The 117,405-nt window shown below is 47.7% G+C and overlaps 1 protein-coding gene across 1 annotated transcript; it reads right to left on the minus strand.

Moving 5' to 3' along the window:
- Window positions 1-22,820: 22,820 nt before the first annotated feature.
- On the minus strand, window positions 22,821-99,589 carry znrf3 (zinc and ring finger 3). The gene is made up of 10 exons (XM_042337346.1): window positions 99,400-99,589; window positions 56,854-56,979; window positions 35,220-35,294; window positions 32,171-32,302; window positions 28,737-28,847; window positions 28,072-28,239; window positions 27,526-27,628; window positions 25,215-26,725; window positions 24,602-25,016; window positions 22,821-23,028 (listed from the first exon to the last, which is right to left on the minus strand). The coding sequence occupies exons 2-10, from the start codon at window positions 56,977-56,979 to the stop codon at window positions 22,973-22,975; spliced, it is 2,697 nt and encodes an 898-aa protein (XP_042193280.1). The 5' UTR covers window positions 99,400-99,589; the 3' UTR covers window positions 22,821-22,972.
- Between the last annotated feature and the right edge of the window lie 17,816 nt (window positions 99,590-117,405).

Genomic DNA, 117,405 nt, shown 5'->3' on the forward strand with positions numbered 1-117,405 from the left:
AAACAGTCGTGGAGAGAGTAACCAAATTACTATTATCATTATTTTTGGGGAGGGATTATTACCCTCGGAAAGCAATCCGCTGCTCAACTAACAACTGGGTTCCTACTTATTGCTACGTAAATGGAGGTGTGTGGAGTAAGGAAACTTGCCTCGGGATTCGCCCCATCCGGGAATCGAACCTGGATCCTCTCACTTGTCTCCATACACAAAGCTGGCTCTAATGCTGGCAATTCATCCTCAGAGGAAGCATGGGATGGAGAATGGCATGAGCCTCTTACGAGGTTACATTTCGCCCACAAAAATATAGGGTCAATTCACTTTACAGCATATTCTGTGAAGCGCTTTGAGCCGTCTCGAAGACGTGATAAGGTGTTATATTAAATGCAAGGATCATTATTTATTATTATTACATTTAAGACCCGCTGCTGTGGACGAGAGTAAGAGAAGGGTTAATGTGCACCTGGCTTTGCTACTCTTTGACTTGAGAATGCTTGAGGCTGACACAGAGCTTAAAACTGTTTTACAACCCCCACCCATCGGAAAAATAAATTAACATCATTGATCTTACAGAACCCCAAAAGTCCCCTCTCCACACGTGTGAACAAGAATGATCTTTGAAGACACTAATTGCCCCAATCCACAGAGCCGAGCTAAAATGATCAAAAAAGTAAACCTTGCATTTGATATAGTGCTTTGTCACTTCATCAAAACGTCTTCAAGCGATTTACTGTCAAGTGCAGTTAGTTTGTCAGCAACCTCTTTGCTCACAGCAATGTCCTACAGGCAGCTGTAGTGAAGTAAAAGAGCAATTTTTATTTCGGGGGAATTTTCAGCCAGGAGACTGGGAGAAACTCCCTTCTCTTCCCCGCAGGATCTTTAACGTCCACCTGAACAGACAGGACCTTGGTTTAACATCTCATCCGGAGAACTAAGCCCGAAATTCCACCTTGTCTTAGCTTGTAACTAACTACCTGTGGCTTAACAATGAAAATAGTGCAGAATTGCGGAAAATACTTCAATTAAACCCTAATCTTTAAGATCCGACTTCCAAATTAAGGCTGAATATGAGAATTTGCGGCGTCCTTCAGATGAGACTTCAAACCGAGGTTCCGACTGCCTGTTCAGGTGGATGTTAAAAATCCTGTGACGCTATTTAAAAAGAGAAGGGAGTTTCTTACGGTGTCCTGGCTGACAAACCCCCAGATAAAATTGATCACTCAGTTCATGGCTGCTTCTGGGACATCAATGTTGGAAAAATTGGCTGCCACTTTTTGCCAACCAAAAACACATAGTCACTAAACTTTACAGTATACCCTGTGAAACGCTTTGAGGCACTTCAATGATGGGATGCAATATTAAAGGCAAGGATTATTATTATTATTATTATATTATTATTCTCGTCGCCATCCTCCTTGCCAGCTTCGGTTTGTTTTGTGCACATTTTCAAGAAGCGAGAGAATGCGGAAAAATTCAGGCCTGATGCCACCACATTGGATCAATGGCTTCTAATAATAATAATAATCCTTGCATTTGACATAGCGGCTTATCATGTCGTTGAGACGTCTCATAGCGCTTCACCCAATATACTGTAAAGTGAATTGACTTTGTATTTTGTGGGCGAAACGCGGCAGCCAATTGCTCACAGCAGCGTCCCCACATTATTATTGTTATTTATTTATTGAAGAGATTATTACCCCCAGAAATTGTTCCGCCATTTGACTGACATCTGGGTTCCTACTTACCGCTAGGTAAACAGTGGCGTGTGGAGTAAAACAAACTCGCCTAAGGTTTCTCGCTGACCAGGAATCAAACCTGTGTCCTCTCACTTGCGAGGCGAGCGCTATAACCATTTCGCTACAGGACTTCCAGGCTTGAAGGTTGACTTCCTGGAACAAAAAGGGACTAAGTTTTGCTCAGATCTGAAATGCTGACAACTAGGGCTGACGACAGCCAGATGCTCCACCTGCTGTTGCCTTTCACGGTGCTTATTCTCTTTGCTTGTCAATTCAATGTAAAACATTGGGAGCAGCAGATGGGATTGGCACTGTGATCGTTATCAGGCCATCAATTGTCGCTGTGCGTTAATTTTCGTTACAGACCATTTATTTACCTGAACGTAGAAGGCGAGGAAGGGGGCAAGGAGTTAACGTGAGCAAGCCTCAAGGGAACACAGGCATTGGAACCAATATGAATGCGACACTTCCCATCAGCCAGATGGGGGACTAGTGCACAAGAAAGGTACAGACAAGAGGACTCATTTCAGCTCAACTTCCAGAAAGTGGATGTCATGTCGTTGAGACGTCTCAAAACGCCTCTCAGAATACGCTGTAAAGTGGATTGACTGTATTTTGTTGGCAAAAGGCGGCAGCCAATTGCACACACCAGAGTCCCACAAACAGTCGTGGATTGAGTGACCACATTTTTTTTGGAGGGATTATTATCCACCAGTCGGCTAACAACCGGGTTCCTACTCATTGCTTGGTTAACAGAGGCGTGTGGAGTAAGGAAACTTGCTCAAGGTTTCGCTCTGCCCGGGGAATCGAACCCAGACCTCTCACTTGCGAGGCGAGTGCTCTGACCACTGAGCTTCAGGACTCCATAAAAAAGGTGCCGAGATCATGGGCACAGTTGAAGAGGAAAGAAGGGAATAGAGGGGTGTGCGAGAGGGGATGAGGAATGATGGAGGCTTATCTGGAGGATAAACACTCTCACGGACTGGTTGGGCCAAATGGTCTATTTCTGCGCGGTGTAATTTTAGGACAAACAAATAAGCCACAAGCCAACAACCCTTCGAACGTCTGTATCCGGGAAGACATCCTCCCTTCACAGCATCGAGCTGCTTCTCAAATAAATTCCAGTGCCATGGTCTCTTCCTGGTGAGCTGCGTCAGTCGTTGATTCCTCTCCGTGTAAAGAAATACTTTTTTTTTTATGACCAGCCGGGTGTCTGACACGTGCGGAAACCCATCACCGTTGCTTAAGGGTCTCCAAACCAAGCTGAGAATTCCATACATCCCACCTATACAGGGAATTTCCAGAGATAGATTGTCGGAATGGAATGCACTCTCTCTCTCTCTCTCTTTTTCTCCCTGGAGGGATGCAGCCTGCTTACGTAATTCCGGAAAGTATTAGGCGCAGGTCAGCAAGAGCCAAGGCTTGGGGTGGGGGGTGGGGGGGAATCCAGAGTGTGCATTGGAGGTAACTGCTGGAGTCTAACCAGCTAAAACCGTATAGCTTGGCTTGCCATTGATGTTCCTGGCCTTCTCTAGTTCCCTGTTTCATACGTTATTCTTATTATAGTTAGTTGATTGGCGGATCACTTTCCGGGGGTAATAATCCCTCCAAAAAGAAAAAGATTGCGGTCACTTAATCAACGACCGTTTGTAGGACGTTGCTGTGCGCAATTGGCTGCTACGATTCTCCCACAAAATACACAGTATTTACAATAAATTCCGTGAAGCGCTTTGTGGCGTCTCAACAGCGTGATAAGGCGCGATATCAAATGCAAGGATTTTAATTGTTATTTTTTTTTGGGGGGGGGGTGGGGGGCGGCGGGTGGGGGTCTGTATGCTGAAAGCTGAGGGTGTTGCGTCCGCAGAGACTCGGTTGATAGGAGCAAACAACTGAAAACCCGAGGCATTTTGCCGACGAGATCCCCAAAAAATGCTTCCGAAAACATTCACCGACACCAGGTTAGATTTGCCAACGATAAGATAAGCGCAACATTTTTTTAGGGACGGCTTTGAAGAAACTGCGCTTCCCCAGCTGATTGAAAACTCCGAACAGTCTTTGACCTTTCAAACTCCGTCCCTAAAGTTACCCCAACAATTTCCACACCGTCAGCGAAAGCATTCTCCACCTCCGCTGCTGAACAGGCGGTGATTAAGTGGATCGAGTAACCCTTTTGTGACCATCTGTGAGCACGTCGAGACGTCTCGAAGAACTTGACGAGGGCGCTGTATCAAATGCAAGGATTGCTGTTATCGTGATTGCTATTAAGACATAAGCTTTCGTGAGGGGGTGAGAAAGTGTCTTCGATTCAGCTTTATTCCCCGTGCATCAACCCCCACCCGCCCGCCCCACCCGACCACCCACTACCCCCGCGGTTCTTAACAAGAGCTGAACGAAGCTCCCGATGTTATTGTTGCTTAGCTTTCCGTGAGAGAAAGGATTTTTCTTGATTAAGCAAATCAACAGGTACAGGAGGAAGAATAAATCAAGGCTCTGCCTTGCTTTCCTGTTAAGTACAGTGAGTGCGTACTCGGTAGGTGTGAACACGCCAGGCAATTTGCACGCGGAGACTGTACCGCACTCAGCCGTGAAGTGAATGGTCAATTTTATTTTGAAACATCTGGGGAATTGTTGTCCAGGACACCAGGAGCGAATAATGCTCTCTTCCCGTGCGATTTCTATATATAAGGTGTTGACAATCGATGGGGGTTGACAGCTAATCGCTCGGTCCTGTTTGTGGTGGGCCAGTCATTCACTGGGCCCTCTGGATCCGCGCCAGTCTATACCAGAGCTCAGCGTTATTTCTGGAGTTTATTGACAAAACCATCTCACCATCGCCCGGTGGATGGGCAAGACTGCAGCCTCCAGCCTGCGCTTAAACAAACAGGAGTTTCCGATTTACCTGATTTCGTCGAATCACCAAATCCGCCCCCCACATCCCCCCCCCACATCCCCCCCCCCCCCCAGAACCCGAAGCGAGGAAATGCCACTCAACGGCTCTTTGTCATCAGAAATAATCGAGGAGCAGCACCTCTCCTTTGGGAGGTGGGAGGTGTCTTTCTCAGTCTCAGTACGCAAGCAGTAAGATTGTTGGTCGATCGGTGGATCGCTTTTTCGGGAGTAATCATCCCTTCCCGCCAAAATAATAATAATAATAATAATTTGGTCATTCAATCCACGACTGTTCATGGGACGCTGCTGTTCGCAATTGGCTGCCGCGTTACATGAACAATATGTAGTCAGTTGACTCTACAGTACATTCTGTGAAGCGCTTTGAGACGTCTAGAAGACATACTAAGACGTTACGTCCACAAAATGGAGTCGATTCACTTTACAGTATATCCTCTGAAGCGCTTTGAGATGTCTCAATGGTGTGATAGGGCTCTGTATCAAATGCAAGGATTATTATTATTACTATTATTATTATTATTATTATAGTATTCACTAGATTGGTTTGAATGAAGAAGGCTCTTTGGTCCATCTGATTCCAAGTCCCCAGGAACACTCACACCACCTCTCCATCCCTCCATCGCAGTTCAGCATCAAACTGCTTTGTAAATGAGTCCCATTGTCCTGAGCTCCCAACAAAACATTTATCGCGGGGGGAGAGAGAGAAAAAAAACCCCGTAATAATGGTAGAAAGTAGCCTTGGATCTGGCACGAACTGAGTGTCTAGTTACCGAATCCTCGGGCAAGAACTCTGCTGGGAGATTTATTTACTGAGAAGGAGTTACGTGAGGAATGTGGTGGCTCGAGGGAGGGATGGGAGGGAGGGAGGGAATGAATGGGAACGTAGGTTCGAGCTGCATTGACTCATTGCTGGTTCCTGCCCTCGTTCTTTCCGATCCTTTTCAGACCGAGGTCTTTTCTCTCAACAAAAACCCTGCGTGTGTCTCCTCGCTGCACGTGAATTTGACACCGGGTGTGACTTCTTTATGAATCACCCACTTTTGCCTTACGTTGTGCTAAATCTGCCGAGCATACGAATGTATCCACTGTGTTTGCGCCCTTCCCTCTCCCCCACCCCACCGCCCCCTCTCCCCCCCCCTCATCCTCTCCCCCCCCGCCCCCTCCCCCCCCACTTACCAAAATAAAATTGGTCACTCACTTCACAACTGCTTATTTGCGCGGCAGCTAATTGTGCAATTGGCCGTACAATTCCCCCAAAAATACACAGTCACTCTACTTTACAGTATATTCTGCGAAGCGCCTTGAGGCGTCTCAGCAACATGATAAGGCGTCTATATCGAATGCGAGGATTATTATTGTTATTTATTCTTATTTGTTGGGCATCGCTGCGTGCAAATTGGCTGCCACGTTCGCCTACAAAACAGTCACTACGCTTTACGGTAAATCCTGTGAAGCGCTTTGAGACGACATGTGTCAAAAAGCGAAGATTGTTATTATTTATCTATCTGCCGTAAAGGGGGTTAAAATACACTGGGGGTAGGTTTTTGTTCACTGCTTTACGATCGTTAATCCCATTGTTAAGTGCAAATCAAAGTGCCCGCTAGTATTATTCTAACAAGCGTTAGACTTGAAACGCTGTTCTGTTTTCTGTTACGTAAGAATCTTTAGTGTTTCAATCTCAAGCACAGAATCGTGTCGGTTGGCATCAATTAACAGCAATTAAAAGGCAGAGGTTAAGAGAATTTTTTTTTTGCTCAGAGTGTTATCGTGACATGAAATTCTCTACCAAAAATCATAGCTGAAGCAGAACACACAATAGCTATTAAGTAGGAATCAGACCGGCATCAGAAAGGTAATGAAAAGGAAACTGTTGTGTTCACTGTTCTATTATACACTACAAATAGGATAAGACACTGAGTCTAAACGGATATTTCTTATTGAGAGCCAGCACTGGAGTGATAATAAAAAAAGCTTATATTTCGTATTGTTTCGTCAAATGTCTCAAAGTGCTTCACGGGATTTAATGTGTATTTATAGGCAAATGTAACAGCCTCCTTTATCTCTGAGTAGTTTTAAACTGAACAGGTGAATGGGATCTTGGTTTATCGTCTCTTCCAAAAGACAGTACCTCCGACAATGCAATGATTCCTCCCACCACATCTCTTCCCCAGCAATGGGCTGGAGTGTCATAATAATAATAATAATAATAATAATAGTCCTTGCATTTGATACAGCGCCTTATCACGTCTTCAAGACATCTCAAAGTGCTTCACAGAATATACTGTAAAAAAGATATTAAAAAGAGAAGGGATCTTCTCTCTCCAGGTGTCCTGGCCAACAATTCCCCCAAATAAGATTGGTCGCTCACTCCATGGCTGTTTGTGGGACATTGCTGTGCGCAAACTGGCTGCCACGTTCGCCCACAGAATAAACAGTCACTACGCTTTACAGTATATGCTGCGGAGCGCTTTGAGATGGCTCGACGAAGTAATGAGGCAATTGCAAGGGTTATTATAATTATTATTATTATTAGTATCATTAAGGTGGGGTCAAAGGAACATGCACCAACTTGAGGGAAATCTGTTGCCTGTTTGGGACTTTTGCACAAGTCTTTCTACACTCCGAGCAATTAGGTCGCGTTCTCGGGGAAGCTATGTAGTATTAGCTCGTTAAATCCCAGCTGTTACCCTCAATGCACATTCCCCGAACTTTGCCGCTTGCCAACCTGCAGCTAACACTCTCCAGAATTAGGTGAGCATGATGCGTCCTTCTGGGAAGAGAGAGAGCGAGAGAGAGAGCGCATTCCATCCCAAACACGGGGAAAATTCCGAATGTGTTAATGTGGAATTCTCACTCTGGTTCGGATAATCGTAAGCGCTGTGATGGGTTTCCATATGTGTCAGACACCCGGCCGATCAGACTCTCTTTCTCTCCCTCTCTCTTTCTCTCGTTTCTGTCTCTCTTTTTCTCCCTCTCTCTTTTCTGTCTCTCTCTCTTTTCTGTCTCTCTCTCTCTCGCTCTCTCTCTCTCTCTCCGTCTATCTTTCTTGGGGCTGGAATGAACGAGTGTGACGGATTTGCTGCCTGTGATCCCACCTGTTGTTGCTGTGCTGTAGGAATGGCCCCAAGTTGGGGAATCCGCTCTCTGGAGCTATCGAGGCCAAGATCATGGAACGAAAAATGAAAAACAAAAAGAACAGCTGAGTGAGAGAGAGAGAGAGAGAGAGAGGGAGAGGAGAGGAGAGAGAGAAAGAAAGAAAGAAGGAAAGAAAGATAGAAGAAAAACCCTGTGGTCATGTTTCTGTCAGTAATGCAGCTGACCCTAGACTTGTGCGAGTGTGTGTGTGTGTGTTTGTGTGTGACACCATCTCTACACCGGGAATGTCATCGACCTTCTACAAACATTGACCGAGACTGACATTGGGGAGGGATGTGGGGGTGGGAGTGGGGGTGCGGGTGAGGGTCCAAGAAGCATGCTCTTTACTGGACTATCTATAGCCTGTAATCTTTGCATTTGATTATTAAAAGTAATAATAATATTATTATTATAATAAGATATTCTATGAAGCGCTTTGAGACGTCTCGCAGACATGAAAAGCGCTACACCAAATGCAAGGATTATTATTATTATTATTACGCCTTATTATGTCTTCACAGAATATACTCCAAAGTGAACTGACTGCATAGATTATGGGCCAGTAACACAGTAACAGAGTAAATTGACCGTGTATTTTATGGGCCAACTGCACACAGCAGCGTCCCCACAAACAGTCGCGGATTCAGTGAGTGACCAGGTTTTTTTTAAGGGATTATTACCCCCTTGGAAAAGTGATCCACCAATCGATTAACAACCGGGTTCCTACTTACTGCTGGTTACCAGAGGCGTGTGGCGTAAGGAAGGGTGCCTAAAGTTTCGCTCTGCCCGGGAATTGAACCCAGGTCCTCTCACTTGCGAGGTGAGCGCTCTAACCGACACACTACAGGACTCTTTGATTAACAGCATCAATGGTAATATGCGAACAATGTTTTATCAGCACTGTAAGCCACTTATCATAAATCAGCTCTTGCTAACGTTTTGCTCCTTGCTCTCTCTGATCTCGGAGTACGGTTGAGGGAAACGTGGCTGGATATGTCCAGCGATTGCCTGGTTTAACATTCAGCGCAGATTATGGCTGTTAGGAGAAGGCTTTGTTGAAAGTTTCGAACCAGCTGTGGGATTCATAACAGCTGCTGGGAGTTGGCTGCTTTAAGGACCGCACATCTGTTCACGATCCTGGATAATGAGCTGGAATGCACTCACTGTAAGATTAAAATTCCTCCAATAATCGCTCCGTGTCGTAAGTTGCTCGGAGTATTGTGGCCGGAGAGAGCAAATGGCTAATGAAATGACACAACACGACACAGGTCCCCCAGATTCCCATTCACCTTCCTTCCCTTTGAGAAATATAATTTAATAATCATACTAATCTTTGAGAAATTCCAATTTAAGCCTTAAACCTTCACGTTCTTCAACTTAAAGTGGCTGCCTGTGTTTCACCCACAAAACACACAGTCAGAACCGCCTTACAGACTATCCTGCGAAGCTTTGAGACGTCTCGACAAACTCAATACTAATAATAATCCTTGCGTTCGATTTGATATAGCGCCTGATCAGTTTGTTGAGACGTCTCAAAGTGCTTCACAGAATATATTGTAAGGTGGATTGATTGTGTATTTTGTGGGCAAAACCCAGCAGCTGATTGCAGACAGCAGTGTCCCACAAACAGTTGTAGATTGAGTGACTGATTTTTTGGGAGTAATCCGCCAATTGACTAATGACCAGGTTCCTACTTACTACTAGGTAAACTGAGGCGGGTGGAGTAAAGAAGCTTATCTAAGGTTTCGCCCCGCCCGGGAATCGAACCCAGGTCCTCTCACTTGCGAGGCGAGTGCTCTAACCACTACGCCAGAGGACTCCGCAGCTTGTAGTTGAACCTAAATATAGTTCCCTGTACCTTTACCTTGGCTAACTCAGCAAGGACCGCACATCAAATCCAAGGCTTTCCTGGCCTGAGATTGTGGCCAAAGATTGGATTACAACAAACCAAGTCTCTTCGCATTTGGTAACTCTCTCGCCCCCGAACCGAAACCTTGCAGGTTCAAACCCCACGTTGAGATGATACTTCTGATACTTCTGGGGAATCAATAACAATAGTCACTGCATTTGATATAGCGCCTTATCACGTCTTCAAGACGTCTCAAAACGCTTCACAGGATAATTCTGTAAAGTGAACTGACTGTATATTTGTGGGCGAAACGCTGCAGCCAATTGCGCACAGCAGCGTCCCACAAACAGCCGTGGACTGAGCGACCAATTTTTTTTGGTTAAGGGATAATTACCTTATTATTATCATAGAAATATACAGCACATAAGGAGGCCATCCAGGTGAGGTCTTCAGAGCAAGGCGTTCATTCAATCCCACTGCCCTTCTCTCTCCTCATATCCCTTCAACCCTCTTACCCTTTAAATACCTGTCTACTCTCCTCTTGAAACCCACAATGGGCTCTACCTCTACCACCTCACTGGGCAGGACTTTCCAACATCCCAACAAATTGTCTGAGCGATAACATTCCCACCAAGGTTCTCCCTTCACACTTCTTGTGACTGTGCTTAATGAGTGCTGTGATGTAACATGTACCTACGGACGAGGCAATAAACCTGTCAAGTGGATCGTAAGAGAAACCTCGATGTTATTTAAGAAGCGAAGTGAGTTTGTCCTGGTGTCTGGCCAGCATATGCTTGAAATAAATTGGTCTTTCATCTCATGGCTGTCCGTGCTTCGCCCAACTTGCGTGCTGCAGTTGCCTACAAATGCACAGTCACTACACTTGAGAGCAACTCCCTTTAAGTCGCGTTGATATTGTAGGTGCTGTAACAATTGGAAGCATTCTTAGTATTATTGAATAACGCTGTACGAAACTCCTGAGAGGAATATAACATTTTAAAGACAGTTTTATATTACAAGTGTGAAAGTTTCCCGGAATGTGTGCGTGCAAGCAACGAGTAGCTTAAGTTGTAGCCCTGGGATTGCTGGATGACAGCTGGTGTCTAGTCACACACCATGTCCCGCTCTGGACTCTATCTGCTCATGTAAAGCAGGGGTGGGGAGTCAGAGTGTTGTTGAAAGTGGTCAAATGGTAGGAGTCCTGTAGCTCAGTGGTTAGAATACTCGCCTCGCAAGCGAGAGACCTGGGTTCGATTCCCGGGCAGGACGAAACCTTGGGCAAGTTTCTTTACTCCACACACACACGCCACTGTCTACCCAGCAATAAGTAGGAACCCGGTTGTTGGTCGATTGGCGGATCGCTTTTCCGGGGGTAATAAGCCCTTCGAAGCCCGTGCTTTCAGACACTTTTCTTCTCCCCTCCTCAGCTTCCACACCACGCCCGCCAAAAAAAATTACTCAGGCCATCATATCGTCATGAAAGGGACTCGATATATGTAAATCACAGTGCAAATCATCTGCCTCAAAATGTAAACCCATGGGTTTGCTGTGTGTGATTACCGCACTGTCTGAGGCCTGCAGTGTTTCTAGGAAATGATGGCCGTTTCTTCCCAACGATGAATTTAAATATTTAAAGTTGGATAAATTATCAGCCTTAGGCAGGCGGCTTGACTAATTCCTGATTAATCGAGCGATGCTAAGTCTTAGCTTCCACTCAGCAGGATTGACTGCTGTACACCTTACCCTATTAACCTTTCCTCCTTGTCAAAGCCAGACTCCACCACAGCACTTTTCAGTCAACGTTCGCTCTGAGCTGTTAACTGATGGGCTAAATAGGCTGCGGTTGAAATATCAGTGATATCTGTAATTATGCTGTAATAATAATGAGAAGAATCCTCCCTTCTAATGCAGCGCCTTACCACGTCGTCGAGACATCTCGAAGCGATATACTGCAATGCATTCACAACGATAATAATATATAATAATATGTAATAACTGTTGCGTTGGATTCAGGGCCCTTCACTCTGGAAGGACGCCTCAAAGAACCTTCACAGGACATGAAAGGCACTGTATCGAATGCAAGGATTATTATTACGGTAAACTCCTGATAGCTCAATCCTGGCTTAACTAGTCACTTCCACTTAAGTCATCGTGCTATCAATATCCCAGACCTATTAATTGATGTATCTGTACATGTGTGTAACTCGCCTCTACTGATAACTTGTCACTCCGAGCACTTTTTCTCTCAGAGTGACCCGTTATCGAGAGGTTACTCTTATTATGACGTGAAAAGCGCTATATCAAATGCAAGGATTATTATTATTATTATTATTATTATTATTATTATTATTTAATGGACGTGAAGCAAAGAACAAATTGGTACAAATAACTGATACTTATTTCGGGAATAGTTCAGTGAACGCAGTCAATCAGTTTGGAGTAAACTGGACTATAATAAATGAATAACAATCCTTGCATTTGATACAGCGCCTTAGCACAACAACAACACAACAACATTCCATTTATAAAGCGCCTTTCACGTCGGGAGGACGTCCCAAGGCGCTGCACAGTTGGGTCATGACCCGAGCATTGGGGGGAAATGGTCAGGGTGAGGGGAGGGAAGGGAGGGAGCGAGGAGGGGGGAAATGGTCAGGGTGAGGGGAGAGAAGGGAGGGAGCGAGGAGGGGGAAGAGAGTCGATAGGGGAGCTGAAGGCTCGGTCAAAGAGAATATAATAATCCTTGCATTTGATATAGCGCTTTTCACGTCGGGAGGACGTCCCAAAGCGCTTCACAGAACACACTGTACAGTGAATTGACTGTATATTTGTGGGCGAACGCGGCAGCCAATTGCGCACAGCAATGTCCCACAAACAGTCGTAGATTGAAAATGACCAATTTATTATTGTTGTTGGTTTTGAAGGGATTATTATTAGGCTCTGTGTGGAGTAAGGAAACTTGCCCAAGGTTTCGCCCTCTGCCTGGGATTGAACTCAGGTCTCTCACTTATAAAGCGAGTGCTCTAACCACTGAGCTACAGGACTCCACAAACGCACGTTGTCGGGACGCCTCAAAGCGCTTCACAGAACGTAACGTAAAGTGGAGTGACTGTGTATTTCATTGGGCGAAACGCGGCAGTGGGTGACTTCACTGACAATCACCGTGTTAATACGGACGCAATAATTTGACCCCTTTGCTTTTAATCAAGTTCCAATCTTGCTGTTGGATGTGCCGACAAATTCACAGGCAGATGGTGACACCTAGCGGAGACGTGTGAGAATGCAGGTTGGAGGCAGGGAAGAGGACGTTGGACTCGAACACCGATGGTGTTTTGTTCCTCGACTCCTTTGACTCAAATGTTTTAAGAGACAGCCAAAGCCTATTGGGTCAAACGAGCCTGTCGCTGTCTCAGTGTTTCATCCGCTTCGTCTCTAATTCGCCACAAACAGCGACAATTTACACGCGTGTAGGGCCTTTCACGTCGGGAGGACGTCCCAAGTTGCTGGACAGTCACTTCATTTGACAGTAAATCCTGTGAAGCGCTTTGGGACGTCCTCCTGACATGAAAGACCCTGTGCCAAATGTAAGTTTTTTTTAAAAAAATAAAAATGATTCCCTCTTGCTCCAAGTGCCAGCTTCTATTCCGATGTTTTTCTTCCTGATCTGATGCCCTGCGGGTGAGAATCATGTCAATCATCTCACCTCAAAGTCTCCTCTTTTCTAAAGGAAACAAACCCAACTTCCTGACCCTTCCCTCACACCTTAAATCCAGAGCAATCCTGGTCTCTTTCCTTGGTTTTCATACAAGGCCAGTAATATCTTTCTGATGCTCTCACTCAAAAGCCTAAGGTTGGAAAAGTGAAGAATAATAACAATAATAATTCTTACATTTGGTACAGCGCCTTTCATATCGGGAGGACGTCACAAAGCACTTCACAGGAAATACTGTAAAGTGTAGTGACTGTGTGTTTCGTAGGTGAACACAGCAATGTCCCACAAACAGCCACGAAAAAAACATTCAATTTTATTTGGTGGTGGGGGTGGGGGAATTTGTTGACCCCGGAAGAGATAAACTCCCTTCTCTTTTAGACTAGTGCCAAGAGATCTTTAACATCCACCTGAACAGGCAGACCGGAGCTTGGTTTAACGTCTCATTGGAAGGACAGCGTCTCTGACAATACAACCCCCACCCCCCCATACACACTCCCCAGCATTGCCCTGGGGTGTCAGTTTAAACTGAATGAGTTCCAAGTCCCAAAGTGGGGCTTGAACCCACAACCTTCTGACGCGGAGGGTACAGTGCTACTGACTGAGCCAAGGATGACACACAAAAGAGGGGCATGGGAAAGGGCAATAGGAATAATGGAGGCTTGCGTAGAATATAACCAGCAGCACAGACTAGTTAGGGAGGTGACCTGCTTTTGTGGTGCATTACGCTATGTAATGCTACGTAAAAACAGTATATTTTGCAGACAGTGAGAACGAAAAGCCTTGTTGATAGGACGCAGGAGTTTTGAGTTCCGACGAACGACACAAAGCATTAACTTGCTTTCCTCTCTCCATAGATGCTGCCTGACCTGCTTCGTGTTTCCAGCCACTTCTGTTTTTATTTCAGATTTCCAGCACTTTCCACTTGGCGGGTGGGTCGGTAACTCGAGGACACCGGTTTAAAATAGTTGTTAAAAGGAACAGAGGGGCGGGGTGAGGAGAAACTTTTTCACGCAGCGAGTTGTTGGGATCTGGAATGCGTTGCCTGAAAGGCTGGCGGAAGACGATTCGGTAACAACGTTTAAGAGAGAAGTAGGTAATTATTTGGGGAGGACAAGTTTGCAGGGCTATGGGAGAGAGAGCGGGGGAGTGGGGTTGATTAGGGCTATGAAGGAGAGAGCGGGGGAGTGGGGTTGATCAGGGCTATGGGGAGAGAGCAGGGGAGTGGGCTTGATCAGGGCTATGGGGAGAGAGCAGGGGAGTGGGCTTGATCAGGGCTAGGGGGAGAGAGCAGGGGAGTGGGCTTGATCAGGGCTATGGGGAGAGAGCAGGGGAGTGGGCTTGATCAGGGCTATGGGGAGAGAGCGGGGGAGTGGGCTTGATCAGGGCTATGGGGCGAGAGTGGGTGAGTGGGATTGATTTGGATAGCTCTTTACAAAGAGCCGAATGGCCTCCTTCTGTGCTGTGTGATTCTATGATCCTATGATCTGCAGTACTGTGCCTTTTGCAGTGTCAAACGGCCTTGGTCACTGTGATGGGAATCGCTTCATTCTACATCAAATGCTCTCACCTCAACATCCACTGAGGGGCAGCTGTGCTCCAGTCTTACACGCCGTGAAGACATTGTCAAGGTTCCTCACTCACCTACCGCCGTGACTCCGTACTGGTCCTGAAAAATGTACCGACTGATAATACTCTTCTGTTGCGAGAAGCTAAACCCAGCTCCCTATCTGTGCCTGTTCAGGTGGACGTCAAAGATCCCACAGCACTGTTCGAAAAGAGACGGGGGGTGGGGCTGGTTCTCTCTCCAGGCGTCCTGGCCTACAGATGAACCCCCACCAGATGAAATGTAGTCGTTGCCATTCACTTCATGGCTGTGTTGTGCTGTCGTCATTGTTGCCCTGGAATACTGCCACACCCGCTTGGCTCAGAAACCGGACTTCCGAGACCACCGCAGAGGGCTGGGCTCGATGCCCACACTCCGTTACCAAACGTGTCACTTTGGATGGGTTTCGGCTCCGAGGAGAAACCCATTTAACTCCCCCCCACCCCCACCCACCACCACCCCCAACCCCCTCCCAAGGAGGATAACCACTAGTCGGTCGTTTGACATCCAAGTTTGAAAAGATTCCAAGAAAGGATAAGATATGTTACAAAATAGGGTGTGGGGGGGGGTCAGGTGACTCTTAAATTGGGCTCAAAAAGTGAATCTGAAAGTGGTTTAATGCTCGCTGTGTGTGTGGTCAATTTAATTCTGTTGACTCTATCCACACAGCATCGGCTAATCATATTAATCTGGGGCTGCATTGGCTCAGTTTCCACCGTTCTTTGCTCGTCATTAAGCTGGAGTCAAGCGGAAAATGATACACTTGGTGGGAGATTTTAATCACGGGTTCCAGTTGCTTTTCGAGCTCCTTAGATCTACACAATTCCACGTTTGTTTCTAATAATCCCAGCGTAGGGGGTCATTCGACCAGAGAAACTTAAACCCTCACCTCGTCCTCCTTTCAAGCCATATATGGCCGTTAAGATTCGATTTCGAGATCCTCTCACACTGGTTTTCAAATCAATTCATGCGCTGGCACCTCCCTACCTCTCCGACCTGCTTATTCCCCAACCCACTACCCGCTGACTCCGCTCGACCATCTCCGGCCTCCTGCTCGTCCCTCGTGCCCTCCTCTGTTCCACCATCGGTGGCCGTGCTTTTAGCCACTATGCCCCGAAACTCTGGAATACTCTCCCCGAACCCCTCCGCCTTCCCCACCCCAACACCCCCTCCCCCACCCCCATTTTCAGATCTCGCCTGAAGACCTTCCTCTTCGACCGCGCATACGGTCACCTCCCCCAGGCCCGGTGTTGTGCTCTGGGACGCTGTCCTGTCCTGCGTGAGGGGCCGCTGTGTAAGTGCAAATTGTTGTTTTTGAACAAAGATGGAAGAAACTTCCAGAGGGTTGGATATTAATTGATTCCCTCTCCTACTCCATTCCAGGGTTTCCGATGCACCGCTGGTAATTGACAGTGAGAAAAAACGAATACAAATTCTTGCGTTTGATACGTCAACTTTCACGTCAAGAGAACACCTCAAAGGGCTTCGCAGGACATCTGTCTGGTCAGTTGGACGTTAAAAATCCCATGGCGCTGGTCGAAAAGTGGAGGGGTGTTTCTTCCTATCCCAGTGTCCTGGTCAACAATAACCCCTGGACTTTACGGTAAAATCCTGGGATGTGCTTTTGAGATGCGAAAGGCACTACGGGATGGTTGGTTCCACTCCGGGCACAAGGTGGGGTTTCGAACCTTTTATGAATCCTGGGAGAGAAGCAAAGGTCTTAAACTCTCTCCACATCCTCTTGAGTGTGGTCCTTGTTCCAGGGTTAGTTATTAGCGGTGGAGGCTTGAGCTGGTCAAATAAATCTTGAAGCTATTTAATGCACCTTGGGATTTGCATAGCGTGTGGAGAAAATCCTTAAATGCATCATTAATCTGAGTACATTTCATTATGATTTTTTTCTTTTCAATTTAATGGGAAGAATTGTCCCACTCTTCTCCAGTCAATACAGCGGCAGATATATATTAGCGGAACAGTTCCGTCTTTCAACTAAGGATCACATTTTTTTTGGCACCTCTTTTTTCGTCAGCCCAGAGCCTGACATGTGCCATGTTTGGAGCCCAGAGTGTGCGTTGGGAGTAACTGCTGGAGTCTAACCGGTTAAAATCGTATAGCTTGCCATTGATAAAGCTGTCTGGTGAGTTTCCCACTGTTTGTCCAGTTAGGACCTACCGTTTGGGCTTCCACGGTTAACAGAAACCGAATGGGAAGAAAAAAANTAAGACTTGGAATTCATACAACACCTTTCACATTGGGAGGATGATAATAATCTTTACATTTGATACAGCGCCTTGTCACTTCTTCGAGACGTCTCAAAGTGCTTCACGGAATACACTGTAAAGTGACTTGACTGTATGTTTTGTGGGCGAAACACGGCAGCCAATTGCGCACAGGAGTGTTCCACAAACAGCCGTGGATTGAGCGACCAAATTATTATTATTATTAATATTATTATTATTATTATCCACGGAAAAGCGATCCTCCAATCGACTAACAACCGAGTTCCTAATTACTGTTAGGTAAACAGAGGTGTGTGGAGTAAGGAAACTTGCCCAACGTTTCTCCCTGCTGGAAGTGGAACCCAGGTCCTCTCACTTGTGAGTGCTCTAATCACTATGTTACAGGACCCAAGGATGTACAGTAAAGAGCAGTGACTATGTATTTTGTGGACCAAACATGGGAGCCAATTTGTACGTAGGGATATCCCACACACATGCAGCCAGAATCCCTGCTCCCAGTGACTGTTCTGCCCTCCTAGTGCCATAGCTCAGGAACTAACTCCGCTTATATCGACCTGTCACGTCTCCTTCAAAGCTAAGGCTGGTTTCATTAGTAGCTCGTTTTTGATCATTGTTTAGCTATCATGCTGGGTGGGGAGGTGGGGGGCGGGGGTGTGTGGGGGCAAGGAGAGAGGGGGAGAGAGAGAGAGAGAGAGAGAGAAGAGCAAGAGAGCAGGAGGTGGCACTGAGATTTATTAATCAGTGTGATCAGATTAATAATTCTGATTAACAAATTAACTTTGACTTTGCACAACGAAATATATTTATGCTTTTACATCTAATGTCAATCTGTGGCTTATCATAATTCCCCTGGTCTAATTCATCAATTCATATTTGAACCAAATACCGATTTAAAAACATGGTTTTCCCCCCAACCCCGTCTTGTGCTCCCAGTTAACCCTGTGTGGTGCTTTGGGACATCTTTCTGATATGATGCTATCCCATGAGTGTTTTTTAGCTGGTTAAACTCCTGCAATAACCCACACACACACACTCTGTGGTCCCCAAGTCTTGTCTCTCGACAACCTGCACCTAATTCTCTCTGGAATTAGGTGAACAGTTATAATAATAGTAATCCTTGCATTTGACGTTGCACCTTTATCACGCCTTCTCGACGTCTCAAAAGCGCTTCGCAGGATATACTGTAAAGTGAATTGACCGTGTGTTTTGTGGACGAAACGTGGTAGCCAGTTGCGCACAGCTGTGTCCCACAAACAGTCGTGGATTGAGTGACCACATTATTATTTATTTATGGTTTTTGCATGCGTTAGACATACGGCTGACAAAATTAAGAGAAGGAAGTTTCCCCTGGCTTCCAATCCCACAGATAAACATGGTCATTCCCTTCAAGGCTGTTTGTGGGACATGTTTGGCTTCAATATATGCGGTCACTGCACTTTACAATAAACCCAGTGAACTGTTTCAAGACATCTTGAACAAAACACAATATCAAATGCAAGGTTTATATATATTTATATATATTTATATATTGCATATTATCAAATAAATAATAATTAGATAATTATTTATCCAATTATTTATTGTTTCGCCCACAAATATACAGTTAATTCACTTAACAGCATTTTGTGTGACATTTGAGATGTCTAGAAGACGTGAAAAGCGCTGTATCAAATGCAAGGATTATTATTATTATTATTATAATTATTTGGGGAGGACAAGTTTGCAGGGCTATGGGGAGAGAGCAGGGGAGTGGGATCGAATCGGAAAAGCTTTTTTCAAAGAGCTGGCACAGACACGATGGGCCGAATGGACTCCTTCTGTGCTCTGTGTGATTCTATGATTCTGAGATAATATATAAAGGTAAAAGTGTTATTGTGGTTGGCAATGGCTGACTCACTATCTGTAACATAGTCTGGGTAAGGATTCCCGCAACTCCTTGTAGTTCTTGCAGATAAGAGTTATGAAACTCCAGGATTTTTGTTTTATTGAGGTTTTGGGGTTATGAAAGCTCTGTTCTTTGAGGTCTTTACATGATAAACCCTGTCCTCTGAGATCCAGTGTCACGCAGCACTGCAACGTCAAGGGAAAAACAACATCAAAGAAATCATCTGCTGACAATTAGAGCAATGCTTTGCCTGGAAAAATAAAGTTTATGAGGAAAAGTTTGTCTCCAGTGTAAACAGTACCAGATCCTACAGAGTGAATTAAAGAGAGCACTATTTAATTGTGGGAGAGTGATAGTGGGTCAGCTTATTGTTTGAACTCTCCCACCACCCCCACCGCCCGTTTTAGGATGATAATAATAATAATAATCCTTGCATTTAGCGCCTTATCATGTCCAAAAGACGTCTCAAAGCCCTTCACAGGATTTGTGCGTGAAATGGAGTGACTGCTGTATTTGTAGGCAAACTCAGTGGCACATTTGCACCCAGCGATAATATGAATAATAATAATACTCCTTGCATTTGATATAGCGCCTTATCGTGCCTTCGAGACGTCCCAAAGCGCTTCACAGAATATACTGTCAAGTGAAATGTGTGTGTGTGTGCTTTATGTGTCTAATAAAATCCTTCATTCATTCACCGCTGTTCATGGGGCTTTGCTAAGCACAATTGGCTGCCACGTTTGTCCGTAAACCATTACAGCAAATCCGGCAATACGCTTCGAGACGTCCTCCCGACCTTAAAGGCATCGCATCCAAATGTAAGGGATATTATTATTTTGATCAACTCTCAGCTGCCACCCACACCGCCCGACTCCTGTTATCCTCACCTCCTTATCCCGGGCCTGAAATTCACCTCCCGCCCGCCCAGGCCTGGGAGACTGCAACAACAACTTGCATTTATACAGCGTCCCTCATGCAGGGTAGCGTCCTGGAGCACTTGACAGTGGTGGTGGTGGTGGTGGGGGGGGGAGGGGGGAGGGAGGAGGTGATCGTAGGTACGGTCAAAAAGGTCTTCAGGCGCGAAGGAGGTAAGAGTGTCCCAGAGTTTTGGGGCATAGTGGCTGAAAACACAGCCACCGATGATGGAACGGAGACCTCAATTTGTCTTTTGCAATAAAAGCGTTTGAAGCAATTAGCATCCTCTTGTTCCCGAGGCGGGGAAAGAAGGAACTGAGCTAACGTCCTTGGACACATTACGATCGTTAAGCCAAGATCTGTCCCAGGGAAATAACCTTATTTGTCCTGCCAACGCTGGTAACAAATCTATGGTGCTAGTCTCGCAAGGGAGTGTTTGGTGAGAGAGAGAAATATTCCCAAAACAAAATCCAAAGGAGAATGTTAAAACTTGACGAGAAACTCTTTAACATGTAAAACGGTTGCTGCTGACAATGAGATTTGCTCTTCAAAGCTAATGGGGATTTGACATGCAAATGCGCGTAAAGTCTGACAGACAGTTTAAACACCCGCAGTGAAACAGGCCCTTTATGTAAACAGGCCCTTGAAGCTTCAAGCAAGAGAGAAGCGAGGCGAGAGGGCCCTCTGTGACTCTATCTCCGCCTTCCAGATGTTCCCCACTCTTTTTAAAGAGTCCTTGTTCATTGGTATTCGCGATACACAATCGATGCGCACACAAACACAGCCTGGAGTACGCCAGGTGACAACTGCAAACTGTTAAGCATTACACACTGCCTGCCATGTGCAGTTTACGGAACTAAGGACTTCAATAAATCTCTTGCTGTTGGGACATTAAGGGTACACGTTCAGCGTCTCTCTCTCTCTCTCTCTTCTCAGCATTAAAATGGCTGCAGATGAATTTATAAGATTACCTACCCATTTGGTTAATACGCCTGGACAGCCAACACAAAACATCTGGAACTTAATGTTTTGTATTTATTCGGTATTTTGTGCAGCCGCCAATTTGGACTTGGGAAGCTTGAGGGACCGCATAGAACGGTTAAAAGTCGTTTGACCCAGCGGGTCAGCTCCCCAACAGCCTATTTTATAATAAAAAGTAATAATAATAATCCTTACATTAATTATAGACTTATCGCGACATCTCAAAGCTCTTCACAGAACATATTGAAAAGCGGAGCGACTGGGTATTTTGTGGCCGAAACTGGGCAGCCAATTCCGCACAGCAGTGTCCCACAAACAGTCATGGATTGAATGACCAAATTATTTGGGGGGAGGGGGTATTACCACCCTGGGTTGGTCGATTGGATACCCTTAAAACACGGCGATGGGTTTCTGCAGGTGTCGAAACCAAAAAAAAACAGAATGAGCAACCTCAGAAATGCTCCCACGGGAACTCACGAGCAGTTAAAATTCACGGCAATGGCAAGAAAGAGAGTCGGTAAAAAGCTTTACTTGATAAAACTGTATTTTTCACAGACATTTTTTTACATTTTTTGTTACAAAACTGTATAGTACTAAAAATTTAAAATCAGTTTTTGGTCAGAGAATATTTAATCTTTGTGTACAATTATCATGTATTTACAAAGTCTTACTCTAGTGATTCTCAAAGATTATTTTATACCATCCGCACATACTCTCTCGCTCTCTCTTTCTCTCTCTCCACATAAGACATGGCTTAAGATAAATATATTAGTAAATAAATATTCTGAGAACATATTTCCATAAATGAAATGTACCGCTATATATGTACAGAATATACACGTTCGACGATCGATCGCTAGGCTTTTCAAAATGTTAGGGAAAGAAAATGGTGGTGACGGGTAGGGGGTGGGAGGGGTGGGGGGTGGGGAGGGAGGAGGTGTGGGAGGGTGGGAGAGAATCCTTGTCCTCTTTTTGCGAAAAAAAATCCCGTGCCCCTCCTTTTTGTTTCTTTCTTAAGTGCTACAAACGTTAAAACATATAGTGCCTTCGCTGCCCGACATTTGCGCGCTGTGTGTGGCGAGTCGTCTGTCATCGATCCGTACGCACAGCTGTCCATCAGGAGGTGGCCTTCGATGCACGGGACGTTTGATACGTTTTGACTCCTGCTGTGGTGCTCTTGCTCTGTGGCTCTCGCCAGTTGCTGGAAGCAGGTCAACGACGACGACGACAACAACAACAACTTGCGTTTACATAGCGACCTTCACGAGCGGGAGAGTCCCCCGGAGCAGTAAAGTCAGCGTTTCCAAGGCGAAGAGGCACTCGTTCAGTAACAGAGTGTTATCAGCGTCCTTTCCGTCTTCTCTTTACCCTCTCCCTGTTGTTTCTCTATCTCTCTCCCCCCCGCCCAACCACCCCCCCCCACCCCACCCCCACAGACCCTATTCTTCCCTCCCTCTCTCCTCCAGTGTCTTGTTCCCTATTCCATTTCCCGTCGCTGGCTTACTAAGGCAACCGTAACCCTGAGCTTGTGGAAGGCTTTTTTTGATCTCCCCCTCAACCCCCAACCCACCCGCCCGCCCGCCCCTCTCTCCCTGAAAAAAATAGGAAGAGAATCCCTCAGTCGAAATGTTGGTGTAGTTCTTTGAGAACGCTGGTCTGGTTGCCTTGTGAAGCAGGGCAGCTGGATATAAATGACAGCAGAACCTGATCTCCAACCCAACCCCAACCCAACTCAACCCAACTCAACCCAAGCCCTTCCAAAAGGGAAGAAAAAAAATGCACAAACTGGCTCGTTTAAGACGAAGTGTTTGAGATTTGGTTTTTTTCCCCTCCCTCCACCCACCCCACCCTCTCTCTCTCTCTCTCTCTCTCTCCCCGTTACCACTTCTGTGTGTGTTTTGTCAAAACTAATGCAATCCCTTTGAGGACTGAGTTTGGAGTCTTGATTGACAGCTTCCCGTATCTCCGTATTATATATATATATATTTACACGCGCGCGATTAAAAAAAAGAATTTCAGACGTTCTGCTCGTTGGGACAATTTGTTTCCAGGATATGGGATGGACCAGGCCCTGGGAAAGGAAAGGGAAAGAGATCAATGAGCAAGAAATGTTACGCTTTCTAGCGCAGGGCAACTCACAAGATCGGTTTGGATGAACAACAACAACTTTATACGGTGCCCGTCATGTGGGGTAGCGTCCTGGAGCGTTTAACAGTGGCGGAGTCTGACCCCGAGCCAGGGGGGAGAGGGAAGGGGGGAGATGACCGTAAGCACGATTGGAAAAGGAAGGTCTTTCGGTGGGATTTGAAAGTGGGGAGGGAGTGGGGCAAGGCGGAGGGTTTGGGGGAGGGGATTCCAGAGCTTTGGGGCATAGCGGCTGAAAGCACGGCTGCCGGTGGTGGAGCGGAGGGGGCGAGGGACAAACAGGAGGTCCCTTTGGTTCATTTTATTCCAAAATTCCAAAATACCTGCCCGACCTCACAGCACTGAGCTGTTTTGTTTTAAACGAGTCTCAGGTTTCTGGTTTCCGCAACTCTCGTTCCAGCCATTAATTACTCTCTGGGTAAAAAAATTGCCCTTTGCAACCTTAATAATCCCGTCAAATTAATTAATTAATTAATTAATTAATTAAAAAAATAATTTGGTCAATCAGTCCACGACTGTTTGTGGGACACTGCGGTGCGCAATTGGCTGCCACGTTTCGCACACAAATCTGCCGTCAATTCACTTATCGCCGTGAAGATCTTTGAGGCGTCTCGAAGACGTGATAAGGCGCTATATCAAATGCAAGGATTATTATTACATCATTGCTAATGAACCTGCACCATCGTGAATGTTGCGAAGCTGTTTTTTTTTGAGGCTTGAAACCCACTATATCAAATGCAAGGGTTAGGGTTAGGTTACCGTTATTATTATGATTATGAAATGAAAGTATTGTTCTGGGTTTACTCTCTCATTCCCATTTAAAATCAGCTCACGGCAAACCACATTGTCAATCCCTATTAAGCAAATCTCCTGAGCAGATTTGACCATCGAGCGGTAAGCTTCTTAAAGTCAGGCGTTTAAGTCATCGCTTTATTCTGCTTAAATTCAACGCAAGGGCTTTTTTCCTGCAACATTAACCGAGGAAAGAATATATAGTATTTTGCAGATGCCTACAGCCACCTCGTGTTAGAAAGGGGTACTGAGGACGGATTTCTAAATCGCGACTGAAGCCAAACGTTTCGATGCAGCTCCGTGGAAGGTGTTCGCTCTGGAGGAGATTGATTGGCAAGGAAAAGCATGCTCAAGGCTTGTGAAATAATCTTTTTGGGGCCAATTATGGCACCACCAGTGTTCTGATCGTCAGCCCAGCTCAATTGACAACCAGGGTGTGTGTCAGTACACAGTGTACGTACTTGTCAGCCCGGCTCAGTCAGCAGCCAGTGCTCTCGCCTCAAGCCAGAAGACTTCGACTTCAAGCCTTTGAGGCCACAGTCTAAGCTGATGCTTCAATGCAGTGATGGGGGGGGGGGTGGGGGGGGGGGGGGGGGAGCTGAAGCGGGGAGGTGGGTGGTTTACTTGAAGCGGATTTTGGCACTTAAATTTGCCGGGAGTCCCCAGGGAAGGGGCAGCTCTCCCGTGTTTCCCCCGGAGCCCCTCACCTGCAAAGCTCCTCTCCTCTTCACCTCTGCCTCTGGGAAGCCGGGGCGGAGGTTTCGGAAGCCGGCCTCCTGCTCGTGTTGGGGTGGTTGCTGGTTGACTATCGGCGGGGGTCTGGCTCTGGCTCTGGGGGTCCCTCCTCTCCTCAGACGAGCTGCCGGCGAGAAGCGAGGGGGAGAAGAGGCCGGGGCCGCAAAGCCGGGTGGCCTCGCAGTCCTCCTGCTCTTCTTCCAAGGCGGTGGTGGCGGTGGCTGAGTGACAGCCCGTGTCCTCGGGGATGATGGGGATGCGTTGCCCCAGGTCGGAGTCGCGCAGGGCCTCGTCGGTCAGCGTGTACTGAACGCTCACTGCATAGTCCTCAGTGAAGGCGCCGACCTGCTGCTGCTGCTGTTGTTGTTGTTGCTGCTGCTGCTGCTGCTGCTGATGATGATGATGATGATGGGGGCGGCGATGGCGGGCTTGCTTCTCCTCATAGAAGCAGCGGCCTAGTCGGCCCTTGCACGGGCCGGAGCCTGAGCCTGGGTCTGTCCTGCACAAGCGCTTCGGGTTAACACTGTACAAATCCTGGGTGGAGGAGGAAGAGGAGGAGGAGGAGGAGGAGGAAAAGGAAGTAACGCAGCCTCCTCCGGGCTCGGAATACTTGCCGCAGCCGCTACAGCACGGCACGTTCAGCAAGGAAAAACCGCCGCCGTTACCTGAGCCTTTGCGGACGTCTCCTTGTGCCGAGCTGGGGGGGGAGGAGGAGGAAGAGGGGGGGTTGTTGGCGGGCGCGCGAGTCTCCCCATCTAGGCAGCAGGCGCACGAGGCCCTCTCCTCCCCCTCCCTCTCCCCCTCCTCCTCCCGCCTGGCCCACACCCCGCCGCCCGCCCGGCCGAGAATGGAGGCCGAGGATGTGGGCCCACCCGTGCTAGGCCCGGTCTCTGAGGTGTTGCCGCGGTGATGGGGGTGATGGAGCAGGTGGTGATGGTGGTGGTGGTGGAGGTGAGGGTAGTCCCTGTACTCGAGGGACGATGAGCTGCCCCCGCTGCCGCTGCTGCTGTAGTAGTTCATGTCCATGCTGCAGTTCGACAGTTGGTCGCCCATCGACGGCTGGCGGCCATCTTGATCTTGCCCGCCCGTCGAGACGTCCAGCTCGTCGGGCACCGCTTCGGTCAGCAGCAGCGACCCGCTCCCGTTACAGTCGCCTCTCCCTCCTCCTCCACCTCCACCTACTCCCTCTCCCCCGCGGCTCGAGTTGGGGTCTCCCGCCCGACACGGGCTCCGGCTCCGATACACGTAGGGGTCGTAGTCACTGCTCAAGGAACTGCGGAAGGTGGAGCAGCTACCGTACACGCCCTGGTTACTGGCCTCGGTGCAGTCCAACATGGAGTCACTGGACGAGCAGTGGCAGTGTCCCGAGCCATTCCCGCTCCCTCCGCTGCTGCTGTCACTCCCGGGGCAGTCGGCCAGATAACCGCTACACACTGACCGGTGGCCGTGGTAACAGCCGAAGGCCGAGCCTGCGGCGCTCAGATGATTTGAGGCCGACGGAATAGGCACCACCGTGGGCAAGAGCATCCCCCCGCCTCCTCCTCCTGCTCCACCGACTGCTGCTCCTCGCCCTCCTGCACCCAGCTGCAAGGCTGCCCGCGTGCTCCCCCCTCGGTGAGCCCCGCTCATGCCCCCCTCGGCCTGGGGATAGCTCAGTCCCTGGATGTAATAGTGCTGGTAAATGGTCTCGTACTGGGAGAAGCAAGCCCCCCGAGAGAAGTGACGGCCCCCACCGAACCTGGAGCGCCTCAGGGCTCCCCCGGGCTGCGGGTAGGGCCGGTGGTCGTTGGCGCAGTGGTGATGCCCGCCCGCCAAGCTGTGGTCCGGGTGAATGGCCGGGTAGTAGGCGTTGTTGGCAGCAGCGGAGGACCGCGAAGGGTACAACAGGCCCTGGTCGCCGGGCTGCTCTACAGTGAGCACGGTGACCGGGTTTCCCCCGCGAGGGTCTGTGCTAGTCCTGGTGGGGAAGGCGGCCAACTGGCCGGTCCTGTGCACCCTCCCGGGGTAGTGGACGGGCAGGACCACCCTCTGCCTTGCCCGGCCTTGCTGAGTCTCGGCCTCCAGGCACACCGAGCCGTTGTTTTCTTTCTTCCTTTCTGCGAAGGGGATGGGAGAGAGAAACTTGGGGGTCAGGAGCGGCAGCCAGTCGGTGAGACAACAACGACGACGACAACGACAACAACGATGACGAAAGCAACTCATATTTACACAGCGCCCTTCACGTGGAGTAGCGTCCTGGAGCGCTGGACCTTTGGCGGAGTCTGACCTCCGACCGAGCCAAGGGGTGGGGGGGGGGGGGGGCGGGGGAAGAGGTGACCATGCGATCAAAGAGGGGGAGGTCTTCAGGCAAGGATTTGAAAGTGGGGGCAACGGAGCAGAGACGTAGACTTTATTGCACTGGAGTTTATACGAAAGAAGTCGTGGAACGGATGGAGGCTGCCCGGCCTGTTCCACCAGTTTAACTGATCACGATAAAATCCTTCAATCCCGTGACACCACTTTCTCCATAACTCTGGTGCATTTCGCTTCGTGGCGGTTTGTAGGACCGCTGTTCGCTCGCAAAATACACAGCCGTTCTACGTTAAGACGACAGCCCGTGAAGCGCTTTGAGACGTCCTCCCAACGTGAAAAGCTCTGCATCAAACGCAAGAATTTTATTACTAAATAAGAGCGGAGATTGCGAAAGGATAAGATCCCAGCAATGCACACGCTGATTCCTTTGCCGGGTAAGAAGGGGCTTCAGCTGAAGTCGTTTCGGGGATTATTATTAATTATTATCACCAAAGAAACACGCTTAGTTTCCCGCGACACAATCCCTTTTTTCTCTTCAACATCCGGAAGTTATGAGGAGCCAAAGGGCCGTCTTGACCCGAGGGTTTTTTCTGTTGGGACTTACCAATGATATTGTGTCTACAGTGCGGGCATGTGTGGTGTTGTAAGAGCCAGGGATCCACACACTTCTTGTGGAATCGGTGTGTGCACGGAATCACACGCAGCTCCTGCCAACGACAAGGTCCAACGTTTAGAGGAAAAGCCGGCCGTTTTACAACCCAAAATCCAACGTACCCTCAATGCGTGTTCGACACCATTCACTCAACCAGAACGCGCTCATCCTATGGATGAGACATTAAACTAAGGTCCCGTCTCTGCCTGATCATCGGGTGGATGTTAAAGATCTCATGGTACTGTTCCAAAACCCCCACACCCCACCCCCCAGCACCACACTGGAGTGTCAGCCTAGAATGCGAGTTCCTTCCTAGCCTGGGCACAGATGGGATTCCTTTCATGGAATTTTTCAACAAAGACTGTGTTAAATTATATTAGGTGGTATAAAGGTGGTGCCTTGATCCCAGATGACCAACGCTCCTGTCAACAACCCAACCCGCACTCGCCTCCCGTACCAAGTGTTTTACAAACCAGTCAGGAAAATAATGATGCTGACCTCCCCATCCAGGTATTTCTCCAAGCAGATGGCGCAGTCCGATGTCGAGCTGCTACTGAGGGTGTCCAAGGTTCCACAGCTGCCCTCCCTGAAGACTTTTCCCTTTGACTTGAATTTCCTTGTCTCCATCTTCTCCAAGGCTTGTATGGCCATCCTGTTCATGGAGCTCTGCGGTCACACACAAGGCAAGGTCAGAAATAAATGGACGACGCGATGCCCACACGATTTTGACATTGAAACAGCAACCTACCGCGTCGGGAGGACGTTAACAAAACGCTTGCTTCACGGAGCCGGGCTGGGGGGGATGATGAGGAACTGGAGTAGGATATTACCATACAGTGACAAAATGATATTTACACAGCGCCTTTCATGTCGGGAGGATGTCCCAAGGCTCTGTACAGTCAGGGATTTGGACCTGAGCTGGAGGGTTGGGATCAGGGAGGGCAGGGGTGGGGGTTAGGGGGTATGGTCGAGGGTGAGGGCGAAGAGGAGGGTCATCCTGTTCATGGAGGTATAGGAAATAGAAAGGAAGAGGGGATTACGGTGGGCAAAGGTTCATGTGGAGTAGAGACATCACAGATTAGACAGATTGTTTTTTGGTGTTGTGCTGTCTATGTAATGACCCCTTGCCAAATCAAATGTCAACGAGATCAGCCTCTTCTTACCTGGCTCCTGCGTTGTTTGAGCTTGATCTTGATGAGCAAAACCAGACAGACCAGAGACACCACCACAAAGAAAGCCAGGAAGATGCCCATGTCAAAGTACTCTGTGGGCTGCTGAAGGAAAGGGAAAGATGGGTGTCAGCCGTTGGCACCAAATTCCTTGGGGAGCAAAGTCATCTTAGAATGACATTTGGTCCTCTAAATGCACTCGGTGCTCAACATTTAAACAACAAAGCAAGAAAGAAAGAAAAATAACTGGCAGAAACAGTAGCTGGACTCATGCATTGCTCAATGGATATTTATCGATATTAATAATAATAATCCTTGCATTTGATATCGTGCCTTAACACGTCTTCAAACGCCTCAAAGCGCTTCGCAGAATATGCTGTAAAGTGGATTGACTGGATTTTGTGGGTGAAACGCAGCAGCCAATTGCGCACAGCAGCGTCCACACAAAGAGTGGTGGACTGAGCGACGAAAGGTTTTCATGGGAGATGCTACAAAGGGTAGCCATTGTATATTTTGTAAGCAGCCAATTTCCACGCAGCAGTGTCCCACGAACAGCCACGAAGTGAACGGCCAGTTTTATCCGGGAGGATTGTTGGCCGGGACACAGGGAGAAACTCCCTTCTCTTTTTTCAGACAGAGCCACGGGATTTTGAGCGTCTGCTTGAGCAGGCACAGGCCAGAACTTGGTTCAAAGAGAGTCATCCGTAGGTCCTGACTGCGGTATTGTCGAGGACATTTCGTTCTTTAATTCAGGAATGTTTTACCAATCGGCTAAGAATAATGCCGTGGGCGTGGCTGTTTATCGCGTCCCTAAGTACGTTTGAAAGGCGTTCTCTCGCTTACTAATTCGTGCTTTGTGTCAGCCCGCAGGTGGATATTAATCTAGCAGGAATGCGTGGCAGGAACAAAGCGTCTGAAATAAACAGCAGCTCCACTTCGCGATCGCCCCTGTATCTTTATCTATCTTTAAATCCCACCGTGAGATGTACCTCTTCGACTGCGCCTACGCTCATCTGTCCTCCACCCCCCACCCCCACCCATCTCCCTTTGCTCGGTGTACAAACCCGCCACCATGCAGCCCTCCGAGACGCTATCCTGCGTGAGTGTAAGTTGCTGCTCTTGCGTTCGTGATTTGTCTTCGGTTGTAAGCGTGACGAGGAGATTCAAAGTCCAGGTAATTTAGTGAAGCCCAGGGGCATTTCTTTGATATGCCTCTCCAAGTCCCTCTTCAAACCCCCGATAGCATCTGCCTCTTATCACCTTACTTGGCAGTGGAGTACACAGGGCAGTCTCAAAGTGCCTCCGAGGATTTTACTGTGAAGTGTAGTGACTGTGTACTTCGAACGAACACATAAACATATTTCCCACACACAGAACTGTTCACATAGGTTTTTTTTCCCCAATCAACTACCTTACAGTAATTTACAGTGTTTCCAACTTACAGTATTTCCTGTGAAGCTTTATGAAAGGCGCGACAAATGCAAGGATTATTAATTATTAATATTACCACTGCTAACTTAGTCAGTGGGCATCTTAACACTATAGTGTAACTGACATCTGGCTCTCCCTGTAAATAATTTTGCGGTGGAGGTTGAGTGGGGGGGAGGGTGGGGGTGGGGAGGGAGTGTGGAAGAGGAACAGTGGAGGGGGTAAAATTTTCTACTGTATCAAACAAGTCTGCCCCACTCCACCACTTCCCTCCCTCCCCCTCCCCACCAAAAAATATCTATAAAAAAAGCCCCATTCTTTCCCAGATGTTCATTGAGATCAATCACATATCTTAGGAAACGTACTGCCGTCTCTGGGAGGGAAATGAACCCAACACATCCTCGCTGTTAGTCGCTGAGAAAAGAGACACACTCGAGACATGAACCTCTCCCACGCTCCAGAATACGCCTTTTTTTTTATTATTTCCACTTTCGAAACCCTTTTTTCTTTTAAAGCCGGGTACATTTTTGCGTTCAATTTCTCCTGCGTTCCTATTCACTTAAGATTGCCTGGAACGAGCTGAGCTGTGTCTACAGCTCGAAGCAAAAGTGGTCAACGCTGGGTAACAAAAGTATTCTTTTGATCTTTAATGCAACTTATCACTCAAGCCTGGCACTGAACAGCCAGAGGCAAAACAATACTCTGACAAGGTTGGGCCTAAGGAATAAAGCAAACATGCTCTCATTCCTTCCATGAGACGGTTCACGGACTTGGGTGGGGGGGGTGTGGAGAGAAATGTCACACAAAAAATGGTAATTCAAACCCCCCCAAAATAATTTTTGTCTTGTTTTTCTTTCCCCCCTCCCCACCCCCGAATGCCCTCCCAAAAAACAATCGAGAGGAGGAAAAGAAAGGGCTAGCGAGCATTTAATTTTAACTTTGCCATTGGCAAGGTTCGAGTCACAAAAGGCATGAAATCAAATCTCAGCAAAAGTATTCTTACAAAAGTAGTGAGCTATAAATGATTCACAATAGGGGCCGCGGAGATTAATGAGCTGTCATCTGCCGTACGACGAACTGGGGTGTTAACTGAATATTAGTCTGTCTTGTTCTCTGTCACCTCGTTTGTTCTCTGCGCTCCCTTAACATTCGAATGAAACACCTTTGAAAAATTCTCATCACAGTTTTGACCCAAACAGTTCCTCTCCCCCGCCCCAGCCCCGCTCCATTTACAAGGAGGGAGGGAGGGAGGGAGGGAGAGAGGGCTGGGTGGTGAGACAGCCAGGAACTATTGTTAATATGACAATAATAATCCTTGCACTTGATACAGCGCCTTAGCACGTCTTCGAGGCGTCTCAAAGCGCTTCACAGAATATACTGTACAATGAATTGTCTGTGTGTTTTGTGGGCGAACTTTTAAAAAAAACTGCATTCTCAGGGGTGCTAATCTGGGGTATTTAACTTAATGAGCAAGTCAGGAGTTTCTTCCACTAACTGGATGGACTTCACTCAAATCCCATGGGAGCACAGCTCTGACTCAATCTGTTTCTCGCGGGAATTCTCCTAAAGAAACAGCGCAAATTTGACCCGGACTGAATGAGAGAGACTCACTACGGGTGCTGTTCTTAAAATGAGATATGAAAAGTGATTCCACGGCAGTATTTGAAAAGACAAGTGCGGTTTCTACCAGTGTCCTCTAAATATTCCCCTAAATAGAAGTCACACACACACAATGTGTCTGTGGCTGTTTGTGGGACATCACCGTGTGCAAATGGGCTGCTGCATTTGCGACAAATACACAGTCACTGTGAAGCGCTTTGAGACATCTTGATGACATGATAATAATAATGATAATCCTTGCATTTGATATAGCGCCTTATCACATGTTGTAAAGTGAATTGCATGTATATTTTGCACGTGATACAGCACTATATCAAATGCCACCATATATCATTATATATCTGTGTATAAACATGTCCATATGTCTCCTCTATCCTTACCCGCGGTGGCCGGTGTTGGATTCGGGCTCGTGCCACCTTCTGCTTGTTGACGATGTTCATCAGCCTCACGGCGTCCATTCCCTTAACGTAAACCACGGGTCGTTTCAACGGATCTTCAGAGCCTTGATTCAACTGGAAAACAAAGCGAGATTGACCCAAACGGTCCATTAATCTGACAATTGCGCACAGCAGTGTCCCGCAAACAGTCGTGGATTAAATGACAAAATTATTATTATTATTATTATCAGGGAGAAACTCCCTTCTCTTTTTGAATAGGATCTCGGATTTATCCCATCTGACGGACTGCAACTCACAGAGAGTGTGGGGCGTAATCCCACAATTCTGACTCAGAGGCGAGAGCACTAGTGACCTAGCCCGACTGACATCTTGTATATAAGTCATTGTTTATCGTGGAAACGGGGAGAGTATTAAATGGGAGGAACACATTACAGTGCAGAAGATACACTGCGACTCGGCACAATAATAAGAATAATAATCCTTGCATTTGATGTAGCGCCTTGACTATATGGAAACGTCTCAAAGAGCTTCACGGGATATATCGTAAAGTCGATTGATTGTGTATTTTCTGGGCGAAAAATATGCAGGAAGCTTGTGCGAGGTTAAGAGTTGAGTGTTCGTTCAACAGATCCAGCAATGACCGAGCAGGTTGAAGCTACGCAGTGTTATTACGTATTATTTGCAATTCCTTTTAAAACAAGCGAGAAAAAAAATCCAAAGCATATTTTGGGACTCACTGTATGAGTCAAATTATTTGTTCCACTGGAAGAGGTAAACATTGTGCTAACAATTGTAAACAGCCATTTCTCTCCCCTTCCCCCAATTCCCCCATCTCCCCCCCCCCCCCCCCACGCCCACCCCCATCCCAACCATCTTCTTCAAAAGATCTCTGTGCTCCGTGCCTGGGGGGGTTCTACCAGATGCTTTTGATGTCTGAAGCATTGACTGAAGAGAGACGGCAGGTCTCATCCTGCTCTCTCAGTGCTTCAAGGATCATCGGCGTGAGTTCATTAATCACCGAGATTAATTAGGAAAGAGAACGACGCTTTTGAAAAAGCGCGGTTGCCGCAGATCGAGACAAGTCTTAAGCCCTGCCCTGGCGCCCCTCAACATCTCAAAACATCCTTCGGAGACCTGCAGGGAGCTGAGCAAAGCAAAACCGCCATTCCACTGCCCACTCCCCCCCCATTCCTCCCCCCCCCCACCCCTTTGCTCTTGTTTTAATTAATCTGCATACTTCCACAAAAACAGGATTGGGCTCAGCGGCTCACAGAAAAGTGCATCCATATGTCTGTTTCTGGCAGGTTTGCTCAGTCCCGACTCTTTAAGGAAGGATTTTTTTGTTTAGGGGGGCTGGAAATCATTTATACCTCGCTCTTAAAACAGCCAGAGATCTCAGGGCTTTTTTGTGCTTTCCCCTACAAAACTTACGACTAAAATAGTCTTTGCACTTGACGTAAAGGGCCCCACTGCCCCGCCTGGTAATGTAGCTCAGAAAACGGCCTCAAGCAGGTTATGGAGCCGGAAAAGAGAGGGTTGTTGTGTATGAGTTAGGGGATAATTTTTTTGGGAAAAGATAATAATAACAGTAATAATAATGCTAATAATTCTAACATTTGATGCAGCTTTTTTTTCGATGAATTGCAGTGACTGGATTTGTGGCCAAATACGGCAGACATTTTGCAACAAACCCTTTTGCCTTGTGTGCGGTGCAACACAGCAGTGTCCCGCAAGCGACCATGATGTGAATGACCATTGTTGGGAGAGGGACCCGGGTTCGATTCCCGGGCGGGGCGAAACCTTAGGCAAGTTTCCTTACTCCACGCACCTTTATTTACCTAGCGATAAGTAGGAACCCGGTTGTTAGTTGGTTGGTGGCTCCCTCCGAAAGCGAACAAACAAAAAAATGTGGTCACTCACATTCACTTTGCATTGGATGTAATATGTTCTGTGAAGGCGAATTTGAGACGTTTCAACAACATGATAAGGTTCTATATCAAATGGACGGATTATCACTGTAGGTGGAGGGTAAAGAGAGAGAGAGAGAGAGAGAGAGAGAGAGAGAAAGAAGCCTGTTGAATCTCAGGAAATTCCCACGTTTTTGTCCAAGGGATAAGTTGGGAGCTCTGGTGTAACCAACACAACCAATTAAGCGGATGCATTCAGATATTCCTTTGGGGGCTGCAAAGCTTCCTCTTGAATTAGCCTGTGCTTTTTGATGTGCCGCAGTTATCTCTCGAACACGATTGCTCTCCATCGAGAGAATGATCTCGATCCCTGTTGGTTTAATGCAAAGCAAACTCCCCCCCCCCCACCCCCTCTCTCTCTCTTGCGTGCAACACAGTGGTTGGTTGGGAGCAACGTTGAGTACACTAACAGCAGTGAGACTGTACGCTCAAAGAGCAGCCTTGGGTTAAAAAGCCCTATGCGAGGGATAGGTAAAGAGTTCGCCTCAAAGTCACTTTGGCCGCGAGAGGCGCAGAAGTTGGCAGAAGCTTTGTGGTGGCTTCGTAACCCGGTAACTTTTCAGAGATAATCCATCAACAGAGGGTACGCGACTTTCTCAGCAGGTACAACCCAGTGGTTTGCGCGCGTGGAGTTTCTTCAGCCTCACCCCACGGTTTTACACACACACAGTGCTGCGAACGACAAACCTCCAGCATGCTCTCCCTACGTGCCTGAAGACGCTGCCCAACTGCCCACACCCTCCTCTTACCCTGCCATGGGTACCCGGGAACCGCAGAGCACAAGCAACGGCCTGCCTCGGCCACTGGGTGGCGATAGCGGGGGGGAAAAGGGTGTCGGACAAAAACGCTCAGTGCCAGTAGCTCTCATCGCCTCAGCGGTAAAGCGTTTAAAAGAATAATAATAAGATCTTCCTGCCCTGCATCATCCGATGCAGGAGTTGAGCTATTTACAGCCTTTAAAGCAATCTGTAACACATCCCGCCCCAAACTCCATCACCTCGCCCAGCACTGCACTAGAACGTCAGCCTCGACGGCGTCAGCGCTGTCGAGAATCCTCTCCCTACCTGGTCAATGGCATCGAGGTTCTCAGACACGTCGAAAATAACAGCCGTGGCTCCTCTCTGAACTGCCCGCTTGGCCTGCAAAACAAAGTGGAAGTTCTCAGGGAACAAAGTCCGCTTTAAACAAACAAGAGCAGATTAACCACAGTAAACATTTCAAGAGACGGGTCTCTCTGACTCTCCAGTACAGAATGTAAGAGGAATGATTCGGCCTTCCTGCCCCAAGGGCTCGCTTCAGAGAATACAGCACGAAATAAGACAATAAGAATGTTAATAATCATACTTATAGTCCTTGCACTTGGTAGAGAATCTTTCAAGTTCTTCACGTGGTTTACTGGAAAATGTGGTGGCTGTGTATTTTGTGGGTGAATAAGGCAGCCAATTCGCACCATTCAACCGTCCCACAAACAGCCGTGACGTGAATGATCGAATTGGCTCAGATCGCACCTAAAAACACTTTCCTCTTCGACTGTGCTTACGGTCACTTCTCCTCTCTCCTCAGCTCGGTATTAAACTAGGCCATTGTTCAGCTCTCCGAGACCCTACCCTACCCTACGTGAAGGGCGCTATATAAATGCAAGTTGTTGTTGTACGTTTCAGAACCTTACATAGGTTTACAATGCTGGCGATGTCTTACTTCTTGCTTCTATGTCTTAGTAACTGACATACCCAAGTCTCAGTCCCTAACACGTCTCATTACACGTTAAATAAGGGTATCGAGGGATATGGGGCAAAGGCGGGTAAGTGGAGTTGAGGTTCATGATCAGTACATGATCTAACAGAATGGGGGAACAGGCCCGAGGGGCTGAATGGCCTCCTCCTGTTCCTGTGTCTCGCTGGGACAGTTGACGACTCATCCGTACCACTCGAGGAGGGGACGTGGAAGTAGTCTATTCCTCCCTAAAGCTCCAAATTATGCTTCAACAAAAAAGACAGGAAAAGACTCTCAACGAACCTTTCACATCTCCCAAAAGAAGTGCGTTCGTTGGCTGGCTTGCAGAAGACTTAAGTGCTCAGTAGGGGCCGCTATTTTTCCTTCTATGGCCAAAATAAATTGTTAGCAGACCACAAGTGCTTCCAAACAGAAAGCGGGGCTGGCTGGTGTCTCGCATAGTAATTCTGGGTGACTACAGGTGCACATTCCCAATAAAATGCCCTGCTGCAATAGACATTAACCCCATTTGAACTGGAATCTTTAAAGGTGCATAAAAGCAGCATTTAAAAGCCTTGTGCAAACCTCAGCAGATTACTCTCCTGTGAAACTGGCGTTAAAACTCTACCTCAAGGGCCCCCCCACCCAAGCGCAGCGGATGGAATCCCAGGATAATAATAATAATACTACTAATAATAATAATTCCAGATGTCTCAAAGCACTTCATGGGATGCACTGCAAAGTGAATTGACTGTGTATTTTGTGGGTGAAATACAGCAGCCAATTGCGCCACAGCTGTGTCCCCACGAACAATGTCTGACACCTCAGAAAGGTTGTGAGTTTGAGCCCCCATGTCAGGACTTGGAATCAGACAGTCTAAGCTGACACTTCAATGCAGCGCTGGGTGGGGTGGGCGGAGGGGAGGGGGGGTGGTTGCATTGTATTGTAGGAGGTACCGTCCTATGGATGAGATAATAAACCTCAGGTCCCGTCCCTCAACAACTTTGCTGCTGTCTCTCGCTCTGCATTGCTACGTGGAGACCCACTGCAACCCAATTCCACTCTGTGTACTGATGCCACGCAAAAAAATGCGGTCACTCAATCCACGACTGTTTGTGGGTCACCGCTGTGCGCAGTCGGCTGCCGCGTTTGGCCCACAGGACGCACGGTCAATTGGCTTCCGCAGTATATTCCGTGAAGCGCTTTGAGGCGGAGGGGAGGGTGGTGGAGTTCAATATTCCGAGACCAACGCATCAAACTATCTTTTACAACTGTTGCACCGATGATTCCCACACGCACGCACTCGCCAACTGCACTACAATCAAGGTGCTCGCTGGAAACAAACGCAATGTCCTGTCTAGGTGCGTGTTTTTTTTAAGCTGGGAGTCAGCGAGTCTTTACTGAAGCTCCCAGGTTAAGGCACAGATAGATAACACCCCCGGTATTTTTCATTTCAGTGTCTTTGATGGGTGCACAAGTTGAAATGCACATCGCGTGACCTCCCTAGACCTCAAAAGAGGCGGGCGGTGGGGCTGGGTCGGGGGGTGGAGGGGCGGTTGCTGGGAAGGAAGAGAGAAGGGGAAGAGAAGGTGGGGGTCAGGGAAGAGAAATCACATTTCACTGGTAGAGTGCTTCCACCCCAGCCTAGTGAGCACAGGCGGTATTTATGCTCCTTTGATGTCTGCTAACCTGGTTAATAATTAATGGGTGTTGATGAAGAGCTGAAAGAATCTCCCATTAGGACCAGCGCTCTCTCTCTCTCTCTCTCTCTCTCTTTCTCTCTCTCTGCTCCAGAAGCTCCCGCCTGCACAAACAGGGCAGAGAAACTATTCCCTTCAGGCACAACTGAGGCCACCCATTACTCAGGTCTCTTTTCGCTCTGCTCTGGAGGAAGCGTGCGAGCCTTTCACTTAAGACTGTGGGCAGTCTCGTCTGCGTTAGCCCCCTCTTTAATTACAGAATGGTGCCTCGCAGGTGCTTTCGGCAAAGGAGGGACAAAAAAGACATGCGTTAACTCTTTCCGTAGCTCAAACCGCAGCCGTGTCTGTGCCATCCGGCTTTGGGCTCCTGACGGGCGATCCGATCCGTAGGTTACGTGGCTTTGAGGCGAGCAAGTAACGCTTGATGCAGCGCCTCTAATCTGGGAGGATGTCTCACAAGGGCTTCGCGTACTGTAAAGTGGACCGACCGTGACGTTCTACAGGCCCAACAAGGCAGCCGATTTGCGCACAGCATTGTCCCACAAATAGAAAAACCCGGTCACTCAATCCACCACTGTTTGTGGGGACGCTGCTGTTCGCAATTGGCTGCCGCGATTCGCCCACAAAGACACACAGTCAATCCACTTTACAGTATGTCCTGCGAAGGGGCTTCGAGACGTGTCGACGATGTGATAGGGCGCTGTATCAAATGCAAGGGTTATTATTATTAATTATTATTATTGTTGTTGCTATTATTATAATTTTATCTGGGGGATTGTAAGCATGCAAGTGTCTGGTAAGGAGATTCCCTTCACAGTATATTCCGTGAAGTGCCTTGAGACGTCTCGACGACATAATAAAACTCAATATTGGATGCAAGGGTTATTATTGATCACAGCACAGGCTGTGTGATGCACGGTGTGATGGGAGGGAGGGAGGGAGCGAGGTGGGGGTTGGGTGGTGGGGGTTATTGGTAATCGTGACGATTATTACATTCTGTTGGGTCACTTGCTCCGTAGCTGTTCGTGAGATATTGCTGTGCGCAAATTGGCTGCCGTGTTCACCTGCCAAATACACAGTCACTCCACTTTGCAGTATATCCTGCAAAGCACTTTGCGACATCCTCCCGAAGTGTTTGGCGCTGGATCAAATGCAACGATTATTATTACTGACTATTAATATCATAGGGGATCTGACTGCCGTTTCGATGGCAGATCAAATCTTTGTGACAGACGCACTTCACCAGTCAGGGGATCGTGAAATTCGCCAGCAGACAGGACTACCTCCGGCTTCAACGGTCCTTCCTATCTGCCCTATACTAACACCACAGGAATTAAGCGCTTGTAAATATGGTCCGAGATGCCTGTTAAGCCTGCAAAGCCAAGCCAAGCCCCTAACAGGTAGGCTGGCCCTAGCTGGACAAGCAGCGGGAAATTTGCCAGACATTGCTCTCAATGGCAGTGGTCCAATTGCCCCCCCAACCCTTTGGAGCTTGCCAATATGCACCTTGTAAGCAGGGTGCGTCTCTCTGGAGAGAGAAAGAAAGAAAAAGAGAGAGAGAGAATGCGTTTCATTCCAAACACAGGGAAATTTTGTATGCATAGGTAGCGTACGTATGTGGAACTCTCAGTATGGTTTGAAGATTCTTAATCACGATGATGGGTTTCGGTGTGTGTCAGACACGCAGTTGACTCCTAACTCCACTTTGCTTCTCCCTGGGACGGCACTTTGCCATGAAGTTCAACACCGTGCAGAATTGTAGACAGTGAACAAGCCACCAAGTTGGTTCTAACACAGGATGCCTTGCTGCCTCCCAGGAGTAACCTCATCGAACTGGGTGTCATGCAAAAATCCGATCGTCCGCAATTCCTCCCTCGTCTCAGCCTTAAGACCGTTTCCTCTTAGGAATCGTAGAATCTTGCAGCACATAAGGAGGCCATTCGGCCCATCGTACCCAGTACCGTCCAAAGAGCCATCCAATTAGTCCCACTCCCCCGCTCTTTCCCCACAGCCCTGCAACTTTTTTCTTTCCGAGTAAATATCCAATTCTCTTTTGAGAGTTATCATTGAATCTGTTTCCACCGCCCTTTCAGATCGTAAAAAATACACAGTCAGTAAAAAAAAATCCTATGATTGGTTTTTGAGGTGTTTCGATGAGAGTGATGAGATGCTATACAGAATGCAAAGATTTAGAGGGTAATCAACAAATGGATCAGGAAAGGGTGTTTTGGAGTCATTTAAAAATAAAGGAGGGTGATCTGGAGGGATGAGCTTAGATGGGCCAAAAAGAGATTGCTCCTTTCAAACTAATCTCTTGATCTTGCACTTATTATTATTATTATTATGACAATACCCAAACATACTGGCAGTGTCAGAGCTGAACTGCCTTGCCCTGTATTGCAAATGAGTCACGAAAGCAATTGACGTCGATGGGAACTTCTGTCCCCTTCTCTTCGGAGAGAATTAGGCACATTCCTCGTGATTCATGCATTGCGGGAGGATTGTTGTTTTTGTTACTGTTTGTTGTTGTCATTTCTCTGGCTTGCCAGCTCCCTCGCTCTCTCCCTCGCTCTCTCACTCACTCACTCACTCACTCACTCGCTCACTCACTCACTCACTCACTCACTCGCTTACTCACTCGCTCACTCGCTCACTCGCTCACTCGCTCACTCGCTCACTCACTCACTCGCTCCTGGCAAGTTAACAAAATCCCCGAAACTTCAAAGCACCGCTTAAATATACTTCGGGCCAACCTCCTGCCATCTTCGAGATGAAAGGCAGCCGAGCAGAGAGTGTTTATGCGGCTCGGAGCAGGCTGCTGGGAGCGCTGCTTGCTGGAACGTGAGCTGAGCGGGGGTCTGAGGCAAGCCAGCCTGCACACGCTCAGCTCCGAGCAAAGGAATTCACAGGGATTTCAGAGTCGCTCACAAACTCCCGCCTCTGAGCTTGCACCTGGTGCTCAACCGCGACCACAAAATGCGCAGTCGATGAATCCGCTTTACAGCGGGTCCTGCGAGGCGCTTTGAGACGTCTCGGAGACGTGAAAAGGCTCCATGTCGAGCGCAAGGATTATAAATGCAAATGCGAGGGTTGCAATCTTTCTTTTTTTTTTGAAATAAAAAAAAACACCTTCGCTGATCTCTCGTTTTCTTTTTTTTAAAAAAAACTTAAAATATTTATCTTTCCGGCTAACGAAAACTACGCACATGCGCGCACAAATTTCTGGGGAGTTTAGTAAACAGGCAAAGGAATTCTGAAGGAATTCCTGTTAAGAATAATACTACTGTTAATAATAATTGTTGACACAGCGCCTTATCAGGTCGTTGAGACGTCTAAAACTTTTAGATAAAGTGAGCCTATTAATCAAGTTCCGCTGTGCTAAAATAAAATATTTGCTCTTAAAGCAAGTGTAATACCAGTAATAACCTCCAGTTTTGGTGGTAATCAATTGGATAATCAACGATCTGAACATTTGTGATGGTAAAACACGTAAGCTGTTGACCATTCACAGTTTACGCATGATATAAAAGCTCCAGTCCAGCTAAAAATCATGATAACATGAAATTCGCTGTATGAAATGCAAAGATTATTATTACTTATAATGTCTCAGACTATTTAATCCACAGATGGAATCCCAAATCACCGGTTTAGTTTTTAATATCATGTTTTTAATCCTGTTAGGAAACCCGCAACAGTTATCCAACAGCGAAATACAACCTTGAAACCGCGTGTCGATGTGTGCGTTTGCACGTGCGTGCGTGAGCGTGCAAAAAAAAATACAAGACCCCCGTTAAATATTACCATTCACAAGCACGCACACTTCTAGCGAGACCTGTGAGGTCTTTAAGACATGAGTAAAAATGCGCCCTTAGGATCTCGCCCAGCCAACTGTCGACAGAGGTGAACGAAAGGGTTAACTGGCTGGAGGCAGAGGCAACAACATCTGCTTTGATGAAATAGGCATCCTCTCTCTCTCTCTTTCTCTCTCTCTCTCACACACACACCCCCTTCGTCATCCCTGTACCTCAAACGCCCCCCCTTCGCTGAATGATGGCTCCATTGTTAACTTTCTCTGAAGTTTGAGAACTTTGGATTTCGCAATCTGCGGGAGAAATCAACCCGGAATCCAGTTTTATTTTTTTGTCGGGTGTCGGGCTCCAATGCCGTGGTTTAGCAGCAGCCTGGCCTGACCTTCTAGGTTTCCTTGGCTGGAGATCAAAGCGTTGGAAGCCGCCAACGCCACAGAAAGCAGTCACTGGGCTCCCTTCCTCCATCCCCATCCCCACCCCCAGCTTGTCCTTAGTCTCCTGTCCCTTGTATGGAGTGGAGTGAGAGAGCAGAGCAGAGTGGAGGGAGGGAGTGAGTGAGTGAGTGACAGAGTGGGGGTGAGTGAGTGAGTGAGTGACAGAGTGAGTGACAGAGTAAATGAGTGACAGTATGAGTGAGTGACAAGAGTAGGGGTGAGTGAGTGAGTGAGTGAGTGAGTGGGTGAGTGAGTGAGTGAGTGAGTGAGGGAGGGAGGGAGTGAGTGAGTGAGTGAGTGAGTGAGTGAGTGAGTGAGTGAGTGAGGGGTGAGTTATCTCATTGTGAGGTTTCTTAACCCCTTTCGGACAGGAACGTGTAATGCACAGAGAGCCAGCCCAGCGAGCATCAAACACACCTGTAGAGCGGGCCGGCTAGGGTGGGGGGAGATGGAGGTGGAACGGAGGGAGGGAGGAAGGGAGTGAGAGGAAGGGAGAGAGGGGGGGGGTGGGAAGGAACCAGAGAGAGAGCGAGAGGGAGGAAGGGAGAGAACAGGGGAGGAAAGCCAGTATTGGTATAATTAAAGCAATTATCCCTTCAGAATGTTCCTATCTGCCATTATACTGTAATTTTATGTCCTCCGTTGCCATCTGTGTATTAAAAGATAAATACATACTTTTCTTTACCTAAACCAGTTCTTATCTGTCAGTCCCACTTTGCTCAGTATTGGGAGCCTGGGACAAGGTTTTATTTACTGACCGAGACTTTGAATCAACATTGGCCTCAGAGCAAGGTTAACCCTTTGACTCTGTGTCTTTTTTTAATACAGTCTCCGCAGGTCCAGTATTCAATCGCTATTTTATTTTACGGCCGTTTCCTCTTAAAGGAGGCGCAGTGCGGTTTCAGCTAAGGACGCCAGGATTTTCTGGGCGAATTTGCTACTTAGCGTTGTCATCGCCCCTGCGTTTGTCTAGAGATGCTCAGACATATATATATTTTCCTCGCTCGCTTGCTCGCTCGCTCTCCCCCACCCTTTAAGGTGACTTTGACCGGCTTCTTTGAAGGCAGAAGGTGTCTGTCTGGATGTAAAACCATTAGCACAACCACACCCACTGCATTCACCGCACTGAGCCAGGACGCACACTGCTGTGAGCTTGGATTGACTAAACAGGTTTTCTCTGGTTCAGCTCTGAAACAGCGAGAACCTGTATTGCACACACGCTCTCTCATACGTGCACTTACACACACACACACATACATATTCTCATGGACCAGCACATATGCTCACTCTCTCTCTCTCTCTCTCTCTTTCTCCCTCTCCCTCACTCACTACACACACACACAGACTCCCATTTCACTCTCACACACTCCCATGCACCTATACGCACACAACGCTCTCACGCGCGTGCGCGCGCGCACACACACACACACACTCTCGCACACATACACACGCTCACACACACAAATGCACACAACACACATGCACACACACTCTCACTCACACACCCTCAATCATACATGCCCAAACCCACGTACACACACCCTCGCTCACGCACGCATGCGCACACGCACATTCCCACTCTCTCACACGCTCACACGCTTTCCGCGCTGGTTCCCACTGCCCGGACAGACTGGTTTGTGCACTGAGTTCAAAGTGACGGCAGGATAAAACAGGCTCCCGTTCTGTAAAGATTCCAACAGAAGTCACAGCCTCACCAGTGGTAACATGTAACATTCCCCAACGCTGACACCTGCATCTCAACCAGCACAGCAACTCTTCCCAACATATCACCCCCACCCCCACCATCTCCGCACACACACACGCACACACACATCCCACACAAACAAACACACACACGCAACATATAGACAGACAGACAAACAGACACCCAAAATAAGCGGGCTAGGCGGGGGATGTGAAGCAGGCCAGAGCCCGCTGAGCGGAGGGAGCGGGCAGGATGGTAGGGGGTTAGGAGGTCGCAGAGGTCGGGGGGAGCAAGACCGTGGAGGGGTTTGAAGGTGAGGACCAGGATCTTGAACTGCATCCTCTGTGTGATGGGAAGCCAATAGGAGTCGGGTGAGGATGGGGGTGACAGGGTCGCGGAGCCTAGTGCAGGAGAGGACACGGGCTGGATTCTGGATGATCTGCAGCCTGTGGAGGGAGGAGTTGGGGAGGCCGACAAGCAGTGAGTTTGCATAGTCAAGCCTCGATGTAATGAAAGTATGTATGAGGGTCTCGGCGTCCTGCGGTGTGAGACAGTGGCGGAGCCGGGCGATGTTGCGGAGGTGAGGGAAGGCAGAGCGAGTTATGGAGCAGATGTGGAGTAGAAAGGATAGTTGAGGGTCAAACAAGACGCCAAGGTTCCGGACTGGCTTAGCGAGGTGGAGTGTGCATCCTTGGACGGTGAAGAAAGTTAGCTCTCATCTAGGACTTGACACATCCCTTCGCACACACCCAATACATACAAACACCCAACATAAACGCACATGCGTACCCCACCCCCCCCTCCCCCCACCACCCCCAACAGGATTCAGGAGGGATGAGATCCGACAGGCTGAAGGACCTTCTTCATCAGAACCTACCTCCCCATCATCTTTTTTACTCCGAGCCAATGTTGAGCTTCGAAAACTGCGCAAATCGCACTGAACAAAGCACGTCGCGTCGCCTGCAAGACGCACAGTCACTACACCTCACAGTAAATCCTGTGAAGCGCTTAGAGACGTCCTCCCGAGGGTGTGTCAAATGCGAGGATTAATATTTCCTTTAAGTCCCCAGTGTCAACATCCTACATTTTCTCTCTCTCTCTCTCTCTCTTCCTCCCTCACTGCATTGTAAAAAGTTCAAGCTTATTCCTTATGTATACCTGGCTTCCTGAAATAAACCCTTCCTTGAATAATTTAAGGGCGGGTGGGAGATGCCACTGTTTTATTGATGGAAATAGAGGGTTCCACGTGCCCCAGCGCCTCGCTCCTCACGTAGAACAGAGAAGCAAAGTCTCGGATTCAGGAAAACAAACCTCAATCAGCCCCCAAGACAACAAAATAAGCGTGTAATTTAACCCGTCTGCTGGGAAGCAGTGAGTGAGCCGAGCGAGGATGTCAATTATAGCACAGCATCCCACTTCCTTTGCCGCTGACGATTAAAGGCTCCTGCCAGGGACACACTTGTGACGTCTCGCCTAAAGAAATACACAGTCCCTACGCTTGACAGTATTTTCTGGGAAGCGCTTTGAGATGTCGCGGAGACGCGATAAGGCGCTGTATCAAATACAAGGATTGTTACTATCTGCCGTAAAGATTTTAAATCATTATACTTTTATAAATTATACTTTTCGGGGTCTGTTCACGAAAGGGAGATTTCTGGGGGGAGGTGGTGGGGGAACGGGAGGCAAAATCCCAACTTAAATTGGCTCCTTTTCTCCTGGCCGCGAAGTTGACACTTTTGGGATTTCTTCGCCTCCTCATGTGACTTTGGAGACGTAAGTCTCGGCGTATAACGGAGGGTTGGGAAAGATTAGGAAGGATTGCTGCATTAAACTGACTGATGTCTGCTGAACTGTTCGTGAATAACCTCTGCGGTTGATGTAGTTCAGGAGGAGAACAGATCTGCCACAAGGCAAAGCTTTAGTGCGTGTGTGTGCGTGTGGGTCAGCTGGAGAAATGTTAGCTTCACTAAGTGAGGGGATGGCTTCAGTACAGAAAGACGGTCGAGACGCAAACCTGTCCTCTGGAGAGTGAGTAATGAAACACTGTATAACCCACTCGGGAATTTTAACTGTGGGATATTAATAATAATAATAATCCTCGCATTGGATATAGTGCCTTATCAGGTCAGGCGGACGTCTCAAACCGATCGAAAATACAGTACAGTCTCGCTCCTCCTTACCTCTGTGACTTCCTAACCCCCTATCAACCTGTCCGCTCCCTCCGCTCAGCGGGCTCCGGCCTGCTTCACGTCCCCCGCCTTGCCCGCCCCACCATGGGGTGGGGGGGCCTTCAGCCTCTCTACCCCCACCCTCTGGTACTCCATCCCACAGTCCCTCCGCCTCACGCCCTCCCTTGCCACCTTCAAGACCCTTCTCAAGACCCTCCTCTTCGACCGCGACTTCACCTTCCTACCCCAACCACCCCACCCCACCCCGCCCTCCACCCCTCCTGATCCCAACCACCAGCTCGGGCGAGGATCCCTGACCGTCCAGCGCCTTGGGACGTCCTCCCGACGTGAAAGGGGCTGCGTAAATGCAATTTGTTGCTGCTGCTGTTGTTGTTGTTGTTGTTGCAAACGGCTCTTAATATTAAAGCTCAAAGAAGACGAACAGAGTGACGCACCACAAGGCTTCAGACTCGGGCAGTCTGTGTGGACAGGAGCAGAGAGTGGCGGATACTGGCACTTCCCAGCTCTTTCCTATCCTACATTTTTGGCATTCCGCTATTTATGTATTTATGATAAGGGCTGAGGCCTGGCCCTGGATTGCTGTAGCTGACACAGCGGGTTATTGTTCGGTGGAGCACAGCGAGGTGGACATTGCCAGCGACTTGTGTCGAATGTGAGCTTCACTGAGGCTGACACCTTTGACACCTGGGACCCTGCTCTGTTGTGGCTGGAGTTCTGAGATACTTTATCGCAGCGCTGGGAGTGCGTGGGTGGGGGGAGAACGGGGACAGGGGTGGGGGCTGGGGAGGGGGGGGAGGAGGTACGCGTTGCATCGTCGGAGGTCCCGGAAACTTTAAACCGAGGTCCCGTTTGCCTGTCCAGGTGGATGTCAAAGATCCCGTGGCTACTCGAAACAGAGAAGGGAGCTTCTCTCCTGAGGTCCTGGTCAACCAATCCCCCCCACGTAAAATTCGTCACTGCTGTTTGTGAGGCATGGCTATGTGTAAATCGACTGCCTCCTTCGCCTCCAAAAATACAGTCACTACGCTTTACGATAAATCCCGTGAAGTGCTTTGACACATCCGCCCAACGTGAACGGCGCTACATCAAATGCAAAGGTTGCATAACATCCTGGCGTTTGACCAACGGAGAGAGAGAGAGAGAGAGGAACGGAAGTGCGTTGACCAAAACTGGATGATATATATGTAAAAAAAAGATTGATTTCAGTTTGGTAACGCTGACATGCTGAGGTTAATTAATGTACAGCAATAATTTTCAGCCTGCGGTATGATGACTGCTGGATCACGGAATACATTTCTCCATGTTATTACAGTCTGCCACACCTCAGAAAGAATGCGTTTGAAGTCCATTTTAGGCTGAATGCAGAACGGTCATAAGAGTAGTTTTTTTATGTTCATAAAAAATCATAAGTTGATTGTTCCCAACCCCCCCACCCATTCCCCCACTCCTCCACTCCACTCCACTCCACTCCCCCCTTCTTTAAAAGCTGCTTGTATCTCTCTCCTGACCGGTTGACGTATTCACTTTTTTCGTGTGTGTGAGATGCGTGTGTATCTGTATATGGCATGTGTGTGAGAGATGCATAAGCGTCTGTGTATGGTGTGTGTGTGTGAGATGCCTACGTGTCTGTGTATGGTGCGTGTGTGTGTGTGTGATGCATATGCGTCTGTGTATGGTGTGCGTGAGAGATGCATATGTGTCTGTATACGCTTTCTTCCACCTCTGATGCATCGCCCGTCTCCGCAAATACCTCTCTCCGAAAGCCGCTGAAACCCCGGTCTATGCCTCTGTCACCTCTCGGCTGGACTACTCTAATGCCCTCCTCGCCGGTCTCCCATCCACCACCATCCATCAAATCCAAATCATCCAGAACTCTGCTGCCCGCAATCTCACCGGCACCAAACTCTGCTGCCCGATCACCCCAGTCCTCGCCAGACTGCATTGGCTGCCTATCCCAGAGAGGATCGATTTCAAGATCCTCACTCTTGTATTCAAATCCCTGCACTCCTCTGCTCCCCCACCTCTCTGACCTCCTCTCTTCTCACAACAGTGCCCGTTGCCTTTGTTCCTTTGGGTCTGGCCTCCTCCTCGTCCCCCAACTCGTCCGCTCCACTCTCGACGGCCGTGCCTTCAGCCACTATGCCCTGAGGCTCTGGAATTCCCTTCCTTACTCCCTTTGCCTCGCCCCCTCTCTTCCTACTTTCAGGTCCCTACTGAAGACCTTTCTTTTCAACCGCGCCTTTGGTCACCTTCCTCCCCCTCCCCCCGGCTCGGCCCCGTGATTCGTTACTGTGAAACGCTCTGAGACTCCATCCAGTGTGGAGGGCGCTATATAAATCCAAGTTGTTGTTGTTATGGTGTGGGTGTCTGTGTGTGTAAGATGCGTGTGTGTCTGTGTATGGTGCGTGCGTGCGTGTGGTGTGGACTGCAGCGTGCGATAATCCTCGCATTTTATATTACTGGTAGCAGTATTATTAAGATGTTCCTTAAAAAAAATGCCGAGGAGACAGAAAGAGGATGTTTTGTGGCTTACACAAAGCCTTCCTGCTGCAAAGCTAACTCCAGGCCTCTCTCGCTGTTATTCCTCCTCCAAACACTGGCAAGAAATCACAAAGACAACTGCTCTGGCAGGGAAGACTGGCAGAAAGCTTGAGATCCTAGCTATTAAAGGCTCGATGGTTTATGTACTGTTTCCACATGTGTCCAATTGTCCGTCACATCAGAATACAACGAGGCCACAAAAGACTGTGCTCTCCTTGGGGAGCGTCCGTTCGGTTCACTTCAGAGGCTCGGAGCCGCTCGTCCAGGTGCGCGAGACTCATTCCAAAATCAGTACCCTTCTCCCACTAGCCCTGTTCCTGGGGCAGCTTCCGTCCAGCAAACTGCGGGGGCTGAATAAGCCAGGCCCAGGCACTGCAGGACATCACAGCAAGAGAGGCGAGCGGAGAACAAAGCCGGGGCCTCAGTGAATGAAGCTTCTCCGACAACTCAAGATTGATCGCTCCCCCCCCCCCACTACCCCCCTCCCTCTCTCCTCCTCCCCTGGTCCCCCCACATCAAAGCAGTACCGTCCCTCTGATATCACGCTCCACTGTCCCATTTCCAGCCCAGCATTTACTAATAATCCTCGCATTTGATATAAGTGCCTTCTCACACGGTTGAGACGTCTCAAAGCGCTTCACGGGCTATACATGACGTTCCATTCAGCCACTGACCCGAATTCCCACCTCGGAGCCTTAGGGATTATTTCTCTTGTGTTATTTTAATTCGCCCCCATCCCACCTCACCGCCTCTCTCCCCTTCCCCACTCTCCGTTTATTTTTCTATGCAGATGTTTTATAATATACTGTATCCTCCCAAGCGATGCCTTTTTGTTACTCAAAGCCTGTGAGCTTCCCCGACACCGCTGTATGTAAAAGAACAGCCGGGTAGAGGAATTTATTCCTTTCAGTGAGTGTGTGGTGTGTGTGTGAGTATGTGTGTGTGTGTGTGTGTGGGGGGGCATAGTGTGTGTGTATGTGTGCGCGCGTGTGTATGTAGAGCCTGTGTGAATGCGTGCATGTGAGAATGTGGGGAGGGGATAGTAGCATATCCCTTTTGTGTGGAGTTTTTAAACTGCTCATCCGCTCGGGGCAAGGAGAGAAAGAGAGAGCGAGAGAGAGAGAGAGAGAGAGAGGGGGGGGGTAGGGGTGATGGGGGTGAATCCCTCATCAAAAGAGAGTTAGTTGCGTCACTCAAACGCTCTCAAAAATACTTTCCTTTTTTTTTAATTAAAAGAAACATTATGTTGCAAAAGCGGCCATTGAAATTATCATTAAAACTGTGCTTTCTCATATAAAAAAGATATATCTTATATTTAAAAAAATTTGAATTTGAATGATAATTTCAGCGGTCGTTTTCTCACAATATATAAATATATGTATGGATACACATTATATAATATATATATATAAAGCGAGCGAACTTCTTGGCGACGGGGGCAGAAAGCTACCATAATGTTCATTGTGCTCGGCTTTTGAATAGCTCCGAACTTTTTTTTCTTCTCTCACTCACTCGGAGACCACATGGCAATTGAAAGCTTCCCAGTGGCCATGGCAACCGGCTCAGTGGGTCTCCATCCTGAGAGGCTTGGGATGTCGGCGTGTTAAAGGGGGGAAATGAGAGGGAAAAGCTGGACCTGGCAGTGAAAACAGGATGACTGCCCATTCCCCCCCCCGGCCCCCCACCGCACTACACACACACACAGGAGATTGCACTCAATAATTCCCCGAGGTTTGTGCACACAGACAAAAAAAGATACCCTCCCTCCTCCCTCTCTCCTCCTAAGCTCTGCATTCCCCCACCTTCTGAAGCTTCCAATTGCAGAGCACAAAGTGGTATTATCGTCCCCTGCCCCCCGCCCCCACCCAACTCCCCCACCCCACTCCCCCGCCCCCCCCCCTCCACTGTCTCGCTTAAAAGCTCATCGGATCACTAAATTCAAGGCTTGTCAGACTGGGGGTTAAGGGGAAGTGATTGTAATGGCGCTAAAGATGCTCTCTGTGGTGTGGGCTGGGCACAGACCTCGCTCTCTTAGGGCCCCCACCCCCCCCCCCCAACCACTCCCCTTCCTCCCAACTTCTCTTGACAGCTGCTTAGAAGCACGGCTCAGATGTTACGTGTCATTACAGAGAGACTCAGCAAACAGCCAGATTTCTTTCCAAAAGACAAGGGAATTTCTTCCGATGTCCTCGCCAACAATCCTCCTCTTACCCACACCACCACCCCCACACACCCCCCACCCCTCCCCAAACCCGCAACACTTAAAAACTTGTCTTTCGTTTCGTGGCTATTCGACCTATTGTGGGGACGTTGCTGTGCGCAATTGGCTGGTGTGTTTCGCCCCGAAAATATACAATCAAATCCCTTTACAGCGTATTCTGTGAGGCCCTTTGAGACATCTCAATGACGTGATAAGGCGTTGTATCAAATGCAAAGATTACTAATATTATTATTATTAATTCCAAAGCAGCAACACAGTGGGGCATTCCCTTGGTTTCCAATGGTAAGGGCTCATTCGATCGTAGACATATGCTTGGCAGTCTACATTCAGAGAGGTCTACAGGGCAGATTGAAGCCAAGCCCAGATCCAGCTAATGTACAGATGTGCACTATCTCTCTGTCTCTCTCTCCCTCCCTCCCTTCTACTGTGGGGGCATTAGATATGTTAATCTGCTTCAGAACACAAAAACCTTTGGCAGATCCAACCAACCCAAACTGTTTTGTCCACAGAGAGAGAGAGAGAGAGGGAGAGAGAGACGTGATCTACCAATTACCGAGTGATTGATGAGAATCTCCTCTTTCTGGTTGGTTTCCTCACTGACTTGAGCATAAATCCTCGCGAGCTTTAAATAACCAAACCCACACAGCTGGCCGTGACAATAGAGATTGATGTAAGAGAATATCTGGGGCACTCCCCCCGCCCCCCCGGCCCGCCTTCCCCTCCCACCCCCACCCCACCTCCCCCACCTGTCCCACCCATCATTCTGAGCCCTTCGTTCTTCAAACCTGCCAATTTACAAAGGCAACATCTGCTTCGAGCTGATGTTAACAGAAGGGTGTAATCCGCGAGTTGCCAGGGAAAAACTCAGTGCCCTGGATGATATAATCATAGAATTATACAGCACAGAAGGAGGCCATTTGGCCCATCGTGTCTGTGCTGGAATAATAATACTAATAATCCTAATTGATATAGCGCCCTATCTTCAAGACGTCTCAAAGCGCTTCACAGGATATACTGTAAAATGAATTGATGGTGTCTTTTGTGGGTTAAACCCAGTAGCCAATTGCGCACAGCAGGATCCCACAAACAGTCTAAGGTTTCACTCCGCCCGGAAATTGAACCCAGATCCTCTCGCTCGTGAGGCGAGTGCTCTAACCACTAAGCTACCAGACTCCACTGGATAATGGTATCTAAGAGCATCACTGAACTCCCATCCACAACTGACCTCAACAACAACAATAAGAACAACATCATACTGCATTAGTACAGCCTCTTTCACGTCCTGAGGCGCTGGACAGTCAAGGGTTTGTACCTGAGCTGCATGTTGGGATCAGAGATTGGTGGAGGACATGGGGAGGGTTTGTGGGGGGGTAGGAAGATGATCATAGGCTCGGTCAAAGAAGAAGGTCTTGAGATGGGCCTTGAAGGAGGCAGGCAGGGGAGGGGAGTTGAGGGAAGGCAGAGGGGCTCTGGGATGAAGTTCCAAAGGGTGGGGTCAGAAAGGCTAAAGGCTTGACCTCCGAGGGCGCTGTGGACAAGGCGGGGAATGTGGAGCAGGCCAGTGCCCACTGAGTGGAAGGAGCGGACAAGTGGTAGGTGTCCGTGCCTTCGGTCACCCTCCTACCCCAAGCCTCCCTGCCCTCCACCCCTCCTGATCCCAACCACCAGCTCGGGTGCAGATCCCTGACTGTCCAGCGCCTTGGGACATCCTCCTGACGTGAAAGGCGCCGTGTAAATGTAATTTGTTGTTGTTGTTGTGTTCAGGAAGTCACAAGACTGGCAACGTTGGGGCAGAATAAGGTTTCTCACCATCAACAGCAGTAATATGAACGCAGTGTTGTATTTTTGATAACCAGTCACAACGACAAACCATGGTTTGACTTGTGTTGCAACGCAAACACGATGTTCATTAGGAGCCGCGCCAGTTTCTGTTCATCGCGCATGAAAGTTTGGGGATTATCCAAACAGAGTGTTGTGTTTACACTGTCTCCCGGTGCTCACCAGCTCAGCTCAGCTCAGCTCACTGCACGAGGAATATCTACTCGGTTTGGGTTTAGGAAGGGTGCCAGCCAGCGCCCATCGCACAGGCCCCGACCAAGGTTTCCGGAGACAGAGACAAAGCAGTCATTTTGAGATTGACCACTCGCTCACCTCGACCGTTCAAAGGCTTTTGCAGACGGAACCACACTCACGTCGGTTGGTGGCTCAGTCGCTGGCACTCTCGCCTCCGAGGCAGAGGGCTGTGAGTTCAAGCACCTCATCAACACTTGGAACCCATAGAGTCTAGGCCAGAGAGGTCCAACCTTTTAGCTGCTGAGGGCCGGATGCCCTATTTGAGAAACGTCTGCGGGCTGCACAAGCAATATTTTGGTGTTTCCCTTCCAGAAACATAACATTTCTGGGTTATGGAGGGAGTGGGTTGGTCAGATGAAATGGAGAGTGGGGTGGGTGGGGGGTGGCGGTTGAGGCCCTTGGGCTCTTCCTGAATACCCCGGTTTAGGCTGACCCTTCAGTTGGATAAAGCTCTGCATTTTCGGGGGCCCTTTGGATGGAATGTGAGCCTGAGGTCCCACCTGCGCCTATCCTGGTGGATGTTCACAATCCTACTGCACTATTCGAAAAGAGAAGGGAGTTTCACCCGGTGTCTTGGCCAGCAATCCCCCCCTTCCCACCCCAGATAAAATTGATCACTCGCTCCATGGGTGTTGGTAGGATATCACTGTGCGCAAGCTGCTTACTCCGAGACAAGGGTGCTAACAATTGAGCCAGGCTGCCATCCGATGTAACTTAACCGTGAATAATGTGTCTTAATCATCTATATCTTAACCATGTTGCCTAATGCAAGCGGAGCACTTTAGGAAACAAGACTGAACGCATGTCTCTCTCTTTCTCTTTCTCTCTCTCTCTAACCAAAGCTCAGTGGCAACCTGACCTTACTGTGGTGGAGTACTGCCATTTCCGGTAGGGTGCCCTGATTCACTCGGGCGTGCCAAAACCACACACAAGCACCTGTGCGGAGGTCAATTAAAAGTGACTGCGGATTCAGAATCCTCTGGGCTGACCTTCCCTTTAAGAGGTCAGAACGAAGGCAGATCCCTCAAACGTGCAAATTTACACGACTGTCCAGGTCTCTGGCTCCCACTAGTGCAACCAGCAACTTCTTATCACCTCTCCATTATCGCTCCTGATGACAGAAGGTGCAAAAAACGCAAACAAATCCTCATCATAAAACACCACTGAGTGGTGAGTCGAAACTATGTTAGGTTATTGTAATGTAAGGTATCCAGTCGCGGTCTGTAAGTGGAGGCGGGGGGTGGAAATGAACCACTTTCTGCCCAAGATCAACTGGATGCTGGATCGATTGAGATTCTCAAGACTGAGCTGGATAGAGTTTAGTCAGGTCAGGGTATCAAGGGATACAGAGCAAAGGAGGGTAATTGGAGTTGAGGTACAGATCCGCCATGATCTAATAGAATGGCGGAACAGACTCGAGGGGCTGAATGGCCTCCTGCTCGCACGCCGACAGGCAGGTGCACACAAACAGACAGGCACTAAAAAAACAGCCCTGAATGCCAATCTTCTCACTAGTTGGTGCGATCTTTCACCGACTGTATAAACGGTTCAGTGTGGTATTCTGACTGTACTACAGCAACAGATTTATTGATACAGGGTCTTTCACATCGGGAGGACGTCACAAGGCACTGGGCTGTGTTGGGTCGGTACCTGAATTGGGGGTGAGAACCAAGGGAGGGGTGGGTGGGAGAATGATGACCGATAGCATGATCAAAGGAAAAAAGGTCTTGAGGCTGGCCTTGAAGGAGACGAGGGGACTGTACACTGGAATGTACTTCAATACACAACATGGATTAACGAAATGGCAATTCCATTCAGATTACAATATGATGAAAGATATTAGTGATGCGGGGGGCCGGGGGTGAGGGGGAGGGGGGCTGGAGAGAGGGGCGATGGAGTCCTAGACTCCACAACAGCAGCCTCTGGCTCCTGGGTTTCACAACAAACAGGTTTGTTCACGAGAATAGTATTTTACAGTCAGCTCAAATGAGGCCCTGAGATTAACAGGAGATTACATTGTCATTTTCTTTTAAAGATACATCTAAAGAGATTTGCTCGCTCCTTCTCGGCTGCTCTTCCTGCCCATCTCTTTTGTTGATGCTTTAAAATAACTTGCATTTGATTCAAGGTTCAGCATAAAACCAGATGTCTCCTGTCAAGTTCACCCGCAAAACACACAGTCACTACACATGATCCCATGAAGCCCTTTGTCATATCAAATACAGGGATTATTATATGTGTGTGCGCGCCTGAGTGTGTGTATAAGGATGTGTATGTGCGTATACACGGGTGTACTTGTATGTGTGCGTGTTTGTTTGTGTATAACCTTGGATGTGAACATATGCGTGCCAAACATATGTGTGTCTGTGTGATTATATGTGTATGTATATGTGTTCAAACACTCTGGGACACTACCCTGCGTGAGGGGCAACATATAAATGCAAGAAGTTGTGTGCGTGCATATATGTGTGTGAATACACGTGTGGATATGATTTGCTTGTCAGTTTATGGAGTACATTTGAATTAGGGTCTGCACTTTAAATTGGATCCGAATTTTATCGTGCTCTGGGCAACAAGGCAATCACCACGCTTTTAATTTAAGCCCATTTTCCCCTCCCAACGCGTGTCCTGCACGCAAATTCCTCCCGCAAGCTCTGCATTTGGCGGTTTTATTATCGCCTTGGTTAAAGAAACAAATGCCGTTAAATGAGCTCTACATTTGCGCTTCGTGTAGGCTGGGCAGAGCACCTTTAAATGGAGACTTTAATGTTTTTTGACAGCCATGTCAAAATTGATTTTTGTCCTGTTGGTAAAGTGGCCAGCAGGTTTTAAGAAGCGAATATTCAACTGGCCTGATATTCCTCAAAGCCGCACTCCGTCCATTAAACCGCGGATGCATTGCTTGAAAGACTTAATGAAGCCAGCAGCGCATTTAATTCTCAAACTTAGTAAGTGTTCACCGTCTGATGTAGGTATCCGGGACTGTGAAAATTCCACCCAGTCTTAGCTTGTCTCAAAGTTATAGGATCAGGCAGAAATGTGGCCCAATTCTTGTAATAATAATAATCCTCGCATTTGATATAACGCCCCATTACGTCGTTGAGACATCTCAAAGCGCTTCACAGAATATACTGTAAAATGTACTATTTTGTGGGCGAAACTAAATAATTATATTAAGCCTTGCATTTGCTACAGCGCCTTTAAGTCGGGAGGGCGTCTCAAAGCAGTTCACAGGGTTTAGTGCAGTGTAAAGTGCAGTGACAGACAGTGCAGTGCGTATTTGTTGACAGACACGGTAGTCCAATTGCTCACAGCAACGTCCCACAAACAGCCATGAAATGAACGAGCAATTTAGTTTGGGGGGGGTGGGTGGGGGAGGAGAAATAGTCGGCCAGGACACCGGGAAAGAGAATCTTTATCCTTATTTCGAGTTAGTCCCGCAGGATCTTAAACGTCACCTGAACAGGCAGACGGGACCTTGGTTCAATGTCTCACACCCTTCCATCGAATATCGTTTCGCCCTCAAAGTAGTACATTATACAGCGCTTTGAGACGTCTCGAAGACGCGATAAGGTGCTGTATCAAATGCAAGGATTATTATTATTATTGTTCTGAGAACCACGGAAAATTGGCTTTACAAAATTAAGACTCGATTTGAGAATTTTCCACTGCTCTGTGTGATCTTACATTTTGTTTCAGACTTGCCAAACTGCGCCTAATACTTTCCAGAATTAGGTAAGCAGGATGCATCCCTCCAGAGAGAGAGAGAGAGAGAGAGAGAGTGCGCATTTCGTTCCAACAATCTATCTCTGGAATTTCCATGTGTAGGTGGGATGCAGAAAAGCTGTTTCCTCTGGTGGGAGAATCCAAAACAAGGGGGCATAGTCTTAAAATTAGAACCAGTCCATTTAAGAGTGAAATCAGGAAGCATTTTTTCACTCAAAGGGTGGTAGAAATCGGGAATTCTCTCCCCACAAAGGCCGTGGATGCTGCATCCGTCCACACCTTCAAGAGTGAGGTTGATGGATTTTTGGTAGGTCAGGGAAGTAAGGGATATGGGGAGACAGCGGGAATTGAAAGGGTTAATTGAGATACGGATCAGCCATGATCTAAATAAATGGCGGAACAGGCTCAAAGGGCTGAATGGCCTGCTCCTGTTCTTATGTTCCTGTGAATTCTCAGCTTGGTTTAGATACTCTCAAGCACCGTGATGGGTTTCCGCATGTGTCGAAGACACCCGGCTGACCAAAAAAGAAACCATTTTCAGGCAAAAAAAGTCTTACAGGCTAAGACACAAAAAGGTTCTGCCTTACCTTGCCTAATACAGTGAGACACGGCTTGGGATCCAACTCTGGTTGCTCAAGCTTAACAACTCCCACCCATCCGTACTCGTACAAGTCCTCCTCATCATTATTGTTGCATAATCCCAGTGGGTGCATCTGCAAAAGGGAACAAAAGCAACAACGAGTTAGCAGCAGTAGTCAGGAACTCGCATTAATAATAATAATCTTTGCATTTGATACAACGCCTCATCATGTCTTCGAGACGTCTCAAAATGCTTCACAGAATACACTGTAAAGTGAAATGACTACATTTTGTGGGCGTTTGAAACATAGCATCCAACAACAACAATGACAACTTGAATTCATATTGCGCCCTCCACACAGGACAGCGTCTCAATCCAATTATGAGACAACCCACATTAATAATAATAATAATAATAACCCTGGCATCCTCATCTGGCAAGGATGCACCTCAGACAATACAGTGCTTCCCAAACTCCCAGTGTCCTTGCCAACAATCCACCCACATTGGATACAGATACACAGTCACAACACAACATGGTAAATCCCGTGAAGCGCTTTGAGACATCCAGTCATAAGGCGCATTATCAAATAATAATAATAATCATAATAACAATCCTTTGATATTGCATTTGATACTGCGCCTGACGTCGGGGGCTGAGTTGGGGGAGGGGGGGTGAGGGGAGAGAGGCCACTGTAATTTTGTTTATCTTTGTGGTTGAAGCTACATGGAGTTTGTTGACAGTGGGGCCATGCAGTGCACAACATGAAAGGATGACTGATTTTCTGATAGTTATTAAATATGGCTTATGAAGTCAAACAAAGGGGATACTGTCTATTTCACCACAGTATGTACAATGCTGCAGCCACCTCTAATAGCATTTGGCTCTCGTCACAAAGCAGGGCTTGTAAGCTCTCGTTGAATTACAGCATTGGCGAAGGGGCTGACTTATTAAACCTGCCCTAATGGCTTCCCTCAACAGAACTTCAGACAGTAATTTGGTTTAGCTTGAGTCACGTTCGATCCTAAGTGCTCGGGAAGCATTGCTGAAACGTACCCTGGGCTTTTTGAGGCTGAGGTTATCTGCAGAGGAGCTTTCCACGCGCTGGCCAATGGGAATGGGCAGGAAATAGTTCCTCCGCAGAGGGAGGAGGTGACCGTAAGCACGGCCGAAGAGGAAAGACTTCAGTCCCGATCTGAAAGAGGGTAAAGAGACGGCAAGGCGAAGGGATTGGGGGAAAGAGTTCCAAAGCTTGGGGGAGGGGGCGGCTGAAAGTGCGGCCCGTGATGGTGGGAGTGGGGGTGTATGGGTGGGGGGGGTGGGGGGCGCGAGGGATGGGCGCGACCTGACCTGAAGACAGGGAATGAGGGGGTTAAGGCGGAGGGATAGAGGAAGAGCGTTCCAGAGTCCGGTCGACAGGAGTGGAGCGTTCAGAGAGAGGGACGCTTGCTTTGTGACGGGAGCTCGCAGTCTATCTGGGCTGGAGCTGCAGCTTATACAAAGCCGCGGTTTATTCTGCCGCCACTTAACGAGCGGTTACTGTACTCAAAAGGTTCATTGGGACAAACTGATCCAATTAGGATCGGATTTCAAAACAAACAGGATCCGACCAGATACAGATTCGCTTCGTTTTGATGTGCGAAGCTTAAATAGATGTGACCCAAAAGTTCAATGGCGACCTGTTGCAAGAGGTTGGGTTCCCCCCTTCGCCCAAAACCCCCCCACCTCCCCAATCTCCACCCTTCCCCACCCCCCCAAAAATCTCCACCCCCACCCCATGTATTAAGGGCTTGATGTGGTTCACATCATCGCTGTCAGACGCAGTGGGAGAATGAGTCGGGGACCGACTGCTGAGATGATGGAATTTGCCTTCAGTGAAACGGAATGTGATATCAAACGTCAGGATTATTATTATTATTATTATTTGCGAGAATTTTTACCTGCACCTCTCGCCAACGTGCAATGCACACGCACGCACAAGCGCACACTAACTGTGCGCTCACTATGCAGGCACGTGTGTGAGGTGCACACATTATAACTAGTACACACACACACAACACATACAAGGACATACACAGTGCTTTACACAGTGGGTGATTAATCACCACAATGGGTTACTAGGAAGAGTGGTGAGGCCAGAACACTGGGCACCTTCAAAGAAACACAGCTCAATGCTGGAATGAGAGGGAGAGAGAGGGAGGGTGATCTGGAAGGATGAGATCAAATGGGCCAAAGGGTCTTCTTCACCCGAACTAATCTTGTGATGTTTATAACCCCATTTTTATCCTCTAGATCTCTCTCCCTCAATCCCTCAGCCTTGCCCCCTTCCCTCCCCACTTTCAAATCCTGCCTAAAGACGTTCCTTTTGATCGTGCGTATGGTCAGCTCCCACCTCCCCCTCTCCCCCTAGCTCGGGGTCAGACTGTCGAGCACTCCGCGACGCTGTGCCCCTCGTGAAGGGCGCAAAATAAATGCAAGCTGTTGTTGTTCTCTGCTATCACGACTGTGATTTGACTAGGTGTTTCGTTGGAGAAAGCGCTCTGGGACGCTACCCTGAATGAGGGGGCACTATGTCAATGCAAGTTGTTGTGGTTGTTGTTGAAATCGAATACATTGGAGGTCGGTCTAAAAAACTTAAAAGCGTTTCTTCCCCCTGCACCCCGCCCCCCCCCTCCCCAACCCAACTCTCCCCTCAACCCCCCCCAACAATATATGTAACCAAATGCAAAGATATCAAACCCAAAGAATTGCAAAAACAACAAATCCCGTTTGCATAGCAACTTTCACTTTGGGAGGACATCCCAAGGCGCTTATTACGAGATCCGTAAGATGTATAAGGTGTACAAAGGGCTATAAGACTATAAGACTGCGACTGGGTTTATTTTAGTCCACTGGCGCCAAAGTTCTACTCAAACAAAATCACTCAACTCAAAACGTTTACTGTGCGATGTACATAACTCAGCACCTGAAATTGCTGCCACTATCCACCTCATTGTGATTTAAACCTTCAGACAGAAGATGCCTTTTCACACTGTTGATGGATGTACTGTGGCTTGACAATCTCGACGCCCACCATTCTGCTTCACTGAAACCCAACTGACGGCGTGTGGGTTTAAAAAATATTGCGGATTTCAAGGTCTTCTGATGGGAAAATGTCAGGTGTCAGCCTGGCTCAGTTGGTAGCCTCTGAAAGTCTGTTCAGATAAGATCGCTCATTCACTCCATGGCTGTTTGTGGGACACTGATGTGTGCAAATTGGTTGCCACATACGCCCACAAAATACACGGTCAATAAACTTTACAGTAAGAATCCCGTGGAGCGCTTTGGGGAGCTCTCCCAACGTGAAAGGCACCGCCTCAAATGTAAGGAATCAAGTTCCTCGGACGTACAGTGTTTAGGGTACAGGAGGAGGCCAGGACACATGGCGGTGATTATGATAATCATAATGATGATAATCCTTGGATTTGGTAGAGCAGCTTTGATTTCAGAAGGACATCCCAAAGCGCTTCACAGGATATAGTGTGAAGTGGAGTGACTGCTCCATTTGTAGACAAATGCGCTGGCCAATTTGTGCACAGCAGCATCCCCACAAACAGTAGTGGATTGAGTGACCGCATTTTTTTTTCCGCAGGGATTATTACTCCCGGAAAGCGATCTGCCAATCGACTAACAACCTGGTTCCTACTTACTGCTGGGTAAGCAGAAGCGTGTGGAGTAAGGAAACTTGCTCCTGAGGTTTCGGCCTGCCCGGGAATCGAACCCGGGTCCCTCTCGCTTGCGAGGCGAGCGGGCTAACCACTACGCTTCGGGTCTCCACGAATTCGGGTCAGGCTGCACAAGCAGCGAAGCGAGGCTGAGGCCTGATCACAACATCGGTTCTTAAAACGGATTCTGCCGCCAACTTCACTGCCTCGGGAGTGTTTTGGCTTCCTTCACGTCCGTCTGTTACAATTGGCTGCACTCACAGCACTTCACAGAGGCATTTGCGTGATGAACTGTCTCGGAAACAATCAAGACAATTCCTTTGAAGCTTCCCTGCTCCAATCCTCCGCCTTCGCCCCCCCCCCCCCCCCCCACCCACCCCCCATCAGCCCCAAACCCCCCACCCCCACCCCAGCTCAGTTGCTAAAGCCACTGCCTGGAGTGAAACTGATTCATACAGACCCAGATGGTCTTGAGTTGACCTCAGCCCACTATTCCCTCTACCCCAACCCACCCCACCAACCCCGCTCTCTCTCTCTCTCTCTCTCTCTCCCTGTCCTCTATTCAATGAACTTTTCTGGAAAGGGAATGAATGTGAACAGTGGATGAGAGACAACAGGATCAGGGTTATTGACGGCCCAACCAGCAAGGCTCTTAGGGAGGACTTAGAACGGCAGACCAGTCACTGGGACCAGGGATTCATTCTTCCCCCTCGGCTCCTGTTAACCCTGCAAGCCAAAGCCATTTAATGTGTAGCGTGGTCCTTACTGGACAAGCCACGGGAAAGCTTACCACATGGTGCTTTCAATTTGTAATCTAATAATGATAATAATCCTTGCTTTTGATACAGCGCCTTATCACATCGGTGAGACGTCTCAAAGCGCTTTGCTCAAAGAATATACTGTAAAGTGAAGTGACTGTGTATTTGTGGGTGAAACGTGGCTGTCAATGGCGCACAGCAGCGTCCCACAAACAGTCCTGGATTGAATGACCAAATTATTATTATTATTTGTGTATTGGGTGGGGGGAGAAGAGGGGGTTATTAACCGGCTGGCTGTCTCCAAAGCTTTGCTTAGTCCACCCCTTCGTCCCGAACAATTCCTTACGACTCAACTTCGTTCCGACCTGCACGGCGCTCGTTTCAAAAAATATAATGAGTCGTAACCCCCAGCCCCCCCCACCCCACTCTTCCTTCACCCTCACCCACCCCTCAAAAAAAATCTCTGTTCAACCAAAGAGAAAGGCAGGATAAAACATAGGTAACTTTGTCGTTTTATGGGCGAAATCGTCTTAAACGCTCAGCTATTTAAAAGGCCAGCTTAACGGCTGAGCTGCCCTCCCTCTCGTTCCTTCTCTCTCTCTCTCTCTCTCTCTCTCTGTTCACAATCTGCCGATCTGCTTTTAAGGACACAAAAGTTACTGCGTTGGGGCTGGGGTCAGAAGGTTAACTCAGCCTCATTTATCCTATTAACCCAATGACCAAACAATGCCTATAAACCAGTTTTACTGCGCTGGCACCAACACAGCCCCTATATATACCCTCGGGGTGAAGGCTGACTCTTAATAGATCCTTCTGATGACCCAGAGTAGCTCCAAAAGCACCTCTGCTTTCTTTCAGGCCTTACGGGCTGGAACAAAAGGGTCAGCTTTAACTGGGACCCGAGGAGTCCTTACAGGAAAACTGATGCAATGGTTTCTAATGGGTGCTTATCCCCCTTCCTTTTGTCGAAGGGGCTTTTGGGCATTCGTAGCCGACAAAAGGAAAAATCAAGAATTCTCCCTTTAGAGAGCAGCCCCAGACCGTTTCAGGAGTTAATCCACGCAGGGTCTGAGCAGGGGCTCCTCCCTCCGCCACAAGTTAGTGGCAACGCTTTCGTTTGCAAAGGAAATTCCTCAAATCCGTAAGGCTGCTGGGTTGGGGTTGGGGTTGTGGTTGGGGTAGGGGTGGTGGGGGTAAAGAAGGGGCTTGGGTGGGGGGAATCCTGCTCACACTGCCACTTAACTTCGACGCACTGTAGCAATGACAATATTAATTAACAAGTGTTCTCAGTGGGTCAGTGTGCAAAGCCATGGTTCAGTTCCCAATACACGTTGTGTTGAATGCAACAGAACTAAAGTTACAGAATTGGGGCAGAGGGGGTTTGAACGGGTGGGGAAACAGCCTCCGATTGACAGCGAATCCCAGCTTTTGCTCCTGGCAGCACCAAAAGAGCAAAAAATTAATCATAATTACAATAATTTGGTCACTCACTCCATGACTGTTTGTGGGACACTGTTGTGTATAATTGGCTTCCGCCTTTCGCCCAGAAAATAGAGTCAATTCACTTTACAGTAGATTCTGACAAGCGCATTGAGACGTCTCAAAGACGTGATGAGGCCCTATATCAATTGCAAGGATTATTATTATTAATAATTACTATTATTATGGCAACCAACCTCAATGCCGACTTTAAACACATATACTTTTCAGCACTGGAGAGCAATCCGCGAGCTTATTTATCCCGTAAATAAAACTGGTCATTTGTTTTGTGGCTGTTTGCCGCGTACAAATTGGCTGCCGTGTTCGTCCAGAAAGTCACAACACTTTATAGTTAAACAAATCCTGCGAAGCGCCTTGATAACATTTCAGCATCATAACAATAATAATAATAATCTTTGCATTTGACATAGCACCTTATCACATCGTTGAGACGTCTCAAAGCGCTTTATATGGTATACTACATCGCGAATTGACTGCGTATTTTGTTTGTGAAACGCGGCAGCCAATTGCATACAGCGGTGTTCCACAAAGTCATGGAGTGAGTGACCAAATTAATTTTGTTTTGGGGGAGGGGGAGGTAATTATTACCCCACCCCCCGGAAAGCAAACCGCTAATCGACTACCGACCGGGTTCCTACTTACTGCTTGGTAAACAGAGGCGTGTGGAGTAAGGAAACTTGCCTAAGGTTTCGCCCGGGAATTAAACCCTCTTGCGAGGCGAGTGTGCTAACCACTACACTGCAGGACTCCAATATGATAATCCCCCAATTTGATACAGGACCTTTCATCTCAGGAGGACGTCTCAAAGTGCTTCACAGAATATACTGTAAGTTGTAGATGCTGTATCAAATGCAAGGTGTGTTAATATTTCTGACCCTGAAGCCAGATGAATAAAAGTGCTGCCTCCAAACCAGACAGCGATAATCTTTTCATAATAATAATAATCCTTCTATTTGATAAAGGGCCTGATCACGTCTTAGGAGACGTCTCAAAGCGCTTCACGGAATATACCGTAAAGCGAATTAACTGTGTATTTTGTGGGCGAAACGCGAAGTAAAAGAGAAATTTAACAAAATTGAACAAGAGTTCCCTCCACCTCCCCAACCACATTCTGCTTTTAACTAGTGCTAACACTGCAAGACCAGCAGCCACTCTGAATCCAGCCTCGAATCTTGTAACACACACCAGCCAGCCTCGAACGCAGCCGAGGCGAGTTGGCGAGAACGGGGGCCGTGTCGCTTTAAAGCGGAGGATGAGGTCGGGTCTGCAACCGAAACCTTCAGAGGATTACCATGGAAGAGGCACAAACGCAGTGATAATGGATATTGTGTGTCGGGCAGCGTACAATAGAGGTCGGAAGGGGAGTGGCTCCTCCGGCTTGGGCTCGGATACAAAGTGCAGCGACTCTCTGGGCTCTTCTCCGTTGTTTTGGGATTCCAGCTGGATGATACGAACAGTCAGACAATAAGGGGAGGATTAAAAAGGTTTGATACAGGGAAGGGGGCTGTGATATTGATATCGGATCCTGTATCGCGCCAGACCTACACAGTCTTGTTCGCAGACATTCTCTCAATGTCGAGAAACATTAGTTGATGGCTCAAGGCCAGGGAGTGATTATATGTCCAGCCTTACAAGAAGCTAAAACTGATCATATACATACTGTATATAGATATATATATATATTTACACTCACTCACTCACTTACTCACACTCGCACACAAAAAAAGGAAGCAAGTGAAAATGATTCGCTCCATTCAAAAGGCAGGTTCATTCCTAGCGATGTGAACTTGGTTTGCCCGGAAGCGGGAGAGCGAATATTCCTGCTTCCCGCACTTTTTAACACCTCTCCACGGATTCGGAAAGGCAGCATTCTGCATCTAGGTCATCTGGTTGACTGCTCTGCCGAGGAAATTGTTCCGAGTCTAACTCACTGAGGGATTCATCGGGTTATTGACGCTCTTTGAACCTGAGTACGTTACAGCGAGAGGACCCGGGTTCGATTCCCTTGTGGGACGAAAGCTTATGCAGGTTTCCTTACTCCACACGCCTCTGGTTACCTAGCGGTAAGCAGGAACCCGGTTGTTTTTCCTTTTGGGGAAGAGACTTCCAGATTTCCACTACCCTCTGCAGGAAAAAATGCCTCCTGATTTCACTCCTAAATGGCTCAGCTCTAATTTTAAGATGATGTCCCCATTGTTCTGGATTCCCCCACCAGAGGAAATAGTCTTTCTGTAATAACAAAAATAATCCTTGCAATTGATATAGAGCCTTATCATGCCTTCTAGACATCTCAAAGTGCTTCACAGAATATACCCTAAAGTGAAGTGTATGTTTGTGGGCGAAACGCGGCAGCCAATTGCGAACAGCAGAGTCCCACAAACAGCCGTGGATTGAAGTGACCAATTTATTAGAATTATTCGCTACCCTATGGAAGCCTATTGTTATTTTAAACACGTCAATCGGATCACCTGATTGCCTTCATCTCGTCCACTGCATTCCCAGTGCCACATAGACACTCTGCTCCCAGTCTACTTTTATCAGAGTTAATGTTACACCACGGTTTTCCCACATGGGGGACAATTACAGGTCACCAGCTTCACCATTTCGAATTACTCTGGTCGGGGAAGCTTTTAATTTGTAGTTTGTCCGAATTTAGCCACACCGTCTGTGTTATTTTCCACCGGGGTTTAATTTTAAACCGTACTTCGGACCGAATTGGACATCAAAACAAAAAAAAAGGCACCATAAAAGAGCTCAGCAGCTAAAATGAGACCAACATATTTCTTCTTATTTCGCCCTAACTGACATCAAATGCAGATCTGTGAAACACGAAAATTCGCAACACGCCCCAGTAGAGGTCTGAGACACCAGGCCTGCAATGTGGTCAGTCTTCAAGCTGCAATGAAGGTGCGTGTGTCAGCCTGGCTCAGTTTGTAGCACCCTTCGCCTTTGAGTTACAAGATTGTAGGTTCAAGCCCCACCACGTCTGGACAGAGAACTCGTAATATCCTAGGCTGACACAACCTGCGTGAGGTTTACTGTCAGACGGGACGTTAAACTGAGTTCTCGTCTACCCGTTCAGATGTACGTTTAAAGATCTCACGATGCTATTAGAAAAGAGAGAAGAGTTTTCGCAGCCAATTATTCTCTGAATAAAATTGGTCCCACCGTGCATTAAAATAAATTGGTCACTCAATCCACGATTGTTTGCCGGACACGACAGTGCAAAATTGGCTGCCGCGTTTCACCCCCAAAATAGACAGTCAATTTACTTTACAGTATATTCCGTGAAGCGCTTTGATACCTCTCGAAGACGTGATAAGGCGCTAGATCAAACGCCAGGATTATTATTATTGTTAATAATATTTAGCAGCTGGTGTCACACCCAGGCATCAAACCCACTGGAGGAAATGATAAAGGACATCAGGACATAAATCACTACAAGCTTTCAGAATTAACAGTCGGACCCAAGGGCCTCTCTGCAGCTGGCTCCTCCGTGCATCGACTTTCTCGTGTCTTGTCTGGGCTTAGCTTGAAAATAATTGCCTGTAATGGATGAGGCTCTTGCTACTTGTTCCAGAATTAAGTAAAACAAGACCGAACACATCTCCCTGCAACACAAGCGACGCAAGCCCTCACAGGAAGAGACTTAGTTACATGTTAAAAAAGAGATTCTCCGAGGAACTGCGAGATGTATTCCAGAGAAATTAGCTAACACAGGGCCTCTGCCTGTCCGCAGAGCCCTCCCACACAGCCCCCCCCTCAGCTACTACACACTCAACAACAACAACATCTACTTGCATTTATACAGCACCCCTTCACGCAGGGTAGCGTCTTGGGAACGCTTAACGGTGGCGGGCAGAGCCTGGGGAGAGAGGGGAGCGTATTCCGTGAAGCGCTTTTCCGGGGGTAATAATCACCCCGAAAAAAAATAATAATAATAATAGCAAGTTTGTCACTCAATCCACGACTGTTTGCTGGGGACGCCCACAAAACACACATAGTCACTACACTCTATAGCATATTCTGTGAAGCCCTTTGAGATATCTCGATGACGTGATGAGGTGCTACATCAATTGCGAGGATTATTATTGTTATTATTATTGTCTCAGATGGCAGAAATCCCGTTCGATTAACAAATGTTTGGAGAGTTTTCATTTCTGCGGGATTTCTTACTTGATTTTCCGGGGGCCATTATTCCGTTTCGCAAAGCAAAAGATTTGATCTAACCCTAGTCAACAACACGCCCACAGAGCGAGAGAGAGAGAGAGAGAGAGAGGGGGGGGGGGGCGGGAGACAGAGACAGAGACAGAGAGAAAGAGAGACAGACGAAAAAAAAAGTTTGGGAATTCTTTTAAATCAAAGTACAAAAGAAAGAGGCAAATAAACAGTATGATGCCTGGCAGCCAATGAAAAGGAACAGGAAGTAAACAGTTCCATGACCTATGGCATTAGAAAGGTCTGAATCCAGGCCCTATTTTTTTCCGTTGCCTCCAAAGTTGCTAAACACTGTCGCCATTGTCCTCTCCGCTCCCACACCGCTGGCCTTACACAAACAAGAGCCCAGAATTCGTTTGTCCTCTTTTTTTTGATATTAAGCGATCGGATTGCCCTCTCCTCTCTCTCCAGACTCGGGCTTGAAGGGAACACAGGCGGGGTAAACACTCGAGACCATGGGTAAATACTGCCTGGACTCCGCCTGTCATGGTGGCTGGGTTATAAAATGATTTCAAGCCCTATCTGTGTATGTACACACACACACTCACAGCCCAATCAGTTACAGGGTGGTAAAGAGCACAAGCCTTTGGTCTCATGCCCTTATCTGGGGCTGGTAAACACAGAGCGAGCGCTGGTTACGAAGAAACTCTTGGATTGACCCCACTGCGGTTAATTAGCCCCGTCCTACCAGATCCGTCGTGTAGGCAGCAGATGGCTCGAGCGTGTTCATGAACACGTTCGTTGAAGCAGGATACCTTGCATTTGATGTAGCGTCTTATCACGTCGTTGAGACATCTCAAAGCGTTTTCACGGAATGTACTGTAAAGTGGACTGACTGTGTATGTTGTGGGTGTAACGCGGCAGCCAATTGCGCACAGCATCGTCCCACCAACAGTCGTGGATTGAGTGACCAAATTATTATTAGTATTTTTGGGGGAGGGATTATCACCCCCAGAAAGCGATCTACCAATTGGCTAACAACCGGGATCCTACTTACTTCTGGGTAAACAGAGGCTTGTGGAGTAAGGAAACTTGCCAAAGGTTTCGTCCTGCCCCGGGAGCCGAACCCAGGTCCTCTCGCTTGCGAGGCGAACGCTCTAACCACTGAGCTACAGCATAGAAACCCAGAGTGCAGAAGGAGGTTGTTCAGCCCATTAAGTCTGCACCTGGTCTCAGAGCAAGCCGTTCATTGAATTTGCTTTATTCCTACAACCCTTCAGGTCTCACTATCTTTCATATACCTGTCTACATCCTTCTTAAAACCCACAATGGACACTGCCTTGTTGGCAGGATATTCCATGTCCTGACAGTATCGAGGATAAGACAACAATATAAAAGCCTAGAAGAACACAACGCGAAGATGATCCCAGCCAAATATATATTCCGTATAGATACTCCACGCCTCTTCCTTCTCTTTGACTGACATCTATACAATCCAACCTTACATATCATATATATTATATATATAGAGAGAGAGCCTTTCATGTCGAGAGAACGTCTCAATAATGGCATTTAACAATAACGGCTCGGCGCCCGAGCTGGAGGGGAGGGGGAGAGTTAATGGCTGGTTATAGAATGATTTCATTTTAAATGATTCAATTTATATCATTCCAGTTCCGTAATTAGTTGACACAGGGGATGAAATGCCATGCGCCATTTCGCCATTACGATAAGGAATGTATTCCAAAACGCCGCAAATTTTAGCCCCCCTTCTCTCAAGTGATGCCACTGTGGTGTTTGTAGATTTTTGGAGAACATCTTAAGATAAGGAGGGGACATTTTGTTTGATTTTTTAAATACAAGATTACACTAATGCACTGGGAAAGAACGCTGGGCTAACGGAAATACTTTTTCCTTCGTTGCTTGCTGCCTGCACTCTCTGTTTTCTCTCTGATGAACTTATTTTTCAGCCTGATAATAATAATAATAATAATCCCTGCGTTTGATATAGCGCCTTATCACGTCGTTCAGACGTCTCAAAGCGCTCCACAGAATACGTACAGAACGTGTTGTAAAGTGGAGTGACTGTGTATGTTGTGGGCGAAACGCGGCAGCCAATTGCGTCCGGCGGTGTCCCACAGACAGCCGTGGATTAAGTGACAGCACTTATTTTTGAAGGGATCGTTACCCCGGGAAAGCGATCCGCCAATCGACTAACAACTGGGTTCCTGCTTGCTGCTGGGTAAACAGAGGCGTGTGGAGTAGGGAAACTTGCCTCAGGTTTCGCCCTGATTTAGGGTCTTTCATGTTGGGCGAACATCTCAAAGCTCATCACACGATTTTACTGCAAAGTGTCTTGTGAGATTTGGGTGTGAACGAGGCAGACAGTTTGCCCGCACTAACGTCCCACCAAAAGCCGTGAAGTCGATGCCTGGTTTTATCTGGAGGATTGTTGACCAGGACAAGAGCAGAGGCACCCGTCGCTTTTTGAATAGGGGTCGTGGGATCTTTTTTTAACGTCCACCTGAACTGGCAGGAGGAAGACGTTTAACGTCTCATTCGAAGCACAGCACCTCTGACCGCACAGCGCACCCCCAGTGCTGTTACCAGTGTATCAGCCTACGCTGTGAGTAAGTACAAAGTCCCAAGGTTGGGGGCTTGAACCCACAACCTTCCCGCTCAGAAGCGGGCGAGAGTGCTACTGACTTGAGCTGCGCTGAGATTCAGTTTGTTTGTGCGTGGAGGGGCCATCAAACATATCCACGGTCAGGTTATATCATGGGTAAGCGAAGATAAATATCCCTCTTATTCCCCCCTTAGTCTTCACTGCCCCAATCTCAGAAGAGCGCCCCCTACAGCCCGGATTGTTAACATTACCCATTTCCCACATCAGCCGTCTCTTTCTCTCTCCCTCTCTCTGAGCAAAGCTGCCAACTTGTTGCCAATTAGTGCTCATTTGTGCCTTTGAGCTCATGCCCAAGAGAAACTAGGTTATCACGGCCCGAACTAATTTCACAGAGGAGTCTTACAGCCAACACACAGCGGCAGCTTTCATCCCATCTGCCTCCTCTTGATTCACAGCCTATGTTCGCTGTTTGTTCCACATCAAATGCTTTAAACTTTCCTTTATTGCTGTTGTTCTGCAAGTCCCAGTTCTCCTCTCCCTCACCCCCCCTCCCCCCTCTCCCATCGCTCTAGTTCAATCATGGGAATATATCTAGCACATTCCTGTACTTCACTGATCTCACTACCCCTCTGCTACCTAGAGTGCAAACCTGATGTTCTTGCCTTTTATCCAACTGCTCTCGGTAAATGGCGTGTGTATACTGTACAGCAATGTGGTCATTTCATTCCAGTGTGGGACGGAGACCAACTATAACACGTGACTGTCCATTTAGCCCAAAGTGTTACATTGGGTTAGCAACTGACTGCTCTCTGTCGTACGCAGGCAACGGATAATAATACTAATCCTTGCATTTGATATTGCGCCTTATCACACATAATAAAGCGGGGTGGGGGGGGGGGGGGGAGCAGGAGGTGAAGGGAGAGAAAGCTGCGTGCGTTTCGAAGGAGCATTCTGATATCAAGGCGAGGAATGCTGTGCCTCTTTTAACCGCAATCAATGTCAGTCACTGCTCGGGGGTGGGTGGGGGGAGATGTCTTTTGCCTGGGAGATGTGAAGTGGGCAGGTGGGGCCAAACCCTTAATTGTGTAAGACTCCGAAAGTTGTCTAAAAAAAACTACTTTTCAAGTTGATCCAAAGTCAAGATTAGACTAGTTACTCGGAAGGTGTTAAAACATGCAGGCGAAGGAAGCGGGAGGCTGGCACTGTATTGTAATGAGCCGCCTTAATGGTGGAACTTGGTTGCGCAGCGATTTTATTTCTTAACCGTTTTGCGGGCACGGACATCACGGAGAGTGGCGGGGCCGGGGCAGCTTTCAGTTTCCTCCTGCGTCGTCCTAGAATTCGATACGGCGCCTTTCACGTCGGGGGACGTGTCAGACACCGTGAGGCGCAGTGACTGTGTGCGTTTTTGAAGGGGATTTCTAATCGGCTGGTTTCTAATAGTGCCAAGGGCTCTCTAGCATCCACCTGAACCCAAGTTTAACGTCTCATCTGAAGTTATTAATATTATTATTGTTGTGGTGGTGGTTCTGACTCGATGTTCTGACAAGAACTTTACCGATCACTGTTCTGTGATCAATAATCCTCATTGATTATCCTCATTTCTCCTTCCCCCACCGCCACAATTCTTTGGATATCCCACCGATATCAAAGATGCTGTGCCAAATGCAAGGATTATTATCATCATTATTATTATTATTATAGTATCCAGTGTGAAGGAGAGGAGAGGAGAGAGAGGAGAGGAGAGGGGACGGTGAGGAGAGGGGAGGGGAAAAGAACTGGGAGATAGCAATTCAGTTACTTGCGTTCACTCCTGTGAGATGTCTCAGCCGAAAGGGGAAACATTCCCCGAATTAAGGAGAACAAATGTTGCCGCAGTGCCTGGGCTTGTGTGTCTGGGTCACCATTTACCTGTGATACCTTATGAAGAGAAACACTCTTCGATTCGGGGGGGAAAGATCTGAATTTGGAAGATTGAAAGGGGGGAGTGGGGCGGGGGGGGGGGGGGGGGAATACAGACGCAATAAATTTTAAATAAATGCATCCTTCTCACAAGGGGCTGTAGTTGTTGTGGTTGAGGCCGAGGCTGCAGTGTTCAGTCCTGACAGGTGAGGGTTTGATAGAAAACGTTTCACCAAATAACAGGTAGAGACCGAGCCAAAGAGAAACAAAACTACTTCCAAATTGGGGGGTGGGGGGGGGGACGGGGGACAGTCTTAAAAAAAACTCCTGAAAACTCTCGGAAGTTCACGTTTTTACTCAATCCTTTCACACACACACGCGTTCCTCTCTCTCACTCTCTCTCTCTCTTGATACCCTCTCTCCCTCTTCCCCCTCCCCACCCCGCGCAGGAAACGAACCACACACACACTTTGAATCAGAAGGTCCGCAGAGCTGAACTACAAGACTACAAGGACATTTGGAAAGCTGCCAAGGCCAAAGGAATGTGGCAAAAGCCTCAGTTTCACCAGAGGAATGCGATTATCCCAGCGGACAGGAATCTCTATGCTGGAAGCTGCGCTAAGCTACCGAGGCCTGCATTTCACACACAAAATCTACAGTCACTTTACTCTGCAGTGTATCCCGTGAAGCACTTTGAGACGACGACAACAGCAACAATTTGCATTTAGATAGCACCCTGCACTCTGGGTAAGAGTCCTGGAGACGTCTCAAGCCATGTGATAAGGCGCTATCTCCAACGTAAGGATTATTATTATTTGCACATCCAGCCAATTTACACAGCGAGCAGGGCAGCCCGGTAGAGTTTCGAGGGTGTTAATGTAACATGTTTTTCCAATGATTTGTTTTCTCAGTTTAATGCTGTCAGTATTAAGGTGAGTCTCGAAGGGAGCCACACACCACTGCAACTGTGTACAAACACCAGTGCATTGGTATCCATGGCGGATTATTGAAACTGGCGGATAATCAAGGTTGCATTTAACTAAAGGTCAAACGCCACCTATACCCTGGTTCCAAACGAGGCCAAAGTTGCACCCGGGGAGATTCCTCAAGCTCTCAGGGGCATCGGGGGAATATACTGGAAAGCATATAAATGGCAGATGGATAACTGAGGTTGCGCTACACTTCACCGGTGCACCAAGTCCTACAGGGCAGAGCCTCAGGTGAAATATCAAGGGTTTACTGTGAGTGCAGTCGTCCAGCAATAGCATCGTCTATTGCAGAGGCAATAGTTTGGCGGGGGAGAGGTTAGCTGTTGAGAGTGGTTCCTTGACTGACAGGATAACGGGAGAGGAGGGAACGCAGCAGGGACTGAGTTTGTCAGCACGCTGTAAATCATCAGGAAAGTCGCAACCGAAAAATCTGGTCTGTGGAGCGTCAATGGAGTGAGTCTCAAGAGACACAGAGCAGAGGATACAGCAGAGCTTCGAGGCACTATCCTGCGTGAAGGGCACTATATAAACGCGAGTCATTGTCGTCGTTGTCGTCACACGTTTTCCTTCTGCACAAACATGATAAAACTGGTCGCTCAGGGCTGTTTGTGGGACCCGCAAAACTACCGCGTTCGCCCACAAAACGTACAGCGGCACAAATTGGAATTCTCGACTACGGGGGAATCAGAAGCAGATCAAGCTCAGCTCAACCCTGAACCATCCCCTGCGGCCAAATAGCTTGTTGACCCTCACGCACGTCAGTCAATCCGCCACTTAGATGGGATGAGATGAGACAGGTGTATGCCATCCGTGCACATGCCTGGGGGGGGGGGGAGAAATGTGAGCAATTTCCCTCTGGAGATGGATGAGAGGAAGGAGAAAAAACCTGATGGGAGAGAGATAGAAAAGATGGGGGAAAAAGAAACACACGCACACACATACACACACACACACAAGTGCATGCACACAACCAGTCATTGGGATAATACTTGCTAACTGACTGTGAAACATTAAAACTAAAACTTCGACGCGAAAGAGAGACAACTTCTGCAGCAAGTTGCCTTACTCCACACGCCTCCGTTTGCCCAGCAGTGAGCAGGAACCCGGTTTTTAGTCGATTGGCGGATCGCTTTTCCAGGGATAATAATCCCTTCCAAAAAAAATATTAATGGTGGCCGAATCCACGACTCTTTGTGGGGACGCTGCTGTGCGCAATTGGCTGCCGCGTTTCACCCACAAAATATACAGTCGATCCAGTTTGTAGTATTCTGCATGAGGCGCTTTGAGACGTCTCAACGACGTGATAAGGCGCTTGTATCAAATGCAAGGATTATTATCATTATTTATTAATTATTATTATTATGTGCGCAGCACGTGACGCTGGGGCCCTGAGCATCAAGCAAGGAAAAGAAAAAATAAAAGGCTTCAGAAAGAAAAATTCAGCCGCAGCGACCGAGAGCAAGACCCAAGTCGTCTGGAGAGAGAGGCAGAGTGTTTTTCCCTGTTTAAATCGGGAGCGAAACAGTAGCCCGTCTCGAAGGGATGCTTAGGAATCCTACGAATTGCTGGTCGCAACACTTGAGAAGACGAGGGATTTTTTTTTATAAGAAGGCGGAAAAAAAAAACACGGGGAGGGATGTTTCCCATCCAACATGAATAAGGCTTCTGGCTCGGATTTGCTCCCGTGGGAATCCTAACGGAAGCTGAACATCCCTGGCAGGCAAGCCGCGTTTAGTCTGCAATAAAGCCACCAGTCTAATTATTGCGCTGCTCAGGTTACAAGGGATCCCCGGTTTGTTTTCTTTCGGAAATATTAACTGCTTGTTGGTATTGTAGAGGAAGCCCATCGTCACCTGCTCACATCCAGCCGCGCACTCTTGGGAGTCAGGGGTCACCTCCAACATGTGGGCGATTGCAACCTTGCCCCACAGCTCTCTCTCTCCCTTTCCCAGCTCGCTGGGTGGGAACTCACGCTCAACCCCACCTCCCTTTCCACCCAGCGATGACCATTTCTCTCTCTACCCCAACACCTGTCACCCCCACCCACCCGCGCATTTATTTTCTTTCTCACTGGGTCACTGTCAAACGATTTGAAGCCATTTTTCTCGCTCTTTTTCGGGGTGGGAGAGAAGGCGGTTTATATTGATGGAATTTTTTTNCACAAAATATTAATCTGTTCCTCCTTCCCCACTCCACCCCCACTCTCTCACCCTCCTCTCACTCAGCCCCTCACACTCTATTCCCCCACCCCCATACTCTCTTTTCCCTCCTCACTCAACCCCTTCGCTCGGGGCATTTAGGAAGAACTTCCTCAGGCGGAGGGTGGTGAGAACGGGGAACTTGCCGGGAACTTGAGAGGTGGGGTTTTGTGTAGAGTATAAACACTGGCACGGACTGGTTGGGCGTGTTTAATATTATAATAATAATAATAATCCTTGCATTTGATGTAGCGCCTTATCCCGTCGTTGAGACCTCTCAAAGCACTTTGCAGGATATACTGCACAGTGGAATGTCCTGTGTGTTTCGTGGGTGAAACGCGGCAGCCAGTTGCGCACAGTGCTCCACAAACAGCCGTGGGGGGAAGTGATCAATTTTTTTTATTAGGGGGAGGTGGATGGGGTGGGGGGGGGGAGACGGGATTGTTGGCCATGGGATCTTCAACATCCACCTGAACAGGCAGGACGGGACCTCGGTTAGAACCCAATGTGCTTCACTCTGTGCAAATGTAAACGTGAGCAAAGCCGAACATCTATGGAGAAATCAGGACCCGATGCCAATTGACGTCACCTTACATCATCACATCCCTCCCGTGCCACCCAGCAGAAGGTCGGACACACTCCCTTTCACCACCATTCCACCTACTGCTTTGTACGGTCGACAATCAGGTGACCGCTATTGCTGCCCAAGCAGTGACTAAACGCCTTGTTTGAGAGACGCTGTGAGGTGGGGGGATGGGGGGGCGGGGGTGGAAAACGGGTGGAAAGTCTGACTACTGAGCACTTCAGCTTGGGTCTGGAAACTTGCTGTTCAGTGAGCTTGTTTTGGTTGGTAATGCGGTTGCTTTGTTAATTCTTCGCCCTGTGAGGGCTTCATTCAATTTGGGTTACCCTAAAAATACACAGCCTCCGCGCTTTAAAGCAAAATGTTCCTGCTGAGGTGAGAGGCTCGAGAATGAAAGGATAATAATATTAATAATAATAATAATAAGCAATAATAATCATAAGTAATAATAAGTAATTAGTAGTAATAACAATAGTAATAATAATGATTCTTATAATTATCATTACTGTCTCTAGACACGCTCAGGTTTAACTACTCGTCAGTAACAAGTAAATTCACCCGTCCTGGTCTACCTATTGGGTGAGGACAATAATAATAATAATGATAATAACTGCAAATGAGACATTTAACTGCAATTGCCTTCTGCCTGTTCAGGTGGACGTTAAAGATCCCGTGGCACTATTCGAAACGAGTGTCCAGGCTGACATTCCCCCCGGTTAAAATTGGTCCCTCACTGCTTGGCTTTGCTGTGAGCAAATTGACTGCCATGTTTGCCTACACACACAAAACGTACAGTCACTACACTGCACACTAGATCCTGTAAAGCACTCGGAGATGTTTCAATCTCAATGACAGTGAGCTGTATCAAATGCAGGGATTATTAATTATTATTATTAATATTGTTATTATTACTGTCTGCTCTGTTTGGCGAGAAAGCTGGGCTGGTCATGGAAACAGTTTCTCAGTCACTGCTTTTCCATGCGAACATTTGAATGCGAAATAAATGTACATAAACAAAGCCAAAAGTACTTCCTGGTATGAACTAATAAACAGGCAAGATTGGCAACAGCTGAGAGCAATCAGGGGCACCAGTGCAAGGGAGAACTTTTTAATAATCCTTCCATTTGATATCGCGTCTCATCACGTCCTCAAGAAGTCTCAAAGCGCTTCACAGAATATACTGTAAAGTGGAGTGAGTATATATATTTTATGGCTGAAATGCGGCAACCAATCGCTCGCAGCAGTGTCCCACAAACAGTCATGGATTGAAGTGACCAATTTATTATTTTTTTAAGGGATTATTAACCCCAAGAAAAGCAATCTGCCAATCAAATAATAACCGGGTTACAACGTATTGCTAGGTAAACAGGCATGTAGAGCAAGGAAACTTGCCTAAGATTTTATCCTGCCAGGGGATCGAACCCGGGTCCTCTTGCTGGTGAGGCGAGTGCTCTAACCACTACATTATAGTCTTCCACTTTGGCCTCTAGTGGAAAAAGGGATCTGGAAACTGTTGGAGGTACTTCAGCATCAAGCAGCGTTACTGCTTGTATCGCTGGATAGGTGTCAGCCTGGCTCAGTCGGTAACACTCTCGCCTCTGAGCCAGAAGGCTGTGGGTTCAAGCCTCAAATCGGCACCTTGAACTCATATAGTCCAGGCTGATGCAATATGTTGCTGAAGGTGCAGTTCTTCATTAAACCGAGGATAACCCAAAATATTGGACATCCAACCATTTTTGGATGTGCAAAAATTGGGTGTCGCTCTCCCTTACAAATACACCGTCACTAGGCTCCATACAGTAAACCGCACATAAGTCGTACCATACATTTAATATGACTTATGCAAGGTATAAGTTATGTCACACTTGCCTAGAGTATAAACTCTTGAACGGGACCTGGGCAGATGTACAACCGAGGCAATTATACGATTTATACAGATCAGACGTATGTGAGTTTTACCGTAGTATATTTCTGTGAAGCACTTTTGAGACATCCTCTCGACGTGAAAGGCATGATAATCAAATATAAGGATTATTAAACTAGCAGGACAGTAGTATAGTGGCCATGCAACAGGTTTCTGATATTGTTGGTTAGAAGGCAATGTCTGGCTGCTGTACATAGCTTAGGGTGTTGTTTCATAACACTAAGCCATGCAGAATGGAGAGCCACAATTAAACGCAGTGTTAATGAAGATGGGGAAATAGTACATCAAGATCGAGATCTGATAAACAGCTACTGGATGACCACAGTCCCATCAGATAAACCCAGTCTCTCAATCTCTCCCTCTCTCTCTCTCTCTCTGTGTGTGAGTATCCAGAGACTGAAGAACAGAGAGTGCATTTAAAGAGAGACACTGAGATCATGATAAATAGTGCAGTTTCTCAGATGTCTGGTAAACGCACCATAGAACGCCGTGGGTCTTGGCCTGAAGCCGTAGCTTTACAATTTGAGATTGTGCAGAATTTTTCGACAATATTTGAATGTGGCCTTAGTTTGAAAACGAAGGGGTTTTTTAAAAAAAAATTGATGTTTGGCAACAAACGTCAGGAAAGTAATCTGTAGGGCGAGTGTCATGAACTAAAAATGATTTGAGAAAACCTGTAGCGTATTTGTTAGAACGCTTGCCTCGCAAGCGAGAGGACCCGGGTTCGATTCCCGGGTGGGACGAAACCTTGGGTAAGTTTCCTTACTCCACCGGCCTCTGTTTTATCTGGCAGTGACTTAGAACACGATTGGCAGATCGCTTTCTGGGGTAATAATCCCTCCAAAACAAATATTATTTAGTCATTCAATCCGCGACTCTTTGTGAGATGTTGCTGTGTGCAATTGGATGTCAAGTTTCGCCCACAAAATATACAGTCGATTCACTTTACTGTATATTCTCTGATGCTCTTTGAGACGTCCTCCTGAACGTGAAAGGTGCCGTTTTAAGCGCAAGGATTATTATTGTTAATTAATTATCATAATTATTATTATTGTTTATTGTGCACGTCAAATGAGGCAGGCCAGGTTTATTTCGATGTGGAAATCTAAGAGGATTCCTGCAAGCAATTCCATCCATTGTGACACAGACAGACAGCCACTTTAAGGTAGGAAATCCAATTTGAATAAAGCCCATCAAGAGTTTAATTTGCTACAGCAATATAAACGGAGCCGGATTGTGCTCGGAACAAAAGCTTCCCTCGGTCCATTTCAGGTACAAGGAGCAGCTTTAATAGCCAATTGAACCAGGCAACCTCCAACCAATTCTCGTTTGCCAATTTAATTCTATTCACGTTTCTCCTTCAACGTTAGTGAGCAGGTTAAGCGGTTTCGAATTACGGTGACTTCATTTGGTGGGGCCCACGAGACACAGCCTCCCAGTCCACAGTGGGAGATAACGTGTTTGATACGCTACGAAAAGCATAAGGCCGTACAGTAATAGCGCTCTGCTTAGACCCCCAATTACTCATGAGCTTCGAGCTTACTGGGATTCTCAATGCAAATTTCTTGGAACTCATTTCACTTTAGTGCTGTAGCCTATTGGTTAGCACTAGCGAGAGGACCCGGGTCAAATTCAAGGATTATTGTTATTAAAGGTTGTGCAGGAATAGCATTCTGGTACCAATTACTCAGGAGCTTTGTGTTACTGGGAACCTCGATTCAGATTTCTTGAACGAATTGCGCTCGGAAAGAAAGGTCCTAACGTGGGTTTTAAAGGCGTGGAGGGGGGAGCGAGACGATTTTACAAGCTGATGTGCCCTTTACTCTTCCACAGACGGAATCCCGAGCATCTCCTGTGCTTTAATTTCAGTGTTACAGCTTAAAGCAGACAATTTACACAGCGCAGTCTCTGTATCTCTGGGATGTGCAAAGAGCATTGAATTGATGCCCTTGAAAGCCCAACTCCTTAGTTTCAGATCCAAGTTCTACTTTGCAATCCAGCTTTGCACTGATTAAGCATTGATGTGAGTGTCCTGGTATGGATTGGCGGGGGGGGGGGGGGGGGGGCAGGGAGAGGAAGAATGAATGGTAACCTCACCACCTGTACTGGGATGGGAATATGCCAGCTCTCTGGTGCGGTAGAAGATGGGAGTTTCTGTTCCTTTCATTTTATCGCTCGCTGCGTTTCTCTGTTGCTTCTTCCCAGTGAGTCCCTGACACCTGCAGTCCTTGGGAGCAATCAAACTCAGCCCTGCAGCTGTGAGCGAAACCACAGCCAGCCCTGCAAACAGGAGTCTCAAGCCTTCTGTCCTTGGTTGCCTTGGAGATGCTCGGGAAGATCAAAGGCTTCCTTTGGAGTCAGCCCAGATCCTACCATGATGCAGGCGTGTGGAGCTATCGTGATCCAGGCAGTGGGTACAGGAGGCTGGCGAGAGACAGCGATAGGGAGGTGGAGGCTATGATAGCATCTGCCGTAGGGGCTCAGTCTGTGCCGACCTTTGACCGCTCCATTCTACCCCATCTTAGGCTCCCTCAGAAGAGGTAGCGAAGAGCTAAAGGGAAGGAGCACCTCGAGCCCACCGACCCGCTTCTAACTAGGCTATGTTTTTTTCTGACCTGCTGCTCACTCCCCGCTCCACCAGCTCTCGGCTGATTTTGGCCTCCTGCTTTGTCCCTCGCCCCCTTCCCACCATCGGCGGCTGCACTTGCAGCCACCGATGGTGGGAAGGGGGCGAGGGACAAAGCCCCGAAACTCTTGGAACTCTCTCCCCTCGATCCCTCCGCCTGACCTTCCTCCTTTCCCCACTTTGAGATCACGACTGAAGATCTTCCTCTTCGAACGTGCTGTCGGTCGCCTCCTCTTTTCCCCACCCCCCACCCTCCCGGCTCGGGGAATTCACCCCATTAAAAAAAAGGGGGGCAAACCTCTGAGCTTCGGGAACAACGACAACAAATTACAGCTGTATATATAGCGCCTTTCACGTCCTAGAACGCTGGAATCTCACTCCCCGAGTAGTCGAGGAAGTAGCATGAAATGCACTGAAGAGAGTTAACAGTAGCTGAAGCTGTACAATACAAGTTTTGTTATTCCTTCCTCCCCCCTCCCCCCCCCCAATTCCCTCCTCTCTCTCTCCCTCCCCCACGCCAAACTCACGACCCACCTCGGCTCCCAATCCTAATCCAGGGGGCCTACAAAGGAAAAAGCGTCGCCTTTGATACTCGACTGGAAGGGATCTGCAGGCACTAAATGTTTGTTGTGTACCCGCAGCCAAGGGCCCTGTGTACATGCTTAACACTCAGAACCCGTGCCAAGACTTAGATTATTCTGAAAATGCAGCAAATACAATGAGAGCGACTTCTGCCCTTTTGCTAATGGGGGTTGGCTCGATCGGGGAATCGCAGGACAGAAAGGGCCGATTGTCTCTCACTGCACGTTCACCAGGAATCACAAGAGTCATAGAATCCTACAGCACAGAAGGAGGCTATTCCCCCCCCCCCCACCCCACCCCCAGCCCCACTTACCCCATAACCCCATTTTTAAGTACCCTTTGAAAGCTACTGTTGAATCTGCTTCCACCAGCCTTTCAGGCTATGTATTCCAGACCGTAATAACACTCTGGGTAAAAATGGATGGACTTGGGAGGAATGGGGGGCTGGGGGGTGTTTCGAGCAGGGAATGAAAGTCACCTCCCCAAAGGGCAAGAGGGTCTAAGCCCACGATTAAGAAGACGTAACAATAGGCTGTCGGCTTGCACGGCTCACGCCACCTCATGACTTTTACTTTGCAATGAGAAAAGTAATAGTCGTTGCATTAGATATAGAGCCTTATCACATCAGAAAGAACACGGATGTTGGGTCGATTGGCGGATCGCTTTCCGGGGGCACCGACCCCTCTGAAAACAATGTGGTCACTCAATCGCGACTGTTTGTGGGGACGCTGCTGTGCACAATTGGCTTCCACATTTCGCCCATAAAATACACGGTCTATCCACTTTACAATACATTCTGTGAAGGGCTGAATTCAGCGCTTTGGGACGTCCTCCCGACGTGAAAGGCGCTCTGTAAATGTAATTGTGTTGTTATTGTTGTTGATAAGGCGCTGTATCAAAATGTAAGGATTATAAGGATTCTTATCATTACTGCCCAGCCAAACCCTGCCCACTCCACACGCCCAGTGTATTTAGCAGCGCGGGTTCAAATGTTGCAGGACTACTCTTAACCAACTGTTTTTCATGCTTGCAAGCATATATAAGAAATGGGGGTTCTGTCTGCTGGTGTCCTGTGCCCCACCCCCCCCCACCCCACCACCACCCATTTGTGAGTCGCTACAGTAAATCCTGTGAAGCACTTTGAGACGTCCTCCAGGTGTGAAAAGCGCTGTATCAAATACAAAGGTTATTATTATGTATTATTATTATTACTATTAATCCTTGGCTTCGGATCAATGTTTGCATTTAATCGTTAAGTTGCTAAATACTAGCACTAATAATAATAATCAGCCTTGTATTCGAGGCAGCCTTGAACCATCTCAAAATACTTGACAGGCAACAATCGACCCATTAAATCTGCGCTGAGGGTCGTTCCAATCTGTTCCCACTCCTCACCACCCTTTAACATGTAGCTTACATGGCTACGTGGAGTCATAAGGCACGGAATCTGGCCATTCAGCCCAACCAGTTGCCAACCTGCGCCTGATACTTTCCGCAATTAGGTGAGCAGGGGGCGTCCCTCCGGGGAGAAAGAGAGTGCACAATCCATTCCAACCAACTATCTCGGGAATTCCCACGTGCAGGTGGGATGCATGGAATTCTCAGCTTGGTTTGAAGACTCTTAAGCAACGGCGATGGGTTTCTGTGTGTTTCAAGACACTCAGCTGACCCCCCCCCCACCCCCACTTCGACCCTCAAAAAAAAAGTGCTGGCATTGATAGCCACCTTTTACAATCCCCCCTCTCCTATACAACTTCTTGTCCCTTCAAAAGACTAGCTAAGTCCCTTTTGAAAGGATTTACGGGATCTGTCTCATCGCCACCCCCCACAGGCCGGACTGGGGGGGGTGGGGGGTGGGTTTGGGGCCAGAGTCCGTGCTCAGTGGATGGGAAAGTCAGCGGTGGGGCTGCTTGTCTTTGAAACAAGCCGAGCATTAAACCCCTTGCAGACTACAGGCCGTTGCTTAAACACCAGACCGAGCTGCTATAGAAACCTGCGCCCCCCACCCCCACCCCCCCCCCCAGCCTCCACCCGACCACCCCCCCCACCCCACTCCATGATATAAAGGGGGTGGTTTCCACAGCAACGCAAGGAGCAGCCGGTAGCGCAGAACAGCTTCAGAAAGTCAACCATCTTATCTAGACTGAAGCTGGCTGCCATTGTCTTGAGCTCTTGCCGGCTCCCTTTCATCCCTCTGTCACTCATGTCCCCTGCCTGGATTGAGTGATACATTACATTTCCAACAAAACTCTCACATTCAGCCTCGTCCTTTGATATGGTAAGCAGGGAGACCCAGGGGTACCTTCCCCATTGTCTGCCCAAAGCCATTTGATGGCATTAAATCCTCCGGGGGGGGGTGAGGGGGGGGTGGGGAGGAGAGATTAAGAGACGGGGTTTGATGACTCTTAGGCCTGTCGTTCTGTGAAAAGCTCGGATTGGGGGGTAGTTACCATGGTGCAAAGTGCGGACGTCAGTAAATCCTAACGCACAGGGCTGTGAATACCCCCGAACCAAAAAAAAAACTGCCAGGGAGATAGCTGCACGGAGTTTAACAGCACGCAAATGGGTCAGTTGGCCCAACTGGTCTGCAATGCCACACAAACCACCCCCCACCGCCCCCCACCCACCCCTCCTGTACTAGACCGTAGGCAAACTGGCTGCTGAGTTCACCTACTAATAAAACACTGGGGGGTGGGGGGGAGCGAGCAATTTTATCCTTGGGTGATTGTTCAGGCCAGGACACCAGGAGAAACTCACTGTATCAAATAATAATAATAATAATAATCCTTGATTCTGATACACCGCCTTACGTCGTCGAGACAGTAAAAGTGCAGTGACTCTGCACCTCGTGGGTGAAACGCAGCAGCCAGTTGCGCACAGCAACATCCCACAAACAGCCACGGAAGTGAGTGACCATTATCTTTTATTTGGAGGGGTGGTGGGGATTGTTGGCCAGGACACCAGGAGAGAGAAACTCCCATCTCTTTTCGAACAGCAGCACTGTGCGAGCTTTAACACCCACCTGAACAGGCAGCCGGGGACCTGGGTTTAACATCTCTTCAGACGGATGGACGGATATCAATGATTGTTATTGCTGTTGGGAAGATAGAAAGGGAGGGGGAAAGCAAGGCTGCCAGGAAGGAACTGAATGTGGATTGAATAAATCCGGGATTCCGAAACGACCGGTTAAACGTGCATTAACACACCCGAACTCGGGGGATTACGAGCAGATTAATCAGCGCTCGTCCATTCAGCGAGAGGGAGAGTGACAGGAGAACGGCCTAGTTACAGCGCTGTGAAAAGGCTTCCCCTCCCGAGCTTTGAAGCGTTTCAAAGGGATTAAAAAAAAGGATGAAACAAAGGCTAATGACCAGATTACATGAAACAAAAGAGCATTCCTGTTGCCTGAGTCATGTCAAATGGCTCCCAAACCCACTGCTAGAAGATCCGAATCTCCAACCTTCAGGGGTATGGAGGGTACAGTTTAAAGTGACCTCTGTTTATTTGAATTGCATCCTGTACTTAAGCCTTACAATGGTAAGAGATAATCGACTTCCGATACATTCATGTGCTGCCAGAGGAGGGTTCCTGCTCTTGGTTTCTTTTTATACTTTTAAAGGAACGATGGAACGGGGGTGGGATAGAGAGAGATGGAGAGAGAGAGAGACCTTGACCACTTCCTCTCCTCTCCGCTCTCTCGGACAATCTCAAGTGAACACCATCCCAGTATTTCATCAGCAGTGTGTGGGCAGCTGTGGTTTCTTCTAATAAATAATAATAATCCTCGCATTTGATATAGAGCCTTATCACGTCTTCAAGACGTCTAAAAGGGCTTCAAAGGACACACTGTAAAGTCAATTGACTGTATATTTTCTCGGCTGCAAAGATAAGTTTGCCTGAAGGCTGGAGGAGTTGCGTAAGGAGGGGGTCTCAGTTAGAATCATAGGATCATAGAGTACTACAGGGCAGAAGGAGGCCATTCGGCCCATTGTGCCTGTGCCGGCTCTTTGCAGAGCTATCCAATTAGTCGCAATCCCCCCCGCTCTTTCCGCGTAGTCTTTTGCACATTTTTTCTTTCAAGTAAATATACAATTCCCTTTCGAAAGTCATTATTGAATCTGCGTCCACCGCCCTTTCAGGCAGTGTATTTATTATAGTGGAAGCCGTGATCCTTTTGAGCAAACACGCACGCACACACTCACACGCATGCAGACACACGTACACATACACACACTTGCATGTTCACACGCATACCAGAGAGCAAAATTCTGTTGCAAAACACACATGACCGTTTGGTCGTCAATGTCGTGCAAAACTCTCGTTTAATTCCTTCTTAGTTCAAAGAGCTGTTGTCAATCTTCCTCGAGACTCAATATGTCAGTGAGAGCAACGACTGGAGTAAATATTAAATATCTCGGGGTGGGGGAGGGGGGTGGATGACAGACTGCATCGGGCAGAGGCTAGAACACAAATCTAATCACCTCTGGCTATTTGGGTTGAGGGTCCAAACAGATTGAACCATAGAAATTTACAGCACAGAAGAAAAGAAGGCCATTTGGCCCATTGCGTCTTTGCTGGCTCTTTGAAAGAGCAATCCTTTCAGTTCCCATTTCCCTGCCTGACTTCCTTCCTTGCTTCCCCCCTCCCTTACCAAACCCTACGGATAATTCCTTGTCAGATATCAATCTAGATCCCTCTTGAAGGAGTGATGGGATGAAAGTCTTCTTTGCAATGAGGTTGGGTGGTCTCAGCCCGGCTCCTCTGGTAACACTCATGGGCTTAGCATTCGCAGGAGGAAATCAACTTTGTACTGTTGCCTGGTGCAATAGCTTAATGGACAAATGCCAGCTGCAGACAGCTGCTCCTAGAGACACAGAGGAACTTGAATAGCTATCGCCAGCAACAGTTATACAGTCGGCCGACACTTATGCCAATTTTGTGAGGGTTTTTTCTTTGGATGTTTTACCATTACACTCTTGAAATTCCTCTACAAACTAATGCCCGAAAGGCAGCTTAGCTTGTCTGGCTGTTGATGAGTTTGCGATCTATTTCTAACGGCATCGGTAGCGCATCGGGACTTTGAAATCACATAGTCTAGGCCGAAACTCCAGTGCAGTGCTGGGGAAAGCATTGCATTTTGGAGGTGCTGTGCTGAGATTATTAAGCCAAGGTCCCGTCTGTCTGTTCAGTTTGACGTCAAAGAACCCACTGCGCCCCCTCAAAAAGAGATAGGAGTGAAAGGCACTGTAACAGTTGCAAAGATTATTAATAATAATAATAAATTCAGAAGTCCATTTGCCAAATCGCACCAATGAGGGCGTAACCATTCAAAAATGGTCGCTTTAGCTTCAAATATCTTTTTAAAAAAATATCTCAAATGTCATTTTTTTTCTAAGGAGCTCAAACTGTATTCTTCAGCCTCCCAACAGCACGAGATCAAAACTGTTTTATTTGAGATAAAGTCTTTTTTTGCAGAGTTCCCTGAACTTTGGGATAGAAGCAAGAAACTACACATCTCATAATAGTAATAATAATAATCCTTGCATGTGATATAGCGCCTTATCACGTCGTTGAGACGTCACAAAGTGAATTGACTATATATTTTGTGGGCGAAAGGCGGGAGCCAATTTTCTGCAGGCAGCTCACACACCCACACACACGCACGCACACAGACCATCCTCCTCCTCTACCCATGATGGAGCCTACATTCGCCGAGACACTAAACTCATCCCCTTCAAACGCCGTGATCAAACAGCGAGCGTGTCGGGCTGATTGACGCGCAGCACAGCAAGCCCAAGAGAAGAGAGCTGGGAACATGGGAGACCAACAGAGGCTCGCTGACACTATAGCTCATCCATAACACTGAAGCCTAGACAACAGGCGAACAGCAAGGGGCGAGCATCAAAGCTGCCGTTACCACGGAGAGAGGACATGGGAGCCGAGCATGTGAACATCAAACCCCCGGCGATTGACAGCGCACCACCGAGGTGTTGATCGTCACAGCGGGGTCAGGGAAGCAGGCAGAAGGCACCGGCCAGCAGCTGGGCAGCAGAGAGTGAAGCGTCAAGCGAGCGAAGCAAAGCCCACCGACCGGTTGGCCGGCCCAGAGGCCCAGCCGAGTGCGTGGCTTTTGTTACGCCTGTACATATATATATAAGAACAGGAGGAGGCCATTCAGCCCCTCAAGCCTGTTCCGCCGTTCTACTAGATCACGACCGATCTGTACTTCTCAACTCCAATCACCCGCCTCTGCCCCGTATCCCTCGAGACCCTGACCTAACAAAACTCTATCCAATTCAGTCTTGAAAATTTCAATCGATCCAGCATCTAACTGATCTTGGGCAGAAAGATAGTTGGCCCTCAGTGGCCGTCTGCTTACGGCAAGGGGCGAGCGATTGAGAAAGGTCTATATTTCTGAAGACCTTCCTCTCCGACCGTCACCAAGTCAAAATATGTTTGTATATTAAAATACGTCACCACCGCCCTCCCTCCATCCTGCCCGCCCGCCCGCCTGCCCACCAGTTCGGCGTCAGCGCTGTTGTTAGTCGATTGGTGGATTGTTTTCCGGGTAATAATCCCTCACAAAAATAATAATAATAATTATTTGGTCACTCAATCCAGGACTGTTTGTGGGACGCTGCTGTGCGCAATTGGCTGCCGTGTTTCTCCCACAAAAGGCACAGCCAATTCGCTTTACAATATATACCGCGAAGCACTTTGAGACGTCTCGATGACACGATAAGGCGCTGTATCAAACGTAAGGGTTATTATTATTATTATTATTATGATGATTATTATAGGCAGAACTCACTGAGACATTTGCAGGGAATGAAAAGAAACTACCCGAAAGGTGGCGACAGTGTAAATGGAGCTGTTTGTTCCTGGTGTATGTGTAGTGATAAAAAGCCCATAACTCACCCAAGGGCCATTCAAATTACTGCAAAATACACCCATTTAATGTACATGGCAGATCATAGCCGAGTAAAAAAAAGTGGCGTGGTTAATCATTAAGCTAATGGTTAAACTTAAGACATCAATAATTCTGTTGTCCCACTAGGTTCGGCTATACATCAGCCTGGCAGTTTTATTTATTGACCTTAATGGATTCGGAGTAATCTATTAAATTACTCTTCTCCGGGGTCCTGTTGAGTTGTCAGATTCTATAATTCCAGCAATAAAAAATATCCTTTCTATATTTTTTTAGTAAACACAAGCAACAGAGAAGCAAAAGCAAGCGGGCGGGCGGGTTGGCGCAGTTGGTGGGGGGAGAAGAGTAGGGAGATCAAAGGCAGTCAGGTCTACATTGAAACACAATCCATAAATCGAGTCTTTCTGGTGAAAGATTCTTGCTAAGGTGGATCAACTGTGTTTACACAGCGGTAAAAAGGCTTCGTAAAAATTGTCTCGCTCGATTGAAGGCCGCCATATTAAATGTGTTCAGTTTTCTTATCTCCCCCCCACCACCCCCACCCCTCCCACTCGGCAATCTTCTTCCACTTCACCCTCTCCTGAGCTTATTTACTCCCCAACCTCCCCAACGCACATGCCTTGGAGGATCCTCGGAGAGGCACTCACACAGCACCTTTCAAGCCAAAGACCGCTTTGCAGGATATACTGTAAAGCACAGAGACTTAACGAATTTGTTGAGTTTCCCCACATGTCGGACACCCGCCCACACCCAATAATAAAATGTGGAACTGGATTGATCACTGTTCTAATAATAAAGGACAGGACATGCGAAGAGCGATTACAATCTCTCAGAGGTTCATTTTGAGAGGAGAACGACAGGTAACATGAAAGATATTTCAAAGCCACACATCACAGGGTTTTTAAGGCAGGACAACAATATGGCATTATTGTGCCAGTATAAAGATGCTAATACATCACCGCGCTAATAAAGGACAGGCAGGACCGAGCGGGCGCTTTGAGAGTGTTGCCCTCCAATGCAGCAGGTTTTCCACAGGCACAAACTGAGGAGAGTTGCAGTGACCGACCGCTACATTACACCTACTTTCCAATCGCTTGAATTTATTTGAAATTAAGAGCAGTAACCTTCTCGTTCCTCATTCTCTCTCTCTCTCTCTCTCTCTCTCTTCCTCCTTCTCTTTGAGTAGAGGTACAGATCAGCTATGAACTAATAGGATGGCCGAACAGACTCGAGGGGCTGATTGGCTTACACCTATTCCTCATGTTCTTACTTGAAGTTGGTCTCTCGCCTGTTTGTAGGACGTTGCTGTGCGTAACTGTCTTCCATGTTTCGCCCACAAACTACACAATCAACTGCGCTTTAAAGTTTATCCTGTGAAGTGCTTTGAGATGTCTCGACGATGTGATAAGGCGCTATATAATATTAATAATCCTTGCATTTGAATAAGCACCTTATCATACTTTCGAGACCATCTCAAAGCGCTTCACAGAATATATTGTCAAGTGAAATGACTGTTTATTGTTTGGGCAAAACAAAGAGATTATTATCGCCTGGAAAGTGATCCGCCAATCGACTAACAACCAGGTTCCTACTTCCTGCGAGGTAAACAGAAGCTTATGGAGTAAGGAAACTTGCCTAAGGTTTCTCCCTAGCCCAGACCAACATTAATTAAAGCCCTGACTAGCTAAAGGCAGGTCACATCAGAACCCAATGTAGCTTTAATGAGTGGATGGCAGCAGTGATGCACTTTGATAGCCGGGCAAACGAACAGAAGGAACAAAATCTGCCAAGGAAGTATTTAAATACATTTCAGTGGTGCTCTATCTCTCCATCTGCCGTGGCATTGTTTAAAGAGGCCATATCTCTCTTTGGGGTCTTACCTGGGCTGTGTTTCAAATCAGTGGTTAAAAGCCAAGCTATTTTCGCAGTGTTACTTCTCACGTTCCTTTGTTCTCCTTTGTTTAATTCACCTTGATCATTCAGAGGGACCGGGGCTTTGAAACAAAGGCTGGCTTGTCCTCGCTCTGTAAATAACTTGAGCTTTGATCAGTCCCTGGAAATGAGCATCTGATCGGATGATAATAATCCTTGCATGCAGGAGAGCGCCTCATCTCGTCTTCGAGGCTTCTCGAACCGTTTCACGGATTTTCGCTGCAAAAGCGTAGTGTCTGCAATTTTGCAGGCAGCCAGTTTGATCCTTGCATTTGATAAGGCAAGTTATCACGTCAGTGCTTCATAGGATATACTGCAAAGTGGAGTGACTGTGTATCGTGTAGGCAAAATGCGGCAACCAATTGTATACAGCAATGTCCCACAAACAGCCATGGAGTGAGTGACTGATTTTATTTGGGAGAATTGTTGGTCCAGGACATCAGGGGAGAGTGGGGGTGAGGGGGTTGGGGGAAACTCCCTTTTCTCTTTCTGAATAATGCCATGGAATCTGTAACATGTCTGTCTTCTACTGATATCAACAAACATTGTGTCTTCCATCGGGGAACGGGGGGGAAGAGAAGGTCACTGTATAACCTTGCTAAGTCCAATTTTGTCGCTCCAAAGGTCCATGGGAGTCATTTTTCCTTCTTGTCCCCTAGTTCTTTACAACTTTGGTTGTCATATTCTCAAAAAGTGTGTGTGTGTGGGGGGGGGGGGGGGGGTTGGGGCTGGTGGCTGGTGAAAGGGAGGGGGTGATGACAGAGTTATCCAAGGCCATCCCAGTCATTTTGTTTTCCAGTCTGATTTCAAGAGAAGATATGAAGATATGACCCAGACTTCTTGTATGGAACTTGGTATTTTGTATTCATTCAGCTTATCTGGCATCTCCATCACTTGCTTGCCTCCCCCCACCCTATCCCACACTAAAACACACTCCCTTCCCCCTCCTCCCCCTTTTTTCTTTTAAAAACCTGGCTATAATTTTCTCAAAACCCCCTTTGTTTCTCCTCTCCCACAACGAGCCAAGCAAATAGTCCCGAGGCTCCGTCCAACCGATCGTGCAGAATGCAGGCTCCGGGTTGAACTCTTGTGTGTTGTAGTGAGTGTTTGTGTGCTGGGGGGGGAGCCACCACCACTCACTCTTCCTTTGATCTCCAGGGCTGCATGCTCATCAGCAAATTCCCATCCAACAATGCTATCAGGCACAAGACATCCCAAGCCTGTGGGCAGCAATGCAATAACTACCCAACAGCTAAGATAAGACGTTAATGGAGCCTTGGCACAGGGATCGCTGGATTTGTTCAGCCTCTATGTACGGTCAGAAAAGACTTCAACACCGCCACGATTCGTCACCAAGATTCAGTGGAGTCCTGCAGGGTAGTGGTTAGTGCGCTCACCCACACAAGCAATAGGACCCGGGTTTGATTCCCGTGCGGGGCGAAACCTTAGCCGAGTTTCCTTACTCCACACACCTCTGTTTACCTAGCAGTAAGTAGAAACCCTGTTATTAGTCGATTGGCGGATCGCTTTCTGGGGGTAGTAATCCCTTATACACAAAAAAATTGGTCATTCAATCCACGACTGTTTGTGGGACACTGCCGAATGCAATTGGCTGGCGAGTTTCGCCCACAAAATATAGTCATTTCACTTTACAGTACATTCTGTGAAGAGCTTTGGGACGTCTCAACGACGTGATAAGGAGCCGTATCAAATGCAAGGATTGTTATTATTATTAAGAGTCAGCTTTGACTTAATAACGACCTTTACATTCAGTTTAGTGCCTTCTCATGTTAGGAGGACGTCCCAAACAGCTTCACAGGACACTCTACAGTGCAGTGACTGTGGCTGCGTGCGAGCGAAGGCGGCAGCCAATATTGCTCCCAGCAACGTCTCGTGAACAGCCATGAAGCAAACAACCAAGTTGATTGGGGGGGGTGGGGGGAGGGGGGGAATCGTTGGCTAGGACACCAGGAGAAGGAAACTCCCTTCTCTTTTCAGATAGTGCTGCGGGAACGTCCACCCGAATGGGCAGACGGGGCCTGGGTTTAACGTCTCATCCATCAGACCGCACCTCCAACAACGCAGCGCGCGCCCCCCCACACCCCCCCACCCCATCCCCCACCCCCAGCACTGCACTGGAGCATCAGCTTAAGACTATATGAGTCCCGAGTCGCAAGGTGGGGGCTTGAACCCACGATCTTCTGACTCAGGGGCAGGAAGTGCTACTGACTGAGCCAAGCTGAGTTGTTGATTGATACACACACGTGCACGCACGCGCACCCACACGCGTACACACACACACTCCACCTGTTTAGTTTGCTACCGCCAGGTTCACATGGCCACCAACCTGTGGTCAACCAGCCTACAGCCAGCCCTCCCTCTCTGCTGGGTTGGTACCCTGGGTGGCGTGGCGTGTGTCCTCGGCTTTACCAGACGAGTTCCGCGAACTCCTCCCCAAAAAAGAGGAAAGAGTCTGGATTTCCGCCGCCCTTTGACGCGCCAACTCCAGAAGGCACCAACGCCAACAGCTCACCGTGCTGGGTGGCACCAGAGAAAAAAAAAACTGTTTGGATGGAAGGCGTCTCGATTAAAGTGCCTGGGCTGTAAGGGGTTAAAGGGTTCTGCGTCACGTCGGAGGAGCTTTAACTGGTTGCGGACCGAAAGCCGGTGAGAAATGATGTCGGGGAAGAGCGGGTGGTGGTGGGGGGGGCCGGAGTGGGGTGGGGGAGTGCGGGGCGCAGGGAGTGGGGGTGGTGGGGGGAGAGAGAGAGAGAAAGAATAAAGAAATAGAATAAAGAGAGATAGCTATCGCCAGGAAGGAAGAGGAGGAGCGGTGACATTAATGTGGTACTGTACTATCCAAATGATCACAGGTCCTCTGCCAAGTCAACAGTCCCAGAGGACTAGACTGCAGCAGTCAGAACAACAGTTACTTTGTTTATTATTTCCCTTAAAACTGACCACAATTTTGCTCAGATTCTTGTGTTAGCATGCGCGCACACACACACATACATACATACCACATGCACACCACCGCATGCACACACACATCAACCACATGCACACCATCGCCTGCACGCACAAACTCTGCGTGCACACACACACATGCACAAATATACATACACATGTGCACACACACACACACCGCACACCGCACACACTTGCCAAGTCCCTCTTTGTAAGCAACAACAACGACAACTTGCATTTATATAGTGCCCTTCGTGCAGGGTAGCGTCCCGGAGCGCTTAATTGGTTCCGTGGGGAACAAAAGGAAAAACTGGAACAGGAGGAAGCCATTCAGCCCATTCAGCCTGTTACACCAATCGGGGGAAGAGCCTGGGCAAATGGCTTTTACAGTAAGTGACCCGAAAATCTGATAATATTAAAATCAATCAAAAAGATCTTCAGGGCTACACCCATCGCCATCAATCGTTACCTCTGCCGAGCAGTTTATAAACTCCTTCAAGTGAATGTTGCCGTTCGGTTTAATTAAAAAAAAGATTTGCAACTGCAACCACACCTGTGCAACACGCATTGAATGCGCTGTCAAATGCATGGTGTGTGCGTGTGTGTGCATGCATGTCAGTTCTGTTCTTTGAATGACAGACATCTCTCATCAACACTGCGACAGCAATTAACAGTGGTGATAATTAACACCACAGTTTTCAATTCGTGCACACTTAACAGCTGCGCGTTTGACAGGAGTCAAATAACAAACTGTGACGAGTTAAGAGAGACACCTTTTATACTAAAAAAAACATACATTTTGAATATGTTACTCAACATGTAAGGAGAAGCCAGCCCAGTGTTACCACCCCACCGACTCTGGCCTGCTTCTTTTTGCCCCCACCCTCCACCCCACCCCACCACCTTGTCCCTCCACTCACCTCCTTTAAGGACCAGTTCGAGTGCAAACCCTCAACTGTCCAGCGCCTTGGGATGTCCTCCCAATGCGAAGGGCGCTATGTGAATGCAATGTGTCGTTGCTGGCGTTGGTGTTAAAACCCCATCCCTTCTCCTGCAATGAAAGGCGCTGTGTATACGTGGCAAGTTGTGATGCCACTTGTGCCACAACTCGCCACTTATATTCCTGTAAGACTGATCCCAAAAGGGGATTTTATGGGAAAGTGCCGTAATGCCGGGACTCATTGCCCGACAGGAAACGTTCTGGTTCGGTTAAGGAGCAGAGGATTTACGATCTTACATTAAGGCCCGTCCTAGCCCTTGCCAGCATTCACTGAAACCATTGGTTCATCCATTTTCCATCAATAAGAATGGCTTCTCGGTGGGACACACACCACCACTGGGACACCATAATATTTTTGTTCTTGTTTCGTCTCGAAATCGGCCATTTCCACCCCCCCACCCCCTTTTTTTTTACCGGGAACCGGCCCATCAATAACAGCCGTTTGCTGAGGTGAGGCTTTGTCTGGCTCAGGAACGGCCATCATTTTATTATTCACAAGACTATTAATAATAAAAATAATAGCTGCTAACCAGTTTATACACCGTAATAACAATAATAAACCTTGCATTCGATAGAGCACCTCACAGAATATACCGTAAAGTGAATTTGACGGCATATTTTGTGAGCGAATTCAATACAACTCGCATTTAATGCAGTGCCTTTCAAATCAGAATGACGTCTCCAAGAGCTTCAGTCCATATCTAGCAATACGTCCTCAAACCCTATTGACCAGGGCACTCCCTTTGCTCAGCCTGTTTCATGTCTCCCCCACCCACCTGCCCTATCCGCCCCACTGTTGGCGGTCAGGCTTTCGGGCTATCTGCCTCCGCTCTCCATCCCCAGAATCCCTCCGCCGATCCCTCCCTCTCTCACCTCATTCAAGGCCCATCTCAAAACCTACCTACCTCTCCGACTGCGCTTTCGGTCATTGTTAATTACATTGACACAGCGCCTTTCATCTCCTCCCATCTCTTTCGGGAACGTTCAGGAACATTGTTGGGGGGTGGGAGGGAAAAATACATCAGCCCGGGTACACACTCCCAATCGCTATTCAGCAATCCCAGCTGGAGGGTTTATTTTGGAGTGTGTTTTGGGGTCAGCCGGGCGTCTTGACACATTCGGAAACCCATCGCCATGTCTGGATACTCTTAAGCATGGTAATGAGTTGCCAGGACACCCGGCTGACCAAAATAAAATATGTGGGGCTGGGGGTATTTAGGAGAGAAATAAAGGGAAAAGAGAGGACAGAATTGGGGTTGCTTGCAATCTCAGCTCCCCCCCCCCCACCCGTCTCCCCCCACCAAAATCAAACAACCTGCCAATGCTCACAGTCAAGTTCCTCTCACAAACAGCCATCAGGAACAGAGTGGGGTTGGGGGCAAGCGACACACACAGAGAGAGGGAGAGAGAGAGAGAGAGAGAGAGAGAGAAAGAGAGAAGGGTGGGGGGGGGGGGTGGGTGGAAGAGGAGAAAAAAGTTCATTTTTAGTTTGAAATATTACTCGATCCATCTCACCCATCCCTGGAGGGAAGGCTGAGCACCGAGATCAAAGGAGACAGAGGCAGAGAGTTCAGACGAGTCCTTCAGAGCGACGGGTGATTAATACTCGAAGCTTTAAAACTAAGGCGATTGAATGAGATCTTACTGGAGGAACACCTCCAACAAAGAGCGTGGCTATTCATACAGTAGAAAAGTCTTTGTCAGCACAATGGTGGGATGTTTTGCTTTGTGCGGGGTCTGTGGTGCGTGGCTTGAATAGCCGAAATTCAGAATATCCCTTTCTGTGGCCTATGGCTATGGTATGTAGTCTCCGGTATTTTTTTCTCTCTTAACTTTTTTTGTGAGATTTCGCAGATCGAAATCTATCCCCCCCCCCCACCCCCGCACCCCCCAAACCGTTGGCACTTTGCAGCTGAAAAATCGTGGGATCTTGATGAAGAGGAACCAAGGCTTAGTTGGTGGATTTTTCCTATTCACTGGAGAGTTTGTTTTGGGGGGGGGGGCAAAGGGGCCTGTCGTTACACCCCGAACTCACCCACCCACCCCAAAATTAGGCCCGTCAGTCAACGGATAATCCCTTCCAACGCCGCGCCCCTCCTAACCGCCGCAACGACTTACATAAGCGCCCCTCGCGCAGGTTAGCGCCCCAAAGCGCTCGACAGTGGTGGAGTGCGACGCTGAGCCGGGCAGGGGGTATGGGGGGGTGGGGGGGAGCGGGGTGACCGTAAGCGGACATCTCAATGCGCTTCGCGGGGATTTTTGCGGGTGAAACGCGGGCAGCCAGTCGCGCGCAGTGGTGTGCCACAAACAGCGGTGAAGGGAATGACTCATTTTTTTTATTGGGGATGTGGGGGAGGAGGTGGTGGTGGGGGGGGGGGGGGGTTTGTTGGCTGTGCAAATCCGCCTGCGGAGGACTGACTGTGTAACAATGGCTAAACTTTACCTATTAGTTTTGACCCCTGCATGATCTCCGGCCTCTTATGTAGTGAAAGGATCAACTCCAGGTTACGTCCCACAATGGAATATTTTAATAAAAGTTTTTTTTGGGGGTGGGGGGGGGAAAAAAACTTACAATGCCCCAATTTTCAATTGATATTTGTGGTATATTTCTTGCCATAATTCAAGTGTATGGTTCACTTATAGCTTCCCCCCCACCCCTCCCACTACACCCCCCAAACGCCACACACACACACACTATCTAAATCTTTGAACGGAGAACACTGGTTTGTTGTTCCTCTGGGGTCAGTTAGGGGTTGGGTGGGCTGCGTTTAAGGGGGGTTGGTGGGGGTGCGTTGGGGGCGCAGTGCGCTCGGGGCCTTAAAGGAGCAGGGCAAAAGTTTCGGGCAAACTTCTGTCGGGCGGGCTGGAGGGAGGGAGGGGACACACGGCAGAGTGAAGAGGCATAAGGGAGTCATATCCAGCAAAGAGGAATTGGTGTGCAAGCTCACTGAGGATTGCATTTTCCCCGCTTTTTTTTATTAAAATGTATTTGATTTTTCTTTTAAAAAAGTTGTCATCAGCTAATAATACCGTCCCCCACCCACCCACCCATCCACGCACACACTCACTCACTCACACACCCTCCCCCACCCCCACAAACTTTTCAAGAGGACAGTACACCTTTAAAGGTAAAATGTAGGTCAGACAACTTAAGTCTTGGGTGTTTTCTGTAGCTACTGTTAAAACAGCCGGAGTGGGAAGGATTAGCTGGCATTTCTGCAGGTCTATATTGTGTATTATATACAGGACTGTACATGGGGACATTGCCGTGCGCAATTGGCTGCCTCGTTCGCCCACAATTTTAATACGCACCCAACCCACTTTACAATCTAGCCTGGGAAGCGCTTTATGAGAAGTCTCAACGACGTGGTAAGGCGTGGTCAAACAATTATTATTATTATTATTATTATTACACACACACTATACGCACACACCGCGCGCGTGTGTATATGCGCGTGCGCCCGCGCGCGTGGTGTGTGTTTGAGCGTGTAAAAAGTTTGCGGATTCTCCTCACGCTCAAATGCTCGTGGCTACATGGTTTAAAAAAAAACCTGCTCGGAACAAAGAAAGCTTTTTATGGGTGACAGCAGGTGTGCACTGCTCAGCCCCACTGTACACAGAGCTGTTAGAAAAGAAGCTTTATATCATTCTGGGCTTCTCCGGCTTCCAGGTGTCACCTGGGCAACTGAAACGGCTTTCATCCTTTGTTTAAAACTACAAGATCTCTCCCTCCCCTCTCCCCAAAGGAGGAAGTTCTGCCTCTCCGGGTGCAGCCAAGGAAGACAGGAGAGCTCCATCTTGTTCAGGCAGTACACTGCTCCAGCTTTGCTATACGGCACAACATCCATTATTACATGGGCTCGTCGTACATTTCCGTCCATCAACACTTCCACTGCGCCTATTGTCTAACACCTTTAAAGGGTGCTAAGGAATTCATCCCTTTAAGGTTCACGTCGGGACTTTTTGAGCTCACGGCTCAGGCTGACACTCCAGTGCAGCGCTGGGGTGGGTGGGGGGTGGTTTGCATTGCATTGTCGGAGGTGCTTTACGTCCCTCTTTCGGTGCAATATCTTCAGCAGAGACGCAGTCACACAAGCGCCGTACGCTTAAAAGTTCATTCCCTCTGTGCGCAAACGTAGGGTGACCGGTAGATTGCTTCGCTTCCCTCAAAGAGTGGATCAATACTGTAAATCCACCGTTACTTGCTCAATCAGACGCGTTGGTATTTTACCTCAATCAATAACCTTTCTGCGACCAGTGTTGCAACGACAACAACAGGTTGCATTTGGTCAGCATCCTGTCGTTGCAGGAGAGTGTCTCGGAGGCTGCACGGTGACATGGCTGGGGGCGGGGGGTGGGAGGGTTAGGGTTTAGACCGCGAGCGAGGTCGAACAGGGAGGGAGGTGACCACAGGCGCAGTCGATAGAGGTGGGTCTCAAGGAGGGGATTTAAAGATGGGACGTTTCAGACATTAGAAGCTGCCCTTATAATAAACGACCCTCACATTCAATACAGAGCCTCTTCTTAAATAGCTCTGTGGGATCTTTCACATCCACCCGAAAGGGCACAGCCTGGATCTGGGGTCTAATGTCTCACCTCCAGCGAATGCATCGCACGCAACACCCCACCCACTTTTCCCTTCTATCTCCCCCTGCTCCTCCCCCACACACCCCCAGCACTGCATTGGAGCATTGCGTTACATTCTGCGCTGCATTCAATCCTGCCAATTAGTTCAGGAAGAAAAGCAGATGAGGTAATGTAATCCCATCTGAAAAGGGCCGCACATAAAGGGAGGGCCTGGAGGAAACCGTGACCATAGTTTATTGAGTCTGATAATCATTTAACAGCAGCACAGATAACACTGTAAGTGCCTGTATTCCTGGCCACTCACTCAGACAGGAATACCTGGATCATAAATCAGGCAGTTCTGAGCTCGGCAACACCACAGCCTTTTGTGTTGCACAATTTTATATCTCTTTATTGTGAGGGAGGTCATTCTGTACTGTGGGCGGCTGGCTTCCTTATTGCCAGGACTTTGGATTCTCGACGTTTTCCGATAAATTAGCGGGAATCAAATAAAGAAAAAGGTTTGCATCGCAGCGACCACACACTGGGCCACACTGGGCAGTGAACCAAACGACAGGTCTACACGGAGTTGGTAGATCGCAGAGGTAGGGAGGAGCGAGGCTGTGGAGGGCTTTGAAGGTGAGGACGAGGACTTTTGAGCTCTATCCCTGGAGGATGGGGAGCCAGGGGAGCCGGGTGGGGCGGGGATGGGATGGGATGGGGGAGATAGGGTCACAGGTGCAGGAGAGGACACTGAATGATCTGCGGCTTACGGAGGGAAGAGTTGGGAAGAGCGATGAGCAGGGAGTTTGCGTGAAGAATGACCACTTAAGTCAATACTAGAGGGCAAACAGCTGTTGGGTAACCACACCTGAGCTTGAGTCAGTGCCTTCAGGAGGCGAGGGAGGTAAATTGAAGGGGTGTGTGCATGCGTTCGCCTATGGGATGGGGGGCTCCAACACACGAAAAAAACAAGGTTTGCTCGCTCACAGGGTGCGGAGTTGCTCTCTCTCTCTGCCTTGTACAGCTCATCGTAAGGTAATGAGCCGTTTCACACAAAGGTTTTTGGGGTGGATTTAAACGTGAGGTATTTTCACCGCGGTGTATCAAAGAACAATTGAACAATTAAAATCAGTTTTTAATGCGCAAACACCCCCTCTTCTCCTCTATCCCCATCATCACCCTCCTTCCCTCCCTTTTCTCCTCCTCACCCTCGGGTATACAGAGCGCACAGCAAACTTACCCTCAACAACAACAAGTGACATTTACGCAGCGCCTTTCATGTTGGGAGGAGGTCCCAAGGGGCTGGACAGTCAGGGATTTGCATCCGAACTGAGGGCTCTATCCTATGTATCATATAATATATGAGAACAATATTCTGATCTCTCAAGTCAAGGTCCTCCTCGTCTGGTCAAGTTTGCCAACAAAACGCACAGTCACTACACTTTACAATACGTCTCTGAGACGTCCTCCCGATATGAAGGGTGCTGTGTCAATTGCCGGGATAGTCTAGGCTGAAACTAAACACAGTGCTGGGGGCTGCATTACATTGTTGGAGGTGCCGTGCTTCGGATGAGAGATTAAACAGAGCTCCCGAGTCTGACTGTTACCTGTACGATCTCCCCCTCGGCGCTGATGGTGGCCCCCGCCCGGGAGAACCTTCCCTGGAGGTCGGTGGTGAAGGTGGTGTACTCCCCGTTCAGACTCGACTCGTACAGCACCACTTCCACGAAGGCGGTCTCCTTGGCGCCGACCCCCGGCCCCAGAGCGCTGCCCACCAGCACCGCCACCGCCACGGCCGCCGCCAGAGCCCGCGCGCCGCCGCCAGAGCCCCGCGCAGAGCCCCGCACAGAGCCCCGCGCGCCGCCCCGCACACCGCCGCCGCCCCGCAACCTCATCGTCCCGCTTCAGGCAGCGCCGACCCTGACATGGTTTCCAATGGTGGCCGCGGGGGTCCCGATCGATGCCGTTCGTTTCCCTTCTTCCCTTTCTTTGCTGTGATTTTTTTTTCTCTCTCTCACTCTCTTCTCTTCTTCTTCTTCTTTTTCCTCTTCTTCTTTTTTTTCTTCTTCTTCTCTCTTTCTCCTTCTTCTCTTTCCTCTCTCTCTCTCTCTGTGTGTGTCTGTGTGTGTGTGTTCCTTCTCGGTTGCTTCTTTTAACAAGTTTTTTCTCCCCTCTCCTCTCTCTCTCTCTCTCTCTGTTTTTCTTTCTCTCTCTATCTATCTCTCTCTCTCTCTATCTGTCTGTCTGTCTGTCTCTCACGTTCTCTCCTTCTCGGTTGCAAGTTTTTCCCCTTCTCTTTTCTCCACTTGAGGGTGTGATTTTTTCCCCCTTCTCTCTCTCTCTCTCTGTCTGTCTCTCTCTCTTCCCCCTCTCTCTCTCTTCCCCCTCTCTCTCTGTTCCCCCTCTCTCTCTGTCTCTCTCTCTTTCTGTCTCTCTCTCTTCCCCTCTCTCTCTGTCTCTCTCTCTCCTCTCTCTCTTCTCCCTCTCTCTCTGTCTCTCTCTTCTCTCTCTCTCTGAGTCTCTCTCTCTCTCTTTTCCCCTTCTCTTTTTCCCCAAATTGAGAGTGTGATTTTTTTCCCTTCTCTCTCTCTCCCTCTCTCTCACGTTCTGCTTTCTTCTCTCCCTCCCTCTCTCCCTCCCTTCTCTCTCTCCTTTGCAAGTATTTTCCTCTCTCTCTCTCTCTCTCTCCTAATTTTTTCTCTTATCTTCCTTTTTCCTCTTCTATTTGTGTCGCTTTGGGGGGGTTTCCCCCCTCCTTTGCCTTGTTGCTGATTTCTTTTCTTTTAACTCTCTCTTCCCCCCCTCCTTGTCTCTCTCTCTCTCTTTTTCTCACTCCTCTAGTCTCTCTCCTTTCTTTTTCTCTCCCCCCCCCACTCTTTTCCCCCCCCCTCCCCTTCTTCCCCTCCTCTTTTTCCTTCTCCCCCTCCTTTGCTGCCTGTAGAAGAGGGAGAGAGAGAGAGAGAGAGAAAGTAAGAGAGAGGGAGAAGAGGGGATTGGTGTTGTGAAGGGGGGGGGGGGAGAAAGAGGTGTAAAGCAAGAAAGAGGGGGTGGAGGGGGGGGGGAGAGAGAGATAATAAAAGCTGAAAGCTTTGCACTTGGATGTCTGTGGATGTATCTGTTGCACTATTCCCCAATGCTTGTCAATTTCACAAGCTCCAGCACTCTCTAAGCTCTCTCTCTCTCTCTCTCTCTCACTCACACATTCTCTCTCTCTCTCTCTCTTTTCCCCCCATCAACTCTTCCCCCCCCCCCCCAAAAAAAACTCTGCAAAAGAAGGCTACAGCTTTGATCTTACACGTGATCCTTCCAAAGGTTATTCCCACCCACAAATTTCCCTGACCCCCTTCACTTTTTTTACACACACACTCTCTGACTATTAAGCACAAGTTTTCCAGGAGATTTCTTTCCCTCCCCACCTTTTAACGAACTGAGACACAGGGCTAAATGCACACACACACACACTACACTACACACTACACTACAATACACACACCCACTGCAACACAGACACTACATCTCACACACACACACACACACACACAAATCCTGACACAGATTTTGCAAAGCTTTTTTTTTGTGTGTGTGTATGTGTGTCAATAGCATTGCTCTTTCTCTCTCTCTCTCTCTCTCTCCCACACACACACACTCGTCTTAAGAAAGCGTGCAAAAAGTTGGCAAACTTTATAGCCAGGCATGGTAGTGCGTAGATTTTTGTGGTTGTTGTCCTAGGAAGGAAATTCCACTTGAATCCCCCCCCCCCCCCCCTCCACCCCACCACACACCACCACCCCACTCCCCTTCTCTCTCTCCCCTTCTCCAAATAAAAACTTTTTCCCAAACTCTAATGCTTTCAAGTTCTTCCACTCACACCCACCGACACACACACACACACACCGCCTTCTATGCGTAGAACATTATTAAAGGGGGCGAAGTGGTTGGGTTTTACTTTCTTCGCTGATGATTTGATTGTGCTTTGGGGTCGGTTGTGTGGCTAAAGTGTATTTTTTTTAATGTGTTTTTTTTGAATGATTTAGAGACACTGATACCTGTAAAAAGAAGTATCGTGTTAATGTAGATTGAAAGTTGAACACTTTATGGAAGGGAAATGCATACACACAAGTATACACACTGACAAACACACGAGTATACACACTGACAAACACACGAGTATACAGACTGACAAACACCCAATATACACACTGACAAACACACACACACAAATATATTATCATATGCATAAAATGACACGCACCCAAACACATGCATGCACACGCACACGCACACAAGCAAACCCAGACATTCACACACGCGAGTATACACACCTAAACACACACACGAACATATGATAATCACATGCACAAAATGACACACACACACACGTATACAAACACACACACATACAAGAACAACAAGATCATGCACCAACGTACGCAGACATACATACGTGCACAAACTAATACACGCAAAAACATACCCACATACATACCAAAACACTGCACATAGAACACGCAAGCCAGGGTTCCGAAGCAGAATTACGGAACTGCACACTTATAACGTGGTCAATGGAAAGTCCTCCGATAAATCCAGTGATTCTGAATTTGTTTAACACGACTCACGCCTCTGTTTAAGGCAAAATGAACCTCTCTGAAGCCGCTCTCGGTTTCATCCAATAATTAGGCCAAAGTATACCCTCCTCTCCCTCTCGTGTGTCTGTAACTGGATTATTGAGGATTACTTATACATTGTATCAGTAGATCAGTAGATACAATATATATTATATATTGCATCAGAATATATTGTATCAGTAGATACAATTGTATCAGAATATATTGTATCAGTAGATGCAATTGTATCCGAATATATCGGTAGATACAATTGTATCCGAATATATTGTATCAGGAGACACAATATACATTTGACTGTATATTTTGTGAGTGAAACTGGTGGTAACGGAGATAAAGTACCAATACAATAGAGACAAAAATTATTTTTCGTTCACAAAAGTTATAGATGTTGATAGTCATCTGATATGACGTTGTTGAACACGTGCACCTGGACGGACTGATGGAGTCTTGGTTTCACGTCTCGTCTGAAGGAAGCCCACACCTTCAACGGTGCAACACCTCCCCGGCGCTGTATTGGAGTGTTAGCCTCGGCTGATCACAAAATCTCTACCTGAGGGGGGGGTTTGAACCCCAAACCATTTTTTTTGTGTGATCAGCCGGGTGTCTGACACGTGCGGAAACCCATCACCGTTGCTTAAGAGTCTGCAAACCGAGCTGAGAATTCCATACATAATAATAATAATAATAATCCTTGCATTTGATATAGCGCTTTTCACGTCGGGAGGACGTCCCAAAGCGCTTCACAGAATACACTGTAAAGTGAATTGACTGTATATTTGTGGGCGAATGCGGCAGCCAATTGCGCACAGCAATGTCCCACAAACAGTCGTAGATTGAAAATGACCAATTTATTATTGTTTTTGGTTTTGGAGGGATTATTATTAGGCTCTGTGTGGAGTAAGGAAACTTGCCCAAGGTTTCGCCCTCTGCCTGGAATTGATCTCAGGTCTCTCACTTGCAAAGCGAGTGCTCTAACCACTGAGCTACAGGACTCCACATCCCATCTACACGTGAAAATCCCAGAGATAGATTGTTGGAGTGAAACGCACACTCTCTCTCTCTCTCTCTCTCTCTCTCTCTCTCTCCCTGGAGGGACGCAGCCTGCTTACCTAATTCTGGAAAGGATTGGTCGGCAAGAGCCAAGGCTCGGGGGAAACCCCAGAGTGTGCGTTGGGGGTAACTGCTGGAGTCTAACCAGCTAAAAAATGCATTGCTTGCCATTGACGGCACTGTCTGACAAGCTTTCCGCTGCTTGTCCAGCTGGGACCACCCTACCCATCAGTTTGTCTTGCTGTTGACTTTGATCCAATACCGTAGGGCCACATGCACAGTAGCTTCAGTTGGGGGGTGCGGGCGGAGAGGGTGGGGAGGGGGGGAGGTGTGGTGGGGGGAGAGAGGGAGAGTGTACATATTTGTGGTTAAGCTTTTTCCTGCAGTTACACGTTGTGATATGGCGCTCAACTCCTTTCGCACACATGAGTTGCCCAATTGTGCCCACGTGAAGACCAGATCGATGTGTAACTTTTATCACGATTGCCACAGAGTAACTGCAGACCTTTGTATTGCTCAGTCTCTGATGTTACAGCACTGCAGTGACCAATTTACAGCCTTACCTTGTAAATAAAAAAAATGCAAACATTGAACAACCCGGCTCATTAAACCATAAAAAAAATCTACTGTATCTAGATTTCTCTTTTTATATGTAGGCCACATACACATTCGCATTGGATCTGAATCTGTACACTTAAAAGCACTGTTTTATGACCTCCGTTAAAGTTTATTGAAGTTATAAAGGCAATTTTGTTTTTGTTTCCCTTGCTGATTGCAGTTTGTAGGAGCTATTATTGATGTGTGGCGGCTTCATTTGTTAGTGTTAGTAACAGCGATAATCAGCAACTTTCAGAAAGGATGGTCCTTTTAATTCTTATAAAAGCTTGCCAATTACAGCTAGAGAAGATAATAACAATAATAATAATAATAATAATAATAATAATCCTTGCATTTGATACAGTGCCTTATTAGGTCGTCGAGACGTCTCAAAGGATTTGTGTATTTTGGTGCCGAACAAGGCAATTATTTCGCTTGTAGCAAAATCCCGTAAGCCATGAAGCGAGTGACCTATTTAATAGGATAGGATAGCAAAGCTGTAGATGGAACAAATTACATTTACACTGCGCCTTTCACATCTGGAGGACGTCCCAAGGCGCTGGACAGTCAGGGATTTGGACCCGAGCTGGGGGTTGGGATCAGGAGGGGTGGAAGGGGGGAAGCGAGAGTGGGAGGGGGGGGGGAGGAGGGGTGGGGAAGGAGGGAGGGTGACCGATGGTGCGGTCAAAGAGGAAGGTCTCGAGATGGGCCTTGAAGGACTCAAGGGAGAGGGACATTCAGTGTCCCTGGGCTAAGGAAAGAGGACATTGTCCATGGTTGGTGTGTAGTGACCTCTGCTGGAAGGGCTTGTGTGTGTGGATGTCCCAGGAGGACTGGGCCAGCCAGCACCGTAACAGCCTTAAGACTTGTGCCAACGTTTAGAAACTGCTCGATGTGGCTCCTTGAGCTGATGGTCGAGGCTGTTGCATTCTCGGGGGCACCACCCTGTGTGTGGACGGAGCTTCCCATCTATCTCTTCGGGTGGATGTCCAAGATCCCGCGATACCATTCGGAAAAGGGGTAGGCACTCCCTCCCCATGCCACGGCCAACAACCCTCCAGATACGGGGCCTCGCGTGGCTTTTGGGCTGCACAAAATGGCTGTCACCTTTCCCCTCCCCACCCCTCAGATCCCAGCCCCAGCTCGGGTGTCAAGTCAGTACCGTTAGGCGCCTTGTAGTCATCCTCCCTACGCGAAAGGCTCTGTACACATGTGAATTTAAATCACTATTATTCTAAATAAACGCAGCAATGGTTTAATTTTAGCATCATTTTAAATGTGAATCCATTCTAAAGCAGGATAGATGCAAATGCAGTTGGAAAACACTAAAGCCGTTACAATCCCCAGTCCATTCCTTGACCGGATATTCTCAGCCTTGCTTTGGAGTCCTCAATTACGTGGTGAAAATAAATCTTTTGAGCTTGTAGATTCGCTTGCGCCCATTTTCCCCCCTTTTAATTCTGTCATCGGAGTTTGAGTTAAATGGCCTACTTATATGTACATTAGCCATGCCTTTCACCAGTGACTGGATCTGTTTGGTAATGTGTCCTATTTAGACTGTCAGTAAAAAAAGAAATCAGTCACTGTTTTGAGATTTTTTCTCCCCCCCCCTCCGCCTTTCAAAACCCAGTTACATTTTATATTGGATAACGCAATTTAGTTGAAAGCAACGAGTTTACAATAGGCTTCTGTGGGAAAGATCAGATGAGTGTGATGAATTATAGTGCAAAGTAAACAAGGCTGCACAGTTACTGTAAGACACAGGAAGATATAAAGAGAGAGGCTGAACGGTGCAAGACAGATGCGGTGTGAAGTCCTATGACAAGCACAACACTTGCTTACAGATGTTTCAATGGTGTTTAACCGTCTGCTTGGGGAATAATAATCCTATACGGTCATATTTTGCGGGTGAAACGCAGCAGCTAATTGCGCACAGCAGTGTCCCACATTCAGCCGCGGAATGAGTGACTAATTTTTTCTAAGGGATTATTATCCCAGGAGAGCGATCCGCCAATCGACAACTGGGTTCCTACTGACAGGTAAACAGAGGCGTGTGGAGTAAGGAAACTTGGCTAAGGTTTCGCCCTGCCCGGGAATCGAACCCGGGTCCTCTCGCTGTAAAGGAGCGCTCTAACCACTACGTTACAGCCTAACTTAACTCTGAGCTGAGGAGAAAACGGAGGTGAACATCACATCGCAGCCCCTGTGATAAAGCACATTGCTAACGGCTAACCATACAAAATCTAGCACTGTCTCAGTCTAATGCTTCCTACAGCTCTGCATTATTCCACCCTCATTCTTTACACATAGCGTTCAGTTTGAAGCGTTAAATTCCGATCTCTAATCGATCGGGAGAGGCGGGGACATGGGGGAGAGAAACACACAAGCTCAACTCTTGCTAAGGTATTTCTACTCCCCAGATTTGTGCCTGACTGGTGTAAATATCTGATAGAAATGTCCCACCAATTTCTCCCGAGGCAGAGAAGCTCTGCAAAAGCAGGTAACTTAATAGCGCCCGTCGTTATTACAGGAGCCGCAAGTAGGAACAGAATCCTGACTCCCACCGAGCTTGAGATAATAAATAATAACAAGCTTCGCATTTGATACAGCGCCTGGTCACGTCTTCGAGGCGACTCAAAGTGCTTCACAGGGTACACTGTAAAGTGGAGTGACTGTGTATTTTTGTGGGCGAAACGCAGCAACCAGTTTGCGCACAGCAGCGTCCCACAAACAGCCACGCAGTTTAACCTAAGGTTCCAGTGCGGTGTTGGGGGGAAAGCGCTTGAAACCGAGACCCTGTCTGCCTGTTCAGGTGGACATTAAGGAACCCCCTGGCTCTGTGTGTAAAGAGAAGGTCTGGCTTTCTTTGGTCCTGGGCCAAAAAATTGGTCAATCTCTCTACGGCTGCTTACAGGATGTCGCTCCGGCAAAGTTGACTCCGTGCCATGTCTGCTTGCAAAATGCACAGTCACTACGCTTCACAGTAAAATCCTGCAAAGCGTCCGGTGGCCCCGGGAGGTGACGGGGGAAACCAGGGGACATCGATGTTCACAAATCGCAACACAAATACTGTAAACGTAGGAATCATTACACAGGGAGGAGCGCACAGGCTGAACCTGAAGTGAATTTTACAAGGGCAGTAAAACATCAAAGAGTTCAGGTGACACCCATAAACCGAGACAGCCAAATTAAAGAGGTCAGCAGAGAGCTTGGGAAGCCTACTTGTGCTGTACTGTATCCTTTGAAACACACCCAGAAAGCGTTATTTTTTATGGCACCGAAAGGTGGAATTCTTGAGATTATCTGGTTCCATCTTTATGCGATATTTTACCCCATCTCTTCCCCACCTTTGCCCTCACCCAACCCTCACCCAACCTTGCCGTGCACAGCTCGGCAAGGCGGTTTCTTGAAATGCCCTTTAAATGTGTTTTTTTTAAAAAAAAGACCAAATAATTCAAAATTCAAATATCTGACTCTTCTGCTTTGAAGCCGTTTCTGCAAAATCTTACGGGGTGGGGTTTAAATCCATCCCATCACAGAGAGAGCAAGAGAGAGAGAGAGCGAGAGCGAGAGGGGCTTAATCCTGACCTAAAAGCATCAGAGATCAGAAAGAAAGAGAGAGAGAGAGGAGGAGGAGGAGGAGGGCTTTATCTTGACCTATGATAGAGAGAGAGAGAGAGAGGTTTCACCTTGATCAGAAACATTTCTGAGAGACAGACAGAGAGAGAGAGAGAAAGAGAGGGGCTTTATCCTGACCTGAGGTTATCAAAGGTCATCGAGCGAGAGAAAAGAGAGAGTACGACATTGGAGGTCGCAGACGGAGAGATGGCTGCCACAGCACTTTGCTCTAACCCTCTCTGTGTGCATGTGTTGTTGACCCCACGCCCTCCCTTGATCTGAGCTCCTGACCTCCCTCTCTTTTCCCTTTTATTTGTCTCCCCCCCCACCCCACCCCCCATTCTTTTGCTTTTCGTTTTCTTCGATTGTAATTTTACTGATTGTTTGAGGGACGCGGTTGAGGCAGTCTACGTAAACTCAGCACCTGAGCTGCAGTCCGAGAAAAGTGAGTCAATAATTAAGAGTTTCTCCCGATTTCCTGGCCAAAGTTCCCCACCCCCTCCCCCACCCCGACGGATAAAAATTGCTCATTCGCTTCATCACCATTTGTGGGACTTTGCTGTGCGCAAAATGTCTGCCGTGTTTCCTCAGAAAAGGTGCCACGGTACAAGAATAATAATCATATTAGTCCTTGCATTTGATAGAGCACCAAATCACGTCTTCGAGACATCTCAAAGCGCTTCACAGAATATACTGTAAAGTGAAATTACTTTATATTTTGTGGGCAAAACGCAGCAGCCAAATGCACACAACAGCGTCCCACCAACAGTCTGCCCATCCACCCTTCACATGGGGTCACATCTCAGAGCGATATAATGTAAGGTGGAGAGAATGTGTGTTCTGTGGATGAAAATAACTCAAATGTCTTCCAGAATGGCACGCAAACCCTTCTCGAGGGGAATGTGTCCTCCAGACGTGAAAGGTGCTACTTAAATGCAATTTGTTGTTGATATTGTGTTTTTTTTCCCACAAATAAATGGTTTATGGAATTATAATACACTTTATATCATGGCTTTGTATTTTATGACACCCCTGTATATGTTATCTAATGGAATTGTGTGGTTTGCTTTGCTGGTTATATTACTCCAAAGTATATCATATGATAAAATATGGTTTACAGAGCTGTAAAATACTCCTGTGTATGTTATTAATAAATTATAAACAATTATGGATATTATTTCATATTTGCTGCTGAAAGAGACTTGTCTCGATTTAAAAGTATCTCAGTCCCGCACACAAAAAAGATATAATAATAATCCTTGCATTTGATACTCAAAATAAGGGATAAAGGACACAGTTAAAATGGATAAAATAGATTGTGTCAAGAAAAGGAAGAAAGAAGCAGAAACGCTAGAGACATTGTAGAGAGATGAGATCAAATGGGCCAAAGGGCTTTTTTTCCTGGATTCCCACCTCTCCTGTGAGCTTGTGAACATGGAGAGACGAGAGAGGGTGGGGGGGGGGAGAGCAGGAGGAGAAAATGTTTCATTTGCAAGAAGCAGGCAGAAGAGAGCCTGAGGACACCTGCAAAGCAGAGCGAGAGCGAAGGCTTTGGTTACAGAAGACTGGAGGTGGAATTAATTGAGATCTTTCAATGATTGACAGATATTAGGGCAGTGGAGGTACTGTATTAAGGGGTATGGAGAAAGGGCAGGCCAATGGGATTAAAAGATCTGCCAAGTTCTAATGAACTGGTGGAACAGGCTCAGACTAAGGCCTATTCTGGCTCTTGATTTCCTATATGGTGGAGTCCCGTAGCTCAGTGGTTAGAGCTCTCGCCTCGCAAGCGAGAGGACCCGGGTTTGATTCCTGGGCAGGGCGAAAGGTTAGGCAAGTATTCCTTACTCCCCAAGCCTCTGTTTACCCAGCAGTAAGTATGAACTCGGTTGTTAGTCGATGGGAGATCGCTTTTCCAGGGGCAATAATCCCTTTGAAAAAAAATAATCATTTGATCACTCAATCCATGACTGCTTGTGGGAAAATGGGTTGCAGCGACAAAATATACAGTCAGTTCAGTGTATTTACAGTATATCCTGCGAAGCACTTTGAGACGTCTCGAAGAGGTGAGAAGGCGCTATATCAAAAGCAAGGATTATTCTTATTAAGGAACACAAATCAGTCACACGCTGCAGTCTCTCTGATATTGACGAGATGTACTGTTTTGGGACTGAGATTAGGTGGGGAAGGCGGTGGGGGTGGGGAGCCTTTGACAGTAACAGAGACTTTTACTGAAAAATGATACACCGAGCTTGTGCCAAGCCCCAAATTCTTGGGAAACCACCTCATACATGTCGATCTTTGTTGTTTCAGATCAAAGGCTCGTTTTAGCCGTACAATTATTTTTTTGTGCGGCATTTCTCTCTCTTCTTCCTCTCGCCGAATGCGCTGTGTCCGTTCCCACAGGCATCAGTCCCTTCTTTCACCCGAACGGCCATTTTGTCATGCGTGAGCCTGCGCTGTGAATTCAACCTTATCAAAATAATAATAATAATCCTTGCAATTGATATAGCGCTTTTCACGTCGGGAGGACGTCCCAAAGCGCTTCACAGAACACACTGTAAAGTGAATTGACTGTATATTTGTGGGCGAACGCGGCAGCATTCGCCCACAAATATAATGATAAGAATAATAATGATAATCACAATAATCCTTGCGTTTGACACAGCGCCTTATCACGTCATTGAGACGTCTCAAAGCGCTTCACAGGATACACTGTAGAGTGAAGTGATTGTGTATTTTGTGGACGAAACTCGGCAGCCAGTTTGCGCACAGCCACAAACAGCCATGGAGCGAGTGACCAATTTTAACTGGGGGATTGTTGACTGACCGGGACTCCGAGAGAAAGAGAGAGAGAGAGAGAAAGAGAGAAACTTCCTTGTCTTTTTGAATAGCACCATGTGGGATCTTTGATGTCCACCTGAACAGGCAGACAAGACCTCGGTTTAATGTCTCGTTGACAAGACAACTCTACATCGTTATAGGCTGATGCTAAGACTCTAATGCTTTTGCAGCGTTGACTGTGAATGTAGCCCCCAGAACTGACTCTCTCATCCGAACAGATTAGAGAGTTTAATTGACAAGTTACTGATATCTACCAGGCCTGATCTTCAGGAAGAGTTTGGGAGAATATAATGTGCATTACTCGCTGAGAACACATTAAGCGCTGAGCTAAAACACTCGTTAACTTTGGTCCTTCCTCTCAGCGTCTCCTTTGAATCCAAAAAAATTAAACAGCGATGAGGTGCCTCAATGGTTGCAGTGTACCAGGTATAATTAAATCTAAACACAATTGTGAAAGTTAAAAGAACTGTGATAGGTTTTCATAGCAAGGAGGTTCCAGCTGAATGTGTTTGATCTAATATTGCAGCGAAGAGGAAGTTTCAAAGCAGGAGTGGTACAGACATGTTTTATAGCTGGGATGATCTGATTTATTAATCTAAATTTCACATGACATCATCTCGAGCAAGAGAGCGAGAGAGCGAAAGAGCGAGGGAGATAGACTCACGAACAGAAGGAACTGTTGGTCAGATTTCCACAGGATGGTGTCATTGTGTGAACAAAATTAGGAGTTAACTCACTCGCTCACTCACTGAGACCTATATTCAGCACTCTACAAACCTCAGAGCTTTTCCTCCTGGGAGCTACCTTTTGCCTTATTCATCCAATGTTCTGAGACACTATCCTGTGGGAAGGGGACTATATAAATACAATACAACATACAACGTAACTTACATTTATACACTTCGGGAAGATGCACCAAAGTGAATTCACAGTACTGATACAGCACCTTATCACGTCTTCGAGACGTCTCAAAATACTTCACAGGATACACTGATAAGTGCAATGACTGTATTTGGTGGGTGAAGCGGCAGCCAGTTTATGCACAGCAGTGTCCAACAAACAGCCATGGAGTGAGTGACCAATTTTATTTGGGGGATTGTAGGCCAGACCCCGGGAGAGAGAAACTCCCTTTTCTTTTCGAATAGCGCCATGGGATCTTTTACATCCACCTGATCAGACAGATGGGGCCTCGGTTTAACGTCTCATCTGAAAGACAGCACCTCTGACAATACACCACCCACCCCCCCAGCCCTGCATTGGAGTTCCATCTTAGACGACTTGATTCCAAGTCCTGACGTGGAGGCTTGAACCCACAACCTTCTGACTCAGCGGCGAGAGCGAGAGCTGAGCCAGGCTGACATTTTAAGGAGCGGTTTGAGAAGATGCTCTCCATCCCCTGCATCCCGTTTCTGCAGATGAACAGACGAGAGATATTTAGTCAGACAGTTTGCGTGAGAGGACTTGCCCCTTTAAAGGTGAAATCTGAAAGTCTTTGATGAATAATTTGTAATGCAAAAAAAATAGCAAAGTGTCTTCAGTCCCAGTTGTAAGATGCCATTTGATATGACAGCTACCTGAGTGATGTGCTCGCTCACATTTCTTTTGCTCATCTGCACACTTCGCCAGACACAGGAACCAGTTTGTCGGAGCAGGTAGTTCAGTGGATTATTTAAGCATAAAAAAAAGATGCCTCTGAAATACTGAAAACCCAAGGCAATGCCTGACGGCTGCTTTTATGCATGAGTTTCTGCTCATCACTTTGAAGCAGAGAGATCTGCATTGGTTAGAGCGCTCGGCTCGCAAGCGAGAGGATCCGGGTTCGATTCCCGGGCGGGGTGAAACCTGAGGCAAGTTTCCTCACTCCACACGCCTCTGTTTACCCAGCAGTGAGGAGGAACCCGGTTGTTAGTCGATCGGTGGATCGCTTTCTGGGGGTAACAATGCCTTTTAAAAAAAAATTTAAAACAATAATAATTTGGTCACTCAATTAATGAGTTTCTCTCACTTTCTCTCTGGGTCCCGGTCAACAATCCCCCAGATAAAATTGGTCACTTGCTCCGGAGCTGTTTGTGGGGACGCTGCTGTGCGCAATCGGCTGCCCTCGTTTCGCCCACAAAATATACAGTCGATCCACTGTGAAGCGCTTTGAGACGTCTCAACGACGTAATAAGGAGCTTTATCAAATGCAAGGAGGATTATTATGTGTCCTACTTTTGAGGTGGGAGTCATTCAGCCCGGGTAGAGCAATATCTATCCGCGACCTTCAGGTGACGTGTGAGGTATGCAAGCTCGCTTAGGCAGGGAAGATTAAAGGGCAGAGAGAGAGAGAGAGAGACAGAGAGACAGAGAGGGGAAGTGACTGACACGTGAGGTGCAAAACACAATCTGTCGTTGGGTATCATTAATGCTGGGTGTGTAGATGTGTGTCTCAAAGATGCCTTTGTTTCGCAACTTTATTGCACTGTTACCTGTTCGCTGTTGGGAGAGGATCAGACAGACTCTGCGTCCTGAACTGGGGATGAAACAAAGTGATTCAGAGAGGGACGTGCGGGGCAAAGCAAGATTCAACACCTGGGAAGAAGCTACAATCCAATCTACCCAGGATTAACTGTTTCCAGTGCAATTGTAGAGAACGCGGGATTAATTGGACTCCGACACCCGGCCACCCTGAGTCCTCGAAACGCAATTGGCTGCCGTGTATTGCCCACAAAATTCACTGTCAATTCACTTTACAGTGTATTCCCTGAAGCGCTTTGAGACGTCTCGACGACCTGATATGACGCTATATTAAATGCAAGGATTATTATTATTATTATTTTGATTATTATTCACTTCACGGCTGTTTGTGGGGCTTTGCTGACTGATATTTGCCTGCAAATTACACAGTGACTGTACTCGACACTGTGAAGGACTTGAAGAGGGTTGCATCGTTCCAGATACTATGCGAGGATTTTACCATTAGCAATATTAGCCCAGTGCTGACACTGGGCTAAAAACTCCGTAAAAGAGAGAAAGGAAATACTCTATCGTGGTTGATGGAGGGGATTTGAGACACATGGTCTCACACCTCAGGCAAAAGGTGCTGGCAGTTTAGCAATAGCAGATGAAATAAAACCTCGCCGAGATATTAAATAGAGGGTAAATAATAATAATAATAATCCTTGCATTTGATATAGCGCTTTTCACGTTTTCAAGACCCCTCAAAGCACTTCACCGAATATACTGTGAAGTGAATTGACTGTATATTTTGTGGGTGAAACGCGGCAGCCAATTACGCGCAGCAGCGTTCCACAAACAGTCGTGGATTGAGTGACCAAATTATTATTTTTTTTCTTTAGGGGTTATTATTAGTCGTGTGGTGTAAGGAAACTTGCCCAAGGTTTCGCCCTGCCGGGAATCAAACCCAGGTCTCTCGCTTGCGAGGCGAGTGCTCTAACCACTGAGCTACAGGACTCCTCGAGAGAGAGAGAGAGAGAGAAAGAGAGTGGGGGCATTAGTTTCACTAACTGTTGAAGAAAAAATGGCTGGGTTCCATAAGCTACAAAAGGTCTAGTCATATAAGCAGCAAATGATGAACTTGCGATTGGGTTATAAATATGAATCACCAGTTACGTATCTGTGGTATTTATTGCATGACACACAAGATCAATCACTTTACATTCTCTACAACCTGAAAGTACACTCAATGCTCTTGCCTGTCATCCCTCTACAGTCCTTGTATGCTCTGGATATAACGAAGGGAGTTCCTCCTCGTGTCCTGGTCAACAATCCTCTGAATAGAATCGTTCATTCACATCATGGCTGTTTGGGTGAATTGGCAGCCGTGTTCGCCTACGAAATATACAGTCACTACAATTTACAGCCAACCCTGCAAGGTGCTTTGAGATGTCCTCCTGACGTGAAAGGCACTGTATCAAATGCAGCAACAACGACTTGTGTCCATAGATCTCTCCTCACACAGGGTAGCATCCCAGAGCACTTAATGCAAAGGTTATTATATGTCGGTGACCATTTCAAATCAGCGAATTGTTAACATGTTTCACCCAACGAGGCCTTCAGTGTGTGTACGTACCCAGTCTTCTGAAGATGTTAATTTTTTTCCCCCCCTACGAGGGAATGCAAAATATTTCGATATGAAGGCCAGTTGTGGTGAACCTTTGCTTGAACAAGGAGAGTTAAATAATTCAATCAATATTTCTGTATGCCACTTGGGTAAAACCACTGAATCAAAATCCTGGGACACAGTCTGCAAGAGTGCACATGCCACTAGATATATCCGTCAGCAGTGCCTTGATTTATATAGTTCAGCACCAGAACCTTTGCGGAGGACAGATGACAGCGATTTTTAGCCCCCTGGAATTTATAATCCAAGTAGCCTGACCTGCTTAGCCCTAGGTTCACAGGCCCTGATCAATGCATGAGGTGAATTTCATCGAACCATTCCATAATCTTTTTATGCTGCATTTCATTCTCTTTAATGAAGGGTATCCTTCATGGAGTCCTCTAGGGTATTGGTTAGAGCACTCACCTCGTAAGCGAGAAGACCTGGGTTCAATTCCCGGGCAGGGCGAAACCTTAAGGCGAGTTTCCTTACTCCACACGCACGCTTCTGTTTACCTGGCATAAGTAGGAACCCGGTTGTTATTCGATTGGCAGATCGCTTTGTGGGGGTAATAATCCCTTCAAAAAAAAATAATAATTGCAATTTGGTCACTCAACCCACGACTGTTTGTGGAACACTACAGCGCTCCTCAAAATTGCAGTTTGGGATGTCCTCCCGACGTGAAAGGTGCTATACAAAAACAATTTGTTGTTGCTTTTGTATGCAATTGGTGCCGCATTTCGTCCACAACATACACAGTCAATCCACTTTACAGTATATTCTGTGAAGCGTTTTGAGACGTCTCAATGACGCGATAAGGCGCTGTATCAAATGCCAGGATTATTATTATTATTATTATTAATCTCAATCTCTTTCACTTCTCGAGGCTTTCGGGCGCAGTGGCAGTCTCCATACACTGCTAGTCTTCGCAGAAACAAACAAAAGGGGTTCGTTGAAAATGCGAGGAAAGTAAGTTATTAATTATTCGCCAAGCACAGCACAAATCTGTGCTGCCAACCATTCAACCTGCTCAGGCTTAACAATGCACATTCTCAGACTCATTTACACATGGCTACACTACTTTGATATCATATTCACTCCCGTTGGCAATATATATTTAAGCTTGGAGGGAAATACCTGCTGCCTCCGTAAACATAGTAAAAGGTGAGACAATTAGGAGGGTGGCTGACTCAGATCTATATAATTATATAAGAATAATCCTTGCATTTGATCTAGTGTGGAGTACCATGGTGTAGTGGTTAGGACACTTGCCTCGCAAGCGAGAGGACCTGGGTTCGATTCCCGGGCAGGGTGAAACCTCACCCAAGTATCCTACTTCTCTTTTTACCTTGAAGTAAGTAGGAACTCTGTTGCTAGTGGATTGGTGGATCGCTTTCCGGAGATAATAATCCCTTTGAAAAATAAACAATAATAATTGGGTCACTGTTTGTGGGACACTATAATTCGCTGCTGCATTTTGCCCTCAAAATACACAGTCGATCCACTTTACAATATAGCCTGTGAAATGCGTTGCGACGTCTCAGCAATTGATAAGATGCTATATCAGATGCAAGGAATATTATTATTATATGTAGTGCCTTATTACATCATTGAGGACGGTAGGGTGGGTTTTCTGGAAGGATGAGATCAGATGTCCCATTGTCCCTCAGCAATTATAGCTGAAATGTAGGGTATCATTTTACCAGTTACATTTATATTGCTCTAGATGTGGGACGATAATAGAATTTTCCATTGTAACCATTTGTAGATGTTTAAAGACAATGCTGCTTTTTTTGTGATGCATTGAATGCTTTAGAAAAAAACAGAAAGGGTAGTTTTTCCCGACCAACCATCCGATAAAATTAGTCACTCGCTTCCTGGCTGACTGAGAGCCATTTCTGTGAGCAAATTGCCGGCAACTGCACAGTTCACTACACTTTACAGTGTAAAAAAATACCATGGTGCGCTCTTAGACATTTCGACAAAGTAATAGGGCGCTAGATCAAACGCAAGGATTATTATTATGACGGTATCGGTCAAGTCTGCTCACTACAAGTTAAATTCACTCATGTGGCTTTGCTAATACGCAACCCTAACCGGGAGATGTGACCTCAGTTTAACGACTCATCTGAAAGACGGCAACGTCGACAAGGCTGTGCGTACCCCTGGCACTGCTTTGGAGTGTCAGCCTAGACCGCGCGAGTAGAAGGACGAAGGTCGTTTAATGAGTGCGTCCCGAGCCGGAAAATCTTATTCCTCACCAGGGTGTCTGTCCCCTTAAAGCCAGGGCAATAACATTGAAATCTCTGGCGCTAAATGAGACTAAGGCTCTGGAACGAGGCCAGGGTTGATGTCTATTGGATGCGGTTGCAAAGAAAGAAAGAGTAATGGAATCCAATGGAATGAAACTCAAAGGGTGTAAAGTTATGAACGGAGAGGAGAAAGCAATGTGCTATTCACAGCGGCCTTTGGAATATGCAGAAAGCTAAACAATAGCGTTGATATCAGTTCCCAGTGTTTGTCGGAAAGATTCAGCCCCTCAGGTGTCTATCCCAACGGTTGAAAGGCATACCTCATCCATTACAGCCATGTATGGTATTTTATTCCCAAACCTAGTTAGACAGGAAGCAGATAACGAAATAATCGCCAACCCCCACCCACTCCGCCCCCCCCTCCCCCCAACCCCTCACCTTTTTTAGACTGACCTCTTACTGTGAAGTGAAATGAAATGGAAAAGAATTGGCCCTGGTTCCTGCTATGCCCAGCATCTTAGATTATGT

The sequence above is a fragment of the Callorhinchus milii genome, unplaced genomic scaffold (genome assembly GCF_018977255.1).
Source record: "Callorhinchus milii isolate IMCB2004 unplaced genomic scaffold, IMCB_Cmil_1.0 Scaffold8, whole genome shotgun sequence".
Lineage (NCBI taxonomy): Eukaryota > Metazoa > Chordata > Chondrichthyes > Chimaeriformes > Callorhinchidae > Callorhinchus > Callorhinchus milii.

Bases quoted from the DNA above. Each gene is read 5' to 3' on its own strand.
- znrf3 (XM_042337346.1), bottom strand. From the start codon at position 56,979: ATGCACCCACTGGGATTATGCAACAATAATGATGAGGAGGACTTGTAC. The intron at 35,295-56,853 runs GTAAGGCAGAAC...TTTGTTTTGCAG, and splicing joins GTCTCACTGTATTAGGCAAG to GCCAAGCGGGCAGTTCAGAG. The intron at 32,303-35,219 runs GTAGGGAGAGGA...TTTGTTTTCCAG, and splicing joins ACCTCGATGCCATTGACCAG to TTGAATCAAGGCTCTGAAGA.